The 144,179-nt window shown below is 44.4% G+C and overlaps 6 protein-coding genes and 1 long non-coding RNA gene across 16 annotated transcripts in view; 3 read left to right on the forward strand and 4 right to left on the reverse strand.

Annotated features, from left to right (window-relative positions):
* Positions 1–556: 556 nt before the first annotated feature.
* On the forward strand, positions 557–12,164 carry slc29a3 (solute carrier family 29 member 3; the record flags this gene model as incomplete). Of its 2 annotated transcripts, none has more annotated exon segments than XM_029702665.1 (9): positions 557–799; positions 1,785–1,867; positions 2,389–2,467; positions 4,605–4,752; positions 5,647–5,809; positions 7,143–7,362; positions 8,196–8,254; positions 10,523–10,667; positions 11,324–12,164. In XM_029702665.1, coding segments are annotated over 9 exon segments (1,371 nt in total), but the record flags the coding sequence as incomplete, so codon positions are not given.
* Positions 12,165–15,268: 3,104 nt separating this feature from the next.
* Positions 15,269–39,369, reverse strand: psap (prosaposin). 2 transcript variants are annotated; one of them, XM_029702644.1, is made up of 15 exons: positions 39,210–39,369; positions 31,401–31,534; positions 31,186–31,260; positions 30,414–30,539; positions 27,492–27,701; positions 27,001–27,144; positions 26,117–26,173; positions 25,724–25,729; positions 20,503–20,649; positions 20,160–20,252; positions 18,087–18,270; positions 17,649–17,812; positions 17,367–17,447; positions 17,052–17,159; positions 15,269–16,720 (listed from the first exon to the last, which is right to left on the reverse strand). In XM_029702644.1, exons 1-15 carry the CDS (start codon positions 39,241–39,243, stop codon positions 16,688–16,690), a joined length of 1,596 nt encoding a protein of 531 aa, XP_029558504.1. In that variant the 5' UTR covers positions 39,244–39,369; the 3' UTR covers positions 15,269–16,687. The 2 variants fall into 2 exon arrangements, with proteins under 2 accessions (XP_029558504.1, XP_029558513.1); XM_029702653.1 differs by lacking the exon at positions 25,724–25,729.
* On the forward strand, positions 36,916–68,784 carry LOC115155758 (equilibrative nucleoside transporter 1-like). 2 transcript variants are annotated; one of them, XM_029702685.1, is made up of 13 exons: positions 36,916–36,958; positions 57,741–57,824; positions 58,450–58,531; positions 58,948–59,102; positions 59,349–59,488; positions 60,818–60,952; positions 61,129–61,226; positions 61,885–61,954; positions 62,163–62,242; positions 65,062–65,170; positions 65,328–65,413; positions 66,009–66,208; positions 68,517–68,784. In XM_029702685.1, exons 2-13 carry the CDS (start codon positions 57,799–57,801, stop codon positions 68,626–68,628), a joined length of 1,293 nt encoding a protein of 430 aa, XP_029558545.1. In that variant the 5' UTR covers positions 36,916–36,958; positions 57,741–57,798; the 3' UTR covers positions 68,629–68,784. The 2 variants fall into 2 exon arrangements, with proteins under 2 accessions (XP_029558545.1, XP_029558553.1); XM_029702693.1 differs by lacking the exon at positions 36,916–36,958 and having other exon boundaries at positions 57,694–57,824.
* LOC115155769 (uncharacterized) lies at positions 68,479–69,886 on the reverse strand. Its single transcript, XR_003868126.1, has 2 exons — positions 69,448–69,886; positions 68,479–68,637 (listed from the first exon to the last, which is right to left on the reverse strand). It is a non-coding gene; the product is annotated as an uncharacterized LOC115155769 (long non-coding RNA).
* A 5,119-nt stretch (positions 69,887–75,005) lies between these two features.
* mrps6 (mitochondrial ribosomal protein S6) lies at positions 75,006–75,878 on the reverse strand. The gene has a single exon (XM_029702749.1). It carries the CDS (start codon positions 75,754–75,756, stop codon positions 75,394–75,396), a length of 363 nt encoding a protein of 120 aa, XP_029558609.1. The 5' UTR covers positions 75,757–75,878; the 3' UTR covers positions 75,006–75,393.
* Positions 75,879–76,018: 140 nt separating this feature from the next.
* Positions 76,019–99,495, forward strand: nolc1 (nucleolar and coiled-body phosphoprotein 1). 4 transcript variants are annotated; one of them, XM_029702729.1, is made up of 15 exons: positions 76,019–76,296; positions 76,881–76,939; positions 77,163–77,317; positions 80,137–80,216; positions 81,208–81,322; positions 81,712–81,845; positions 82,463–82,580; positions 83,637–83,753; positions 83,934–84,029; positions 84,881–85,525; positions 89,756–90,520; positions 90,665–91,120; positions 91,518–91,642; positions 96,407–96,487; positions 97,992–99,495. In XM_029702729.1, exons 1-15 carry the CDS (start codon positions 76,084–76,086, stop codon positions 98,148–98,150), a joined length of 3,318 nt encoding a protein of 1,105 aa, XP_029558589.1. In that variant the 5' UTR covers positions 76,019–76,083; the 3' UTR covers positions 98,151–99,495. The 4 variants fall into 4 exon arrangements, with proteins under 4 accessions (XP_029558589.1, XP_029558599.1, XP_029558574.1 ...); XM_029702739.1 differs by having other exon boundaries at positions 76,052–76,296; positions 90,662–91,120; positions 96,427–96,487; positions 97,992–98,080; XM_029702714.1 differs by having other exon boundaries at positions 76,090–76,296; positions 90,662–91,120.
* A 28,987-nt stretch (positions 99,496–128,482) lies between these two features.
* Positions 128,483–144,179, reverse strand: part of micu1 (mitochondrial calcium uptake 1) — a 128,899-nt gene continuing 113,202 nt past the window's right edge. For all 4 annotated transcript variants that reach the window (XM_029702778.1, XM_029702771.1, XM_029702762.1 and 1 more), the window contains 2 exons: positions 129,237–129,326; positions 128,483–128,934 (listed from right to left, as the gene is read on the reverse strand). In XM_029702778.1, coding sequence (XP_029558638.1) covers positions 128,771–128,934; positions 129,237–129,326 — 254 coding nt within the window. In that variant the 3' untranslated portion in view covers positions 128,483–128,770. The remainder of the gene's footprint in view (positions 128,935–129,236; positions 129,327–144,179) is intronic.

Raw genomic sequence — 144,179 nt, forward strand, 5'->3', positions numbered from 1 at the left:
ATCAACAAGTCTGAAGATGTATTAGCTGTGTGTATACAGGATACAGGATATTCGTTGTATTACACCACACAACTAAATGCTGACTGCAGGTTCCTTCCGGACCGTGCAACAACAACAAGACATGATACAAGAGAAGAATACCGACATCAAGTAAATGTCTCAGTAGAATAGAGAAGAAGAAAAAACATTTTAGCATCAGTATAAAACAGGAAGGAACAATTTATAGTCCAATATTTACACGTGTTTTGGGGAAAGTGGGAATAAATTGTGCAGTATTTAGCAATCATAAGAGTCTGCTAGCTGTGTGTGTGTGTGTGTGTGTGTGTGTGTGTGTGTGTGTGTGTGTGTGTGTGTGTGTGTGTGTGTGTGTGTGTGTGTGTGTGTGTACACATCACACCATGTCATTTAGAAAGGCAGAAATCTAAAGGCTCTGGACATTATAGTGTGTATAGTCTATATCAAACTGCTTTATTTTCAATGGTACTCTAACCCAATGCTAACTTTTATAACCTTTCCCCACATTTACCCGTAACATATCCACTTCCTTACATTGTAGATAGACAGGGCCCCTCTCCTGCCCAAGCAGCACCATGCAGGACCCCCGGGGGCCACCGGGAGGCCCCTAGCCTCCCGCCACTGTCCAGAAGACTCGTACTGTATGGTGTACATGATCTTCTTCCTGTTGGGCACCGGCTCCCTGCTGCCCTGGAACTTCTTCATTACAGCTAAACACTACTGGACCTACAAGCTGAGCAATAATACTGATGGTCACGGAGAGGAGCCTCGCTCAGACCTTAGTGTGAGTCAGTGAAGTGTGTGTGTCTACTGCATTAAATCACTTTGACAGCTGTAGGAATTGAAGTGCTCTTTCACTTGCAACACAATTATAAATCGCAATCGGGGAGGCAGGTAGCCTAGTGGTTAGAGTGTTGGACTTGTAACCGAAAGGTTGCAAGATCGAATCCCCGAGCTGACAAGGTACAAATCTGTCGTTCTGCCCCTGAACAAGGCGGTAAACCCTCTGTTCCTAAGCTGTCATTGTAAATAAGAATTTGTTCTTAACTGACTTGCCTGGTTAAATAAAGATTACATAGATAATAATCTGTAACAGGTGGGTGTAATTTTAAAGATGATTCTATTGCCAACATGGCTAGCTAAGGTATAAAATATGATACTACAGTGTTAGCCATTCCAAAAGCCACTTGGAACGGCTAACAAACAGATTGGAATTTTGGTGCCTGTAGAAAGGAGTCATGACGGCAGGTGCTCCCCTGCTAATTGTGTTCACAGGGTATAACATCATGTCATCCTTGGTACTGTGGATCAAATGGAGAACCTGAGCTCTGACCTCATCTATAGCATGTTACTGTACAGCCACTGAGCTCTGACCTCATCTATAGCATGTTACTGTACAGCCACTGAGCTCTGATGTCATCTATAGCATGTTACTGTACAGCCACTGAGCTCTGACCTCATCTATAGCATGTTACTGTACAGCCACTGAGCTCTGACCTCATCTATAACATGTTACTGTACAGCCACTGAGCTCTGACCTCATCTATAGCATGTTACTGTACAGCCACTGAGCTCTGATGTCATCTATAGCATGTTACTGTACAGCCACTGTGTTTCAATTTAGACTAAATCTGCCATTTTCAACCCGCATAAGGGATGACGGGCTGTGAGTGGGAAGGACTATGATGAGTGCCCTGACTGTAAGACTCTCTGGATAAGAGTGTCTGCTAAATGACTAAAATGTAAATGTTTTCCTCTGGCCTTGACAGGAGTACTTTGAGAGCTATCTGGCCATAGCCTCCACTGTGCCTTCAGTCCTCTGTCTGGTCCTCAACTACCTACTAGTTAACAGGTAACCTCCTCTGTCTAGTCCTCAAGTACCTACTAGTTAACAGGTAACCTCCTCTGTCTAGTTCTCAACTACTTCCTAGTTGATCAGCAACACCATACCATTAATGCATCCTCATACGTAGGTTTGGTTCTCTCCTAGCAGAACACGGATAGGCGAAGCGAACGTCTTACATAATATTACTGTTGTTTTGTCCCTCGAGCCGCTGTAGCTACAACATAACCAGAAACACTATCTCAAAAATAAATCAAGAAATGTGTCATAAATGTTGACAGTGACGCCATTTTAGGGCCTAGCTTGTGCCCTCTCCTCTTTCTCGTTGAATGACTGCAAACACATTGAAGAATCACGTCCCACCGTTACTGTGGGTTACTGTTGACCAGTCAGCGACGGTGGGGCATAGACTTCGGCTACCGAACTTCCACTTGCCTCCCTGATGCAAGGGAACGCAGTGCTAGAACAGAGTGATGCCAATCCCTCAGTCAGGCAGTCTCTCTCAGTCAGTCTCTCTGTCTCTCTCTCAGGTTGTCCCCAGCGGTGCGTATCTTGTCCTCTCTGCTCATCATCTTGGCTGTGTTCATAGTGACCACGGTCATGGTCAAGGTATGTAATATATATATATATATATATATATCTACTACTGTTCAAAAGCTTGGGGTCACTTAGAAATGTCCTTGTTTTCCATGAAAACATACATGAAATGAGTTGCAAAGTGAATAGGAAATATAGTCAAGACATTGACAAGGTTATAAATAGTGATTTTTAATTGAAATAATAATTGTGTACTTCCAACTTTGCTTTCGTCATGGAATCCTCCATTTGCAGCAATTACAGCCTTGCAGACATTTGGCATTCTAGTTGTCAATTTGTTGAGGTAATCTGAAGAGATTTCACCCCATGCTTCCTGAAGCACCTCCCACAAGTTGGGTTGGCTTGATGGGCACTTCTTACGTACCATACGGTCAAGCTGCTCCCACAACAGCTCAATAGGCTTGAGATCCGGTAACTGTGCTGGCCACTCCATTATAGACAGAATACCAGCTGACTGCTTCTTCCCTAAATAGTTCTTGCATAGTTTGGAGCTGTGCTTTGGGTCATTGTCCTGTTGTAGGAGGAAATTGGCTCCAATTAAGCGCCGTCCACAGGGTATGGCATGGTGTTGCAAAATGGAGTGATAGTCATCCTTCTTCAAGATCCCTTTTACCCTGTACAAATCTCCCACTTTACCATCACCAAAGCACCCCCAGACCATCACATTGCCTCCACCATGATGACAGATGGCGTCAAGCACTCCTCCAGCATCTTTACATTTTTTCTGCATCTCACAAATGTTCTTCTTTGTGATCCGAACACCTCAAACTTAGATTAGTCTGTTAAGGACCTTTTTCCAATCTTCCTCTGTCCAGTGTCTGTTCTTTTGCCCATCTTAATATTTTATTTTTATTGGCCAGTCTGAGATATGGCATTCTCTTTGCAACTCTGCCTAGAAGGCCAGCATCCCAGAGTCACCTCTTCACTGTTGACGTTGAGACTGGTTTTTGTGGGTACTATTTAAGGAAGCTGCCAATTGAGGACTTGTGTGGCATCTGTTTCTCACACTAGACACTCTAATGTAATTGTCCTCTTGCTCAGTTGTGCACCGGGGCCTCCCACTCCTCTTTCTATTCTGGTTAGAGCCAGTTTGTGTGCTGTTTTGTGAAGGGAGTAGTACACAGCGTTGTACGAGATCTTCAGTTTCTTGGCAATTTCTCGCATGGAATAGCCTTCATTTCTCAGAACAAGAATAGACTGATGAGTTTCAGAAGAAAGGTCTTTGTTTCTGGCCATTTTGAGCCTGTAATCGAACCCACAAATGCTGATGCTCCAGACACTCAACTAGTCTAAAGAAGGCCAGTTTTATTGCTTCTTTAATCAGAACTACAGTTTTCAGCTGTGCTAACATAATTACAAAAGGGTTTTCTAATGATCAATTAGCCCTTTAAAATGATAAACTTGGATAAGCTAACACAACGTGCCATTGGAACACAGGAGTGATGGTTGCTGATAATGGGCCTCTGTACGCCTATGTAGATATTCCATTAAAAATCTGCCGTTTCCAGCTACAATAGTCATTTAAAACATTAACAATGTCTACACTGTATTTCTGATCAATTTGATGTTATTTTAATGGACAAAAAATGTGCTTTTCTTTCAAAAACAAGGACATTTCTAAGTGACCCCAAACTTTTGAACGGTACTGTGTATATATGGCTTTACGAAATGACATGGGTAACATGGTTTATTGTGTAAATGTCAAGTCTGTAATGTACAGTTTATTTTGTATACAGCCGTAATGTACAGTACCAGTAAAAAGTTTGGCCACACCTACTCATTCCAGGGTTTTTCTTTATTTTTACTTTTTTCTACATTGTAGAATAATAGTGAAGACATCAACACTATGAAATAACATACATGGGAATCATGTAGTAACCAAAAAAATATATTTTATATTTGAGCAGTCACCCTTTGCATTGGCATTCTCTCAACCAGCTTCATGAGGTAGTCACCTGGAATGCATTTCAATTAACAGGTGTGCCTTGTTAAAAGTTAATTTGTGGAATTTCTTTCCTTCTACAATGTAGAAAATAGTAAAAGTAAAGAACCCTGGAATGAGTAGGTGTGTCTAAACTTGTGACTGGTACTGTATGCGTGTCTAAGACAGTTTTCACCTCAGGACATTAAAGTTGATACTGCTGTACAGGTGGATTCGTCTGGCTGTAGAGAACAGTTCTTCTTTGGGACTTTAGCCAGTGTTGCTATGGTCAGTGGGGCATCCAACCTCTTCTCTGGCTCTGTGTTCGGGATCAGTGGGCATTTCCCCATGAGGATATCACAGGCACTCATTTCAGGTATTACACACACACACACACACACACACACACTTAGTCTCTCATATTGGGAAGATGAATCTGTCTACATACCATACTTAGCCAATATCATATACCCAACAGTCTAATCTACATGATAACAAACCATAGCATACCTGAACTGTTCCCTTTGAGACTCTCTGTATCTGTCCCATCACTGCTTACATTGATGCCTCATAACCTGGGCTTTCATACCAACAACTGAAACACTCATCAGCTGATTTGACTTCCTTCTCCTGCTTAATCCAGGCATCATTTTATAACAGCATAACACAGTCAGTCCTTTTGCTCTCTCCCCCATCCCTCTCTCATCCCTTTCCCCCATCCCTCTCTCCCCATCGCTCACTCCCTCTTTCCCCATCCCTCTCTCCCCCATCCCTCTCTCCCCCATCCCTCTCTCCCCACCCCTCTCTCCCCATCCCTCATCCCTCTCTCCCCCTCCCTCATCCCTCTCTCCCCCCTCCCACATCCCTCTCTCCCCCTCCCTCATCCCTCTCTCCCCATCACTCACTCCCTCTCTCCCCATCCCTCTCTCCCCCATCCCTCTCCCCCATCCCTCTCTCCCCCTCCCTCATCCCGCTCTCTCTCCCCCATCCTTCTCATCCCTCTCTCTCTTCCCCATCCTTCTCTCCCCATCCCTCTCTCCCTCCCCATCCCTCTCCCCCTCCCCATCCCGCTCTCCCCCTCCCCATCCCGCTCTCCCCCTCCCCATCCCGCTCTCTCCCCCATCCCTCTCTCTCCCCATCCCCCATCCCTCTCTCTCCCCATCCCCCTCTCTCTCTCCCCCATCCCGCTCTTCCCCCTCCCCATCCCTCTCTCCCCCATCCCTCTCTCTCTCCCCCATCCCTCTCTCTCTCCCCCATCCCTCTCTCCCAGGCCAGGCTATGGGTGGTACAATCAGTGCAATAGCCTCCATAGTGGACTTGGCAGCTGCTAAAGATGTGACTGACAGCGCTCTAGCTTACTTCCTGACGGCTGATGTCTTCATCCTTCTCTGTATCATCATGTACCTGCTGCTGCCCAAACTGGCTTACTCACGGTAGACACACACACACACACACACACACACACACACACAGCAATCTCACTCTCACCATATCAATCAAATGTATTTATAAAGCCCTTCTTACATCAGCTGATATCTCAAAGTGCTGTACAGAAACCCAGCCTCAAACCCCAAATAGCAAACAATGCAGGTGTAGAAGCACGGTGGCTAGGAAAAACTCCCTAGAAAGGCAGGAACCTAGGAAGAAACCTAGAGAGGAACCAGGCTCTGAGGGGGGGCCAGTCCTCTTCTGGCTGTGCCGGGTGGAGATTATAACAGAACATGGCCAAATGTTCATAGATGACCAGCAGGGTCAATAATAATAACAGTGGTTATAGAGGGTGCAACAGGTCAGCACCTCAGGAGTAAATGTCAGTTGGCTTTTCATAGCCGAGCATTCAGAGTTTGAGACAGCAGTTGTGGTAGAGAGAGAGAGAGAGAGAGTCGAAAACAGCAGGTCCGGGACAAGGTAGCACATCCGGTGAACAGGTCAGGATTCCATAGCCACAGGCAGAACAGTTGAAACTGGAGCAGCAGCGGGTGGACTGGGGACAGCGGGTGGACTGGGGACAGCGGGTGGACTGGGGACAGCGGGTGGACTGGCTACTGAAGGCCAAACGTCATTACAGGGTACACCTAATATAGACTGTACAATGATGTGCATGCACATGTGTCAGAGAGGCTGAGGGAGATGTGGAGAGAGATAATGAGGAACTGTAGTGACTCTGAGTTTTGTCTTGTTGTGGTCAGGTAAACCACAGTTAAATGAAACTAGTCTCCTCTCCCGAAACCAAGGAAAAAGGCTTTATTGATACTGAGAATAAAATAAACGCTTCCCAGTTTCTGTTTGTTAAAACCTTTTGATATGAGCCTTTGTCAAAAAACTTCTCACAGATGGCTCCTTTGACCCAGAAGTAAACCAGGAAGTGTTTTGAACAAAAGCTTGTTGAACATAGTTTATACTATTCAGCATTAACTTCTGTTTGTTCTAATACATTACAAGTGCTAAAGGTCAATGACTTCTTACTAAATGACTTAATTACATAGAGAGACAACATATTATAGACCTTTTAATATTACATTATAAAGGCTTATACATAGTTATAACAAGTAATAAAGCATATACCGACAGGTGTTACCAATGTTATTGCATAGATGATACATGATTTAAATGTTGCATACCGTGATGTCGATTAAGGCAGCACTTCTCTGATTCAGAGGGGTTGAATGCGGAAGACACATTTCAATTGAATGAATTCAGTTGTACAACTGACTTAGGTATCCCCCCTTTTTCCCTTTCCCTACTGAAACCGTTTCCCTTCCTCAGGCACTACATGCTGGCAGCAGAGTATAACAGTGCAGGTTCTCAACCAGAGCCCCGTGATGAGGTGGACGGCCAGGAGGGGGCACCAACGAGCACGGTCTCCTCCGTGTCCATCCCTCCTCTAAAACCCATCCTTCAGAAGACATGGCTCCTGGGTTTCTGTGTCTTCTACGTGTTCTTCATCTCTATAACGGTGTTCCCTGCCGTCTCCTCTGGGATCCAGGTAGAAGAGCTGCTAGTCTAGAACGCAAACTGTATTCTAAAACAATAGTCAACTTGGGGACAATTAAGATATTATCTTGTCTTTTATGTTATATTATGTTGTCTTCTCTTCTCTGTCTGTTAACCAGGACAGCATGTTGTCTTCTCTTCTCTGTCTGTTAACCAGGACAGCATGTTGTCTTCTCTTCTCTGTCTGTTAACCAGGACAGCATGTTGTCTTCTCTTCTCTGTCTGTTAACCAGGACAGCATGTTGTCTTCTCTTCTCTGTCTGTTAACCAGGACAGCATGTTGTCTTCTCTGTCTGTTAACCTGGACAGCATGTTGTCTTCTCTGTCTGTTAACCAGGACAGCATGTTGTCTTCTCTGTCTGTTAGCCAGGACAGCATGCGGTCTTCTCTGTCTGTTAGCCAGGACAGCATGCGGTCTTCTCTGTCTGTTAACCAGGACAGCATGCGGTCTTCTCTGTCTGTTAACCAGGACAGCATGCGGTCTTCTTTGTCTGTTAACCAGGACAGCATGCGGTCTTCTCTGTCTGTTAACCAGGACAGCATGCGGTCTTCTCTGTCTGTTAACCAGGACAGCATGCGGTCTTCTCTGTCTGTTAACCAGGACAGCATGCGGTCTTCTCTGTCTGTTAACCAGGACAGCATGCGGTCTTCTCTGTCTGTTAACCAGGACAGCATGCGGTCTTCTCTGTCTGTTAACCAGGACAGCATGCGGTCTTCTCTGTCTGTTAACCAGGACAGCATGCGGTCTTCTCTGTCTGTTAACCAGGACAGCATGTTGTCTTCTCTGTCTGTTAACCAGGACAGCATGTTGTCTTCTCTTCTTAGTCTGTTAACCAGAAGAGTGGCAGCCCCTGGACAACAACATACTTCACCCCCATCACCAGGTGAGAATCAGACTGATTTGGCTCTTTATCTTGTCAGTAGGTGTCTAAATCAAATAAAATTGTATTTGTCACATGCGCTGAATACAACAAGTGTAGACCTTACCGTAAAATGCTTACTTACAAGCCGTTAACCAACAATGCAGTTTTATGAAAAATAAGAGGTTAAGAAAATATTTACCAAATAAACTAAAGTAAAAAATACATTTAAAAAAAAATAAATAACAATAACAAGGCTATATACAAGGGGTACTGGTACTGAGTCAATGTGCGGGGGTACAGGTTAGTCAAAGTAATTGAGGTAATTTGTACATTTAGGTAGGGGTAAAGTGACTGCATAGATAATAAACAGTGAGTAGCAGCCACATTTAAAAAAAGGGGGGGTAGTCTGGGTGGCCATTTGATTAATTGTTCAGCAGTCTTATGGCTTGGGGGTAGAAGCTGTTTAGAAGCATCTTGGACCTAGACTTGGCGTTCCGGTACCGCTTGCCTTGGGGTAGCAGAGAGAACAGTCTATGACTAGGGTGGCTGGAGTCTTTGAACATTTTTAGGGCCTTCCTCTGACACCGCTTGGGACAGAGATCCTGGATGGCAGGAAGCTTGGCCCCAGTGATGTACTGGGCCGTACACACTACCCTCTGTATTGCCCTGTGGTCAAATGCCGAGCAGTTGCCGTACCAGGCAGTGATGCAACAGGTCAGGATGCTCCTGATGGTGCAGCTGTAGAACTTGTTGAAGATCTGAGGACCCATGCCAAATCTTTTCAGTCTCCTGAGGGGGAATAGGCATTGTCGTGCCTGTTAACCAGGACAGCTGTCTTGTGTGCTTGGACCATGATAGTTTGTTGGTGATGTGTACACCAAGGAACTTGAAGCTCTCGACCTGCTTCACTACAGCCCCGTCGATGAGAATGGGGGTGTCTTGGTCACGTTCATGGAGAGGTTGTTGTCCTTGCACCACACTGCCAGGTCTCTGGCCTCCTCCCTATAGGCTGTCTCATCGTTGTTGGCGATCAGGCCTACCACTGTGTCTTTGGAAAATGAACGATGGTGTTAGAGTCATGCTTGATCACGCAGTCGTGGGTGAACAGGGAGTACACGAGGGGACTAAGCACGCACCCCTGAGGGGCCCCGGTGTTGAGGATCACGTGGCGGATGTGTTGCTACCTACCCTTACGACCTGGGGGCGGCACGTCAGGAAGTCCACGATCCAGTTGCAGAGGGAGGTGTTTAGTCCCAGGGTCCTTAGCTTAGTAATGAGCTTTGAGGGCACTATGGTGTTGAATGCTGAGCTGTAGTCAATGAATAGCATTCTCACATAGGTGTTCCTTTTGTCCAGGTGGGAAAAGGCAGTGTGGAGTGCAATAGAGGATTGCATCATCTATGGATCTGTTGGGGCGGTATGCACATTGGAGTGGGTCTAGGGTTTCTGGGATGATGGTGGTGTTGATGTGAGCCATGACCAGCCTTTCAAAGCACTTCATGGCTACAGACATGCATGTTACCGGTCTGTAGTCATTTAGGCAGGTTGCCTCGGCATTCTTGGGCACAGGGACTATGGTGGTCTACTTGAAACATGTTGGTATTACAGACTCAGACAGGGAGAGGTTGAAAACACTTGCCAGTTGGTCAGCGCATGCTTTGAGTACACGTCCTGGTAATCCGTCTGGCCCTGTGGCCTTGTGAATGTTGACCTGTTTAAAGGTCTTACTCACATATGGAGAGCGTGATCACACAGTTGTCATGCATGCTTCAGTGTTGCTTGCCTTGAAGCGCACATAAAGTAATTTAACTCGTCTCGTAGGCTCGTATCACTGGGAAGCTCATGACTGGGCTTCCCTTTGTAGTCTGTAATATTCTGCAAGCCTTGCCACATCTGACGAGCATCAGAGACGGTGTAGTAGGATTCAATCTTAGTCCTGTATTGACGCTTTGCCTGTTTGATGGTTCGTCTGAGGGCATAGCGGGATTTCTTATAAGCGTCCAGGTTAGTGTCCCGTTCCTTGAAGTGGCAGCTCTACCCTTTAAGTCAGTGTGGATGTTGTCTGTAATCCATGGCTTCTGGTTGGGATATGTACGTACGGTCACTGTGGGGATGAGGTCATTGATGCACTTATTGATGAAGCCGGTGACTGATGTGGTATACTCCTCAATGCCATTGGATGAATCCGGAACATATTCCAGTCTGTGCTGTAAAACAGTCCTGTAGTGTAACATCCACGTCATCTGAATATGGACCATGGGGATAATGAAGTCATTATCTTCTCTCCAGCTTCTTCCTCTACAACGTGGCTGACTTCTGTGGTCGTCAGGCCACGGCCTGGCTGCAGGTTCCAGGCCCCACCAGTAGAGTCCTCCCTGCCCTGGTCCTCTCCCGGACAGTCCTGGTGCCTCTCCTCATGTTCTGCAACTACCAGGTATAGAAAAGGAGAGAACGTCCTCAACTCTTATCCTCTAGTGGAAATAAGGTAAAGGGTGCTTGGAGGAGCCAACAGTGGATTAGCCAGTCTGTCTGTGCTATCATGCCAACTCCTTGTCACTTGGCTAGACAATGACCAGGCAGTCGATCACATCAAAGATTTTTTTTTTATTAAAAGACCAGCACTCAGTTGAATATAAGCTTTGTTAAAAAAAATAAAAGTTTAAAATAAAAAAACATTTTTTATTCTTATTGCAACACGTCTTAGTAGTCTTTTTAGTAACACCTATGTAGTACATGTGTATAATGCTTTATAACGTCCTTTATAATGCCTTATAATACACTTATGTGTTATGACATTGACTATTAGCTTTTTTTCTCCCCCCCCTGTAACTACCCAAGAGGGCCAGCGCTTTGGCTGAGTCCCAAATGGCACCCTATTCCCTATATATAGTGCACTACTTTTGACCATGGTCTATAGGGCACTAGTGCACTACTTTTTGACCAGGGCCTATAGGGCACTAGTGCACTACTTTTGACCAGGACCCATAGGGACTAGTGCACTACTTTTGACCAGGACCCAACCTTCGCTTTCATTTAGTTTGTCTTATAGCAACTTGTCTTTAATAATCATTTTCTTTGTGTAACCTCTAGCCCAGAGACCACCTTCACACGGTCCTCTTCAGCCACGACCTCTTCCCTGTCTTCTTCATCTGTCTCCTGGGCATCACCAACGGATACCTGGGCACCTTGCCCATGATCTACGGACCCAAGGTGGTGCCACGGGACCTGGCGGAGCCCACAGGCGTGGTGATGAGCTTCTTCCTGACTTTGGGACTGGCTGTGGGATCGGCCTTATCTGTGTTGATAGTACACTTCATCTGAAGAGGAGGAGGAGACAGGAGGAGAAGGAGACAGGAGGACAAAGATGGCATATCCAGGCTCACTTCTCCAACAAGCTTGGTCTCAATGCAGAATCTGACATTTGTCCATAAACGTCAAATTGCAAAGGTTAAGTTTAGGCATTAACTCTGAATGGTTAAGGTTTGGGATTAGGGTTAAAACAAAAAGTACTTGGATTGAACTCATGACCCTCGGTGCCGAAGCTCACGGCATACGCCCATCCGGCATCCCAGTCCACAACGGCCTACTTGATGGTTGTTCCACAACGCCCTACACTCACCGTTGTTCCTACTGGCCCGTTTTGAAGTCATCTCCCGACGTCCTGCTTACCTTGGACGGACGTCGAATTTCACAGTGGATCTTGAGTGACCTGGCTGGACTTCTCTGTTCTCATTGTTCTCATAGTCCACTGTATCTGAGGAGGAGTAAGACCCAGATTCAATCAGATAAAGCGACAGCCATGTAAATGTATGGATTGTTTTTATGATTTGACCAAAGGCATTACAGAGTTGGTTCAGTTCTCTCCATGTAATATAACAAGTCATCTATATTTCCTGTTTTTGATAGTTTAATAATAAATGGTTAAGTCCTTTTGTCGGTTCTTCTCCCTTCCACCCATCACATTGGTTATCATCGCAGAGGTTTAATAAGAAGTGGACAATACGTTCAAGATGTCCGACCATTGTTTAAGATAATCTACTCACGTTCACCTATGCTCTGGGGCCCTAAGCGACCACTTACGTCGCTTATGGTTGGAGCCGGCCCTGCATAACACCACATAGTGTTTATGTACATGCATCATGTTCTTGATGTTGCCAACCCTTTAAAGCCAGCTAATATGTAGGATGACTCGTTATAGAGAACAGAAATAGAAGGCCTGCTGCATGAAAACAGCTAGAAGGCTGGCTGCTACTGCATGAAAACAGCTAGAAGGCTGGCTGGCTGCTACTGCATGAAAACAGCTAGAAGTCTGGCTGGCTGCTACTGCATGAAAACAGCTAGAAGGCTGGCTGGCTGCTACTGCATGAAAACAGCTAGAAGTCTGGCTGGCTGCTACTGCATGAAAACAGCTAGAAGTCTGGCTGGCTGCTACTGCATGAAAACAGCTAGAAGTCTGGCTGGCTGCTACTGCATGAAAACAGCTAGAAGTCTGGCTGGCTGCTACTGCATGAAAACAGCTAGAAGGATGGCTGCTACTGCATGAAAACAGCTAGAAGGCTGGCTGGCTGCTACTGCATGAAAACAGCTAGAAGTCTGGCTGGCTGCTGCTGCATGAAAACAGCTAGAAGTCTGGCTGGCTGCTGCTGCATGAAAACAGCTAGAAGGCTGGCTGGCTGCTACTGCATGAAAACAGCTAGAAGGCTGGCTGCTACTGCATGAAAACAGCTAGAAGGCTGGCTGCTACTGCATGAAAACAGCTAGAAGGCTGGCTGCTACTGCATGAAAACAGATTTCTACACACCCCATTTAGCCGTACCCTAGGGTTGGCTGTATTTCTACACACCCCATTTAGCCTTACCCTAGGGTTAGCTGTATTTCTACACATCCCATTTAGCCTTACCCTAGGGTTAGCTGTATTTCTACACACCCCATTTAGCCTTACCCTAGGGTTAGCTGTATTTCTACACACCCCATTTAGCCATACCCTAGGGTTGGCTGTATTTCTACACACCCCATTTAGCCATACCCTAGGGTTAGCTGTATTTCTACACATCCCATTTAGCCTTACCCTAGGGTTAGCTGTATTTCTACACACCCCATTTAGTCATACCCTAGGGTTAGCCCCCACACCCCCAAACTATTTCCAGCTATGCACACAAATAGGCTACATACCATTGTGATCGTACATTTGGCAAATTCTTAGTCTGGATTATTCTCTTGGGTCAAAGTGAACTGTTATCTTGGGACCTGGGCTACTTGTATCAATTGGTATAGATTAACTTCATGATGATGAGTTTCTACATGCTTGCCCTCCAGTGGTCACTACCACTCTCCAGACTGGTATTGGAAACCCTAGGTGGACAGGCCGACAGAAAGACGTACTGGCAGACTGGGCAACAGAATCTAATGCACATGTTGTAGTTAATCGTGTAATTAATTACCTTGACATACTTTTCAGATAGTGGCTAGACCGAAGCCACAGAGTCGACTTTATTTATTTACTCCTTAGGTAAAGCTGTACAGTGCAATATGAATGTCAATACACACAATAGGGTGACTGGGGAGGTGATTTCACACGGTCACAGTCCCGCGATAAGAGCTACAACGCTAAAATTTGCGTAAACTCTTCACAGTTGCGTTCTGTGGGAGTCACCGAGTAGACCGATACCCCATTTCATTGCTTCACATTCCAACCTTGTTTAACATTATCTAGTATAAATATGGCATGATTACACCAATTGTAACCTTCTGCATCACTGTCAAAGAGGTACTGTTATTTTGAAGGCAAACTGCACTTTCCACTATTGTGCTTAATCCTTATTGTGGCTAGTTTCACACATAACCCGGTCCGGTCGAGCCTCACTAGTCAGATGAAGCCAGCCGGCTGCTTATAACGTTAGCTTTGGGCAACAGGGTTAAGTAGCTGGCTAGCTATTTATTTAAATGAACTGGAGTTAAATTTCAATAATGAACAACAAGTGGCTAACTAGCTAATACTCACAAGGATTCCTAAATCATTGTTAAGAATAATGAAAATGACTGCAGTTTGTACTGGTCATAGTTTTCAGGCTGGTTGTATTGGTGCTAGCTAGCTACCCCAGAAGTTGCGGTGGAACAATCATGCCTTATTACCAACGTGGTATATTATAAACACATCGTTCGTGGCCAGTATGTGCTTGTTTGCAGACTTTTTTTGTACAGCTTTGACACTGCTATTGATAGAGGTGGCGCATATATTGCAAGTGCAAATTCAGCACACAACATTCTATAATAGAATGTTATTTGACGTGTCAAATTAAAAGCTTATTGGACGTGTTTTTTTACACACAGACCCACACGGTTTCCATACGCATGTGCCTATTAAAGACAATTGATGCTTGTTCTGAAAATGTGCTTGAATGATACGTATGGAGGGTGTGACGCAATCGCGGAGCCTCCATGGGTCAAATCAAGCTCTAACGCATCGCCATGTGCCTCTCAACTTGTGTAACAACGTGGAGGAATCCGTACAGCGTCGAGTCGCAGTTAACGCTGTACGGACACTGCAGATAGACTGACCCTTTAAAACTATGGGGCGGTGTTGTGGTAGAGGAGCAGCAAAAATCAGCATCCAAAACGTTTATTTCTGACGCGGGTCGGCAGTCAGATCTGGCCTCAACACCGGTCCTTGAATCCGAATCGGTGTAGGCGAACATGATTACCTTGGAAACAAAAGGTCCGGACAGCTTGGACGCAGTCTCCAGTTCTTATACCTCAGTGGCGCCATCTATTGGCGTTCATCCCTAATCACTATGGGCTTTAGAAGGCCATATGATTAACAGATCTTCACACCCGAAGTACTGCATCATTGCGTTTTAGTGGCTAAAATTAAATACTACTTATTTGATGAATTATTAGAGTCTTGCATGCCCAGCCCACATGGGTTTATAATAATGTGGTGGGTGCTATATGTCCTATATAAAGCAACAGTATTCAAAGGCTGCTTCTAGTGTGTCAGTTACTAGTATAAACATTCTGGCCAATCAGAATACAAAGTGGATTTGCGATCGTTTTTATTTCAACTGTAAAAAAATCTGACAGTAGGCTGATTAAAGATGAAGAGCTTTTTGTGATCAATAAAGCAACAAAGCAGATTAAACAATGGGGGTAACTTTTTTTAAATTAACTTGCCCCATCACTTTCAGTAAAAAGCTGGAGGGTCTGACCATCCATGATATTAAAATTGAGTTTTAACCAAGTTGAGGCTAGATACCGTTTGTTTACATTTCCTTCATAACACATTACTTCACATAAACAGGGTGAAGAGAGCATTAGCTGAGATGGAAATTGCAAGCAGAGGTTATAAAAAAGGGGCACAAACATGCCATTAGAAAACCTGAGTCCCAAATGGCACCATTTTCCCTGTATAGCGCACTACTTTTCACCAGGGCCCGTGGGTGTTTAGGTCAAAAGTAATGCACTATGTAGGGAATATGGTCCCATATGGGATGCATTCGTTCTCTCACCCAGGGCATCAGGGCATGGCTCAACATTTAGAGTAGACCATTCTATTCGTCCTACAGTGGAAACTGCTTTTGACCCCCAATGGGCTCCTGTTGAAAAGTAGCGCACTATATTAGGGAATACGGTACCATAATCAGACACACCCAATCTTTACTCTCCTCACATCAGCTCATTAATAAAAAAACTTAAAAGCATTTAAAACACAATTCAACTGTTTCTACAAAATAGAGATGAACTTGCATTACGAGAGACTCAATTAAAACAGAAAATATCCCAGGAAGGTATGCTAGATACTGTCCAAGAAAGTTCTCCCAGTTGCAGTCACTGCAAGGGAATACATTGAAAGTTCTCCCAGTTGCAGTCACTGCAAGGGAATACATTGAAAGGACCCCTTGAGATTCAATATTTCTCAGACCACTGTTCTTTCACAGACAGTAGTATCCAGTTACCCACCTGTCTGCGTCACATACTTAATGGGCCAGTTTCATGGGCAGAGATTAAAACTAGTCTTGGACTAAGAAGCATTATATTTTAGTTCAGGACTAGGTTTAACCTACCGTATGTCCGGGAAACCAGGCGTGTCAAGTAAGCGACCGTGTGTGACATGTAAAATCATTTATCTAAAGAGAGCTGTAGACAAACCACACCCATGTACATTCAATAAGCAGTACAACTATAGATCTGTTTGGAGGGTTGTCCCAGTAACTAAAAACAGTCTGATAGATTCACTCTACAACCCAAACACTGCTTCTCCTACCCCCAAATAAAGAAACTAACTTCTGGCAGAAAAAAAAGGGTTCCAGTCCAAACTGCCTGGTAAATTTATATTGACAACTGCGAAAAACAGGACACATTTATTGATTTAAAAAAACAAACAAAAAAAACATCAGTGCAACAGTATTTCTCCTGAAAGGTTTAGATTGTGTAGGTTGGTCTTTATCAGTTCTTCTATTACCACACGTGACGCCTGCAGTGTGCCACCGCCTGGGAGAGGACAGACAAAACCCACAGGTTAGACAGCAATAGGCATCCTAGGGGTTACTCTGTCCTTTACATAAGATATTCAGGAGTACTTTAGTCACAAGATTTCAAGAACAGACCTGGATGAGCCGTTCTTCTCGGCCAATCATAATGCATGGCCGGAAATAACAGTTGGATAAAAATCAGGAATTTGCATTGAATTCATCATTCATTTAAACCAGGGGAGCTGCATTGACAATCTATTTTTCAACCCTGGAATGAAACATTGTAGCACTACAGCAGTGAGCAATGACAGGAAACAGTGCAGACCAGTGCCTATGTGTTGAGTACTCACGTTGCAGCGTTTTGCAGAGTCCATGTTCTTGCACCAGAAGGCAGGTCCCCAGCTACACTGGTCCATACCCAGAAGACTTTGCACTGCCTCGGGACACAATCCCACCTTCTGTAACCCAGGACAACCACAGAACCCACTGTCAGACACTGGAATTCATATAACTTATTCATTTCAACCAGGGAAGTCCCTTAAGTGAAATCCTCTTTATTGGTCTCGACACTAGAGGTTTTTCCCCCTCTATCATCATCATCATCATACTTCTGACACTTTTTCCTCTATAGTGAAGTGTATTCCTCTTTGTATTCCAGTGCTCACCATGCAGACAAAGTCAGGGTCCAACACCTGCAGCAGGAGCTGAACCAGCATGGGCTCATACTGCTCAACCAGCTGGTCACACTGGAGAGAGAGAGAGCGAGAGAGAGCGAGAGCAAGAGGTTAACAGTCACACCAACATCTAGTTGACCAGTTACTAGCCAATATTCATTCTTCTTCTGTTGCAGTAAGAGTTTAGGAAACAGTGTTTTCCATTAGAAGATGGTCAGTGTAATCTACTAATGATAATAACATGTGGAACAAGTAGATGTCCTCCATCCTCACCTCGCCCCTGACAGCCTCCGGGACAAAGCTACAGACTTTCCTGACTGCGTCTTCAATCTGAGCCTGTGTGGCGTTCCCTTCCAGGATCCCGTCAATGTAAAGCACAGCCATCTTGCACACGTCACAGAAGCCACCCGCCTCGACCTGGGACTGGTCCAACACCGCTGAGGGACAGGGGAAACAAGGAGACCACAGGGTTAACTTCATCTGGATTGGAGCACCATCAATAAATTGGCCTTTTCTAGTTGAATGATATTGAATAAAATCAGCCATTGGCCTCCTTGACGACCCCCCAGAAATAATATGGTATCGGCCAGGTCGTTCTCTAATCTGTATGCATTACAACAACCAACAGGTCCTGCTCCATGTGTCTCAAACACACAGGATAGATCACACACCCCTCAACACTTTCCAAGCACACTCCCTCCCTCTACTCACGGATGAAGGCATGGCTGGCGTCCTTGCAGAGCCCCAGCACGGTGCAGATAGTCTTGGGATCAGCCTCCTGTAGCAGCAGCTCAATGATGGCCCGGCCGTAGGACTCAATCAGATCCTTACACTGGGCTGACAGGGAGGACGGCAGCACAGAGCACACCTTCTCCAACACACGCACCACATCTTGCTGAGAGTGGGAGGAAGGAGCAGAAGAGCACAGGGGTCAGTTAGGCATGACTTAATCTCCTTCCCAGACACTTCTGCCCAAATGCCACCGTGTCAAACTTGGCCTTCGTTAGCAAACAAAAGAATCTCCCGGTGCATAGGCTTAATCTACCAACCAATATTCTCCCACAACACCTTCCCACTAACCCTCCTTGTACACGTCTTCCATTTGGAGCCACACCTCGCAGTCATGTGATTGGCTAAAATTAAATGATCACCTATACTTTACTTAGTAAGGTCACACCCATTGACCTTACTATTTCATTTCATCTCCTAGTTTAGTCATTGCCTATACACCATTTATCTTCCTAGGTTTTTGAGAGAAAATTCTCTTAAGAAAACAGCTTGCCTTAAAAGGTAGCTAGCTATAGAGCCTTCAGCAGTGTGGATATAAAGATGGCTCTTCAGTCGGCGCGGCAGTTTGACAGTGTGTGCAACTCTGCAGAAGTCTTGTTAATTTTCAGCTTGCTTAGTTTGTAAAGTGTTTTAAGTTGATCGCCGGGGTTACCTCTCTATGGCACCACGGCTGTATATTTTGGGACCGCTCCAGTCATGGATATTTGCGAAGCTTTGACAAACCAACCAACCAGCTGTAACCGACGGACAGTCAGTGCAACCGCAAGCATGAAGTCAACAGCTAAGAAGCCTTTCCGTCTTCCCTCTATTGTTCCAGTGCTTTACACTGTAGCAGACCTTTCTTTCAATGCACTCCGTTTCATGATCAGTGTCGCTGGATTATTATTGCCCTGCCAGACGCATTTGGGTTGATATTTTAGTTAAAAGGGAGGTTGCTGCCAGTTTGAAATGTATTGATTTGGTGTGGTACTATTGACATTTGGCCAAGAAGATTTTACATTAAAGCCTTTGTTTTGTCAATGAATTCCCCCCCCCCTTGGGAGGTAATACAGATTATTGTAAATCCTCTAATGTTGATGACTGGGTTCTTTGTCAATTGTTTCTATGAAGTTGCTGTTAAATATGCTCTGCCATTATTGTATGAGGTATTATTGGTTGAGTTACCCCTGTGCTGTGATGTGTGTTTATATGGTGTGTCTTATCCTCTCTCTACTGGCTATCTGGCCATCAGGCTACCCTCTAGTCAGTCTGTTCTGCTGATGTGTGTCCGGTAGTGGTACTCCATCTATCCTACTCTTGTCCTTTCAGCAGGGTTAACACCTGACTGGTGGCCCAACCAAATCTATCTTCACCCCTCTGACAACACCGCTACAAAGTGATCTAGGGTAAAACAATATCCACTGCTGCTTGCACAGTAATAACCATCACAGGGTCAGAGTAAAGGGTGGCCTGAGGTCGCAGAGATGAAACGGATTATACTAAATTCTTGTTCATCCTTGACACAGGACAAACAAGCCCTACTTGGCCTCCGGGGGGGGTTATGAAGAGATTCTGTAATGAATAATAACTCATACAATCTAGCATATTGCAGACAGAATCATTGTTTTTAAGAACCCTGAAGACACAGCCAACATGTTACTTTAATAACAATTTCAGTTGAACTATTTAAATGAACATAAAATGTTACGTAAAGCCGCAAATAGCTTATTTTGTCTGGATTACTGTGGCTTTTTAGCAGAAATATTCAAACTGAAAATGTGTTGATCATCCAGAATATTCCAGAGGTAGAGAGCAAATCATTCATTTATATAGTGCCCCCCTCCATGATAAAAACATATTTTACTGGAACTCCCTTACAAACAGCGTTACGTTTCAGTCATACACCATAAGACAGAGAGAAGCACCTCCACTCCTGTTAGAACGTGAAACCCTTTACCACCGTCACAGTGTTTAATAGCAGGTCATGACTCATGAGCAACCCGTCAGGTGACCTACCTCAGTCTTCTCATCCCCCAGCATGCTCTCCACCTCCTTCATAATGAACTCACATGCGATACATTGAGGGGAGCCACGGGCACGCACCATGTTCTGGAGAATAGACGAGAGTCGGCGTAACTAGAATAGTCTTGGAACAAAATAAGTTGTGGTCCCAAAACGCATCAGTATAACTACAACGCTAACCATGCCAACGTCTTAACTACATTACAAAACACAATGTCATTGTGATTATATAACTTTATGTTTATGGAAATGTCCATGTATTTCATATGGAAGATATGAAAGTGAAGGTACTGTTGTACATGGCCACTTGCCAGTGCCTCTGGTACCAGTAGGTTACCTTGGTGGGCTTGACAGCCTCCATCTTAGTGGCAGGGACCAGTTTGACAGCAGGGATGGCCTTGGCAGCCACCAGGTTCATCATGGGGACAGAGCTCTTCACCTCTGCAGAGCAGAAGTCGGCGCGGGAACAGATATCCTTAGGTTGCTGAGTGGGGAGAATGTCAATGTACAGTTAGACACATTCATACCATTCCACAAAAAACATGTTTCATCACATGACTTTAAGATGATGTATGTGTACAATCCACTGTTCCATAGTCTCAGAGCCAGGCTATACCTTCTACCAGTCCACTGTTCCATAGTCTCAGAGCCAGAGCCATGCTATACCTTCTACCAGTCCACTGTTCCATAGTCTCAGAGCCAGAGCCATGCTATACCTTCTACCAGTCCACTGTTCCATAGTCTCAGAGCCAGAGCCATGCTATACCTTCCACCAGTCCACTGTTCCATAGTCTCAGAGCCAGGCTATACCTTCTACCAGTCCACTGTTCCATAGTCTCAGAGCCAGAGCCATGCTATACCTTCTACCAGTCCACTGTTCCATAGTCTCAGAGCCAGAGCCATGCTATACCTTCTACCAGTCCACTGTTCCATAGTCTCAGAGCCAGAGCCAGGCTATACCTTCTACCAGTCCACTGTTCCATAGTCTCAGAGCCAGAGCCAGGCTATACCTTCTACCAGTCCACTGTTCCATAGTCTCAGAGCCAGAGCCATGCTATACCTTCCACCAGTCCACTGTTCCATAGTCTCAGAGCCAGGCTATACCTTCTACCAGTCCACTGTTCCATAGTCTCAGAGCCAGGCTATACCTTCTACCAGTCCACTGTTCCATAGTCTCAGAGACAGGCAAACATTTCCTCATGCAATCAATTTCAACCCCACACAATAGGTACAGTGTACAGTCTAACCCAGCAACCCACGTCACAGGTAGGTGATTCTCATGCTAGAGGCATGCATAGGGCAACATGCATGCTGAGCAGATGGTTCCAGACACTAATGAGGCATTAAGAAACTACAGCATTGGTAGTGAATCATTCATTTTAGTGGCATGGACAATCAGGTTGGGCAGTATCCAGCTTTTCATATCATCTTACCGTGCTTCTCTCACCCCGGGATTTACGGTATTACCGGCTTAGTACACAAAGGGTTGCCAAAAAAAAAATTTGCAGAATGGTAACAAAATTTGTACAAGTAATAGTGAAAATAAACAAATTGCAAAGACAGGCAGTCCAGCTCATGAAGTTTTTATATATACATACAGGAGCTACCAAATGTCATTTTTGGTGAGTTTGGACTAGAGGTCGACCGATTAATCGGAATGGCCGATTTCAAGTTTTCATAACAACAACAACAAAAAAAACGAAAAAAAAAAAAAAATAATAAATCGGTATTTTTGGACAGATTGTGGTCGATTTCTTTTTTTTTTTTTTACACCTTTCCTTAACTAGGCAAGTCAGTTAAGAACACATTCTTATTTTCAATGACGGCCTAGGAACAGGGGTTAACTGCCTTGTTCAGGGGCAGAACGACAGATTTTTACCTTGTCAACTCGGGGATTCGATCTAGCAAAATTTCAGTTAGAAGTTCAACGCTCTAACCACCTGCCTTACATTGCACTCACGAGGAGCCTGCATGGCAGGCTGACTGTTACACGAGGGCAGCAAGAAGCCAAGGTAAGTTGCTAGCTAGCATTAAACTTATTTTATAAAAAACAAATCTTAACATAATCACTAGTTAACTACACATGGTTGATGATATTACTAGTTTATCTAACGTGTCCTGCGTTGCATATAGTCGATGCGGTGCCTGTTCATTTCTCATTGAATCACAGCCTACTTCGACAAACGGGTGATGATTTATCAAGCGCATTCGCGAAAAAAAGCACTGCCGTTGCACCAATGTACCTAACCATAAACATCAATGCCTTTCTTTAAAATCAATACACAAGTATACATTTTTTAAACCTGCATTTTTAGGTAATATTGCCTGCTAACATGAATTTATTATAACTATGGAAATTGTGTCACTTCTCTTGAGTTCTGTGCAAGCAGAGTCAGGGTATACGCAGCAGCTTGGGCCGCCTGGCTCGTTGCGAACTGTGTGAAGACCATTTCTTCCTAACAAAGACCGTAATTAATTTGCCAGGTTTTTACATAATTATGACAACATTGGAGGTTGTATAACGTAACATCAATATTTAGACTTAGGCTTGTCACCCGTTAGATAAAATACGGAACGGTTCCGTATTTCACTGAAATAATAAACGTTTTGTTTTCTAAATGATAGTTTCCGGATTTGACCATATTAATGACCTAAGGCTCGTATTTCTGTGTGTTATGTTATAATTAAGTCTATGATTTGATAGAGCAGTCTGACTGAGCGGTGGTAAGCATTCATTCAAACTTTCGTGCGTTTAGCCAGCAGCCCTAGCTAGTTAGCGGGGTGAGTGCTAATAGCGTTTTAAACGTCACTCGCTCTGAGACTTGGAGTAGTTGTTCCCCTTGCTCTGCATGGGTAACGATGCTTCGAGGGTGGCTGTTGTCGATGTGTTCCTGGTTCGAACCCAGGTAGGAGCGAGGAGAGGGACGGAAGCTATACTGTTACACTGGCAATAAAGTTCCTATAAGAACATCCAATAGTCAAAGGTATATGAAATACAAATCGTATAGAGAGAAATAGTCCTATAATAACTACAACCTAAAACTTCTTACCTGGGAATATTGAAGACTCATGTTAAAAAAGGAACCGCCAGCTTTCATATGTTCTCATGTTCTGAGCAAGGAACTTAAACGTTAGCTTTCTTACATGGCACATATTGCACTTTTACTTTCTTCTCCAAACACTTTGTTTTTGCATTATTTAAACCAAATTGAACATGTTTCATTATTTATTTGAGGCTAAATAGATTTTATTGATGTATTATATTAAGTTAAAATAAGTGTTCATTCAGAATTGTTGTAATTGTCATTATTACAAATAAATCAATTTTCAAAAAAATCGGCCGATTAATCGGTATTGGCTTTGTTGGTCCTCCAATAATCGTTATCGGAATTGGCGTCGAAAAATCATAATCGGTCGACCTCTAGTTGGTACTCAATTTATACCATTTACATGCAAATAAATATTCCAATTTAAACACACTGGGAGTTTAGGGCGCTGTGCGGCAGACAACCTAGTGGTTAGAGCATTGAGCCAGTAACTAAAAGGTTGTTGGATCGAATCCCTGAGCTGACAAGGTAAAAATGTGTCATTCTGCCCCTGAGCAAGGCAGTTAACCCACTGTTCCCCTAGCGCCGAATACGGGATGTCGATTATGGCACCTCTCTGATTCAGAGGGGTTGGGTTAAATAATTTTTATTTTTTTTTAAAGCCGATTAGATCGGTATCGGCTTTTTTTGGTCCTCCAATAAATCGGCCGACCTCTAGTTTGGACATTTACAAGTGAATGTGAACGAGAGCAATTGTGCAAATGAAGACATTTTTAACACATGCTTGTCTGAAGGAAGAACAGTACTGGCTCTGGAGCAGCATGTCTACCCGCTGTATCTGTGTGGAGTTGCTAAGGCAACGGGCCTGCCTGCTCAGAGAAGATAGGGGCAGAGCAGATGGCCCAGAACTGAGGAGATAAAAGCCATGGAAATCAAGATAATAGTGGCATCTGTACAGAACTCATCCAAAGGGCTTTGACTTCTCAAACACAGTAGAAAGATGCCCTGTGACCTTTATTCATTCAGCCACTTACTTAGATAACTACCAAGTTAAATATAAGGGTCATGTTAAATGCAGAATTGTGTGTTTTTCCACACAGGACATTTTTTAAAGAAATATCTTTCTGCGTTTTGTAAACACAGATCTAAAATGGTTCTTATTGTAATTTCTGCTCAGCATCAAACAAATTTTGTGCTTCAGTTGCACTTCACTCTGAGAACTCAAGAACAAACATTCTATCAGCAGACAGCACTCTGACTGATGTGGAGCTACTGTTCATCATTCTATCAGCAGACAGCACTCTGACTGATATGGAGCTACTGTTCTCCATCATTCTATCAGCAGACAGCGCTCTGACTGATGTGGAGCTACTGTTCATCATTCTATCAGCAGACAGCTCTCTGACTGATGTGGAGCGACTGTTCCTCAGTATAGCCAGCCTACTTTTTCCTCTGGTAAAATACAAGATTAACTTTAAGCAAAACATTAGAAAATGCAGCTGGCTACATTCTTTCTATGATTGGCCTAAACATTACAAAAATGGCAGCCATTAATTGGTTTTTGCCCAAAAATACCTTGCATTTTCACTGTCAGCTCATTTACTTGTGTGGCTGCAAGCCAAATAGTGTTGTACTTCTGCTGTCATCTGAAGAAAAAGCAATTTTCTACCAAATGTAGAAAATGGCTTTTTTCTTTGCGAAGGAAAACTATAGTTGGACGTCCCTGATCATCCTATTGAAGGGAGAGAAAAACACTAACTTGACTTTCAATATAAAACGCGACCCCTGTCAACACACAGCTGGACTCAACTGCTACAGCTTTCACCCGTTGTGCTATTTACAAACACGACTGGCTCAACTGTTATGGGGAACTACGGTAAGCTTCATAATGTCAAATAATGTGACAGGTGAAATGAGAAACGCAATCTGCTTTATCTCCTAACGTATTATACATGTTGACTGTAGGTACTGTATTTACTTAAAATAGAAACAAATATTTTTTAAATTCAAAGAAATTGTTTCAACGGTATTGGTGGAATTCAAAAACCATCCCGTGGCTATTTCCAAATACATCGGTGTACACCTCCCAAACCTAACGGACTAAACGGAAACGGTTTGCTTGGACAAGTCTGCAGTCTAGTAGCATGACATGCCCATCAAATGTCTTCCAAAAAAAGTTTGGTTTGCTTGGACTAAAAAGGTATTAGCATTCAGCACAGAGAAACATTGTGATGCAGTTCTAGAACAATAAAAATGTGAGTACTTGAAGTAAGTTGCACTAGTGGACAGACCGTACAGAAACAGAGGCTAAGGCTGTGGGCAGACAGAATGACAGGTCTTTTTACAATGGTAGTTATCCATTGACAGATGGAAAAAAACAAAACAATCGATACGTCAGCCTTTTTGCCGGACAAAAATTGGACGATGCTGAATGCATAATAGGATTTCATCCAAGTCTGTGTGGCCACAGCCTAAAGGGTGTGAGACTAGAGACTGAACACAGAGACTTACCTGTTCCTACAGACCCACAGCAACCCCAGGAGAAGAGAGAGCAGGAGGGGGAGAGCGAGAGAGAGAGCGCAGGAAGAGGCGCATGAATAGAGGAAGGAGGGGAAAATAAAAACGAGAGATTAAAGATGAATGAAATCAGCAGGCTAGGAGGAGCTGTCGTAAGAGTCTGGATATATACACACACTAAATGTATGTTGACATAAACACATTGGTTCATGTATAAACCTGTTAAGTATTTGTTAAGCGACACTGTGCAGAGTCATCGGCTACAATTACACGTCAGCAGAAGACAAACCCCTCCAGTTTGGGGGGCTGAAAGCCAAAAGTGGTGCACTAAATATATGAAACAGGATGCCATTTTGGACACACCCTAGAAGATAATGAGTGACTGACCATGGACATGAGCTGCAGGGCGATGAGAGGAGCGTACTGGCTGATATACTGCTTGCACTGAAACACAGGAGAAGACAAAACAGTCAGAAACAAAGTCAGTGGAAACCAATGATCTTCCAGCTTCATAGATTGGAAGTATTTGTTGGTCAATCAAATGTATTTATAAAGCCCTTTCTAAAATCAGCTGATATCTCAAAGTGCTATACAGAAACCCAGCCTAAGACCCCAAACAGAAAGCAATGCAGATGTAGAAGCACAGTGGCTAGGAAAAAACTCCCTAGAAAGGCAGGAACCTAGGAAGAAACCTAGAGAGGAACCAGGCTCTCTGAGGGGGGGCCAGTCCTCTTCTGGCTGTGCCGGGTGGAGATTATAACAGAAAATGTCCATTAAGGCCTGACTGAACATGTTAAAGAACAAACATTCATAAATAACCAGCTGGGTGAAATAAACCAACTATTGCATTAAACCAGATAGCATCTAGGGTACCAACTGTAAATTAGATTATGGCTAGTTCTATAACTCAAAATAGTCACTCCACCAAACTTGTTTTAAAAACCCAGTCCTCTCACTAACTCCTAGCTAGATAACTACGTAGTCCTCTCACTAACTCCTAGCTAGATAACTACGTAGTCCTCTCACTAACTCCTAGCTAGATAACTACGTAGTCCCCTCACTAACTCCTAGCTAGATAACTACGTAGTCCCCTCACTAACTCCTAGCTAGATAACTACGTAGTCCTCTCACTAACTCCTAGCTAGATAACTACGTAGTCCTCTCACTAACTCCTAGCTAGATAACTACGTAGTCCTCTCACTAACTCCTAGCTAGATAACTACGTAGTCCTCTCACTAACTCCTAGCTAGATAACTACGTAGTCCTCTCACCAGGTCAGAGATTCCAGGCCCCAGCAGGTCACACTGGCTCTGGATCCGTTCGATCAGAGAGTTGACAAAGGTAGTGTTGCTCTTCGCCTCGTCCTGGAAGTCTGTGATGAACTTCACACAGTCCTCACACAAGTCTCCAGTCTCCTACAGGGGAGAGAAGACACTCACTAGTGAATCAAGGAGTAGCAGTTACATCTACACACATATGAAGTCAGTGACAGTTTAAAGTTGGTACTGGGTCACGTTCAGTAGTGAAATAACAGTTTGGAAAGTACAGCCAGAATTTGATCAATAAGACAGATTTCAGTTGGAAAAGGATTTGGTACTTAGTGCCCAACTGAACACTACCTATGTGCAGCTATGCTGGGCACCATAGTAAATTCTAAATCTAATGTATTTTTAAAGTCCTTTAACAATTATTACACAGAAACTCAAACCTAGACACCAAAGACCTGAATTACAACCCCCAAATTGGATGACGACTGGCGTACCTGTTTAGGAACCTCTTGCTTGGCGTTCTCCTGGGCCTGGGGGTAGAGGAGACCAGGGATGTTGAGGAGGAAGGGGTCCACCCTCTGGGCCAGGTCTTCCTGAGGAATCTCATTGGACGTGAGCTGTGGGATCTGAGACTGGAGACTGGCCAGAGCTGCCTGCTGGGAGTCACACAGACCTATGGCACCACACACCACCTGGGGGTTCTCCTGGAATCCAGAAACAGACTCTAGTCACTACAATCTGTATCTCACTAGACACGCCACCATTAAGTCACTACAATAAACTCAGGGTCAGTTTCCCACTTGACGGATCCAGATTAGGCCTACTCCTGGACCAAAACAACATTTCCATTGAAAGTGTGTTTGAGTCCAGGAACAGGGTTGATCTATATGCAGCTGGCATCCTTCTAAATGCCATTAACTCCCTAGTCCACAACAGGACATCCGTGTTACCTAGTCCCCAACAGGACATCCGTGTTACTTAGTCCCCAACAGGACATCCGTGTTCCCTAGTCCCCAACAGGACATCAGTGTTCCCTAGTCCCCAACAGGACATCAGTGTTCCCTAGTCCCCAACAGGACATCAGTGTTCCCTAGTCCCCAACAGGACATCAGTGTTCCCTAGTCCCCAACAGGACATCTGTGTACTTTCCAATAAATGACCATTACTACAGAGAGCTCAACTAATGACTAAACATGGCCCTAGGCTAGTGTGTACACTACGGGCTAGTGTGTACACTACGGGCTAGTGTGTACACTACGGGCTAGTGTGTACACTACGGGCTAGTGTGTACACTACGGGCTAGTGTGTACACTACGGGCTAGTGTGTTTAAGATGAACCTCTATTGGACCAGTTAGGTTCGCTACTGGAGCAACTGAATCATTTAGGAAAAGAACGGCGGCTTGTATTTTGTAAATAAAAATACTTACAAAAAATGAATCACCTTGAGTAAAATATTGATGTGAAATTTGTACCATGAGCTCAATATGAATGAAATATATCAATAGTAGAATAGACTTAGATATCGGCCATATATCCTCGTATAGTTTACTGGGGTCACCCAACTCGCTTAATCTGAGGAGCTCTCAGATTAAAGTTCAATAGCAAGACAAACATGAATCCACAGAAAACAAACCAATTCACAAATACTGATATAAACCACTATGAGATGGAATCAAATGTGAGTGACTGTGCCCATCAATAAGCACTGTAAGGTGTTTAAGTGCAGCATGTGTTTATAACAATCCCACTGTAATGATGTTTTGCAAGAAATCCTACCACACCGTAGTATGACAGTGAAAAATTCAGTTTTCTCCAACGAAAATAAATCTTTGCATTCAAATCTCCTTATTGATGTCCTGGGTTCAGACGCCTGGCCATCCTTGGTGGAACTGAATCTATACTCAAAAAAACCTGACCAAATCCTGGTGTCAATCTTTCCCTCAATCCCTTCACAGCACATTTGTATAGATAAGTCAGTGTTAATATCCAGTTCTCCTTCAGTTGTATACAACTTCTCAATGATTTGAAATGTCGTTTTTCCGTGGAATGGCGTGGAAGACGTGCTGTTCGAGCCCTTTTTCCCCCCCAACAAGTTGGAGCCAACTGGTGTATAACGTGAGGTTAGGAGGGACTAAGAGAATATTGAGTTTTGATTGGCTCAAAGTAAACTGCTCGTCATGCAGCTTCTGACAGCTGATTTGTTGTAGCTGTCAACTTAAACATAGCAATATAGTATAATATGATTGGTTAGTGGAATCTCACTAGTAAGGATTAGTAGTCAACATTAGTTGACGTGCGTTACACTAGTCTCACAGTATCATGCCCAGCACCTTTAGTGTCAACATTTAATGTATAGTATTGTAAAGTGTCACAACTCATCAAGTGGTCTGTCAATGTTGCTTCAATTTGTTTGTCAAATGTTATATTGGAGGAGTGACAAACTTTTCCAACCTAATATCCATTCAGTCACAACATATTGCAGTCCTTGGACTAGACTGCATGAAAGTCATTTTACATGATTAAGACTGCATGAAAGTCATTTTATATGATTAAGACTGCATGAAAGTCATTTTATATGATTAAGACTGCATGAAAGTCATTTTATATGATTAAGACTGCATGAAAGTCATTTTATATGATTAAGACTGCATGAAAGTCATTTTATATGATTAAGACTGCATGAAAGTCATTTTATATGATTAAGACTGTATGGTAAACATTAGGACCAACAGAAATCCAGTCCATCTTGGCTCATCAGTTCTGCTGTGATTTAAGAGTGTACAAAGTTGTCATCAAGGCAAAGGCTGGATACTTTGAAGAATCTCAATTTGTTTAACACTTTTTTTGGTTACTACATGATTCCACATGTGTTAAATCATAGTTTTGAAGTCATCACAATTATTTTACAATGTAGAAAATAGTACAAATAAAGAAAAACTGGAATGAGTAGGTGTCTAAACGTTTGACTGGTACTATATATATATATATATATATATATATATATATATATATATATATATTCTGAGACTTTTACCTGCCAAAAATAAGGGGTTAAATACATGTGTAAATTTCTTTAAATAATAATACCTGATTTTCTTCTCTCAAAGATATAGTACAAACTTGGTTTTGATTTCTTTTTTTGGGGGGGGGGGGGGGGGGGCTCTATGTAGTGAAACTGTTATTCAATACATTTGTATGGGCTAATAACATTAAGGACAAACTTTTATCATCAAATTCAAATAGCTAAATTATCCTTGGAATGACCTTGTAACAATGCCATTTAGCTTAGCAGAATGAGGATGTTGGATTGATTCTGAATAACAAATCATTTCTCTCTCTGTGTGTAGGCTAGCTTACTTTCCTATAAACCACTGTGTGTGTGTGTGTGTGTGTGTGTGTGTGTGTGTGTGTGTACCAGCTCTCCAGCGATGATACTAATGAGGGTAGGGTAGTAGGTGTCCACCGTCTCTTCACACTCTGCAGCCAGGCTCTTGACAGGGATCAGGTGACAGGCCTTCTCCAGGACGCCTAGGATCTCACCCTAGAGGACATGAACATCAGCTTAGAGACCCCCAGCCCCCACAATGTGGAGCGATGGTCCCCCAGCCCCCACTATGTGGAGCAATGGTCCCCCAGCCCCCACTATGTGGAGCAATGGTCCCCCAGCCCCCACTATGTGGAGCAATGTTCCCCCAGACCCCACTATGTGGAGCAATGTTCCCCCAGACCCCACTATGTGGAGCAATGTTCCCCCAGACCCCACTATGTGGAGCAATGTTCCCCCAGACCCCACTACGTGGCGCGATGGTCCCCCAGCCCCCACTATGTGGCGCGATGGTCCCCCAGCCTCTCCTCTGGGCCCCCCAGCAGTTCCATGTATTGGAAGTATTCCAGAAATAGCACCCGATTCAATTAATGATCAAGGCCTTTACTATGTAAATCATGTGAACTGGTTCAGGACTACTACATTTTTAAATGAGGATCCCCTAGGAGAGGTTTGAGAAACACTACTCAGCCATAGTAGACCATCTTAATCACTCATTCATCTGGGAGCAGAAAACAGTCTTGGCATATTTGTGCCACTATTGAGTACACTGGATAGAAGATAGTTTGGCAGAGCATGAATTTGTTTTAAGCAACAACAAAAGTAACAGGGAACTTCCCCACATTCATCCTCCATGACTCACCTGAGTAGCATTGTTCAGTAGCAGCTGGTCCACCGCAATCAGCACCCCCTTACACAGGTCACACGGTATGGCTTTCTGAACCAGGAGGGAGTTGATTAGGGTAGCAAAGCCAAGGCCGGGTTAACAATGCCCACTGTTCATCCATTTACACAGGGAAAATACCCCCACCCTTCAAAAGACAATAACTTGCTAGATAAAGTAGACTCGAGTCTCACCATCTGGGGTTGGTTCCATACGTTCTGCTGGCAGTGGACTACGGCACCACAGATGGAGGCAGTCTTCACATTATGACACCAGTAGGGAGGACCACGGGCACACTGTTCAGTACCCAACAGAGGGGTGGCGACGGCTAGGAGAGAGAAGACACTATCGTTACCCACACTGTTCAGTACCCAACAGAGGGGTGGCGACGGCTAGGAGAGACACTGTTCAGTACCCAACAGAGGGGTGGTGACAGCTAGGAGAGACACTGTTCAGTACCCAACAGAGGGGTGGTGACAGCTAGGAGAGACACTGTTCAGTACCCAACAGAGGGGTGGTGACAGCTAGTATATGTCTGCCTACCCATCCATCCCAAATGGTCGGTGTAGCAGAAGTGACACTGTCCTACACATTCTTGGATAAACAGTGAATGTTAAACATTCATTGGTTTAGAAGTCAATCTATTTGTTTGAAGGATCTGTTCAGGCCTAGCCGTTATAGTGAAGACATTGGCCTACGGTATGTAACCTAGGTCCAGTCCTACGGTATATAACCAAGGTCCAGTTCCAGTCCTACAGTATGTATGTAACCTAGGTCCAGTCCTACGGTATACATACATACCCTAGCTCCAGTTCCTTTTCAAGTAAGCGAAAGTAGAGACGTATTACAATTCTCTAAAATAAATCAGAGAACAGGAAGTGAAAGAAGGATCATGTGACTCGTAAGGGGAATACCACGACCAACTAGGCCTACTTCCTCATCTGATCTTAGAGAGGCAGAGAAAACTGAAATATAGTGAACTGTGTTTTATGGAAACAGATCCTACCAAGAATCCCTAGGAAACCACGGTGGAAAGCACCCAATACACGTTATTGCGAGGTCAACGAGGTCAACATCCAATCCTCCATCAGCTGGAGAAAATAAAGGCAGTTGGCCTCAATATGAACACAACAGCTATCCACAGTGTACAAAACATTAAGAATACCTTCATAGTATTGAGTTGCACCCCCCCACAAGGTGTTGAAAGCGTTCTACAGGGAAGCACTGACTACACAGCTGTGTCAAGTTGGCTGGATGTCCGTTGGACCATTCATTATACACACGGGAAACTATTGAGCATGAAAAAAAACCAGCAGCATTGCAGTTCTTGAAAAACCACCCCAGACCATTATTCCTCCACCAAACGTTACAGTTAATTTTTTTACATTTTAGTCATTTAGCAGACACTCTTATCCAGAGCAACTTACAGTAGTGAATGCATACATTCAAGCATTTAAAAAAAATAAAAATAAAATTGGACTGGCCCCTTGTGGGAATCGAACCCACAACCCTGGCGTTGCATACACCATGCTGGCGTTGCAGACACCATGCTCTACCAACTGAGCCACAGGGAAGCTAGTTGCATTAGCGTTCTCCTGGCATCCGCCAAACCCAGATTTGTCCTGTTTCCACTATTCCAGAGTCCAATGGCATCAAGCTTTACACCACTCCAGCCAATGCTTAGCATTGCACATGGTGATCTTAGGCTTGTGTGCGGCTGCTCAGCCATGGAAACCCATGAAGCTCCCGACAAAGTTATTTTGCTGACGTTGCTTCCAGGGGCAGTTTGGAACTCAGTGAGTGTTGCAACCGAGGACAGACTATTTTTTACGCCCTTCAGTGGTCCTGTTCTGTGAGCTTGTGGTCTACCACTTCGCGGCTGAGCCGTTGTTGCGCCGAGACATTTCCACTTCATAATAACAGCCCTTACAGTTGACTGGAGCAGCTCTAGCAGGGCAGAAATTTGACGAGCTGACTATGATGCCACGCTGAAAGTCACTGAGCTCTTCAGTACAGGCCATTCTACTGCCAATGTTTGTCTATGGAGATTGCATGGCGGTGTGCTCAATTTTATACACCTGTCTCCACCCCCCCCCCCCCCGAGGAGAGAAAAAAAAAAGAAGACAGCTTCTTTTAAAAACATACCTTTATGCCCACAGCGTGACAAAACTGTCTCCAGAAGAAAATTACAATATTATATATAAACTCAGCAATAAAAAAAGCCCTTTTTCAGGACCCTGTCTTTCAAAGATAATTCATAAAAATCCAACTAAAGACAGGGTCGTTTCTTTTTTTTGCTGAGTATTGATATATGTTTTTAATGTTACAGTTAAGTAATTTAGTAGAGACTTATCTAGAGCAACTTACAGGAAGGAGCCTTGATCAAGGGCACACTGACAGATGTCATCTAGTCAACTCAGGGATTCGAACCAGCGACCTTTCAGTTAAGGCACTTAACCGCTAAGCTACCTGCCGCCCCATGCACACTAGCACTCAGTGACCAGTGCGAGCAGCGACGACATCATCCAAAAATATGGCAGCCTTTGGATGAATATAAAAATTGTAATATCTTCGGCAGTAAGTGATGGAAAAATATGCCTCAATTATTTGAATAATTAAAATGGATATTGTGCACAAAGTGATCCTTTTTTTTTTTTTTTCGTGATATCCAATTGCTATCTTGTCTCGTCGCTGCAACTCCCCAACAGGCTCGAGAGAAAGGCAAAGGTCAAGTCATGCATCCTCCGAAACATGACCTACTAAACCACGCTCCTTAACAACAACAAAAAAACTCCTTTGCACCTGGCTAAATATAAAAGCGTTTAGTGTTGTCCCTATAATAGACTCTTATCCAGAGACTTGCTCACAGGAGGAACTAGGGTTAAGTACCTTGCTGAAGGGCACACCAACAGATTTTTCACCTAGTCGGCTCACGGATTCAAACCAGCGACCTTTCGGTTATTGGCACAATGCTCTTAACCACTAGGCTACCTGCCACCCATACCAAAACGATACCGTATCGATACAACAACAAAGTGTATTGTCTAAAGTCAGAGAATAACCATAGGGCTTTAATGTTTTTTAAACATTGAACAATATGTTGATAACTGATAGAATAACTAAAGTAACACATATCTTCTAGGCTATTCAATTTCTTTCAAAAATAAAAACGCCATATTAAATAACAGAATATCGGAAATTTATGCAAATCCATATCTGATTTTATACATTTCCTTTTTTGTTGACAATTACAGGAAACTTCCAAAATGTAATTTGATACATATCAGGGTTTGCTGATCTATAACATACATTACAGCTAAATCATTTCTGTAATAAATGAAGAGTTTAGTGCCAAAGCGACAAACACTTGAGCTCATTTCTGAAGCTTGCTAGTTCGAATCCCAGACTAGGTGACAAATCTGTCTGCGCCATTGAGCAAAGGAATGTAACCCTAGTTCCTCCTGAAAGTTCTGGATTTGCGCGTCTGCTCAATGACTCAATGTAAATGTACACATTTATACTATAATTCAGTGTATTTCAACTCCCAGGGTGCAATGCTCCACCCAGGGCTCAAGGGGCCAGGGTTCTGGTCTAGAAGCATGGTTTTGACTGCTCCTACTATTTTGCATCAGTACTGCAGTTTAACTGACGCCCGGACCAGAAAGATCATTTCCATAAACGGCCACATGGAGAAGTCAGATTTGAAAATTCCTTATAAAAAGGCACTTTAGTCGTCGGCCTCCCGAGTGGTGCAGAGGTCTAAGGTGTCACTACAGACCCAAGTTCGATCCCAGGCTGTGTCACAACTGGCCGTGACCGGGGAGCCTTGTAGACCAACGCACAATTGGCCAAGCGTCGTCCGGGTTAGGGGGGGGGGGGGGCTTTACTTGGCTCGCCGTGCTCTAGCGACTCCTTATGGTGGGCCGGGCACCTACAGGCTGATTTCAGTCGTCAGTTAAACAGTGTTTCCTCTGACACATTGGTGCGGCTGGATTCCGGGTTAAGCAGGCGGGTGTTAAGGAGCGTGGTTTAGTAGGTCATGTTTCGGAGGATGCATGACTTGACCTTTGCCTCTCCCGAGCCTGTTGGGGAGTTGCAGCAACGAGACAAGATCGCAATTGGATATCACCCATTGTGCACAAAATATCCATTTGAATTATTCAAATAATTGAGGCATATTTTTCCATCACTTACTGCCAAAGATATTACAATTATATAGTCATCCAAAGGCTGCCATGTGGGGGGTTTTTTTGCCAAATTTGCAGAGACACAAAAATTCTAATCTTCAGATTCAAGGACATAAGCACAAATGTTGCATTGACTGAGGGAAAGCAACTGATGATGCACAGCCGTTGACAAATAAACCATCAATGTTAGTTAGCTACTCATGTGACAAAATAAAGACACAGAAAGCAACATTGCCTAGCTATCAAAGACCCACGCCAAGCTAACAGCCTGAAGAGACACAGCAGATAGGACAGTGCCTGTGTTTTGTAAGCATGAAACATTTCGAAAGGGGGCGGTACTATCTGCACTTGTCCAATTAGAAAACGCTCCTTTTGGTTCTGTTGCAAGACCTTGTACGGTGTGCCCCCAAAACTCACCCCCAGGCGTCTGAGGTCATAGTAGGCAACCCAATGTGAAACAAATCACTCATGTTCATATGCTGATAATACATTCACACTGCAGTGAGTCAATCATTCACTCCCATGCCGCCTTGTACTGGGAAAGCTACAGTAGAGATAGAACCCCCCCCCTCATTTTCTCCAAGGCAGACAAGAACAAACAAGTTGTTGCTCTATGAGGTGCTGGGCCTTGCTATCACAAAGACATTTCAGCTTGTCTGACTCCAAATGAACAAAGCCTTCATGCTACATTGTCAGTGTGTCAGCTATTCCCATTTTTTACCACCTACTTTGAAAACATCACAAGGGGGATAAACATGACAAAAACAGGCTACATTTTAGGAGTCTACGCTGCCATGTTAGCCTATAGTTCTACAGTAAACTTGGCTGGCTTTTTTTTTATTTATTTATTTTTTACATTTAAAAAAAAAGTTAAGGACCATTCAAGACTCACACAGTTGAGTGATCAATCTCATGTTTGAGTTTGATGATGAAGCATAATGGAACAGCTCAGAGCTGCTTGTAGCCTACGCCGCTCAGCTGTGTGAGTCGGAAGTTAATCAAACATCACAGGGCAGCACAAAAGAACCCCCCCCCCCCCCCGACTGCCCCTTCAACTAACCCCCCCACTAACACCCCCCCCCCACCCCCCAACTGCCCCTCCAACTACCCCCCCCCCCCCCCCAACTAACAAACCCCCCCTTTGCCCCGATGACGACGAGAAGGGGCAAATCAAAGTTTATTCGCGTACACAGTTTAAGAGATGTTATCGAGGGCGCAGCCAAATGCTTAAGCAGTACTCCTAATGAAGATGTCTAAGAACTAGTCTCATACTGATTGCGTTGTCATCGTTGCAAACTAAGTGCTCTACAAATTACCCAAAAAACTAAAGGAGAACAAGAACAAATGTATTGCAGGAACTGATACCTAGCCTGTAGTTTTGCAAATATGAAAAATCATATGACTGACACTCACTATGAGTAATCAAACAAATTCATATCACACAGGGTATTGCAAAAAACAAGTAAACAAGGAGACAGTTATAAATAGGCCTAGCCATTGTCTCTCTCAGAGCAGCAATAAGCAACCCTCAACAGCCTGACCAAACTAGGACACTAAAGCAAAAGGTAACAAGCTTGTGCATGTTTATTACAACAAAGCTTTTTGTAATGATATTAGACAATTAGGCCTATAGGGAAGATAGTTTTGCTTGATTAAGCATACAGCATGTATGGGGGGGGTGACAGACTACCTAACACGTTCCCCAAATCAATCATGCAGTCAGTTTGAAGCAAAATGACTCTGGATCTTTATCATGGAACAGCAACATTATACATGTTGAGGCTAACATCTATTACCTAATCAGAAATAAAATCGGCACGATCAAAAAGTGAAGCGAAACCCTAACGAAACAGAACATAAGAGGAAATTGAAAATGTCTTCCTAATAAAGCTACACTAGCTTTCACTACCCACGCCAAGATTTACTTGTCCTACACACTTTGTCCCCGTTTTGTCTCAACAATCATTTGTTAGGACTGCTGCATTAGGAATGTAGTTGGGCGAAAGAACTATGAGGATATGAATGCATTTGTTTAGATGAGAAAGATAGATGGACCTATCATGCACCTGGATGGACTACATCAAGAATACATAGTCATTAAAATGACATTAATTTAATAATAATAAAAAAAAGAAAGAGTGAACAGGAAAACAGGTTAGACTAGGGATAGATTGATTTGAGAGGACAACAGTACCATACTTGTTTCCCTAAAAGATGCTCCACGTAAAGGAGAGGGTACAGACTCAATGTAAACAGCTGTAAGAAGAGAGAAAAAAAAAAAAAAAACAGGTGTAAGAAATACATTGGCCTAGCTAGATACTATGTTTAACTAAATGCATCACACCAATGGCTGAGCTAAAATTAGCAAGCATGAGGACTGCCACTGCCACAGCCCTGGAGGTGTGTTGGGTCATTGTCCTGTTGAAAAACAAATGATCGTCCCACTAAGCACAAACCAGATGGAAAGGCGTATCGCTGCAGAATGCTGTGGTAACCATGCTGGTTAAGTGTGCCTTGAATTCTAAATACATCACTGACAGTGTCACCAGCAAAGCACCCTCACACCACTTCCTCCATGTTTCATGGTGGGAACCAGACATGCGGAGATCATCCGTTCACCTACTCTGCGTCTCACAAAGACACGGCGAGTTGGAACCAAATATTCAGACTCATCAGACAAAAGGACAGATTTCCACTGGTCTAATGTCCATTGCTCATGTTTCTTGGCCCAAGCAAGTCTCTTCTTCTTATTGGTGTCCTTTAGTAGTGGTTTCCTTGTAGCAATTTGACCATGAAAGCTTGATTCACGCAGTCTCCTCTGAATAGTTGATGTTGAGATGTGTCTGTTACTTGAACTCTGTGAAGCATTTATTTGTGCTGCAATTTCTGAGGCTGGTAACTCTAGTGAATTTATCGTCTGCAGCAGAGATAACTCTGGGTTTTCCTCATAAGAGACAGTTTCATCATAGTTCTTGAGGGTTTTTGCAACTGCACTTGAAGAAACTTTCAAAGTTCTTAACATTTTTCAGGCTTGACTGACTTTCATGTCTTAAAGTAATGGACTGTCATTTCGCTTTGCTTATTTGAGCTGTTCTTGCCATAATATGGACTTGGTCTTCTACCAAATAGGGCTACCTTCTGTATACTACACCTACCTTGTCACAACTGACTGGCTCAAATGCATTACGAAGTAAAGAAATTCCACAAATTAACAAGGCACACCTGTTAATTGAAATGCATTCCAGGTGACTACCTCATGAAGCTGGTTGAGAAAATGCCAAGCTGTCAAGGCAATGGGTGGCTACTTTGAAGAATCTAAAACATAAAATATTTTGTTAAAAAAAAAAAAACTGTGTTACTACATGATTCCATGTGTTATTTCATAGTTGACGTCTCCGCTATTATTCTACAAATGTAGAAAATAGTAAAAGATAAAGCTAAATCCTTAAATGAGTAAGTGTCCAAACTTTTGACTGATATATAATATAGCCATCGCTTGAGCTAGTTTGCTGCCTCCTAGGAAGCGTCATAACAATGATTAGCCAACGTTAGCCAGCTACTACAAAGTCAATGCTGCTACATCAGCTAGTTAACTAACTACACATCTTGAATGTGCATAAAGTGAAGGAATAGGTTTAAAAATGTATCAGTGACAAAGCTAAATTACTTGGTTAGCAAGCAATGTCTACTGTGTCGTTGTTTACGAAACGAAAGTAACCTCGATACTTTGTTTCTCTCTACAACTTTAACTAGCCATCTTTGATACAAAGTCACAATGATGTAACTAATCATACAGTCTACATTGTATCATATTACCTGCGGAGACGAAAAACAGAGCAAGGCACAGCATGGTGGAGCTGTCTGAAGTCCCTCTGGTTGTGCGGGTGGATTTGAATCTCGGGTGTAGGTCTGAGCGCTGCTGTGCAGGACAGGTGCTTGCTCTTGGTTTATATCACACAGCTTCTACTGTCTTTGTTCACAGTCAGCTGACCACTGAGCCCGGACATGTGACTTGTCTTGGCGTCTGATTGATCAATGTTTCCACAAATCACCATTTACTGTCTTTTTTTTTTTGCGTTTAAAATAGATAGTAAATCATTATGTAGTAACATAATTGCAATTATTTGTAGACAAACATACTCATTGTTCACCCCCACATTGATGAAAAAGGCTATTGGCACTTTATTTCTCATCACATTAAGCCTTAGCTAGTCTAGTGGCCTATGAGGTGAACAAGATGAGCACATTTGATTTTTTAATTTAACCTTTATTTCACTAGGCAAGTTGGTTAAGAACAAATTCTTATTTATAATGATGGCTTGCACATGATAAGATCACCGACCACTGTATTCAACTGATCTAATTAAACTTGGTTTGATTTCTACTGAGGGTTGGTACTAGAGGTCAACCGATTAATTGGAATGGCTGATTTCAAGTTTTCATAACAATCGGTAATCGGTATTTTTGGCCACCAATTTGCCGATTTGCCTTTTTTTTTTTTTTTTTACACCTTTATTTAACTAGGCAAGTCAGATTAAGAACACATTCTTATTTCCAATGACGGCCTAGGAACGGGGGTTAACTGCCTTGTTCAGGGGGGATTCGGGGATTCGTTTTTGCAACCTTCCGGTTACAAGTCCAACGCACTAACCACCTGCCTTACATTGCACTCCACGAGGAGCCTGCATGGCAGGCTGACTACCTGTTACGTGAGGGCAGCAAGAGGCCAAGGTAAATTCCTAGCTAGCATTAAACTTATCTTATAAAAAATTATCAATCTTAACATAATCCCTAGTTAACTACACATGGTTGATGATATTACTAGTTTATCTAACGTGTCCTGCGTTCCGTATAATCGATGTGGTGCCTGTTCATTTCTCATCGAATCACAGCCTACTTCGACAAACGGGTGATGATTTAACAAGCGCATTTGCGAAAAAAGCACTGTCGTTGCACCAATGTACCTAACCATAAACATCAATGCCTTTCTTTAAAATCAATACACAAGTATATATTTTTAAACCTGCATATTTAGTTAATATTGCCTGCTAACATGAATTTGTGTCACTTCTCTAGCATTCTGTGTAAGCAGTCAGGGTATACGCAGCAGCTTGGGCCGCCTGGCTCATTGCGAACTGTGTGAAGTCCATTTATTCCTAACAAAGGCCGTAATTAATTTGCCAGAATTGTACATAATTATGACATAACATTTAAGGTTGTGCAATGTAACAGGACTATTTAGACTTATGGATGCCACCCGTTAGATAAAATACGGAACGGTTCCGTATTTCACTGAAATAATAAACGCTTCGTTTTCGAAATGATAGTTTCCGGATTCGACCATATTAATGACCAAAGGCTCGTATTTCTGTGTGTTATTATGTTATAATTAAGTCTATGATTTGATATTTGATAGAGCAGTCTGACTGAGCGATGGTAGGCAGCAGCATGTTCGTAAGCATTCATTCAAACAGCACCTTTGTGCGTTTTGCCAGCAGCTCTTCGCAATTCTTCAAGCATTGCGCTGTTTATGACTTCAAGCCTATCAACTCCCAAGATTAGGCTGGTGTAACCGATGTGAAATGGTTAGCTAGTTAGCAGGTGCGCGCTAATAGCGTTTCAAACGTCACTCGCTCTGAGACTTGGAGTAGTTGTTCCCCTTGCTCTACATGGGTAACACTGCTTCGAGGGTGGCTGTTGTCGATGTGTTCCTGGTTCGAGCCCAGGTAGGAGTGAGGAGAGAGACGGAAGCTATACTGTTACACTGGCAATACTAAAGTGCCTATAAGAACATCCAATACGTATATGAAATACAAATCGTATGTTCTCATGTTCTGAGCAAGGAACTTAAACGTTAGCTTTTTTACATGGCACATATTGCACTTTTACTTTCTTCTCCAACACTTTGTTTTTGCATTATTTAAACCAAATTGAACATGTTTCATTATTTATTTGAGGCTAAATTGATAGTATTTATGTATTATATTAAGTTAAAATAAGTGTTCATTCAGAATTGTTGTAATTGTCATTATTACAAATAAATCAATTTTCAAAAAAATCGGCCGATTAATCGGTATTGGCTTTGTTGGTCCTCCAATAATCGTTATCGGAATTGGCGTCGAAAAATCATAATCGGTCGACCTCTAGTTGGTACTCAATTTATACCATTTACATGCAAATAAATATTCCAATTTAAACACACTGGGAGTTTAGGGCGCTGTGCGGCAGACAACCTAGTGGTTAGAGCATTGAGCCAGTAACTAAAAGGTTGTTGGATCGAATCCCTGAGCTGACAAGGTAAAAATGTGTCATTCTGCCCCTGAGCAAGGCAGTTAACCCACTGTTCCCCTAGCGCCGAATACGGGATGTCGATTATGGCACCTCTCTGATTCAGAGGGGTTGGGTTAAATGCGGAAGACACATTTCAGTTGAATGCGTTCAGTTGTACAACTGACTGGGTATTTCCCTCTCCTCGGGGTATATGTAGACGTACTACTGTAATGTGACGTATTGCGCCAGATCACATTTATTTGATGTGATTTATTTTTACAGGATGGATTGTGACAGAGAATAGTGATATGTCCTCAAATAAAGGTTATATTGCGTTGGGAGTGATATGGTGCAACAGCACAAAGCTCTAGTTAATGATACTACAACGGAACTGATACTTTTCATTTCTGTATTTTACTGTTGTGACTCAATCAGGGATTCAAAATGTTATTTTGTATAGAGGTTGCTTACCGTCATCAGTATGGCTTTATTGGAAATTGAATTAAATTATGATGCCCTATGTTTATCTTGCATATCTTCCTTTACATACAATTTCACTTAAATGTGAATGGTACACGTTTATTATATATATATATATATATATATATATATATATATATATATATATATATATATATATATATATATATATATATATATATATATATATATATATATATATATATATATATATATATACGTAGAGGTCCCCTGGAAAAGTAAAGTTAGTCAAAACACACCAATTTGTCAAACTGTCTGCGTTACTGTAGACAGTTTAGGCTACCCGTTTATCGTGGGCCGTGAGTTTCATTTCTACCAGCTTCTATGTTTAAACAAAGGTAGGCTACAGACTCCTGCCAAATGTTTTTGCTTTTTAAAAGTGTTCATTAAGAATCGCTTTTTGGTGACAGATTATGATCGCATTTAGACAAATAATTGCATAAGGCAGCTGCCAATTTGAAAAAATGCAGTTGTCATATTTTTTTTTTTTGTTGCTGTAGCCGAAGTATTATTTGCTATATGGACATGTATTTGCTTGCATTTTTCTTAAATATAAAAACTAAGCTACCTTTAACGTTGGCAATTGCCCAAAATAAAGGAAATTCAAATGAGCAACCCAACCCTTTTGAATCATGCACTAAGGTTTTACAGCAAACTCAGTTTAAAGCTTACATTTTTATTTATCTACGCAAGACAGTTAAGAACAAATTCTTATTTTCAATGACGGCCTAGGAACAGTGGGTTAACTGCCTTGTTCAGGGGCAGAACGATAGATTTGTACCTTGTCAGCTCAGGGATTCAATCATGCAACCTTTCAGTTACTAGTCCAACGCTCTAACCACTAGGCTACCTGCCATCCCTACACTCTAACCACTAGGCTACCTGCCGTCCCTACACTCTAACCACTAGGTTACCTGCCGCCCCTACACTTTAACCACTAGGCTACCTGCCGTCCCTACACTCTAACCACTAGGCTACCTGCCGCCCCTACACTCTAACCACTAGGCTACCTGCCGTCCCTACACTCTAACCACTAGGCTACCTGCCGTCCCTACACTCTAACCACTAGGCTACCTGCCGCCCCTACACTTTAACCACTAGGCTACCTGCCGTCCCTACACTCTAACCACTAGGCTACCTGCCGCCCCTACACTCTAACCACTAGGCTACCTGCCGTCCCTACACTCTAACCACTAGGCTACCTGCCGTCCCTACACTCTAACCACTAGGCTACCTGCCGTCCCTACACTCTAACCACTAGGCTACCTGCCGTCCCTACACTCTAACCACTAGGCTACCTGCCGTCCCTACACTCTAACCACTAGGTTACCTGCCGCCCCTACACTTTAACCACTAGGCTACCTGCCGTCCCTACACTCTAACCACTAGGCTACCTGCCGTCCCTACACTCTAACCACTAGGCTACCTGCCGTCCATACACTCTAACCACTAGGCAAGCTACCGCCCCTACAATCTAACCACTAAGCTACCTGCCGTCCCTACACTCTAACCACTAGGCTACCTGCCGTCTCTACACTCTAACCACTAGTCTACCTGCCGCCCCTACACTCTAACCACTAGGCTACCTGCCGCCCCTACACTCTAACCACTAGGCTACCTGCCGGCCCTACACTCTAACCACTAGGCTACATGCCGGCCCTACACTCTAACCACTAGGCTACCTGCCATCCCTACACTCTAACCACTAGGCTACCTGCCATCCCTACACTCTAACCACTAGGCAACCTGCCGTCCCTACACTCTAACCACTAGTCTACCTGCCGTCCCTACACTCTAACCACTAGACTACCTGCCGTCCCTACACTCTAACCACTAGGCACCTACCGTCCCTACACTCTAACCACTAGGCTACCTGCCGTCCCTACACTCTAACCACTAGTCTACCTGCCGTCCCTACACTCTAACCACTAGGCAACCTACCGTCCCTACACTCTAACCACTAAGCTACCTGCCGTCCCTACACTCTAACCACTAGGCTACCTGCCGCCCCTACCCTCTAACCACTAGTCTACCTGCCGTCCCTACACTCTAACCACTAGGCTACCTGCCGCCCCTACACTCTAACCACTAGGCTACCTGCCGCCCCTACACTCTAACCACTAGGCTACCTGCCGCCCTACACTCTAACCACTAGGCTACCTGCCGTCCCTACACTCTAACCACTAGTCTACCTGCCGTCCCTACACTCTAACCACTAGGCTACCTGCCGCCCCTACACTCTAACCACTAGGCTACCTGCCGCCCCTACACTCTAACCAATAGGCTACCTGCCGTCCCTACACTCTAACCACTAGGCTAACTGCCGTCCCTACACTCTAACCACTAGGCTACCTGCCGCCCCTACACTCTAACCACTAGGCTACCTGCCGCCCCTACACTCTAACCACTAGGCTACCTGCCGCCCCTACACTCTAACCACTAGTCTACCTGCCGCCCCTACACTCTAACCACTAGGCTACCTGCCGTCCCTAAACTCTAACCACTAGGCTACCTGCCGCCCCTACACTCTAACCACTAGTCTACCTGCCGTCCCTACACTCTAACCACTAGGCTACCTGCCGTCCCTACACTCTAACCACTAGTCTACCTGCCGCCCCTACACTCTAACCACTAGTCTACCTGCCGTCCCTACACTCTAACCACTAGGCTACCTGCCGCCCCTACACTCTAACCACTAGGCTACCTGCCGTCCCTACACTCTAACCACTAGGCTACCTGCCGCCCCTACACTCTAACCACTAGGCTACCTGCCGCCCCTACACTCTAACCACTAGGCTACCTGCCGCCCCTACACTCTAACCACTAGGCTACCTGCCGCCCCTACACTCTAACCACTAGTCTACCTGCCGCCCCTACACTCTAACCACTAGGCTACCTGCCGTCCCTACACTCTAACCACTAGGCTACCTGCCGCCCCTACACTCTAACCACTAGTCTACCTGCCGTCCCTACACTCTAACCACTAGGCTACCTGCCGCCCCTACACTCTAACCACTAGGCTACCTGCCGCCCCTACACTCTAACCACTAGGCTACCTGCCGTCCTCTACACTCTAGCCACTAGTCTACCTGCCGTCCCTACACTCTAACCACTAGGCTACCTGCCGCCCCTACACTCTAACCACTAGTCTACCTGCCGTCCCTACACTCTAACCACTAGTCTACCTGCCGCCCCTACACTCTAACCACTAGGCTACCTGCCGTCCCTACACTCTAACCACTAGACTACCTGCCGTCCCTACACTCTAACCACTAGGCACCTACCGTCCCTACACTCTAACCACTAGGCTACCTGCCGTCCCTACACTCTAACCACTAGTCTACCTGCCGTCCCTACACTCTAACCACTAGGCAACCTACCGTCCCTACACTCTAACCACTAAGCTACCTGCCGTCCCTACACTCTAACCACTAGGCTACCTGCCGCCCCTACCCTCTAACCACTAGTCTACCTGCCGTCCCTACACTCTAACCACTAGGCTACCTGCCGCCCCTACACTCTAACCACTAGGCTACCTGCCGCCCCTACACTCTAACCACTAGGCTACCTGCCGCCCCTACACTCTAACCACTAGGCTAACTGCCGTCCCTACACTCTAACCACTAGGCTACCTGCCGCCCCTACACTCTAACCACTAGGCTACCTGCCGCCCCTACACTCTAACCACTAGGCTACCTGCCGCCCCTACACTCTAACCACTAGTCTACCTGCCGCCCCTACACTCTAACCACTAGGCTACCTGCCGTCCCTACACTCTAACCACTAGGCTACCTGCCGCCCCTACACTCTAACCACTAGTCTACCTGCCGACCCTACACTCTAACCACTAGGCTACCTGCCGCCCCTACACTCTAACCACTAGGCTACCTGCCGCCCCTACACTCTAACCACTAGGCTACCTGCCGTCCTCTACACTCTAGCCACTAGTCTACCTGCCGTCCCTACACTCTAACCACTAGGCTACCTGCCGCCCCTACACTCTAACCACTAGTCTACCTGCCGTCCCTACACTCTAACCACTAGTCTACCTGCCGCCCCTACACTCTAACCACTAGGCTACCTGCCGTCCCTACACTCTAACCACTAGTCTACCTGCCGCCCCTACACTCTAACCACTAGTCTACCTGCCGTCCCTACACTCTAACCACTAGGCTACCTGCCGCCCCTACACTCTAACCACTAGGCTACCTGCCGCCCCTACACTCTAACCACTAGGCTACCTGCCGTCCCTACACTCTAACCACTAGGCTACCTGCCGCCCCTACACTCTAACCACTAGTCTACCTGCCGCCCCTACACTCTAACCACTAGGCTACCTGCCGTCCCTACACTCTAACCACTAGGCTACCTGCCGCCCCTACACTCTAACCACTAGTCTACCTGCCGTCCCTACACTCTAACCACTAGGCTACCTGCCGCCCCTACACTCTATCCACTAGGCTACCTGCCGCCCCTACACTCTAACCACTAGGCTACCTGCCGTCCTCTACACTCTAGCCACTAGTCTACCTGCCGTCCCTACACTCTAACCACTAGGCTACCTGCCGCCCCTACACTCTAACCACTAGTCTACCTGCCGTCCCTACACTCTAACCACTAGTCTACCTGCCGTCCCTACACTCTAACCACTAGGCTACCTGCCGTCCCTTCACTCTAACCACTAGTCTACCTGCCGCCCCTACACTCTAACCACTAGCCTACCTGCCGTCCCTACACTCTAACCACTAGCCTACCTGCCGTCCCTACACTCTAACCACTAGTCTACCTGCCGTCCCTACACTCTAACCACTAGTCTACCTGCCGTCCCTACACTCTAACCACTAGGCTCCCTGCCGCCCCTACACTCTAACCACTAGGCTACCTGCCGTCCCTACACTCTAACCACTAGGCTACCTGCCGTCCCTACACTCTAACCACTAGTCTACCTGCCGCCCCTACACTCTAACCACTAGTCTACCTGCCGTCCCTACACTCTAACCACTAGGCTACCTGCCGCCCCTACACTCTAACCACTAGGCTACCTGCCGTCCCTACACTCTAACCACTAGGCTACCTACCGCCCCTACACTCTAACCACTAGTCTACCTGCCGTCCCTACACTCTAACCACTAGGCAACCTGCCGCCCCTACACTTTAACCACTAGTCTACCTGCCGTCCCTACACTCTAACCACTAGTCTACCTGCCGTCCCTACACTCTAACCACTAGGCAACCTACCGTCCCTACACTCTAACCACTAAGCTACCTGCCGTCCCTACACTCTAATCACTAGGCTACCTGCCGTCCCTACACTCTAACCACTAGGCTACCTGCCGTCCCTACACTCTAACCACTAGGCTACCTGCCGTCCCTACACTTTAACCACTAGCCTACCTGCCGTCCCTACACTCTAACCACTAGTCTACCTGCCGTCCCTACACTCTAACCACTAGTCTACCTGCCGTCCCTACACTCTAACCACTAGGCTACCTGCCGCCCCTACACTCTAACCACTAGGCTACCTGCCGTCCCTACACTCTAACCACTAGGCTACCTGCCGCCCCTACACTCTAACCACTAGTCTACCTGCCGTCCCTACACTCTAACCACTAGGCTACCTGCCGTCCCTACACTCTAACCACTAGTCTACCTGCCGCCCCTACACTCTAACCACTAGTCTACCTGCCGTCCCTACACTCTAACCACTAGGCTACCTGCCGCCCCTACACTCTAACCACTAGGCTACCTGCCGTCCCTACACTCTAACCACTAGGCTACCTACCGCCCCTACACTCTAACCACTAGTCTACCTGCCGTCCCTACACTCTAACCACTAGGCAACCTGCCGCCCCTACACTTTAACCACTAGTCTACCTGCCGTCCCTACACTCTAACCACTAGTCTACCTGCCGTCCCTACACTCTAACCACTAGGCAACCTACCGTCCCTACACTCTAACCACTAAGCTACCTGCCGTCCCTACACTCTAATCACTAGGCTACCTGCCGTCCCTACACTCTAACCACTAGGCTACCTGCCGTCCCTACACTCTAACCACTAGGCTACCTGCCGTCCCTACACTCTAACCACTTGGCTACCTGCCGTCCCTACACTCTAACCACTAGGCTAACTGCCGTCCCTACACTCTAACCACTAGGCTACCTGCCGCCCCTACACTCTAACCACTAGGCTACCTGCCGCCCCTACACTCTAACCACTAGGCTACCTGCCGCCCCTACACTCTAACCACTAGTCTACCTGCCGCCCCTACACTCTAACCACTAGGCTACCTGCCGTCCCTACACTCTAACCACTAGGCTACCTGCCGCCCCTACACTCTAACCACTAGGCTACCTGCCGTCCCTACACTCTAACCACTAGGCTACCTGCCGCCCCTACACTCTAACCACTAGGCTACCTGCCGCCCCTACACTCTAACCACTAGGCTACCTGCCGTCCTCTACACTCTAGCCACTAGTCTACCTGCCGTCCCTACACTCTAACCACTAGGCTACCTGCCGCCCCTACACTCTAACCACTAGTCTACCTGCCGTCCCTACACTCTAACCACTAGGCTACCTGCCGCCCCTACACTCTAACCACTAGGCTACCTGCCGTCCCTACACTCTAACCACTAGGCTACCTGCCGCCCCTACACTCTAACCACTAGTCTACCTGCCGTCCCTACACTCTAACCACTAGGCTACCTGCCGCCCCTACACTCTAACCACTAGTCTACCTGCCGTCCCTACACTCTAACCACTAGGCTACCTGCCGCCCCTACACTCTAACCACTAGGCTACCTGCCGTCCCTACACTCTAACCACTAGGCTACCTACCGCCCCTACACTCTAACCACTAGTCTACCTGCCGTCCCTACACTCTAACCACTAGGCTACCTGCCGTCCCTACCCTCTAACCACTAGGCTACCTGCCATCCCTACACTCTAACCACTAGGCTACCTGCCGTCCCTACACTCTAACCACTAGTCTACCTGCCGTCCCTACACTCTAACCACTAGGTTACCTGCCGTCCCTACACTCTAACCACTAGTCTACCTGCCGCCCCTACACTCTAACCACTAGTCTACCTGCCGCCCCTACACTCTAACCACTAGTCTACCTGCCGCCCCTACACTCTAACCACTAGGCTACCTGCCGCCCCTACACTCTAACCACTAGGCTACCTGCCGTCCCTACACTCTAACCACTAGTCTACCTGCCGTCCCTACACTCTAACCACTAGGCTACCTGCCGTCCCTACCCTCTAACCACTAGGCTACCTGCCGCCCCTACACTCTAACCACTAGTCTACCTGCCGTCCCTACACTCTAACCACTAGTCTACCTGCCGCCCCTACACTCTAACCACTAGGCTACCTGCCGTCCCTACACTCTAACCACTAGTCTACCTGCCGCCCCTACACTCTAACCACTAGTCTACCTGCCGTCCCTACACTCTAACCACTAGGCTACCTGCCGCCCCTACACTCTAACCACTAGGCTACCTGCCGTCCCTACACTCTAACCACTAGGCTACCTGCCGCCCCTACACTCTAACCACTAGTCTACCTGCCGTCCCTACACTCTAACCACTAGGCTACCTGCCGTCCCTACAGTCTAACCACTAGGCTACCTGCCGTCCCTACACTCTAACCACTAGGCTACCTGCCGTCCATACACTCTAACCACTAGGCAAGCTACCGTCCCTACAATCTAACCACTAAGCTACCTGCCGTCCCTACACTCTAACCACTAGGCTACCTGCCGTCTCTACACTCTAACCACTAGTCTACCTGCCGCCCCTACACTCTAACCACTAGGCTACCTGCCGCCCCTACACTCTAACCACTAGGCTACCTGCCGGCCCTACACTCTAACCACTAGGCTACCTGCCGGCCCTACACTCTAACCACTAGGCTACCTGCCATCCCTAAACTCTAACCACTAGGCTACCTGCCATCCCTACACTCTAACCACTAGGCAACCTGCCGTCCCTACACTCCAACCACTAGTCTACCTGCCGTCCCTACACTCTAACCACTAGTCTACCTGCCGTCCCTACACTCTAACCACTAGGCACCTACCGTCCCTACACTCTAACCACTAGGCTACCTGCCGTCCCTACACTCTAACCACTAGTCTACCTGCAGTCCCTACACTCTAACCACTAGGCAACCTACCGTCCCTACACTCTAACCACTAGGCTACCTGCCGTCCCTACACTCTAATCACTAGGCTACCTGCCGTCCCTACACTCTAACCACTAGGCTACCTGCCGCCCCTACACTCTAACCACTAGGCTACCTGCCACCCTTACACTCTAACCACTAGGCTACCTGCCGTCCCTACACTCTAACCACTAGGCTACCTGCCGCCCCTACCCTCTAACCACTAGTCTACCTGCCGTCCCTACACTCTAACCACTAGGCTACCTGCCGCCCCTACACTCTAACCACTAGGCTACCTGCCGCCCCTACACTCTAACCACTAGGCTACCTGCCGCCCTACACTCTAACCACTAGGCTACCTGCCGTCCCTACACTCTAACCACTAGGCTACCTACCGCCCCTACACTCTAACCACTAGTCTACCTGCCGTCCCTACACTCTAACCACTAGGCTACCTGCCGTCCCTACCCTCTAACCACTAGGCTACCTGCCGTCCCTACACTCTAACCACTAGGCTACCTGCCGTCCCTACACTCTAACCACTAGTCTACCTGCCGTCCCTACACTCTAACCACTAGGTTACCTGCCGTCCCTACACTCTAACCACTAGTCTACCTGCCGCCCCTACACTCTAACCACTAATCTACCTGCCGCCCCTACACTCTAACCACTAGTCTACCTGCCGCCCCTACACTCTAACCACTAGGCTACCTGCCGCCCCTACACTCTAACCACTAGGCTACCTGCCGTCCCTACACTCTAACCACTAGTCTACCTGCCGTCCCTACACTCTAACCACTAGGCTACCTGCCGTCCCTACACTCTAACCACTAGGCTACCTGCCGCCCCTACACTCTAACCACTAGTCTACCTGCCGTCCCTACACTCTAACCACTAGTCTACCTGCCGCCCCTACACTCTAACCACTAGGCTACCTGCCGTCCCTACACTCTAACCACTAGTCTACCTGCCGCCCCTACACTCTAACCACTAGTCTACCTGCCGTCCCTACACTCTAACCACTAGGCTACCTGCCGCCCCTACACTCTAACCACTAGGCTACCTGCCGTCCCTACACTCTAACCACTAGGCTACCTGCCGCCCCTACACTCTAACCACTAGTCTACCTGCCGTCCCTACACTCTAACCACTAGGCTACCTGCCGTCCCTACACTCTAACCACTAGGCTACCTGCCGTCCCTACACTCTAACCACTAGGCTACCTGCCGTCCATACACTCTAACCACTAGGCAAGCTACCGTCCCTACAATCTAACCACTAAGCTACCTGCCGTCCCTACACTCTAACCACTAGGCTACCTGCCGTCTCTACACTCTAACCACTAGTCTACCTGCCGCCCCTACACTCTAACCACTAGGCTACCTGCCGCCCCTACACTCTAACCACTAGGCTACCTGCCGGCCCTACACTCTAACCACTAGGCTACCTGCCGGCCCTACACTCTAACCACTAGGCTACCTGCCATCCCTAAACTCTAACCACTAGGCTACCTGCCATCCCTACACTCTAACCACTAGGCAACCTGCCGTCCCTACACTCCAACCACTAGTCTACCTGCCGTCCCTACACTCTAACCACTAGTCTACCTGCCGTCCCTACACTCTAACCACTAGGCACCTACCGTCCCTACACTCTAACCACTAGGCTACCTGCCGTCCCTACACTCTAACCACTAGTCTACCTGCAGTCCCTACACTCTAACCACTAGGCAACCTACCGTCCCTACACTCTAACCACTAGGCTACCTGCCGTCCCTACACTCTAATCACTAGGCTACCTGCCGTCCCTACACTCTAACCACTAGGCTACCTGCCGCCCCTACACTCTAACCACTAGGCTACCTGCCACCCCTACACTCTAACCACTAGGCTACCTGCCGTCCCTACACTCTAACCACTAGGCTACCTGCCGCCCCTACCCTCTAACCACTAGTCTACCTGCCGTCCCTACACTCTAACCACTAGGCTACCTGCCGCCCCTACACTCTAACCACTAGGCTACCTGCCGCCCCTACACTCTAACCACTAGGCTACCTGCCGCCCTACACTCTAACCACTAGGCTACCTGCCGTCCCTACACTCTAACCACTAGTCTACCTGCCGTCCCTACACTCTAACCACTAGGCTACCTGCCGCCCCTACACTCTAACCACTAGGCTACCTGCCGCCCCTACACTCTAACCACTAGGCTACCTGCCGCCCCTACACTCTAACCACTAGGCTAACTGCCGTCCCTACACTCTAACCACTAGGCTACCTGCCGCCCCTACACTCTAACCACTAGGCTACCTGCCGTCCCTACACTCTAACCACTAGGCTACCTGCCGCCCCTACACTCTAACCACTAGTCTACCTGCCGTCCCTACACTCTAACCACTAGGCTACCTGCCGCCCCTACACTCTAACCACTAGTCTACCTGCCGTCCCTACACTCTAACCACTAGTCTACCTGCCGTCCCTACACTCTAACCACTAGGCTACCTGCCGTCCCTTCACTCTAACCACTAGTCTACCTGCCGCCCCTACACTCTAACCACTAGCCTACCTGCCGTCCCTACACTCTAACCACTAGCCTACCTGCCGTCCCTACACTCTAACCACTAGTCTACCTGCCGTCCCTACACTCTAACCACTAGTCTACCTGCCGTCCCTACACTCTAACCACTTGGCTACCTGCCGCCCCTACACTCTAACCACTAGGCTACCTGCCGTCCCTACACTCTAACCACTAGGCTACCTGCCGCCCCTACACTCTAACCACTAGTCTACCTGCCGTCCCTACACTCTAACCACTAGGCTACCTGCCGTCCCTACACTCTAACCACTAGTCTACCTGCCGCCCCTACACTCTAACCACTAGTCTACCTGCCGTCCCTACACTCTAACCACTAGGCTACCTGCCGCCCCTACACTCTAACCACTAGGCTACCTGCCGTCCCTACACTCTAACCACTAGGCTACCTACCGCCCCTACACTCTAACCACTAGTCTACCTGCCGTCCCTACACTCTAACCACTAGGCAACCTGCCGCCCCTACACTTTAACCACTAGTCTACCTGCCGTCCCTACACTCTAACCACTAGTCTACCTGCCGTCCCTACACTCTAACCACTAGGCAACCTACCGTCCCTACACTCTAACCACTAAGCTACCTGCCGTCCCTACACTCTAATCACTAGGCTACCTGCCGTCCCTACACTCTAACCACTAGGCTACCTGCCGTCCCTACACTCTAACCACTAGGCTACCTGCCGTCCCTACACTCTAACCACTAGGCTACCTGCCGTCCCTACACTCTAACCACTAGCCTACCTGCCGTCCCTACACTCTAACCACTAGTCTACCTGCCGTCCCTACACTCTAACCACTAGTCTACCTGCCGTCCCTACACTCTAACCACTAGGCTACCTGCCGCCCCTACACTCTAACCACTAGGCTACCTGCCGTCCCTACACTCTAACCACTAGGCTACCTGCCGCCCCTACACTCTAACCACTAGTCTACCTGCCGTCCCTACACTCTAACCACTAGGCTACCTGCCGTCCCTACACTCTAACCACTAGTCTACCTGCCGCCCCTACACTCTAACCACTAGTCTACCTGCCGTCCCTACACTCTAACCACTAGGCTACCTGCCGCCCCTACACTCTAACCACTAGGCTACCTGCAGTCCCTACACTCTAACCACTAGGCTACCTACCGCCCCTACACTCTAACCACTAGTCTACCTGCCGTCCCTACACTCTAACCACTAGGCTACCTGCCGCCCCTACACTTTAACCACTAGTCTACCTGCCGTCCCTACACTCTAACCACTAGTCTACCTTCCGTCCCTACACTCTAACCACTAGGCAACCTACCGTCCCTACACTCTAACCACTAAGCTACCTGCCGTCCCTACACTTTAACCACTAGTCTACCTGCCGTCCCTACACTCTAACCACTAGTCTACCTTCCGTCCCTACACTCTAACCACTAGGCAACCTACCGTCCCTACACTCTAACCACTAAGCTACCTGCCGTCCCTACACTCTAATCACTAGGCTACCTGCCGTCCCTACACTCTAACCACTAGGCTACCTGCCGTCCCTACACTCTAACCACTAGGCTACCTGCCGTCCCTACACTCTAACCACTAGGCTACCTGCCGTCCCTACACTCTAACCACTAGGCTAACTGCCGTCCCTACACTCTAACCACTAGGCTACCTGCCGCCCCTACACTCTAACCACTAGGCTACCTGCCGCCCCTACACTCTAACCACTAGGCTACCTGCCGCCCCTACACTCTAACCACTAGTCTACCTGCCGCCCCTACACTCTAACCACTAGGCTACCTGCCGTCCCTACACTCTAACCACTAGGCTACCTGCCGCCCCTACACTCTAACCACTAGGCTACCTGCCGTCCCTACACTCTAACCACTAGGCTACCTGCCGCCCCTACACTCTAACCACTAGGCTACCTGCCGCCCCTACACTCTAACCACTAGGCTACCTGCCGTCCTCTACACTCTAGCCACTAGTCTACCTGCCGTCCCTACACTCTAACCACTAGGCTACCTACCGCCCCTACACTCTAACCACTAGTCTACCTGCCGTCCCTACACTCTAACCACTAGGCAACCTGCCGCCCCTACACTTTAACCACTAGTCTACCTGCCGTCCCTACACTCTAACCACTAGTCTACCTTCCGTCCCTACACTCTAACCACTAGGCAACCTACCGTCCCTACACTCTAACCACTAAGCTACCTGCCGTCCCTACACTCTAATCACTAGGCTACCTGCCGTCCCTACACTCTAACCACTAGGCAACCTACCGTCCCTACACTCTAACCACTAAGCTACCTGCCGTCCCTACACTCTAATCACTAGGCTACCTGCCGTCCCTACACTCTAACCACTAGGCTACCTGCCGTCCCTACACTCTAACCACTAGGCAACCTACCGTCCCTACACTCTAACCACTAAGCTACCTGCCGTCCCTACACTCTAACCACTAGTCTACCTTCCGTCCCTACACTCTAACCACTAGGCAACCTACCGTCCCTACACTCTAACCACTAAGCTACCTGCCGTCCCTACACTCTAATCACTAGGCTACCTGCCGTCCCTACACTCTAACCACTAGGCTACCTGCCGTCCCTACACTCTAACCACTAGGCTACCTGCCGTCCCTACACTCTAACCACTAGGCTACCTGCCGTCCCTACACTCTAACCACTAGGCTAACTGCCGTCCCTACACTCTAACCACTAGGCTACCTGCCGCCCCTACACTCTAACCACTAGGCTACCTGCCGCCCCTACACTCTAACCACTAGGCTACCTGCCGCCCCTACACTCTAACCACTAGTCTACCTGCCGCCCCTACACTCTAACCACTAGGCTACCTGCCGTCCCTACACTCTAACCACTAGGCTACCTGCCGCCCCTACACTCTAACCACTAGGCTACCTGCCGTCCCTACACTCTAACCACTAGGCTACCTGCCGCCCCTACACTCTAACCACTAGGCTACCTGCCGCCCCTACACTCTAACCACTAGGCTACCTGCCGTCCTCTACACTCTAGCCACTAGTCTACCTGCCGTCCCTACACTCTAACCACTAGGCTACCTGCCGCCCCTACACTCTAACCACTAGTCTACCTGCCGTCCCTACACTCTAACCACTAGGCTACCTGCCGCCCCTACACTCTAACCACTAGGCTACCTGCCGTCCCTACACTCTAACCACTAGGCTACCTGCCGCCCCTACACTCTAACCACTAGTCTACCTGCCGTCCCTACACTCTAACCACTAGGCTACCTGCCGCCCCTACACTCTAACCACTAGTCTACCTGCCGTCCCTACACTCTAACCACTAGGATACCTGCCGCCCCTACACTCTAACCACTAGGCTACCTGCCGTCCCTACACTCTAACCACTAGGCTACCTACCGCCCCTACACTCTAACCACTAGTCTACCTGCCGTCCCTACACTCTAACCACTAGGCTACCTGTCGTCCCTACCCTCTAACCACTAGGCTACCTGCCGTCCCTACACTCTAACCACTAGGCTACCTGCCGTCCCTACACTCTAACCACTAGTCTACCTGCCGTCCCTACACTCTAACCACTAGGTTACCTGCCGTCCCTACACTCTAACCACTAGTCTACCTGCCGCCCCTACACTCTAACCACTAGTCTACCTGCCGCCCCTACACTCTAACCACTAGGCTACCTGCCGTCCCTACACTCTAACCACTAGTCTACCTGCCACCTCTACACTCTAACCACTAGGCTATCTGCCGTCCCTACACTCTAACCACTAGTCTACCTGCCGTCCCTACACTCTAACCACTAGTCTACCTGCCGTCCCTACACTCTAACCACTAGTCTACCTGCCGCCCCTACACTCTAACCACTAGTCTACCTGCCGCCTCATACACCTGCTACTGCTATTGATATGAATCGTTCAGTACTAGCCTACATTTACGGTTGGTTTGCTCATTTAGGTTTTTATTTATTTTTGGTTTATTGCTGACACTAAATATATCACTTAGTTATGTAATAAGTGGGATTCTACAAAACATATTTTTGGGGTATTTAATTACCGGGGTTTTTTTCCACGAGAAGGATCTTTCTCCAAATGTTCCTTCATTTTATGAGTATTTATCTTCAGCTGGAGATCAAGCTAAGTGGTTCTCATTTGAACCCTCGGTCATATTTTCTGAAGAAGAGTAACAGTGTTTTTGTACAATATCTTCATCAAATTGGGTCTAAATACTGTAGGACATATCTGCTTATCTCTTTGCTATTGCCTACATAGTAGCCTACCGACAATTGTACATTTACATGTGGATCATTTAGGAGACAATCTTGTCCTGACTTACAATCAGGAAAATCCTCAAACACAGATCCTTTCCAAGTTCACTTGTGAAATTCTGGGCATTGGATCAGGTCATATAGCCTACTGTAACATTACCACAGTTTGGGAAACACCTATGGCCGTGTTTACACAGGCTGCCCAATTCTGATATTTATTTGTTTGTTTACTTATTGGTCTGTTTAGCAATCAGATAATTGAGGAAATGATCAGAATTGGGCTGCCTGTGTAAACTCAGCCATAGTGAAGGACACTTAGAAATGTATCCTTAACGACCACAAGAGGGCAATAATATGAGATAACCAGAATGAATTGTAGCCTACAGATTGTAATGGTAGAATTGTAAATCCTCTATCCAGTGTTATTCCCTAAACCCCTCTAGTCTAGGTCATTGGTTTTTTCTGAAGTGGTTGAATTCTGCAATAATTTGAGTTTGTTTTGTTGTAATTCCTTCGACATGACTGAAGGGGAAAAATACATGAGATGTGTTTCAATCCATCCCATTTGTTTTCAGGTTTGCCGCAGAGCTGTGGGAAAAAGGTGATAAGACAGTAATCACTGAAAACCAAACTATGGATGTCCACGAGCCTGAAGACAAGTGAGTTAGTAGCTTCGTTATGTGTTCACTTTTTATCCTGACATCTTAACTGTTTTAGATACAGTATCTAGTTTCTGTGAAACTCTGGCTAGTCCCTCTTTTTATGGTTACTGGCAAATTATATTGTAACATGTACCAAATGGTAATGTAACCGCTAGGTTAGCCTTTGGATTGGAAGTGTGTAATGAGCTCCTCCCAGAGAGATAACTCTTTAGGGACTGTGGTTAGAGTTCACCTTGAGGTCAGCCAGGCATCCGGGATCTAATGCCCCCCAGTGGTCACACCTTGTCCTACAGAAAATGTTGGAATTTGCTCAATTTAATTTAACGAGGCAAGTTAGTTAGAGAACTAATTCTTAATTGCAATGACGGCCTACCCCGGCCAATTGTGCACCACCCTATGGGACTCCCACTACAGTCCCTGAAATGCAGTGCCTTAGACCGCTGCACCACTCGAGAGCCCACTTTTAAACCAAATTTAGTATCATATCTGTCAAGTAATTACCATTTCACCTTGTCATTTCTTAGTGGGCCTACATACTACGTAAATTAATATAGTATTAATTGTCATTAACTACACAAATAAACCGGGTAACAGTTGCTTCCTCGCCTCTGTCATCCAACAGAAACAATGGCATGTGGCTGATCTTTTTCATGCTGGGTTTAGGAACTCTCCTGCCATGGAACTTCTTCATGACAGCCACCATGGTAGAGCACAACATTAGTTCTCATCATCTACTTTCAGACTGAACAATAAATTAATACATTCCAGAAATACAATGCCAGAGCTTTTAGTGAGACGTCTGTATTCAGTCTGTATTCAGTCTGTATTCTTTTCCAAATATTTTTCAAGTGTTACTTTCCAGATTGTCTGGATATTATCTTGTGATAATTCACAGAGATACTGATACCCCCTTATCTATTCATTAGAATAATTAATTTGAACAGCATTTTTTCAAGTACTCAAAGTGCTTTACATAATATTTGATACATTATTGTATTGCATCCACTTCCAATGGATAGCACCTACCTGGGTGATGCATGACAGCCATGTTGCTGCAGAACTTTCGCCACACATTAGCAATGAACTAAAATTGAAGGTCTGTCCTCTTGTCTCTCTACAGTATTTTACCAGCCGTCTCAGAGACCCCACCCAAATATCAACCGACAAACCCTACGACCGTAGCCCTGTGGAGGCCAGTTACAACAGCGTATCGACACTTTGTGCCATGGTGCCTTTACTGATCTTCACCTGTCTCAACTCAGTCCTGCATCACAGGTTAGTTAGCCCACCACGTCACCCCCACCAGCCCCACAATATTTTGAGTTTCCTAATGCATTAAAGCACTACTCCAAAAAGGTAAATCTTCATGTTTTTTGGGGACAAGCTAATATCATAGTAATTGTATAGCTTGGCCCAGCTCAGCTCAGTAGTGTTAAAAGTGCACTAGCCAGGCAGAGGACCCACTTGTGATCAACATAAGATTGACCTCAGATTATTTGACTCCGACTCTCTAACTCTCAGGATTCCTCAAAAGTTCCGGATCATGGGCAGCCTGGCGGTGATTTTGGTGCTGTTTCTTATCACGGCCATCATGGTGAAAATAGACATGGCCGCGGTCCCTTTCTTCACATTAACCATGATCAAGATTGTTATCATAAACTGTGAGTTCCTTTAGCCTACGGCCTCTTTTTTTGTTTTGGCCCCTTCCTCCTTCTTTTTAACCAGTCAATTCTTTCCCCTTGAGTTGTCCTGAAAGCACAATTAGACCTCAGTCACCCTTCGATGTGGTCTGTCTTTACTTGACATTTTGTTAATTTAACACAGTGGTTCCCAAACTGTGGGGCACACCCCCTGGTAGGGCATGGGTAAATACCTTATTTACATAAGTATTCAGACCATTTGCTATGAGACTCGAAATTGAGCTCAGGTGAATCCTGTTTTCATTGATCATCAGTGAGATGTTTCTACAACTTGATTGGAGTCCACCTGTGGTAGATTCAATTGATTGAACATGATTTGGAAAGGCACACACCTGACTATATAGGGTCCCACAGTTGACAGTGCATGTCAGAGCAAAAACCAAGCCATGAAGTCGAAGGAATTGTTTGTAGAGCTCCGAGACAGGATTGTGTTGAGGCACAGATCTGGGGAAGAGTACTGAAAAATATCTGCAGTGTTGAAGATCGCCAAGAACACAGTGGCCTCCATCATTCTTAAATGGAAGAAGTTTGGAACCAACAAGACTCTTCCTAGAGCTGGCTGCCGGGCCAAACTGAGCAATCGGGGGAGAAGGGCCTTGGTCAGGGAGGTGACCAAGAACTCGATGGTCACTCTGACAGAGCTCCAGAGTTCCTCTGTGGAGATGGTAGAACCTTCCAGAAGGACAACCATCTCTGCAGCACTCCACCAATCAGGCCTTTATGGTAGAGTGGCCAGACGGAAGTCACTCCTCAGTAAAAGGCACATAACAGCCCACTTGGAGTTTGACAAAAGTCACCTAAAGACTCTCAGACCATGAGAAACAAGATTCTCTGGTCTGATGAAACCAAGATTGAACTCTTTGACCTGAATGCCAAGCGTCACATCTGGAGGAAACCTGCCACCATCCCTACAGTGAAGCATGGTAGTGGCAGCATCATGCTGTGGGAATGTTTTTCAGCGGCAGGGACTGGGAGACTAGTCAGGATCGAGGGAAAGATGAATGGAGCAAAGTACAGCGAGATCCTTGATGAAAACCACGGGATGTTCCCCAGTGCTGGAAGGGAAGCCCCGTGAAAAAGTTTGGAAACCCCTGACTTAGCAGACGCTCTTATTCATTCAGCTGCCAAGAAGACAAATACAGTAATTATCTGTAACCCAAATGTCTTTTTAGACTGAGAAGTAAGATTATTGAACACTCAAACTGCATATTAAATGTTAGCTTCATGTTTGAATGACTGGACTCGGTGTTATAGACTGTGTTAATTTATTTTTTAAAAACCTTTCTTCAGCCTTTGGAGCTATCCTGCAGGGCAGTCTGTTTGGCATGGCAGGCCTTCTGCCCGCCAAATACACCACACCCATAATGAGTGGGCAAGGCCTGGCGGGCACTTTCGCTGCCTTCTCCATGATCTGTGCTATCGCAAGTACGTCTGAGAGATGATACATCTTTTTATTTCAGAATTAACACATCTACAGATATATATAATCATAAAAATACCTGTTTTACATTTTTACTACTAATGCTTTAATTCTCTCTCTCTCTCTCTCTCTCTCTCTCTCTTTTATATATATATATATATATATATATATATATATATAGGTGGCTCAGCACTAAATGATGTTGCTTTTGGATACTTCCTCACAGCCTGTGTAGTGATCATATTGGCCATAATGTCCTATGCGGTCCTCCCTAAACTGGTAATAAACTCTGGATTTGAAATGTTATTATTACATATATTTGACTGAAAAATGGGGTTAGGAGATGCTACTCGATGATAATAAAACTAATACTTCATAATGCAACTAAACTTCATAATACAACTAATACAACTAATACTTCATAATGCAACTAATACTTCACAATACAACTAATACTTCATAATGCAACTAATACTTCCTAATACAACTAATACTTCCTAATACAACTAATACTTCATAATACAACTAATACTTCATAATGCAACTAATACTTCATAATACAACTAATACTTCATAATACAACTGATAAAACGAATACTTCATAATACAACTAATACTTCATAATGCAACTAATACTTCATAATACAACTAATACAACTAATAATTCATAATACAACTAATACTTCATAATGCAACTAATACTTCATAATACAACTAATATTTCATAATACAACTAATACTTCATAATACAACTAATAATTCATAATACTTCGTCCCCTTTTCATTCATCACATATTAATTTACCAGTGTATAAATGTCAAATATATGTAATACCTCCATTCCAGCCATTCCTGTTAATCTCTTCTGTTTCTTTAACATCCCCAGACAGTGTGAGATAATTGATTGTAATTTCGTGTTGTTCTGAACCTTACCTTAGGAGTTCTACCAATATTACAACAAGAGACAAAGTGGAAACAGGCTTAGTAAGGAGGTGAACAGGCTGGAAGGTAAAATGACAGCCATTTATGTTTTGTCAGATATGTAGAAATAAGAGAAAGATAGTTGTCATGTTTTATGTATAGATAGGTAAATCCAAGCCATGCATAAACTTGGACACTTGTTGAATATATTTTTATTCAAACATTTGTATTAGGCTACCAATTTTAATGATCATGAAAGCAATGTATTGGATAGCCTCATTCCTTATCCCTTCAGAAAATGCTGCAGCGACTACAACAGTTCTCAAACAAGGAGAAGAGGAACAAACCATGTCCATGTTGACCATCTTCAAGAAGGTATGCCATAATTATTTTTAGATTGAGGCCGGAATTCAAACCATGGCTCGCTTTAGAGGACCCTAGACAGCCCACAATGAGGCTTTTAATTAAAGACATTTTCTCAGAAGTTCACGGAGATAGCATTCATGGTAAACTCTGCACGTGTTGGCTCAACTGTAAATTAAAACGTTTGTTACAGCACGGATTAAATCCCGACCTAAAACAATTCAGGAGATGAATTGAAATTCTATTGATGATCTGAAAATCGTTACTGAGCTTTAAAAGCAAATACAAAACATGACATTACATCATTTTTAGAGACACATTTGCAGATACTTATCGCTAATCGATAAAAATGACAAGTTAATTTAGCTGTCTCCAGCATGACGAATGACCAGTCACTTTCATAGCATATTATGAGTTTGGGTATTTAAAAAAAAAAAATCATGAATTTCAATTAACTTTCTGAATTGGAAAAACAATGAAAACCAATACACTTTTTATATACTGCAGGTATTGAAAATGGATTATAAACCCACTATAGTAATACATATTTTTTAAATACTCGTTTTTCCATGACTTAGAAAGTAGATCCCTAAACTAAAGTCACCTTCAATCACACTTTTGATATTCTTCACTATACCTACCCGCATACTGCTCTCTATCCTCTTTCTCCTGGGTTGAATGAATCTGTCGCGGACAAACGGACGTAACATAATGTATGTTATCGTTGCGTCTGTCAACAGACTAAGTGACAATTTAAAGCGTCTGTATGCGTCTGTATGCGTCTGCGTGCAGATATTATGAAGACATTTTTTCTGTGGTGGATGGACTCAGTTAGTCTAATGTAGAGCCATACAGTTGAAGTCGGAAGTTTACGTTCACTTAGGTTGGAGTTATTAAAACTTGTTTTTCAACCACTCCAAAAATGTCTTGTTAACAAATTATAGCTTTGGCAAGTCGGTTAGGACATCTACTTTGTGCATGACACAAGTAATTATTACAACAATTGTTTACATACAGATTATTTCACTTATAATTCACTGTATCACAATTCCAGTGGGTCAGAAGTTTACATACACTAAGTTGACTGTGCCTTTAAACAGCTTGGAAAATTCCAGAAAATGATGTCATGGCTTTAGAAGCTTCTGATAGGCTAATTGATACCATTTGAGTCAATTGGAGGTGTATCTGTGGATGTATTTCAAGGCCTAAATTCAAACTCAGTGCCTATTTGCTTGACATCATGGGAAAATCAATAGAAATCAGCCAAGACCTCAGAAAAAAAATTGTAAACCTCCACAAGTCTGGTTCATCCTTGGGAGAAATTTCCAAATGCCTGAAGGTGCCACGTTCATCTGTACAAACAATAGTATGCAAGTATAAACACCATGGGACCACGCAGCCGTCATACCATTTACATTTCATTTACATTTAAGTCATTTAGCAGACGCTCTTACCCAGAGCGACTTACACTCAGGAAGGAGATGCGTTCTGTCTCCTAGAGATTAATGTACTTTGGTGAGAAAAGTGCAAATCAATCCCAGAACAACACCAAAGGACCTTGTGAAGATGCTGGAGGAAACAGGTACAAAAATATCTATATCCACAGTTAAACGAGTCCTATATCGACATAACCTGAAAGTCCGCTCAGCAAGGAAGAAGCCACTGCTCCAAAACTGCCCAAAAAAAAGCCAGACTGCGGTTTGCAACTGCACATGGGGACAAAGATCATACTTTTTGGAGAAATGTCCTCTGGTCTGATGAAACAAAAATAGAACTGTTTGGCCATAATGACCATCATTATGTTTGGAGGAAAAAGGGGGAGGCTTGCAAGCTGAAGAACACCATCCCAACCGTAAGGCATGGGGGTGGCAGCGTCATGTTGTGGGGGTACTTTGCTGCAGGAGGGACTGGTGCACTTAACAAAATAGATGGCATCATGAGGAGGGGAAATTATGTGGATATATTGAAGCAACATCTCAAGACATCAGTCAGGAAGTTAAAGCTTGGTCGCAAATGGGTCTTCCAAATGGACAATGACCCCAAGCATACTTTGAAAGTTGTGGCAAAATGGCTTAAGGACAACAAAGTCAAGGTATTGGAGTGGCCATCACAAAGCCCTGACCTCAATCCTATAGAAAATGTGTGGGCAGAACTGAAAAAGCATGTGGGAGCAAGGAGGCCTACAAACCTGACTCAGTTACACCAGCTCTGTCAGGAGGAATGGGCCAAAATTCACCCAACTTATTGTGGGAAGCTTGTGGAAGGCTACCCAAAACGTTTGACCCAAGTTAAACAATTTAAAGGCAATGCTACCAAATACTAATTGAGTGTATGTGAACTTCTGACCCACTGGGAATGTGATGGAAGAAATAAAAGCTGAAATAAATAATTCTCTCTACTACTATTCTGACATTTCACATTCTTAAAATAAAGTGGTGATCCTAACTGACCTAAGACAGGGAATTTTTACTAGGATTATTTTTGAAACACCTTAGTCAAATACATTTAAACTCAGTTTATGTAAACTTCCGACTTCAACTGTATATTTAGAATGTGTAATATCGTTCTAATTCAAAACATTCAGTTACGTAGCATTGTTGAAATATTCCCCATTTATTTTGAATGTGGCACTAACATGGCTGCCATAGAATGTTGTAGTGTTATATATAAATTTGTAAGTCGCTCTGGATAAGAGCGTCTGCTAAATGACGTAAATGTAAATAAATGCATCATAATGCAGAAACCTCAATGTCCCAACCATTCGATTTCTATCGTCCCAACTCTCCAAATAGGTGATCTAAAGTACTTTCTTCTTGACCCATTGACTGTAGATCTGGGTCCTGGCTCTCTCTGTATGTTTCGCCTTCACCGTCACCATCGGTGTCTACCCTGCTGTCACAGTGGATGTCAAGTCTACTGTCGCTAATGGAGGCGCCTGGGGTGTGTGTGTCTGTGTGTATGAATATCTATACCAAGAGCATGGTTTATGTGTTCATTTTACAGTATACTTATATACTTTTCATTTACAAGCCTTTACAAAAAAAATGACCATATTCACTGGTAATGTGTGTTATTGTACGTTACCCTCTCCTCTCAGAGATGTACTTCATCCCTGTGTGTTGTTTCCTGCTCTTTAACCTGAGCGACTGGGCTGGGAGAAGCCTTACAGCTGTGTGCATGTGGGTAAGTCAGCAACAATACACATGATACAGAATGGAAGAAATTGGCTCATTTGAATGAATATGCCTGAAACTAACTGATACTTACTTTAATTGTGGATATTGTGAACTAAGGATTCCAGCTCACACGAACAGAACAGTAGAGGTTACCCATAAGCCTTTACTGGCATTTTAAGAGAAAAAAATACAAGTAAACTTTGAACTACCCTGAATTTAAGATAAATACCTTTTGCATCTTATCAACTTATCTTGTGGTGATGTTGTGAATGTGATGCATGTATCAATCCAGTTTCTATTCATTTTACAACCGGCTTCATTAAAACAAACACAGCAGTAACATTTTATTAAACAATGTTTTTATCGAATGTGAATTTAAGTCATCTTCTATCGAATAAAGCACTTATCACTTAGCCTTGGCACTATCCCTTAGCCTTGGCACTACGACTTAGCCTTAGCACTATCCCTTAGCCTTAGTACTATCCCTTAGCCTTGGCACTTAGCCTTAGCACTACGACTTAGCACTATCCCTTAGCCTTAGCACTATGGCATTTAATTGAATGTGCATGTGCTATGTCTCTTTCTCTGCCATCCACTTTCAGCCTGGGAAGGACAGCAAACTGGTGCCCATTTTTATGGTAGCCCGTGTGATCTTTGTGCCTCTCTTCATGCTGTGCAACGTTCAGCCCCGCTACAACCTGCCTGTCGTCTTTCAACACGATGCCTGGTTCGTCGTCTTCATGATCCTCTTCGCCTTCTCCAGTGGATACCTGGCCAGCCTCTGCATGTGCTTCGGGCCCAAGTAAGACCACTTGCCTCCTTCGCCTGGGCAAAAACCCAGATAGATTGGAAACTTTCAAGGTAGCCTACAGGGTGACATTTTCCTCTCACAATGACACACGTAGTTGAACTAACCGTTTGCAATGCTAACTAACATTTGACATAGATGGGATGAGTAAAATTATATACTGCTCAAAAAAATAAAGGGAACACTTAAACAACACAATGTAACTCCAAGTCAATCACACTTCTGTGAAATCAAACTGTCCACTTAGGAAGCAACACAGATTGACAATAAATTTCACATGCTGTTGTGCAAATGGAATAGACAACAGGTGGAAATTATAGGCAATTAGCAAGACACCCCCAATAAAGGAGTGGTTCTGCAGGTGGTGACCACAGACCACTTCTCAGTTCCTATGCTTCCTGGCTGATGTTTTGGTCACTTTTGAATGCTGGCGGTGCTTTCACTCTAGTGGTAGCATGAGACGGAGTCTACAACCCACACAAGTGGCTCAGGTAGTGCAGCTCATCCAGGATGGTACATCAATGCGAGCTGTGGCAAGAAGGTTTGCTGTGTCTGTCAGCGTAGTGTCCAGAGCATGGAGGCGCTACCAGGAGACAGGCCAGTACATCAGGAGACGTGGAGGAGGCCGTAGGAGGGCAACAACCCAGCAGCAGGACCGCTACCTCCGTCTTTGTGCAAGGAGGAGCAGGAGGAGCACTGCCAGAGCCCTGCAAAATGACCTCCAGCAGGCCACAAATGTGCATGCGTCTGCTCAAACGGTCAGAAACAGACTCCATGAGGGTGGTATGAGGGCCCGACGTCCACAGGTGGGGGTTGTGCTTACAGCCCAACACCGTGCAGGACGTTTGGCATTTGCCAGAGAACACCAAGATTGGCAAATTCGCCACTGGCGCCCTGTGCTCTTCACAGATGAAAGCATGTTCACACTGAGGACATGTGACAGAGTCTGGAGACGCCGTGGAGAACGTTCTGCTGCCTGCAACATCCTCCAGCATGACCGGTTTGGCGGTGGGTCAGTCATGGTGTGGGGTGGCATTTCTTTGGGGGGCCGCACAGCCCTCCATGTGCTCGCCAGAGGTAGCCTGACTGCCATTAGGTACCGAGATGAGATCCTCAGACCCCTTGTGAGACCATATGCTGGTGCGGTTGGCCCTGGGTTCCTCCTAATGCAAGACAATGCTAGACCTCATGTGGCTGGAATGTGTCAGCAGTTCCTGCAAGAGGAAGGCATTGATGCTATGGACTGGCCCGCCCGTTCCCCAGACCTGAATCCAATTGAGCACATCTGGGACATCATGTCTCGCTCCATCCACCAACGCCACGTTGCACCACAGACTGTCCAGGAGTTGGCGGATGCTTTAGTCCAGGTCTGGGAGGAGATCCCTCAGGAGACCATCCGCCACCTCATCAGGAGCCTGCCCAGGCGTTGTAGGGAGGTCATACAGGCACGTGGAGGCCACACACACTACTGAGCCTCATTTTGACTTGTTTTAAGGACATTACATCAAAGTTGGATCAGCCTGTAGTGTGGTTTTCCACGTTCATTTTGAGTGTGACTCCAAATCCAGACCTCCATGGGTTGATAAATTGGATTTCCATTGATTTTTTTGGTGTGATTTTGTTGTCAGCACATTCAACTATGTAAAGAAAAAAATATTTAATAAGATTATTTCATTCATTCAGATCTAGGATGTGTTATTTTAGTGTTCCCTTAATTTTTTTGAGCAGTGTAATAGGCAGCGTGATTTAGGCCTACACTAACCTTTCTTCAACAATGTTAGGAGGCACAATACACACGGTACAAGCAAAGCATTTGCGTAAGGTGTAATTTATTGCAAGAGAAAAATATCTCCCAGTTTCACAGCCTGCACCTAAAGTATTACCACAGTAGGTTGGTCCCAGATCTGTCTGTAGCCTGGTCTCAGATCTGTCTGTAGCCTGGTCCCAGACCTGTCTGTAGCCTGGTCCCAGACCTGTCTGTAGCCTGGTCCCAGACCTGTCTGTAGCCTGGTCCCAGACCTGTCTGTAGCCTGGTCCCAGACCTGTCTGTAGCCTGGTCCCAGACCTGTCTGTAGCCTGGTCCCAGACCTGTCTGTAGCCTGGTCCCAGATCTGTTTGTGCTTTTGCCTACTGCTCCATTGGCGTGGTCAAGCCATGTTCTGCATGATATTTCCATAAGGAGTTGGCCAGACAGCAGAAACACACAGCCACCCAGGCCATACCTGATCCCCCCTCTCTCTCGCTCTCCTTTCTCTTCTCTCTCCTTCTCTCTCTTTTTCTCCTTTCTCTCTCTTCTTTCCAGATTAGTTGCTCCTCATGAGGCAGAGACGGCTGGTGCCATCATGGCCTTCTTCCTGTCCCTGGGTTTGGCTCTGGGAGCATCCTTCTCATTCCTCTTCAGAGCCATAGTCTAAAATAGCCCCCTGTGGGGAGCATGCATAACCCAAACATAACTGACATAACCCAAACATAACTGACATAACCCAAACATGATTCTCAACTGTTTGTGTATATTTTTAAACAAGTGATACTGATTCACTTCAAATCTGGTCATCCAAAGAACAGAAAGTGTGGCAAGCAGCTTAAGGCCTGTATTCAATCCGATCCCGCTTTGTCGGCTAGGCTATGTGCTATTTAAAGGTCATTTCCGATTGAGAGGACATAATGTATGCAGCATTTACCGTTGAAGTGGTCTTGCATGAATGCCTTTTACATTTACATTTAAGTCATTTAGCAGACGCTCTTATCCAGAGCGACTTACAAATTGGTGCATTTTAAAGGTGCATAGCCGACAAAGCGCGATCAGATTGAATCCTGGCCTTATTAGTAGTAGGATTCTTTTATTTGACAGCAACCAAACTAAAATGGAACATAGCAGAAGGTTTGTGAAACATTTCCCATGTTCCTATCACATTCTATGCCTTTTGGATTCTGTAGCAATCCTTATGAAGCTGAATCCTTACTAGGCTACAGTGGAGGCTGCTGAGGGGAGGACAGCTTATAGTAATGGATGGAATGGAGTCTGTGGAATGGTATCAACCACGTGTTTGACAGCCTGGATGTATGAATATGTATATGTATGTACAGTTGAAGTCGGAAGTTTACATACACCTTAGCCAAACACATTTAATCTCAGTTTTTCACAATTCCTGACATTTATTCCTAGTAAAACAAATCCCTGTTTTAGGTCAGATGAATGCACTAACTGTGACTGTGATATGTGGTTGTCTCACCTATCTATGCACTTAATGTAAAGGCATCCGCATACGTAGGTTCGGTTTGCTCCTCGCAGAACTCGGGTAGGCATGGCGACCATCTGTGCTCGCATACTCCCTAAAGACCTTCGCTTGAAAAAATGTAAAAAAATTATGTAATATTACCGTTGGTCTCTCTTGATCCACTGTAGCAACAACATAGCCAGGAACACTTCCTCAAAATAGTCCAAATTAATCTAACTCAAGAAATCTGTCATTAATTATGACGTTTTAGGTCTTAGTCGCAGCTATTTTACATCTAGCTAAGATGTTTGGTGCAATATTTCTGAAATGAAAAAATGTGCATGAAAACTAGTAGTCTCTCGTTGAATGACTTCATGTTCCCACTCCTACTAGGTGTAGTACTGTTGACCAATCACCGAACCCTGCGGAAGACCAAACCATCACAATGTTCATAATATATTTTATTTTATTTTATTTCACCTTTATTTAACCAGGTAGGCAAGTTGAGAACAAGTTCTCATTTACAATTGCGACCTGGCCAAGATAAAGCAAAGCAGTTCGACAACATACAAAAACACAGAGTTACACATGGAGTAAAACAACATACAATCAATGATGCAGTAGAAAAAAAATAAGACTATATACAATGTGAGCAAATGATGTGAGATAATGGAGGTAAAGGCAAAAAAATGCCATGGTGGCAAAGTAAATAAAGTATGGCAAGAAAAAACACTGGAATGGTAGATTTGTAGTTTGAAGAAAGTTAAAGTTAAAATATAAATATAAATAATATGGTGCAAAGGAGCAAAATAAATAAATACAGTAGGGGAAAAGGTAGTAGTTTGGGCTCAATTAAAGATGGGCTATGTACAGGTGCAGAGATCTGTGAGCTGCTCTGACAGCTGGTGCTTAAAGCTAGTGAGGGAGATAAGTGTTTCCAGTTTTAGAGATTTTTGTAGTTCGTTCCAATCATTGGCAGCTGAGAACTGGAAGGAGAGACGACCAAAGGAGGAGTTGGCTTTAGGGGTGACCAGAGAGATATACCTGCTGGAGCGCGTGCTACAGGTGGGTGCTGCTATGGTGACCAGTGAGCGGAGATAAGGGGGGACTTTACCTAGCAGGGTCTTGTAGATGACCTGGAGCCAATGTGTTTGGCGACGATGATGAAGTGAAGGCCAGCCAACGAGAGCATACAGGTCGCAGTGGTGGGTTGTATATGGGGCTTTGGTGACAAAACGGATGGCACTGTGATAGACTGCATCCAGCTTGTTGAGTAGGGTATTGGAGGCTATTTTGTAAATGACATCGCCGAAGTCGAGGATTGGTAGGATGGTCAGTTTTACGAGGGTATGTTTGGCAGCATGAGTGAAGGATGCTTTGTTGCGAAATAGGAAGCCAATTCTAGATTTCACTTTGGATTGGAGATGATTGATGTGAGTCTGGAAGGAGAGTTTACAGTCTAACCAGACACCTAGGTATTTGTAGTTGTCCACAAATTCTAAGTTAGAACCGTCCAGAGAAGTGATGCTGGATGGGCGGGCAGGTGGAGGCAGCGATCGGTTGAAGAGCATACATTTAGTTTTACTTGTGTTTAGGAGCAGTTGGAGACCACGGAAGGAGAGTTGAATGGCATTGAAGCTCGTCTGGAGGGTTGTTAACACAGTGTCCAAAGAAGGGCCAGAAGTATACAGAATGGTGTCGTCTGCGTAGAGGTGGATCAGAGATTCACCAGCAGCAAGAGCGACATCATTTATGTATACAGAGAAAAGAGTTGGCCCAAGAATTGAACCCTGTGGTACCCCCATAGAGACTGCCAGAGGTCCAGACAGTAGGCCCTCCGATTTGACACACTGAACTCTGTCAGAGAAGTAGTTGGTGAACCAGGCGACGCAATCGTTTGAGAAACCAAGGCTACTAAGTCTGCCGATGAGGATGTGGTGATTAACAGAGTCAAAAGCTTTGGCCAGGTCAATGAATACGGCAGCACAGTAATGTTTCTTATCGATGGCGGTTACGATGTCGTTTAGGACCTTGAGCGTGGCTGAGGTGCACCCATGACCAGCTCTGAAACCAGATTGCATAGCGGAGAGGGTGCGGTGGGATTCAAAATAGTCGGTAATCTGTTTGTTGACTTGGCTTTCGAAGACCTTAGAAAGGCAGGGTAGGATGGATATAGGTCTGTAGCAACTTGGGTCAAGAGTGTCACCTCCTTTGAAGAGGGGGATGACAGCAGCTGCTTTCCAATCTATGGGAATCTCAGACGACACGAAAGAGAGGTTGAACAGGCTAGTAATAGGGGTTGCAATAATTTCGGCAGATAATTTTAGAAAGAAAGGGTCCAGATTGTCAAGCCCAGCTGATTTGTAGGGGTCCAGATTTTGCAGCTCTTTCAGAACATCAGCTGAATGGATTTGGGAGAAGGAGAAATGGGGGAGGCTTGGGCGAGTAGCTGTGGGGGGTGCAGTGCTGTTGAATGCAGTAGGGGTAGTTAGGTGGAAAGCATGGCCAGCCGTAGAAAAATGCTTATTGAAATTCTCAATTATAGTGGGCTTATCGGTGGTGACAGAGTTTCCTATCCTCAGTGCAGTGGGCAGTTGGGAGGAGGTGTTCTTATTCTCCATGGACTTTACAATGTCCCAGAACTTTTTAGAGTTGGAGTTGCACGAAGCAAATTTCTGTTTGAAAAAGCTAGCCTTGGCGTTTCTAACTGCCTGTGTGTATTGGTTTCTAACTTCCCTAAAAAGTTGCATATCGCGGGGGCAGTTCGATGCTAATGCAGAACGCCACAGGATATTTTTGTGTTGGTTAAGGGCAGTCAGGTCTGGGGAGAACCAAGGGCTATATCTGTTCCTGGTTCTAAATTTCTTGAAAGGGGCATGCTTATTTAAGATGGAGAGGAAGGCATTTTTAAAAAATAACCAGGCATCCTCTACTGACGGGATGAGGTCAATATCCTTCCAGGATACCAGGGCCAGGTCGATTAGAAAGGCTTGCTCGTTGAAATGTTTCAGGGAGCGTTTGACAGTGATGAGTGGAGGTCGTTTGACCGCTGACCCATTACGGGTGCAGGCAATGAGGCAGTGATCGCTGAGATCTTGGTTGAAAACAGCAGAGGTGTAATTAGAGGGCATATTGGTTAGGATGATGTCTATGAGGGTGCCAGTGTTTGCGGCTTTGGGGTTGTACCTGGTGGGTTCATTAATAATTTGTGTGAGATTGAGGGCATCAAGCTTGGATTGCAGAATGGCTGGGGTGTTAAGCATGTCCCAGTTTAGGTCGCCTAGTAGCACAAGCTCTGAAGATAGATGGGGGGCAATCAGTTCACATATGGTGTCCAGAGCACAGCTAGGGGCCGAGGGGGGTCTATAGCAGGCGGCAACGGTGAGAGACTTGTTTTTGGAGAGGTGGATTTTTAAAAGTAGAAGTTCAAATTGTTTGGGTACAGACCTGGATAGCAGGACAGAACTCTGCAAGCTATCTCTGCAGTAGATTGCAACACCGCCCCCTTTGGTCGTTCTATCTTGTCTGAAAACGTTGTAGTTAGGGATGAAGATTTCACAGTTTTTGGTGGACTTCCTAAGCCAAGATTCAGACACAGCCAGGACATCCGGGTTGGCAGAGTGTGCTAAAGCAGTGAATAAAACAAACTTAGGGCTTCTAATGTTAACATGCATGAAACCAAGGCTATTACGGTTACAGAAGTCATCAAAAGAGAGCGCCTGGGGAGTAGGTGTGGAGCCAGGCACTGAAGGGCCTGGATTCACCTCTACATCCCCAGCGGAGCAGAGAAGGATAAGTATGAGGGTACGGCTAAAAGCTATAAGAATTGGTCATCTGTGACGTCCAGAATAGAGAGAAAAAGGAGCAGGTATCTGGGGGCGATAAAATAGCTTCAAGGTATAATGTACAGACAAAGGTATGGTGGGATGTGAGTACAGAGGAGGTAAACCTAGGCATTTAGTGATTATGAGAGAGATATTGTCTCTAGAAATATCATTGAAACCAGAAGATGTCATAGCATGTGTGGGTGGAGGAACTGAGAGGTTGGATAAGGTATAATGAGCAGGGCTAGAGGCTCTACAGTGAAATAAGCCAATAAACACTAACCAGAACAGCAATGGACAAGGCATATTGACATTAAGGAGAGGCATGCTTAGCCGAGTGATCAGAGGGTCCAGTGAGATTCAGACAGCTAGCTGGGCCATAGGTAGCACGCTGGTGGAAGATGGGAGGGAGGTCTGTTTTTAGCCGCCTCGTGCGTTTCCGTCTGTGGGTTAGTGGGGTTCCGTGTGGAAGGGGGGACCTGTCCAAGTTGGCAGAATAGTTAGTTATAGTGGCCCAAGAAAAGTGTCCGACAGACCTATTCAGATCGCAGCCGAAAAGACAGCTAACGATTAGCTGGCCGCAGATGGGCGATCAGGTTACGTCGCGACGGAGGGGCCAGTTGGAACAACTCCCTCGGGCAGATAACGTCGGTGATCCAGTCGTGAAGACCCAATGGGGCTCCGCATCGGCAGTAAAACGGGTCAGGATAGGTGAGTTGTAGCCCAGGAGACACTTCAGCTGGCTAGCTCAGGAGTAGCCCACGAGTGGCTGACGGAATTCTTCAGCTGGCTAGCTAGCTAGCTCCGTAATTGTGTGTGTTAATTCCGAGACCGACGTTGCCAATAGTCACTCAGGTAGCAGCTAGTTAGCTGCAAGATCCAGGTGTAAATATACCCAAACTGTTTTGACTGGAAAGCATACGGTAAGCATAAGTCGCTCTGGATAAGAGCATCTGCTAAATGACAAATGTTGCTTACAGTAGTGTAATTGTATATGGTCTCAATGTAGTGTCCCGAATACAGTACTTTCAATTTGAATTATGATGGGATAAACGCTAAGCAGCCTTCAAAAAGCTACTTTACAAAAGTCGATAAGGAAAACAATTCAATATCTAGTGTAGTATTGTTACGAAACCAATAACTAGCAGCTAAAAATAAAACTACAAAAATCATGGCTAAACTCAAAACAAAAGGCCATTGAACAAACCTGACTGATCACGTTAGACACAGCAGAGTATTTACCCAGCTTAGCTCTGCACCTAGACCGCCACCTGGTGATCACGTGTGGAAGTGTCTCCTGAATAGTGTTTGTCTATGTCCTAACATTAACCTTCCCCCCAGTGCAGAATGTTATTAGTTGTCAAGGGAGTGAGTTTGTGTTCATGCAGGACCTCCCGCCCTCACTTACCGTCAACGCGGAGCTACACGGAGCCCACCACGCTGTTACAAAATGAGGCACACGGCGATGCTGTACACAGCTCAATTTGGCCTCTGTACTGGCCTCTGTACTCCTCCGGAGGCCCGAAACTGCGTCACACTCTCCATGACGCATCTGTTTGTCTTAACCTTGCTACGTTGAGATTAATGCACTAAATTGTCTGGGCGCCAGCTAAATGACTGAAAGGGAAGGTAATGCGGCATTACTTTACCGTCTCACTGAATGCATTTGAGTAGGTGGAAATGTCATGTAATTTAAACACGTACCAAAACTTGACTATGCACTTTATGAATAAAAATGAAACCATGTATTTTTACAAGTTTGTAATTTGTTTAGTCATTTAATCAACTCTTAAAGCAGATGGCACTGAAATAGTATTACAGTATATTGGATGGTATGAATGACCATGGAAAGTGTTTACATGTTGTATACCAAAAACGTACTCATTGTAATATACATTGTAATTTTGAGATGGTTCTGTGTCCAGGCGGTGCCTCGGTCAATTTTCTTCCGTTTGGTGTCTAATGAACATGACGATGATGCGAGTCTTCACTCAGGATGTGAAAAAAAACCTGTCTTCTATTTCTAAATTGTTGGCAAGCGGAGCAGAAATAAACTGGCACCCAGGCTAAAGCCTGGCTATCCACTTCCCAATGTGTCACAGAAGCTGTGCAACTAGAAAGAACTTATGGTGACCGTTCATTTATACACGGTGTCCTGGAGTTTAGATGCCACCGGGGATCCACAGCAGGACCCATTGGAAGGTTCCGGATCATTCTTCAAGACCGTAGGCCTCACCACGTCAATGTCCCGCTCCAGATGATCCAGCAAGCCCGTGACAATACCGGGAGCGGCGTGGAAGTCAATCAGAAAGTATCCACCGCGCGAATGTCGCTCGTTATGTTTCGATATCTTGTACGGTAGAAGTTTCTCTCCGAGGTTTTCCAAGCCTCTTACCACAGCGCCTCGCTCCATCAAGGTTTCCACTGTGCGCCGTAAAAGTGCCGCGGTCTCCGGCCTCTGCATGGCTTTTACAATGAGGGCAAGTTCATACCGAGGCATGATCTAATGTTTGTTATAGACAAGAACAGACAGTAATACAGCTTAAACGTCCAGACTCACACAAATGTCCTTCATTTACAACGAATGCCCGGACGTCAAGTGCCATGTCGTGAGGCGATTAGAGATGACGTAAAATATATACCCTGGACTGTACCAAAGGTGGAGGGGTGTAGGTATGGCGCATTAAAACATTTTACATAAGAATATCTTCATACAATAAATAATAAACGCAAGTAGGACATTGTTTAGAGCTACGTCCATTAATATGACTAGTTTTGAGTACTAAATGATTATCGGTCTCAAAATAAAGATCTTTGAGTTTTACAGATGTGCTTTTCCGGGGTTTTTTTTGTGACGTTTTATCGCGCGACAGCGTTTCGCTGCGCATGCGACTTCGGCGATTTTCTTCCACACGAGCCTCTGGTGAAAATGGCGGAGCAAAGTTCCGTGCCGAGTGATCTTTACAAACATGTATATTCATTTCTACTGGAGAACAAGTTTACCAAGGCCGCCCAACACTTCATCAAACAAGCTAAAGTGGTAAGTGACATATTCCCTACTCCGTTTAGTAGCTGTTGACAATGTTGTGGTGTACCGCTCGGCTAGCTAGGTGAGTTAGCCTGGATACGCAGGAGGTACACGCCGTGCCGAGAGAACACGTGTGACTCCAACCCACCAATAATTATATTTTATTTTTATTAGAATACCCATTAAATATGTTAGGTTACATATTCAACTTGTAGGATGTTTTGCTTCTTCAACTGCCATCAACTAGATAGCTTAGCAAGTTAAACGTTGAACGATTGAATAAAACAGCCCAGAAAAAACATGTATGAAATGTAAGTCGCTCTGGATAAGAGCGTCTGCTAAATGACTAAAATGTAAAATGTCTGTCTGTCTGGCTAGCCAGCAGGCTAAGAAATACCGTGTGTGTACCCTATAACTAACTAACTAGCTAGATTAACATGTCAGGCATAATCTTGTTTATTGGGAAATGGTTATTGCTGTTGGAACATTGATACATAATCAAAAACTTTACTCGTTCGAATAATACTCTTCAATATGTCTTTCATGTACTTGCAAAGATAAAATGGCTGATGTGAATGATTCTTCCTTTGCAACAGCCACCCCAGGATGAAAAAGAAACTGCTGGTCTTCTTGACATCTTTAACTTCTGGGTAAAGTAAGTACACGCTTGTCAGTAACTTAACTTGAATGTATTGTCACCCAACAACGTGGCTGGCGAGAATGACCTGACGTGTATATTTTCAATCCAACCTCATCTTCCCAGAGCCATTGTCTATGACTGTGGGGATAAACCATTAAGTGCACTTACCAACAGTTAACATTTTCTTACAATTATTTTTTAATGCCTCACACTGCTCTGTTTGCCATTCCTTTCTCAGGTCTCCCGAAGCTAAGAAACGCAAGGCGCTGCCCATCGGTCCAGAAAACAGTGACAGTCCGTCTGCTAAGAAGGCAAAGACTGCAGAGAGCTCCAGTGAGGAGTCAAGCAGTGATGAGGAGGAAGCTGCGGTAGCTGCCAAGGCTGCACCCACAGGTACGCACTCATCTGTCCTTTTAATATATGCCATTTAGCAGAGACTTATCAAAAGCAACAGTAGTGTGTGCATACATTTTTGTATGGGTAGCCCCGGCGGTAATCAAACCCTTGGCTTTGCAAGCACCATGCTCTACCAACTGAGCCACACTGCTGAATTGAGTTATACTGGCCTGGCCTGGAACAATGATGGAAAGGACAATGCAAGAGAGAATACCCGAGCCAGCACATTATGGTCCGGTTTAGCCCTATGGTGTAATATCTGAGCCAGCACATTATGGTCCGGTTTAGCCCTATAGTGTAATATCTGAGCCAGCACATTATGGTCCGGTTTAGCCCTATAGTGTAATATCTGAGCCAGAACGTTATGGTCCGGTTTAGCCCTATAGTGTAATATCTGAGCCAGCACATTATGGTCCGGTTTAGCCCTATGGTGTAATATCTGAGCCAGCACATTATGGTCCGGTTTAGCCCTATAGTGTAATATCTGAGCCAGAACGTTATGGTCCGGTTTAGCCCTATAGTGTAATATCTGAGCCAGCACATTATGGTCCGGTTTGGTCCTATAGTGTAATATCTGAGCCAGAACGTTATGGTCCAGGTTGGTCCTATAGTGTAATACCTGAGCCAGCACATTATGGTCCAGGTTGGCCCTATAGTGTAATATCTGAGCCAGAACATTATGGTCCAGGTTGGCCCTATAGTGTAATATCTGAGCCAGAACGTTATGGTCCAGGTTGGTCCTTTAGTGTAATATCTGAGCCAGCACATTATGGTCCGGTTTGGTCCTATAGTGTAATACCCGAGCCAGAATGTTATGGTCCGGTTTGGTCCTATAGTGTAATATCTGAGCCAGCACATTATGGTCCATGTTGGTCCTATAGTGTAATATCTGAGCCAGAACGTTATGGTCCAGGTTGGTCCTATAGTGTAATACCCGAGCCAGAACGTTATGGTCCAGGTTGGCCCTATAGTGTAATATCTGAGCCAGAACATTATGGTCCAGGTTGGTCCTATAGTGTAATACCTGAGCCAGAACGTTATGGTCCAGGTTGGCCCTATAGTGTAATACCCGAGCCAGAACGTTATGGTCCAGGTTGGCCCTATAGTGTAATACCTGAGCCAGAACGTTATGGTCCAGGTTGGCCCTATAGTGTAATACCTGAGCCAGAACATTTCAGTTGAGTACATTCAGTTGTACAACTGACTAGGTATCCCCCTCTCCCCTTTACTTCTTCTGAGCCGTGTCTTTGCAGCAGTTCGACCATGAAGTCCCGATTCACGCCTTCTCCTCTGAACAGTGGCTGTTGAGATTCTGTTATTTGAACTCTGAAGCATTTATTTGGGCTGCAATTTCTGAGGCTGGTAACTCTAGTGAATTTATCGTCTGCAGCAGAGGGTAACGCTGGGTCTTCCATTCCTGTGGCGGTCCTCATGAGAGCCAGTTTCATCATAGTACTTGATGGTTTTTGCATCTGCACTCGAAGAAACTTTCAAAGTTCTTGACATTTTCCGGATTGACTGGCCTTCATGTCTTAAATTAATGATGGACTGTCATTTCTCTTTGTTTATTTGAGCTGTTCTTGCCATAATATGGACTTGGTCTTTTACTAAATAGGGCTATCTTCTGTATACCACCCCCACCTTGTCACAACACAACTGATTGGCTCAAACGCATTAAGAAGGAAAAATTACACAAATGAACTTTTAACAAGGAGCACCTGTTAATTGAAATGTATTCCAGGTGACTACCTCATGAAGCTGGTTGAGAGAATGTCAAGAGTGTGAAAAGCTGTCAAGGCAAAGGGTGGCTACTTTTAAGAATCTAAAATATATTTTGATTTGTTTAACAAACATGGAATCATGTAGTAACCAAAAAGTGTTATTTCATAGTTTTGATGTCTTCACTATTCTACAATGTTGAAAATTGTAAACATAAATAACCCTTGAATGAGTAGGTGTGTCAACTTTTGACTGCTACTGTGTGTGTGTATTTTAAGGATTTTTGAAATTCTCCAACTTTCATACCAGGCAACCCCACATGGGGTCGCGACCCCTAGTTTGGGAACAGCTGCCCCTAAACCAATATCCTACATTGCCATGGCATTGATGGACAGAGTTGACCTTTTTATCCAGTTAAAGGTAGACTCGGAGGCACCTCCCGAGTGGTGCTGCGGTCTACGGCAGTGCTAGCTGCATTACTGCAGATCCTGGTTCGATACCAGGCTGTGTCGCGACCGTGAGACCCCGGAGGCGACGCATAATTGGCCCAGCGTCATCCAGGTTAGGGGAGGGTTTGGCCGGCCAGGATGTTCTTGTCCCATCGCGCACTAGCGACTCCTGTGGCGGGCCGGGTGCAATTTACGCTGACACGGTCGCCAGGTGTACGGTGTTTCCTCTGACACATTGGTGCGGCTTGATTCCGGTTTAAGCGTGAAATGTCAAGAAGCAGTGCGGCTTGGCTGGGTTGTGTTTCGGAGGACGCACGGCTCTCGACCTTTGACTCTCCCGAGTCCGTATGGGAGTTGCAGACTGTAACTATCAATTGGCTATCACGAAAAGGGGGGTAAGAAAAGGTGGATTCGGAGATATGTAAACAGCATATTGGGTAGATTTTCGCATCCACAAAGAGAGTTGAAGCGGGAAGCTCAACTTGTCTGCTGTTTTGTTACCCTGGCTACGACGTTGTGAAGTGAATCGTGAACAGGTGCTGTTAGAGCAAAGGCTTGCATCTCGCTAATCTCTATCTGCGGTGTTGCTCGTGGCAACGTCATTTTGCTGATTCTACCTTTAACGGTTTCTTGATGTGTTTTTGTTAGCAGCCAAGGCTCCACGCCCTGCTAAATCAGATTCCAGCAGCAGTGATGATTCCAGTGACGAGGAGGAGGCTGTAGCAAAGGTACATGAGCTATGTTTTACAATTCATCTTCTGTTTTATTATGTTAAAATCCCTAACCATATGATCTATGGTCAGGTCCAGAACAAATTCAAGGAAACGTACAGTATTATACAGAGCCATGAGTGCATGGACCTCCCTTCCATCTTATGTAGTGAACAGCAAACCTGGTTTATAAAAACAGATAAAGCAACACATCACGGCATAACGCCTCTTCCCCCCCATGTGACCTACTGGTTGTGTGTATGTACTGACATGTGACCTACTGGTTGTGTGTATGTACTGACATGTGACCTACTGGTTGTGTGTATGTACTGACATGTGACCTACTGGTTGTGTGTATGTACTGACATGTGACCTACTGGTTGTGTGTATGTACTGACATGTGACCTACTGGTTGTGTGTATGTACTGACATGTGACCTACTGGTTGTGTGTATGTACTGACATGTGACCTACTGGTTGTGTGTATGTACTGACATGTGACCTACTGGTTGTGTGTATGTACTGACATGTGACCTACTGGTTGTGTGTATGTACTGACATGTGACCTACTGGTTGTGTGTATGTACTGACATGTGACCTACTGGTTGTGTGTATGTACTGACATGTGACCTACTGGTTGTGTGTATGTACTGACATGTATGTGGAACTGATAGATACACACACAATCTACATGTTAATGTTTTTAAATGTATGTAAACTAAACGTCTATTGTCTGTCTTTTTCGTTGTGTAGAACCCCAGTAAGATTAGCTGTCGCCATTGTTGTCAGCTAATGGGTATCCTAATAAAATAAAATATCAATGTTGTTGATTTGCTATAATGGCTGACCATAGGCTCTAACAGAGCAATATGGGGGGCTTGGTGAAGATTCTGCATGTCCTGATGAAGGCATCTTGCTGGTGAGACGTTGGTTATGTTATAAAGAAGGTGTGGGGTAGGTCTGTTCTTTGCAGCATGTTTTTTAATTCTGTTCCTCTTCTCTGCTAACAGAAACCTGCAGCAGCCAAAGCCCCAGTGAAGACCCCTGTGGTGTCAGCAGTCAGGAAAAAGGACTCCAGCTCCAGCAGTGAGTCATCTGAAGATGAGGCCAAAGCTCCTGCAGCTAGTAAGTACATTTTAACCTTCTGGAATGAACAGGAAGGCCCGCACACTGAATATGTTCCCATTTGCCACCTTTACTGACAACGTTTTGATCCAGAAGGATCTCCGTCAGATTACTTTCTAGTGTCTTTAGGCCAGCACCCATGTGCGTATGACCTCAAACGTTCTACATTTAACCTTTGTTCAACCATGAAGTCCCTTGAGACATGGAATCTCTTTAGACGGAGACCTGACCAAGACAATCGCTTTACAACCATGCACACATGATCCCATATTTGTATAAGCTTGGTTTCCCTCATTGTGTAGTTGCTTCTTGGATGTTACTTGTTTTGTGTGGCGTCTTGCTGACTGTCCTTGTGTGGCGTCTTGCTGACTGTTCTTCTTGCTCTGTAGAACGAAAGGCTCCTGCCGCGACCCCTAAGGTAGGAAAGGCTGCAGCCGTGACCCCTAAGGCAGCAGCTCAGAAGAAGACTGCGAGCAGCAGCAGTAGTGAGGACAGCTCCAGTGAAGACGAGGCGCCCACTAAGGTACTGAAACTGATCCACAACACACAACCTTTCACCGGGGGTGTATTCAAAAAGCCTCTCAGTGGAGGAGAGCTGATCTAGGATCAGTTTTGCCTTTTAGATCGTAACGACTAAAGGTTGGTTGACAGAAGGGGCCTGATCCTACATCAGTAGTCCCATTCTGAGACTATTTGTAAATATGTGCCCAGGACTCACAGGACAGGCGTCCACGTTACCATGGGAGCTGTGTTGTCAGTGACAGTCTCCCTTCCTAGGCGTGGTACAGTATCTTCTTGATCTGACAAACCAGTCTTGTGTGCCACGGTCATACGATGCAGGAATGGAAGAAGGAACATTGGCTATATATTGTGGCGTAAATGTGTTTTTTGGGGGGGAATGAAAAGACTCAGTCAACTGTAAAACTAAGCCATTACACATCTTCATGAAAAATCTACAATGTACACATTAGAACTACAATACCAAGGCACTCTTCATATTTGGTGGGATTTTTAAAATGTCTTGTCTTAGCACGTCCTCGAGGATAATTAAAACCACATGAACAGCAGCTATATCTTCAGACTGTCTACAATGTAGTTAGTGATGCCTTTACCTCCTAGACTGACTGTCTCTCCCAACAGACCCCGGTGAAACCCCCTGGCCCTGTCAAGACCCCTCCAGCTAAGGCCGCCGAGTCCAGCAGTGACGACTCTTCGTCAGATGAAGAGGAGGCCTCTCCCAGCAACAAGACAAAATCAGGTGTGGTTGTCTAGTAGTACACCAGGCGTATGTTCATCATAGTACCTTACCAGGTGTTTCTGGGTATATTAGCATCTTATCTATGCCTGTGTTAACTCTGATGAGGGGAGTGATCCCATAACCACCTAACGTAAATTCCGGACTATAAGCCGCAACTTTTTTCCCAGGCTTTGAACCTCGCGGCTTAAACAATATATGGATTTTTCCCGCTTTCAAATTTTTTTCTCTCCAAAAAAACACATTCTCTGACGTGCTCAGTTTTTTGGCGGCATGAAGCTTTCATTAGGCCAATGAAATTGCCGAACGGTTAAGGTCAAACAGTGACGAGAGCGACAATAAACGATCCAATATTGGATGAAGCAATTCTGAGGCTATTCAACTCCGACACCGAAGGAGATGACTTCAGTGGTTTCAGTGCACAGGAGGAGGAAGATGGTGACCAATGACTTTCTTGGTAGGCTACTGTTTACTGCAAATTTTTTATTTTTTGTTACAAGCCGTGTTTCGTTAGTCTATTTATTTTTGTTACAAGCCGTGTTTCGTTAAAGCCTATTTATTTTTGTTACAAGCCGTGTTTCGTTAGTCTATTTATTTTTGTTACAAGCCGTGTTTCGTTAAAGCCTATTTATTTTTGTTACAAGCCGTGTTTCGTTAAAGCCTATTTATTTTTGTTACAAGCCGTGTTTCGTTAAAGCCTATTTATTTTTGTTACAAGCCGTGTTTCGTTAAAGCCTGTGTAAAGTTCATTTGTTTCAATGTACCGGTAGGCACCTGCGGCTTATAAACATGTGCGGCTTATTTATGTTCAAAATAATACTTTTTAAAAAATTCAATGGGTGCGGCTTATATTCAGGTGCGCGCAATAGTCCGGAAATTACGGTATATAGATCTGATAGGTTTAGGTAATCTGATGTGCTGATTGGATTCTTGGCCATATTGCTTCCACCTATCCAGTCCTCATATCTACAGGAGTGTCTGAGGGTCAATTTAGAATTCAATGTGATTAGTAGAGGCTGATGCCCCTTTGTCTGTCTCTGTCTGTCTCTGTGTCTGTAGGTGCTTACAGGGCTGTCCCACCCTCTGCTGCAGCTAAGACCCCTGCTGCTAAGGACAGTAGTTCCTCAGACAGCAGTGATGATGAGGAGGAGGAGAAGAAGAAGAAGAAAGTGCCAAGTAAAACTACTATTTATTTTCCCAAGTGATACCGCTACTTAGGTGCCGGTTTCCCGGACACAGGTTATTTTAAGACTAAACTCAAATGAAGTGTTTTGTAGTCCAAGACCAGCTACATCAGTCTGGGGAAACTGTCCCTGAGTGCTATCCCGGTATCTGACACCTTGTTATTCTCCTCAGCTAAAGCAGTCCCAGTCAAAACCACCCCGGCCAAGACTGTGACCCCCAAAGCTTCTGCAGCTGCTAAGAAGGCAGAGTCCAGCTCTGAGAGCACAGGTAGGTTCTGGACCTAGCTTTTAAAGGCAATAGATTATATCTGTTGTAGATCTTGGTTCTTAAGGTTCTAGACTAGAGCAATGGTAAACACGACACATTGTATATCTTCAGACAGGTGAAAGGGAAAATTGAAGAATTAGGTTGCTGTTCAACGTTCTGATTTGTTTACATCCTTCAAACTAAAAGTCCCAAAATGATAGATCACTATACCTTTGTATTTCGGTAGAAATGTATATTTTATATGAATTTGATGGAAGTCGTGTTGGGAAAAGTGACGTAAAGAGAGGACCACTACACTAGCGGGAGGGAAGCCACTGTCCACACAAAACGGTGAAGACCCACATCCTGAGGTCTATTGTTTTAACAACAACATATTTTGGCACTCTGAATAAAACCAACTTATCGTTTGACCATATCCTGTGATTTCTTTATTCTTTATCAGCTAAAACATTATTTTATCACTTACGCAAACACGCAGGCTTTTAACATAGCATCTTTTCCACTGCTGCTGGATTACCTTTACTAGCTAACCACTAGCAGCCGTGAAACACTTCACTTACTAGCAGTTCAGCACATTTCTTTTACTGTGAAAACAAGGTCTACCTTTACCAGCATAGTAGACATTGAACCTCTATAACCAAACTGGTTAAAACTCTGTTGTTGGCTGATGATAGCTATAGCTAGCCACATGCTAACATGAGTGATACTACTAGATTTGTGGAAATATATTGTGCAACCTGTCCTTTTTTTAAAATGATGAGCCACTATTCCAACTGTTTTTTACCTGAGTTGAGGTGTTTTGATTTTAAAGTGGAACTGAACAGTTTCATTGATTCTCTTGTTCTTCTTAGACTCCAGCTCTGAAGAAGAAGAAGAAGAAGCAGCAAAGAAGCCAGCGGCTAAGGCTACCCCGGCTAAGGCTACCCCGGCTAAGGCTACCCCGGCTAAGGCTACCCCGGCTAAGGCTACCCCGGCTAAGGCTACCCCGGCTAAGGCTACCCCGGCTAAGGCTACCCCAGCAGAAGACTCCGACTCCAGCTCTGAGGATGAAGAAGAGGCTAAGAAGCCAGTAGTAATAAGGGTTAAGTCCACAGCTGTCAAAATAACGGTTACCCCTGCCAAGGAAGACTCTTCCTCAGACTCCAGCTCGGAGGAGGAGGGTTCGAAGACTGTGAAAGTAGCGCCAGCCACAGCAGCAGTAACGGTGGCAGAGGTAAAGGAGCAGGGGGCCAAGACTGTGACTGTAGCGGGGGCCAAGGCTACTGTGAAGGTGGTGGAAGACAGCTCCTCTTCCTCGAGCTCCGAGGATGACGAAGAGGGGACAGTGAAAGTAGCACCAGCTAAGGCGACTCCTACCGTGACCCGAGGCAAGGCTGCTGAATCCTCCTCGGACACTGACTCAAGCTCAGAAGATGAGGAAGAGGCTAAAAAGCCAGCAGCCAAGGTCACCCCAGCCAAGGTGGCCCCAGCTAAGAAATCCGACCCTTCCAGCTCTGGTAAGACCGATTTAATACAATAGGCTGTAAGATGGACTGAGTCATTTTACAATGCGTCCCAGATCTGTTTGTGCAGTCTTGCCAATTCATCTGTCACAGTGAATGAGTTAGCAAGAGGCCACAAACAGATCTGTGACTCGGGTTAGAGACAAATTTACTTTTTTACTATTATACACGGGTTATGTTACCAAAAACGTTAAACAATCCAGTAAATTGCGACTCTTTCTCGCCGGTTGGACCCCTCTGTGGCCATAAGCAAACCGGAAAAAGCTCATCCTGAGGTGGCGCACCTAGTGGCCGTGGACTTTAAAGCAGGGAAACTCAAATCAGTTTTACCTCATTTCTATTAGCATGTTATATGTGCAACCAGAGGGAAAAAAACTCAAGACTACCTTTACAGAGACATGTACAAAGCTCTTCCTCGCCCTCCATGTGGCAAATTTGACCATAGTTCTATCCTCCTGATTCCGGCTTACAAGCAACAATTAAAGCAGGAAGCACAAGTGAATGGTTCAATAAGGAAGTGGTCAGATGACGCAGATGCTAAGCTACAGGACTGTTTTGCTAGCACAGACTGGAATATGTTCTGGGATTCCTCCAATGGCATTGAGGAGTACACCACATCAGTCATTGGCTTCATCAATAAGTGCATCGAGGACGTCGTCCCCACAGTGACCGTACTTACATTTTTAAGAATGACGAACCATCACACAGGGAAAGCTTAATTACAGGACTAGGATCGATTCGTACTATACCAGCTCCGATGGTCGTCGGACGTGGCAGGGCTTGCAAACTATTACAGACAACAGAGGGAAGCACAGCCAAGAGCTGCCCAGTGACACAAGCCTACCAGACGAGCTAAATAACTTCTATGCTCGCTTCGAGGCAAGTAACACTGAAACATGCATGAGAGTACCAGCTGTTTCGGATGACTGTGATCACGCTCTCCGTAGCCGATGTAAGACCTTTAAACAAGTCGACATTCACAAGGCCGCAGAATCAGACAGATTACCAGGACGTGGACTCTGAGCATGCGTTGACCAACTGGCAAGAGGTCGATCAATTAATCGGAATGGCCGATTGAATTAGGGCCGATTTCAAGTTTTCATAACAATGGTTAATCGGCATTTTTGGACACCGATTATGGCTGATTACATTGCACCCCACGAGGAGACTTCATGGCAGGCTGACTACCTGTTATGCGAGTGCAGCAAGGAGCCAAGGTAAGTTGCTAGCAAGCATTGTTTATTATAAGATAAGTTCAATCTTAACATAATCACCAGCTAACAACACATGGTTGATATTACTAGTTTATCTAGCTTGTCCTGCGTTGCATATAATCGATGCGGTGCCTGTTAATTTCTCATTGAATCACAGCCTACTTCGCCAAACGGGTGTTGATTTAACAAGTGCATTCGCGAAAAAAGCATTGTCGTTGCACCAATGTGTACCTAACCATAAACATGAATGCCTTTCTTAAAATCAATACACAAGTATATATTTTTTAAACCTGCATATTTAGTTAATATTGCCTGCCACCATGAATTTCTTTTAACTCGGGAAATTGAGTCACTTCTCTTGCGTTCTGTGCAAGCAGAGTCAGGGTATATGCAGCAGTTTGGGCTGCCTGGCTCGTTGCGAACTGTGTGAAGACCATTTCCTCCTAACAAAGACCGTCATTAATTTGCCAGATTTTTACATAATTATGACGTAGCATTGAAGGTTGTGCAATGTAACAGCAATATTTAGACTTAGGGATGCCACCGTTAGATAAAATACGGAACGGTTCCGTATTTCACTGAAAGAATAAACGTTTTGTTTTCGAAATGATAGATTCCGGATTTGGCCATATTAATGACCTAAGGCTCGTATTTGTGTTATTATATTATAATTAAGTCTATGATTTGAGCGGTGGTAGGCAGCAGCAGGCTCATAAGCATTCATTCAAACAGCACTTTCGTGAATTTGCCAGCATCTCTTCGCTGTGCTTCAAGCATTGCGCTTTTTATGACTTCAAGCCTATCAACTCCCGAGATTAGGCTGGCAATACTAAAGTACCTATTAGAACATCCAATAGTCACAGGTATATGAAATACCAATGGTATAGAGAGAAATAGTCCTATAATAACTAAAATCTAAAACTTCTTACCTGGGAATATTGAAGACTCATGTTAAAAGGAACCACCAGCTTTCATATGTTCCCATGTTCTGAGCAAGGGACTTAAACGTTAGCTTTCTTACATGGCACATATTGCACTTTTACTTTCTTCTCCAAACACTTTATTTTTGCATTATTTAAACCAAATTGAACATGTTTCATTATTTATTTGAGACTAAATAGATTTTATTGATGTATTAAGTTAAGTGTTTATTGTTCATTCAATATTGTTGTAATTGTCATTATTACAAATATATATATTAAAATCGGCCAATTAATCGGCATAGGTTTTGTTTTCGTCCTCCAATAATCGGTATCGGCGTTGAAAAATCGTAATCAGTCGACCTCTAGTCTGTAATACCAACATGTTTCAAGCAGACCACCTTAGTCCCTGTGCCCAAGAACACGAAGTTACCCTGCCTAAATGACTACCGACCCGTAGCACTCACGTCTGTAGCCATGAAGTGCTTTGAAGGGCTGGTAATGGCTCACATCAACACCATTATCCCAGAAACCCTAGACCAACGCCAATTTGCATACCGCCCCAACAGATCCACAGGTTTCATCTCTATTGCACTCAACACTGCCCTTTCACACGTGGACAAAAGGAACACCTATGTGAGAGTGGTATTCATTGACTACAGCTCAGTGTTAAACACCATAGTGTCCTCAAAGCTCATCACTAAGCTTAGGACCCCAGGACTTAACACCTGCCCCTGCAACTGGGTCCTGGACTTCCTGACGGGCCTCCCCCAGGAGGCAAGGGTAGGGAACAACACATCTGCCACGCTGATCCTCAACACGGGGGCCCCTCAGGGGTACGTGCTCAGTCCCCTCCTGTACTCCCTGTTCACTCATGACTGCATGGCCAGGCACGACTCCAACACCAAGTTTGCCGATGACACAACAGTTGTAGGCCTGATCAACGACGAGACAGCCTATAGGGAGGTCAGAGACCTGGTCATGTGGTGCCAGGACAACATCTTCCTCAAAGTGATCAAGACAAAGGAGATTGTGGACTACAGGAAAAGGAGGGCCGAGAACGCCCCCATTCTCATCGACGGGGCTGTAGTGGAGCAGGTTGAGAGCTTCAAGTTCCTTGGCGTCCACATCACCAACAAACTAACATGGTCCAAGCACACCAAGATAGGCTTTGTTGTGCCCTATTCACTACTATTTCCCCTCAGGAAACTGAAAAGATTTGGCATGGGTCCTCAGATCCTCAAAGTTCTACAGCTGCACCATCAAGAGTATCCTGACTTGTTGCATCACTGCCTGATATGGAAACTGCTTGGCATCCGACCGCAAGGCGCTACAGAGGGTAATGCGTACGGCCCAGTACATCACTTGGGCCAAGCTTCCTGCCATCCAGGACCTCTATACCAGGTGGTGTCAGAGGAAGGCCCTAAATTGTCAGACTCCAGCCACCCTGGTCATAGACTGTTCTCTCTGTTACCGCATTGCAAGCGGTACCGGAGCACCAAGTCGAGGGCGAAAAGGCTTCTAAACAGCTTCTACTCCAAAGCCATAAGACTCCACAACAGCTAATCAAAGGGCTTTCCAGTGCCCTCTTTTACACTGCTGCTACTCTCTGTTTTATAATCTATGCATAGTCACTAACTTTACCTACATGTTCCAATAACCTCGACTAACTGGTGTTAGCAGTTGATGTTATTATTCAATAACAAAGACACCAAAGCAAATCAGGGGGAGAACATTTGTATTTATTTGAAAAGGACAAATCATAGATATATGCTGGGAGGTTATAGATGTCCCTGTCCTCAGTTTTGCTTCTGTTCTCACTCTGCACCAGTTGAATACATTTCAGTCTGACACCAGATAAAGCTGTCTTGTTAAGAAATATTTTTCTGCTCTTTGTTGGGCGCTGAATAATTTTTTAGGGGAAATATTTTCCCCCCTTGTCCACAGAAAAACACAGTTAAGTGTTACATTGCACTAGGGAGTGGGGGATTAGAATTTAGGTCTTGGCTTAGACTGTCAAACAAACTCACATTATTTAACTGAATATACCATTTAAAATGCTGTATTGTTCGCACCTGTCTGTCCTGTAGACTCTGACAGCAGTTCTGAGGACGAGACACCAGCTAAACCTGCTGCAGCTGCCCCCAAGGCCCCAGCCAAGGCTGCTACAGAAAACAGCTCGGATTCAGAATCTTCTTCTGAAGATGACGAACCCCCAGCTAAGAAGGCTCCCCCAGCTAAGAAGGCTACCCCAGCCTCTGTTGCTAAACCAGCCTCCAAACCAGCCACTCCGGTTACTAAAGCAGCTGCAGCGGAGAGCAGCTCGGACTCCGACTCTTCTTCTGAAGATGACGAACCCCCAGCTAAGAAGGCTACCCCATCCACTGTTCCTAAATCAGCTTCCAAACCAGCCATCCCGGTTACTAAAGCAGCCGAGAGCAGTTCAGACTCCGACTCTAGCTCAGATGAGGATGAGGCCATAGCTAACAAGCCTACCTCTAAACCAGCCACCCCACTGGTGACTAAATCAGCCTCTAAACCAGCCACCCCAGTGGTGACTAAATCAGCCCCAGCCAAGGCAGCAGCCGAGAGCAGCTCCGATTCAGACAGCTCGGACTCGGAGGACCAGGCTGCTGCTGCCAAAAAGACCACCACAAAACCTGCAGCCAAGCGTCCTGCCGTCAAGACGCCGGCTAAAGCTGCAGAGTCGTCATCGTCCGAGGAGAGTAGCTCTGAGGAAGAAGAGGCCAGTAAAAAGCATGTTAAACCCGCTGCCACCACCAAGACCACCACAGCAGCCAGACCTAAAGCCAAGGAGGACAGCAGCTCTTCAGATGACTCCAGTGATGAAGAGGGTAAGAAGATTCACACATTCTCTTTCATACTTGTGTAGGCTTATTTTTTTCTCTTTTTCATATTTCGAGTTCGCTTGTGATTTAAGCATTCCATTGTGTTTTTATACATATGACAACTAAATTGAACTTTGAACCTTGCAGCAGCACCCAAACCAGCAGCAGTGAAGGCTACAACCCCAGCCTCAGCTAAAAAGGCAGCCGAAAGCAGCTCAGACTCTTCCGACAGTTCCGACTCGGAGGTGGAGACAGAGACCGCCAAGACGACGCCCGCTAAGCCTGCTCTGACCAATGGAAAGCCAGCTACACCCAAAGCAACCACCTCCGCAGTCAAGGCAACAAAACCAACCAAGGCTGCCGAGTCTTCCTCTTCCGAGGAGAGTAGCTCTGAGGAAGAGGCCAGTAAAAAGGCTGTGAAACCCACTGCCAGCCCCAAGACCACCACAGCAGCCAGACCTAAAACCACCCCTGCTGCCACCCCCAAGACCACCCCAGCAGCCAGACCTAAAACCAAGGAGGCCAGCAGCTCATCAGATGACTCTTCTTCTGAAGAAGAGGTGGCGGTGAAAGCACCAGCAGCAGTCACCACTCCCATCGCTAACGGTGAGTGTTGAACGCCACTAAAAAGGTACAGTCTGGAACCTGGGGAACTGTTCAATGGGCATTTTAAATTCATGATCTTTACAAATTTGATTCTTGACAATTATAGCTTTTAAATGCCTCATAAGCCTTAGTACAACTGTATCGTGTTGAGTGCTATCTTAATGGCCTACATATTGGAGCCATTCACCAAGAGAAGGAAAAATGGCCCATGTTTTGTAGCAAGGCTAATTATCACGCTACAATTCAATTACTTGAAAAGTCATCCTTGTTTGAATTGTTTCCATTGTTTTATAGTTGTATTGCCCTTTTTTAAATTGGTTATTGGGTTAGTTTAAATTCTTCTAACCAGATAGATTGACGGATATTTTCTCATTATCCCTCTTCTCTCCCTCCACAGGCACTGTAAACGGTAAGAGAAAAAGGGATGGAGAGGCCTCAGAGGATGAGGAAGAATTAACGACACCTAAAAATAAGAAGGCAGCAACAACAACACCACAGACGTTCCCTAAAGTCTCTAAGAAGGTGAGAACAGAAGAGACTGGCTAGCGCTTGGCTTGTATAACTATTTAATACTTATCATTTGTTGGTTTGGTTCAGTATTTGTTGTATATGGTAAATAAACTTTAACACGGTGTCAGACTATTAGTATACAGAAATAGATGTTGCATTTCTGTACCACAGAGATACTTTTCTGGCATATACAGTGCCTTCAGAAAGTATTCAGACCCCTTGACTACTTCCACATTTTGTTACGTTACAGCCCTATTCTAAAATTGATTTAAACTGTTTTTTTCCCTCGTCAATCTACCTCATAACGATAAAGTAAAAACAGGTTTGGACATATTTGCTAATTTAGATAAAGAAATTAAAAACAAATTATACATAAGTATTTTTCTCTGCAGATCCTATCAAGCTCTGTCAGGTTGGATGGGAGCATTGCTGCGCAGCTATTTTCAGGTTTATCCACTCAAGGACATTTCAAGACCACTCCTGCGTTGTCTTGGCTGTGTGCTGACAGATGGCGCTGAAGGAGATGGCTGCCATTTTACAGGCTCCTAACCAATTGTGCTATTGTGTTTAAGCGTTATTTGTAACTTATTTTGTACGTAATGTTTCTGTCTCTTATGACGGAAAAGAGCTTCTAGATATCGGGACATCGATTACTCACCTCGTACTGGACGAAGATTATTTTTCTTAAATGAGTCAGACGAAAAATTTGCTTCAGACACCCGACATGGGCCTAATCCCTGTCCTTCTCACGAAGAAGAGACTGAGATATCGGGAACGTAGGTCGGGGTGCCTTGACTAATCCCCCTCTACCATCAGTCCTTTTAGCTAACGTGCAATCATTGGATAACAAAATGGATGAGCTCCGCTCAAGACTATTGTTAGCAGTTGATGTTATTATTCAGTAACACAGACCCCAAAGCAAATCAGAGGGAGGTAAATAGGTTTATTCAAAGAGAACAAATCATGCGGGGAGGTAGATGTTCATGCTCCCCTGTCCTCAGTGATTCTCTCCACAGAACAAAGGAACAGGATGTCATTTATAACCCAGCCCTAGCCTGTAAGTGACCAATTAGAATTCCTTGCAATAAAACTGGGCCAATGGCCAAATAACAAGTATCCTATTTCAGGCTCGATCCCTGGACAAATTCCTGCCATGTATCTGACCCAGTGATCAATAATTTCCTATTACAGAAAAAAAATACTTTCCATTGATCATTAAATCTAGGCCTTAGGTCCTCTGCGTTGTGTATTTATCTTCAAAATATTCTTACACTATCCTACCAACGGGACATTAAAAACTGTAATATCTTATGTTTCACCGAGTCGTGGCTGAACAACTACATTAAGAACATACAGCTGGCGGGTTATAGACTCTATCGGCAGGACAGAACAGCAGCCTCTGGTAAGACACGGGCGGGGGCCTATGCATTTATGTAAACAGCTGGTCCACGATATCTAAGGAAGTCTTGAAGTTTTGTATCACATGATAAACTGTAGACCACACTGTCTACCTAGAGAGTTCATCTGTATTTTTCTTGGCTGTCTACATACCACCACAGACCGATGCTGGCACTAAGACCGCACTCAATGAGCTGAATACCGACATAAGCAAACAGGAAAATGTTCATCCAGAGGCGGCGCTCCTAGTGGCCGGGGACTTTAATGCAGGGAAACTTAAATCAGTTTTACCTCATTTTTCTCAGCATGTTAAATGTGCAACCAGAGGGAAAAAGAAAACTCTAGACCACCTTTACTCCACACTCAGAGATGCATACAAAGTTCTCCCCCGCCCACCATTTGGTAAATCTGACCATTATTCTATCCTCCTGATTCCTGCTCACAAGCGAAAATTCAAGTAGGAAGCACCAGTGACTCGGTCTATAAAAAAGTGATAAAATGAAGCAGACGCTAAACTACAAGACTGTTTTTCTAGCACAGACTGGAATATGTCCCGGGATTCTTCCGATGGCATTGAGGAGTACACCACATCAGTCACTGGCTTTATCAATAAGTGCATCAATCTAGAAGCCATGGATTACAGGCAACATCTGAGCTAAAGGCTAGAGCTGCCGCTTTCAAGGAACGGGACTCTAACCCGGAAGCTTAGAAGAAATCCCGCTATACCCTCCGACGAACCATCAAACAGGTAAAGTGCCAATACAAGATTAAGATTGAATCGTACTACACCGGCTCTGACGCTTGTCGGATGTGGCAGGGCTTGCAAACTATTAGACTACAAAGGGAAGCACAGTCGAGAGCTGCCCAGTGACACAAGCCTACCAGACGAGCTAAATAACTTATATGCTCGCAGAGGCAAGTAACACTGAAACATGCATGAGAGCATCAGCTGTTCCAGAAGACTGTGTGATCACCGCAGCCGATGTGAGTAAGACCTTTAAACAGGTCAACATTCACAAGGCCTCAGGGCCAGACGGATTACCAGGATGTGTACTCCGAGCATGTGCTGACCAACTGGCAAGTTTCTTCACTGACATTTTCAACCTCTCCCTGTCTGAGTCTGTAATACCAACATGTTTCAAGCAGACCAACATAGTCCCTGTGCCCAAGAACACACTACAAAGGGAAACACAACCGAGAGCTGACCAGTGACACGAGCCTACGAGACGAGCTAAATTACTTCTATGCTCGCTTCGAGTCAAGTAACAATGAAGTATGAGAGCATCAGACGACACAACAGTAGTAGGCTTGATCACCAACAACGACGAGACAGCCTATTAGGTGGAGGTGAGGGCACATCAGAATGTGATGTCAGGAAAACCTCACTCAACGTCAACAAAGCAAAGATAATTGTGGACTTCAGGAAACAGCAGAGGGAGCACCCCCTTATCCACATTGATGGGACAGTAGTGGAGAGGGTGGAAAGCTTCAAGTTCCTCAACGTACACATCACGGACAAACTGAAATGGTCCACCCACACAGTGGTGAAGGCGCAATAGCGCCTCTTCAACCTCAGGAGGCTTAAGAAATTTGGCTTGTCACCTAAAACCCTCAACTTTTACAGATGCACAATTGAGAGCATCCTGTCGGGCTGTATCACCGCCTGGTACGGCAGCTGCATCGCCCACAACCGCAGGGCTCTCCAGAGGGTGGGGCAGTCTGCCCAACGCATCACCGGGTGGCAAACTACCTGCCCTCCAGGACACCTACAGCACCCGATGTCACAGGAAGGCCAAAAAGATCAAGGACAACAACCACCCGAGCCACTGCCTGTTCACCCCGCTATCATCCAGAAGGCGAGGTCAGTACAGGGGCATCAAAGCTGGGACAGAGAGACTGAAAAACAGCTTTTATCTCAAGGCCATCAGACTGTTAAACAGCCGTCACTAACGCAGAGAGGCTGCTGCCTACATACACTTGAAATCATTGGCCACTTTAATACATGGATCACTAGTCACTTTAATGATGTTTACATATCTTGCATTGCTCAACCCATATGTATATACTGTATTTTATACCATCTACTGCATCTTGCCTATGCCGCTTGTTCATCGCTCATCCATATATTTATATGTGCATATTCTTATTCACCGCTTAGATTTGTGTGTGTGTTAGGTATTTGTGGAATTGTTAGATATTGCTGCGTTGTCAACTAGAAGCACAAGCATTTCGCTACACTCGCATTAACATCTGCCAACCATGTGTATGTGACCAATAACATTTTATTTGAGATATTACCTCAACTAACCTGTGCCCCTCACATTAACTTTGTACCGTAACACCCTGTGTATATAGTCTCCACATTGACTCTGTACCTGTACCCCCTGTATATAGCCTCCACATTGACTCTGTACCGGTACCCCCTGCATATAGTCTCCACATTGACTCTGTACCTGTACCCCCTGTATATAGCCTCCACATTGACTCTGTACCTGTACATAGCCTCCACATTGACTCTGTACCGTAACACCCTGTATATAGCCTCCACATTGACTCTGTACCGTAACACCCTGTATATAGCCTCCACATTGACTCTGTACCTGTACCCCCTGTATATAGCCTCCACATTGACTCTGTACCGGTACCCCCTGTATATAGCCTCCACATTGACTCTGTACCGGTACCCCCTGTATATAGCCTCCACATTGACTCTGTACCGGTACCCCCTGTATATAGCCTCCACATTGACTCTGTACCGGTACCCCCTGTATATAGCCTCCACATTGACTCTCTACCGGTACCCCCTGTATATAGCCTCCACATTGACTCTGTACCGTAACACCCTGTATATAGTCTCCACATTGACTCTGTACCGTAACACCCTGTATATAGTCTCCACATTGACTCTGTACCGTAACACCCTGTATATAGTCTCCACATTGACTCTGTACCGTAACACCCTGTATATAGTCTCCACATTGACTCTGTACCGTAACACCCTGTGTATAGTCTCCACATTGACTCTGTACCGTAACACCCTGTGTATAGTCTCCACATTGACTCTGTACCGTAACACCCTGTGTATAGTCTCCACATTGACTCTGTACCGTAACACCCTGTATATAGTCTCCACATTGACTCTGTACCGGTACCCATTTTAATCCATTTTAGAATAAGGCTGTAATGTAACAAGTCAAGGGGTCTGAATACTTTCCAGAGGCACTGTATACGTGTCAGGTAGATGTGTTTATTGGGGTCTATACAGAACTGAGGTGCATTGTGGAACTAACTGGTCTGTGTCATTGTGGCGCATTGTGTCAAATATGGACTAAACTTGACTCCTAAATTCCCTGTTTGATCCATCTGTCCCTCCTAAAGATCAATGTACCTTTTCGTAGAATAAGAGAGGAGGAAATTGATGTGGATAACCGACTGGCTGACAACTCCTTCGATGCCAAGGTGAGAACGACCCTCCCCTTTCCCTCGCTATGTACTATAGAAATTAAAGTGGGGCCAGCTCAAATTTGATTCAGTTGCAATTTGTGTAATTATTTCCTTTAAAACACATCTTACTAGAACACACATTACGGCTCTGTGTACTAAGTCCTTCATTTAAACACCGTTACTGTTCTGTGTACTAAGTCCTTCATTTAAACACGTTACTGTTCTGTGTACTAAGTCCTTCATTTAAACACGTTACTGTTCTGTGTACTAAGGCCTTCATTTAAACACCGTTGCTGTTCTGTGTACTAAGGCCTTCATTTAAACACGTTACTGTTCTGTGTACTAAGGCCTTCATTTAAACACGTTACTGTTCTGTGTACTAAGGCCTTCATTTAAACACGTTACTGTTCTGTGTACTAAGGCCTTCATTTAAACACCGTTACTGTTCTGTGTACTAAGGCCTTCATTTAAACACCGTTACTGTTCTGTGTACTAAGGCCTTCATTTAAACACGTTACTGTTCTGTGTACTAAGGCCTTCATTTAAACACGTTACTGTTCTGTGTACTAAGGCCTTCATTTAAACACGTTACTGTTCTGTGTACTAAGGCCTTCATTTAAACACGTTACTGTTCTTTGTACTAAGGCCTTCATTTAAACACCGTTACTGTTCTGTGTACTAAGGCCTTCATTTAAACACCGTTACTGTTCTGTGTACTAAGGCCTTCATTTAAACACGTTACTGTTCTGTGTACTAAGGCCTTCATTTAAACACCGTTGCTGTTCTGTGTACTAAGTCCTTCATTTAAACACGTTACTGTTCTGTGTACTAAGGCCTTCATTTAAACACCGTTACTGTTCTGTGTACTAAGGCCTTCATTTAAACACCGTTACTGTTCTGTGTACTAAGGCCTTCATTTAAACACCGTTGCTGTTCTGTGTGTGGAAACATTGATGATATTTATTCACTCAAGTGCAGGGCCTTTTTTAAATGTTTTATCTCTAACAAGTCATTTCTAGGTATTGATTTAAATACCTTACTGTGATTGGTTAAAATTTTAAATGGTCAAAAAGAAACACAAACCGCTTCATAGCAAAGAGCGATTTAAAAAAAAAAAAAAATTATCAATTTTTTAAAAATTTATTTATTTATTTTTTCTTCCCCCAATCACGAATTTAGCTGGGAGGGGAAAACGAGTTATTGTCAGAGAGCTTTGGAACGGTCTTTCTTATTGGTCTATTAACTAATGTACCGCCTTGTGATGACACTAGGCAGACAAACTCCATCCTACCAAAACAGGCTGAAATTTCAGGACATCTTTTCAAACACTAAAAGGGCATTATCATTTCACTGTATTATTCCAACCTTATCGTTCACACCTTATCTTGCACTCATTTCCAGTGCTTGATCCTAAAACTGTACAGTAGTTATGAATGGACAGTCGTCTACCCTTCAGCCAGGGATGTGATCATGTCATTATTGGCTAGACGGGTTCTGACTGTCTCTCTGTTTTCCTCAGCGCGGGTCAGATGGAGACTGGGGCCAGAGGGCCAATGACGTGCTCCGCTTCACCAAGGGAAAGTCCTTCCGCCACGAGAAGACCAAGAAGAAGAGGGGTAGCTACTGCGGAGGAGCCATCTCCCAGTCCGTCAACTCCATCAAGTTCGACAGCGACTGAGAACCTAGTCATTGTTTGTCACTACCCCTCTTCCTCCTCCTCTCGACCCAGGACTATCTGAGAACCCAGGACGGTCTGACCTCCCCCTCAGCTGCAACCTGACTGAGCTGAAGATCGTGAACTAGAGCTGAGACTGCTGCACTCATAACTGGCTGGTGATTTTTAGTTTGTGCGTCTGTTAAACCAGTCCTTTAAAATGCACATTTCTTAATGGTGGAATGACGGTGTAGAAGTGGAGACTAGCTTTCCTTGAAATGGCACCCTATTGCTATGTAGTGCACTACGTAGGAAATAGGGTGCCATTTAGGACACCGGCACACAGGTAAGGCTGCAGGGGAGGTGTCTTGACTGTCTCCCTGGGCCTTCAGGATGGCTCACAAAGGATTCATGTACAACATATAGCCACCAGGTGGCAGTAGTAAGCTACCAATTCAGTTAAATATCAATTTAGATTTCTTGCTTTTTCTCTCAGCCCCTTAATCTGTTGCTTGTTGTTAGCCTGGATCTTACACCTTCTGTCCAGTGATTTATTTTTTTCAGTCGTAAATGTTAATTCTGTTATTTCTTGTATATTGCAGTTTGCATCGTCAGACTCATTGCGGGGAAAGGGTTATTCATTTGATTTGTGTTGTTGGGAAAATGACTTTTTTTATGGAACATGCAGACCTGTGGTTTGTTTGATCGTTGAATGAAATGTTCTTTAGTTTCTCTTTAGTATGATTATTATGGTGTGAATCTTTCGTAGTGGGTGCGTTCCAGGCTGACTACATTGCAGTGGCCTACCAGATCTCACGCCTGGATAAGGATTCAACCACTGCAATGTAGTCTGTTTGGGACGTACCCGTTTTCTTCTCCTGCAGTATCATGTAGGGCTGTCACGGTTTAGATTTTGTAGGTTTTATGTCAGTATAAGTTTTTAGCCTGGGAGTATCAGGGATCATCCAACTGTCATTACAAGCTGCAGTCTAAAAAAAATACTTCCTGGGTCATGTTCAGTAGGATATACTGAAACAAAACATTTTGAAACGGAAAACGGTAAACTCAGTTTCTAAATAAAGTAATTCTGTTGTGCCTACTGTTACATCTGAAATGGCATCCCGTTCACTACTGGTTGTAAGTAGTGTACTGTAGGGAATACGCTGCCATTTCAGATGTGAAGTTGATTCCTGCTGAAGTGAAACTGCCAGCCTATTGGTTTGGTGGTTCATTGGCTGCTGAGGTTTAGCAGCCAACCCCAAGTTGTTTTCATTTAGTACATTTTCAATTTCCTGTTTCTATTCCTATAAACCCCCTTAGTCTTATTTTCTTCTTATTATTACTTAAATAAAATACTTAGTTGTTCCAATCTCTCCTTCCTCCCTCCACATTGAAAATATGTATTTTCCTTTGACTTATGAATTTAGGAGTTTCAGCAACTCCTGGAGGACAAAGGAATTAAATAAAAAATAAATTAAAAAAAACTTAATGTTAAATAGAACCAACATGTAAATAACCCAGAAGGCCAAACATATTTTTTTAAACATTTGATTTACTTAACGTTGTCCTAAGTTATTGGATCTCTTTTCTACTGCAGTTTCGTACTCAATTCATGCACTTTGGTTGAAGAGGAACAAGGTAGTGAGCCCTTTCCATACTTTTGACTAGGGCCCAGGGAAGCAACCATTACTTCCCTTTTTAGCATACATTTATTTAACCAGGCAAGTCAGTTAAGAACAAATTCTTATTTTCAACGACGGCCAAGGAGCAGTGGGATAACTGCCTTGTTCAGGACAGAATGAAAGATTTTTACCTTGTCAGCTCGGGGATTCGATCTAGCAACCTTGGCCCAATGCTCTAAGCACTAGGCTACCTGCCGCCCAAAGTGTATTGGTTGGATACACAGTTTAGCTGGATGTTCTAACCGGTGCAGCCAAATGCGTGTTCCTAGCTCCCGACTGCACTAGAATGTTAAACAGTCGAGAATACAAAATCAAATATTACAATCATATAACCCTGAGTCAATATTCCAAATAGCAGTATGCGTATGAATATATTAGGAATGACGTGCAGTTAAATGCAGTATATCGTGTGGGTAGTATATAGAAAGATATTTACAGTAGTAGATAGAGGAATGGCATAAATGCGCAGTATTAGCAGTATGTCTCTAATACAGTTCATTTGGAAAGTATTCGGACCCCTTGACCTTTTCCACATTTTGTTACATTACAGCCCTATTCTAACATGGGACGATGTCGTTTTGTCCCCCCTTCAGTCTACACACACTACCCCAGAATGACAAAGCAAAAGCAGTTTTTTTTTTTTTTTTTTTTATGTTTGCAAATGTATAAATAAATAACTAATATTCAGGCACTTTACTCAGTACTTTGTTGATGGACTTTTGGCAGCGATTACAGCCTTGAATCTTCTTGGGTATGATGCTACAAGTTTGGCACATCTGGGGAGTTTCTCCCATTCTTCTCTGCAGATCCTCTAAAGCTCTGTCAGGTTGGACGGGAGCGTCGCTGCACAGCTTTTTTCAGGTCTGTCTAGAGATATTCGATTGGGTTCAAGTCTGGGCCACTCAAGGACATTCAGAGACTTGTCCTGAAGCCACTCCTGTGTTGTCTTAGCTGTGTGCTTAGGGTTGTTGTCCTGTTTGGAAGATAAACCTTAGCCCCAGTCAGAGGTCCTGAGTGCTCTGGAGCAGGTTTTCACCATGGATTTCTGTACTTTGCGCCGTTCATCTTTCCCTTGATCCTGACGAGTCTCCCAGTCCCTGCCACTGAAAAACATCCCTACAGCATGATGTTGCCACCACCATGCTTCACCGTAGGGATTGTGCCAGGTTTCCTCCAGACGTGATGGTTGGCATTCAGGCCAAAGAGTTCAATCTTGGTTTCATCAGACCAGAGAACCTTGTTTCTCATGGTCAAGAGTCCTTTTAGGAGTGGCTTCCATCTGGCCACTCTACCATAAATGTCTGATTTTGTGGTGTGCTGTAGAGATGGTTGTCCTTTTTGGAAGCTTCTCCCAGAAAGGAACTCTAGAGCTCTGTCAGAGTGACCATCGGGTTCTTGGTCACCTCCCTGACCAAGGCATTTCTCCCCCGATTGCTGAGTTTGACGGGTGACCAGCTCTAGGAAGAGTCTTGGTGGTTCCAAACTTCCATTTTAAGAATGATGGAGGCCACTGTGTTCTTGGGGACCTTCAATGCTGCAGACATTTTTTTGGTACCCTTCCCCAGATCTGTGCCTCGACACAATCCCGTCTCGGGGCTCTACGGACATTTCCTTCGACCTCATGGCTTGGTTTTTTTCTGACATGCACGTTTTTCTTCTATGGTATATCGTCGATCACATAATTTAATGTGCATCCCGCCACCGACTATGCGGGATTGAAACAGGATTTCTTAAAAAAAACAGAACTACAAAAAATAAATCAAAGCACTTACGTTAAAAATAAAACCGATCTGATCCCTACACAGGCTCAAGGGGAACCTGGGAGGGCGGGGGTCTTCCGGCGCCAGTACCTCTTGCAAGTCTAAAGATGTAAAATCCTTGCGTCCCAAAAACTTTTATGCCGCAGCCGAAATTGATGTCCAGTTCCTTACTTTTTAGACTTTGGTGTGGAGGTTATAACTGTGGCAATGAACACAACAATCCATCCAGGATCATGATCCCCGCCACAATTGCAACACCGTCGTCCTTCTACACACCGTTGTTCAGTATACGCTGTTCATCTACACACACTTGAAAATAGGCCAAATCCTTTACAGTTCTTAGACTGCAGTGGTTTGAGGACGAAAACTCTTACATGCCATTTTAGGTAATTGCTCTTTTATCAAAAACCAGGACCGACAGATCTTTTCCTCCATTCACCCAGCGGGTCAGAGGCCGGGCACCAACCACACCAGGTATTCAACCTGAACGTCCATCGTCATCCCTGAGATGACTCCTTTGACGGGTACTCTACTCCGAAGTTCAAAAAAACACTTCTGTTTGGATTCTTTTGACACCCACTGCAATCTTCCTCTGTTCTTCAGAAATACAGGTAATCAAAATAAGGCTTAGGGACTTAATGTAGCAAACTTCACTTGTTTGGGATAAGGGGATTCCACCAAGGGTCCCGGAGCGCCAAGTCTAGGTCCAAAACGCTACATTTAATTTCTTACTTTAGAGTTAAGAAAATATTGACTAAACTATTTCTTGAACTGCGTTGTTGGTTAAGGGCTTGTAAGTGAGCATTTCGCGGTAAGGTCAACACCTTTTTTAGTATTCGGCAGATAACGATTTGAGGGTGTGCCTTACATGTGTTTGATACGTAGCCTTAATGTTTCATTTTATTTCTAAAATAAACACTGGTCCCTCATTTTAGTCAACCCTGTTACATGAACTTATGGTATTTTTAGCATCTGGAAATGTGCAGATTTCCATCTGGAAGCACTGATGTCTTAGTGTGCGTGTCTAATAAATTACAGAGCTACAGTACCAGTCAAGTTTGGACACAACTACTTGTTCAAGGGTTTTTATTTTTATCTACATTGTAGAATAATAGTGAATACATAAACTATGAAATAACACACATGGAATCATGTAATAACCAAAAAAGTGTTAAACATATGACAGCTTAGCATTCTCTCAACCAGCTTCATGGGGTAGTTACCTGGAATGCATTTCAATTAACAGATGTGCCTTGTTAAAAGCTTATTTGTGGAATTTGTTTCCTTAATGCGTTTGAGCCAATCAGTTGTGTTGTAACAAGGTAGGGTTGGTACACAGAAGATAGCCCTGTTTGGTAAAAGACCAAACCATATTATGGAAAGAACCATTGAAATAAGCAAAGAGAAACGACAGTCCATCATTGCTTTTAAGACATAAAGGTCAGTCAATCCTGAAAATGTAAAGAACTTTGAAAGTTTCTTCAAGTGCAGTCACAAAAACCATCAAGCTCTATGATGAAACTGGCTATCATGAGGACCGCCACAGGAAAGGAAGACCCAGAGTTACCTCTGCTGCAGACGATAAATTCACTAGAGTTACCAGCCTCAGAAATTGCAGCCCAAATAAATGCTTCAGAGTTCAAGTAATAGACACATCTCAACATCAACTGTTCAGAGGAGACTGCGTGAATCAGGCCTTCATGGTCGAATTGCTGCACAGAAACCACACCAATAAGAAGAGACTTGCTTGGGCCAAAAAAAAAACATGAGCCATGGACATCAGACTGGTGGAAATCTGTCCTTTGGTCTTATGAGTCCAAATTTGAGATTTTTGGTTCCAGCCTTTGTGTCTTTGTGAGACACAGAGTCGGTGAACGGATGGTTTCCGGCGTGAAGCATGGAAGTGCTTTGGTGGTGACACTGATTTTATTTAGAATTCAAGGGAAACTTAACCAGAATTTGCTACCACAGCATTCTGTAGCGATACGCCATCCCATCTGGTTTGCGCTTAGTGGGACTATGATTTGTTTTTCAACAGGACAATGACCCAGTACACCTCCAGGCTGTGTAAGGGCTATTTGACCAAGAAGGAGAGTGATGACCTGGCTTCCACAATCACCCAACCTCAACCCAATTGAGCTGGTTTGGGATGAGTTGGAGGGCAGAGTGAAGGAAAAGCAGCCAATAAGTGCTCAGCATATGTGAACTTCAAGACTGTTGGAAAAGCATTCCAGGTGAAGCTGGTTGAGAGAACGCCAAGAGTGTGCAAAGCTGTATTCAGGGAAAATGGTGGCTACTTTCAAGAATCTCAAGTTTAAAATATTTAGATGTAACACTTTTTTTGTTACTGCATGATTCCATATGTGTTCATAGTGTTGTCTTCACTATTCTACAAATGTAGAAAATAGTACAAATAGAGAAACCCTTGAATGTGTGTCCAAACTTTTGACTGGTACTGTATGTGTTATCAAATTATTACAATTGATTTACATTTAATTTATTCCTCCAATATGATGAGGCAGTGTCAATCAAACAATCTGTGGTATCTAATACACAAATCGGTTGATCAATGTCATGGCGTGTTGCTGGAGTGCTTCGGATCACCTGTGTGAAGCTAGCCACAACTATTAGCAACAATATTGGAATTTGCGCATTACCTTCAAAATAAGTCCCGCATTGAAACTTGCAAATAGTAGATTCATACCATATTTCAAATGCTATTTGTCACATTCACCAAATACAACAGGTGTAGACCTCACAGTGAAATGCCGAATACAACAGGTGTAGACCTCACAGTGAAATGTTTACTTGCAAGCCCTTAACAATGCAGTTTTAAGAAAAATACGGGCGTGCTCGGTCCTCCTTTTCCTGTAGTCCACAATCATCTATGTCTTGATCACGTTGAGGGAGAGGTTGTTGTCCTGGCACCATCTGGCCAGGACTCTGACCTCCTCCCTATAGGCTGTCTCATCATTGTCTGTGATCAGGCCTACCACTGTTGTGTCATCGGCAAACTAGGTCATGCTAAACAAGATTTGAATGTTGTTAAATAAATTCAACAAAAAGACAATCATTTGTTTTTTTGACAAACTTAAATGTTGAAATTGAACTGTGGATGAATTAGACTTCATAATTACATTGTATTCACTATGCAGTCTTGGGTCCATTAAATGTTGACAACTGAAGAGTTTTACATAAATATTAGCTTTGTAGCTCTAATTGCAGGACTTTAACTCTGGGAAATCATCTCACTATTCAGCCTGTTGTGCGTATTGAATATTCATATTGTGGTGGACAGCCTTACCTCTGGATCTCGGGTCCATGATATGGGGTCAAAAGTCCTGCAGTAAAGAGCTACTTCGCTAATATTTATGGAAACTCTTCAAAGTTTGTTCTGTGGGTGTCGCTGATACCCCATTTCATTCCAGGCTGTATCACAACTGGCCGTGATTGGGAGTCCCAAAGGGCAGCGCACCATTGGCCCAGTGTTGTCCGGTGTAGGCCGTCATTGTAAATAATCATTTGTTCTAAACTCACTTGGTTTATTTATATATTTTTACCTTTAACTAAGCAAGGCCAAGATCCAAAGGTAAGTCGGTACACTGCAATATGACTGTTCAATATGCACAGTAGGCTGAATAGTGAGGGGATTTTCCACAGTCTAAGTGCTGCAGTAAGAGCTACGAAGCTAATATGTGTGTGTAAACTATTCACAGTTGTGTCCTTTGGGTGTCACTGAATTTGCTGATACCCAAGATCCATAGGCACAGCTGTACAGTGAATACAGTATACCCCCATTGCAGTTATAAAGTCTCATATGTCCACAGTGCGATTTCAACTGTCTTTTTCTTTTGTCTAATTATTGTGTTTTGTTGAATTTGTATAACATTCCAAACTTGTTAAGCATTATCTAGTCGAAATATGTCATGGTTCCACAATTGTAGTTAATGTTATTGTGGCCCTGGCAGTGATGGCCGCTGCTGGAAACGACGCATCTCCACTTTACCTGCTTCTCCGTGTGGTGCCATACATCTAACTTGGGACAGCTAGCTGCTACAAAGGACACTGAAGTGTCTATAACAAATATATTCGCTAGCTATTCATCTGATTTGATAAAGTTAATACAAATGCTGTTAAATTGAAACTGCTACTCCCACCATCAGAGTTAACCTCAGCTAGTTAGCTAACTACCGTTACGTGGACTGTAAGCTTTCTATAAAATAATAACTATATAATTGGTAGCTATATTTTAAAGACTAGCTAGTTACTGACTTCTGTCAAAACTACGTTGCTCTCCTGCCTGTTAATTTATGTATTGGTGACGGAAAATAGGTAAGAAAAATCCCCCTCCTAATCTAACAGAATTTGGCTCATTAGGCCATTAGTTATTTAGCTAAATTGCTGACTGACTAAGCTAATTCTTATTCATGTTGTTGTTGCATTTCAGGTGGAGTGGCATTGCTGACAGGCCAGGTGCCACATTCAAAAGAGTACTGATTTTATGATCAGTTTTGCCTTCACACTGACTACAGTTACATTGACCAGGGCGAGGTTATATAATCTCCCATATCGCTACTCAGAGCTTTGTGAATATGAGCCCTGGAAGGAAGCTGTTGCCCTGATACCTTGCACAGCAGTCGTTTCACCACAGGACCCTAGAGCAGTGGTAGTCCAACCCTGTTCCAGGAGCTCTGCATTTACTGCAGGATTTTGTTCTGACTAGGTACCACACTAGGGGTGCGTTCAATTCCCTTTTAGTGATGGGACGATTAATACAACCCCAAATGCATACCTGCTGTCAGTATAAATCATAACAGTTTTATCCTTGACCAAAATAAATGCTCTAGAAAGAGAAAGCAATTCTAGATCCTGAGCTGACAGATTGGGGGTGGTAATTTAACACTTTCTAAGGTCGTGGCAGCCGTAGTTTACTGCATAAGCCACGAACGGTTCGTCTTGAGGTGATTTACATTTCTTAACAGCAGTCAACCCTTCGATCAAGCAGTTAACTAATTCCAGGCCAATTTTAAATTAAATTCCAAAGATCAGTCAAAGAAGCCACTTCTCTCCGGGAAAAACATCAAGGACAGACTGATATTCTGCAAAAGGTACATGGATTGGACTGCTGAGGACTGGGGTAAAGTCATTTTCTCTGATGAATCCCCTTTCCGATTGTTTGGGGCATCTGGAAAAAAGCTTGTCCAGAGAAGACAAGGTGAGCACTACCATCAGTCCTGTGTCATGCCAACAGTAAAGCATCCTGAGACCATTCATGTGTGGGGTTGCCTCTCAGCCAAGGGAGTGGGCTCACTCACAATTTTATCTAAGAACACAGCCATGAATAAAGAATGGTACCAACACATCCTCCGAGAGCAACTTCTCCCAACCATCCAGGAACAGTTTGGTGACAAACAATGCCTTTTCCAGCATGATGGAGCACCTTGCCATAAGGCAAAAGTGATAAGTGGCTCGGGGAACAAAACATCGATATTTTGGGTCCATGGCCAGGAAACTCCCCAGACCTTAATCCCATTGAGAACTTGTGGTCAATCCTCAAGAGGCGGGTGGACAAACAAAAACCCACAAATTCTGACAAACTCCAAGCATTGATTATGCAAGAATGGGCTGCCATCAGTCAGGATGTGGCCCAGAAGTTAATTGACAGCATGCCAGGGCGGATTGCAGAGGTCTTGAAAAAGAAGGCTCAACACTGCAAATATTGACTCTTTGCATCAACTTCATGTAATTGTCAATAAATGCCTTTGACACTTATGAAATTCTTGTAATTATACTTCAGTATTCCATAGTAACATCTGACAAAAATATCTAAAGACACAAACAGCAAACATCGTGGAAATTAATATTTGTGTCATTCTCAAAACTTTTGGCCACGACTGTAGATGCATACTTCATTTCGCCCCTCGTCCGATTACCAAAGACACGCATGTTCCTCCAATCTTCCTGTAATGCCATATCAACGGCAGATCGTCCTTTATAGAATCTGCCTAGCAACGATACAATGGACAGAAGCCTAGTAGTTTGTACAGTCACGAATGTTATGGGTAAAGACATTTAGGCCTAAATGTGCACAGAAAGCCATGGAATGATGTCCGATCCTATTTAGAAATATTGCTGCGGGTTTAGAAGGCAGATTGTTTATTTAATTTGATTAAAACCCAATCAATCTTATTAAAAATTGTAATGGGTTTACTAAAGGTACAAATATTTCAACAATAACAAGCAATGTTGCAACATTGCTACACAGTCTATGAAATTCTTAAAATTACATATGGCCAATCATGACAAATTGTAGATAAAATACAAAATGTTTAATTTCAGTTATAAAGTGAAGTCATGCAAAATAAACAAAAACTTTAGAAGCACAAATTTGAAAATAACAGCAGCCCTACCAATTAAAGCTGAAAACCCTTTATCCTGTACTCCCAACCCCTACCAATTTAAATATGAAATTATGTAAAACTACAACAATGAGGATTTCGCCGTGAAGGAATCCCATTGCTTTCAGGGAAAAGTGACCCCTGGTGGTGAAGGACCGGCAGTATTTAAAAAATATATACACACACAATACCATTCAAAAGTTTGGGGTCACTTAAATGTCCTTGTTTTTGAAAGAAAAGCACATTTTTTTGTCCATTTAAAATAACATCAAATTGATCAGAAATACAGTGTAGACATTGTTAATGTTGTAAATGACTATTGTAGCTGGAAACTACAGATTTTTTTATGGAATATCTACATAGGCATACAGAGGCCCATTATCAGCAACCATCACTCCTGTGTTCCAATGGCACGTTGTGTTAGCTAATCCAAGTTGATCATTTTAAAAGGCTAATTGATCATTAGGAAACCCTTTTGTAATTATGTTAGCACAGCTGAAAACGGTTGTCCTAATTAAAGAAGCAAAAAAACTCCTTAGACTAGTTGAGGATCTGGAGAATCAGATTTTTTTGGGGGTTCGATTACAGGCTCAAAATGTCCAGAAACAAATACCTTTCTTCTGAAACTCGTCAGTCTAATCTTGTTCTGAGAAATGAAGACTTTTCCATGCGAGAAATTGCCAAGAAACTGAAGATCTCGTACAACGCTGTGTACTACTCCCTTCACAGAACAGCGCACACTGGCCCTAACCAGAATAGAAATAGGAGTGGGAGGCCCCTGTGCACAACTGAGCAAGAGGACAAGTACATTAGTGTCTAGTTTGAGAAACAGATGCCTCACAAGTCCTCAACTGGCAGCTTCATTAAATAGTACCCGCAAAACACCAGTCTCAACATCAACAGTGAAGAGGCGACTCCGGGATGCTGTCCTTCTAGGCAGAGTTGCAAAGAAAACGCCATCTCTCAGACTGGCCAATAAAAAGAAAAGATAAAGATTAAGCAAAAAGAACAGACACTGGACAGAGGAACTCCCAAGTGAACTCTGCGATGCAGCAGAATACCACCCGGAGGAATTCCAGAACAGTCACGCGCTACAGCATGACTACTCGCAACCAGAGCTCAGGGAACGAAGGAACGAAGATGACACGAGGTTTCATACTTCACCTGTCTTCGGGGTCCCCCAGTCTTTTCCTCTTGGCTGAATGGCGCCTCCTCGGCAACAAAGCCAAAAGCTTGGCTTTTCCTTTCGGTAAAAAAAAAAAAATGCATTTGGTGCCAAACGCCTTGACAAAATTGTTAAACTTCCCCACCTTTGACCCCGTTCCAGGTAAGCCAAACGACACAGACGTTCTTAACAAACATAGGATAGCCATCCAAGGTGTCCTCTAACGCTACGAATACTGACAGGCTTTATCTGTTGAAGCGAATGTCCAACAGACACGTGACAAGATTAATCCGTCTACAACAGCAACACGTGCAAAACTATGCTAAACTTGCCCCAGCTTTGAAAATAGAATTCAGTGTTTCTGCGACTCGCAAACATGACAGCTCACTGGCTAACAATGTCAAACAAGCTCCAAATTAACACCCACAAGCCTACTATCATAGGCTTCGTTCAGCTTACTTTGGCATGCTCACTGAAACAGGAATGGAAGCGCTATTACCATTCAAACATGTATCCCAACTTCATTAACTACTTGGGCCCTATTGCCCACGTTGGTTTGCCAATCTCGGCACTCCGAGAGCTTGCGAGCACAGCTTTTGAAGCATCGAAAGCGAGCCGGGCTAAGAGCCCTGACAATTCGGTTTTCAAGCTTGGAGGGGGGGGGGAGCAATCAGGTACAGCAAAAGATGACTCACAAGGTGGGTGGCTACCACGTAACCACCACAGGACCAATAGTTATAAAGAATGTCCCCAAACAAACAGGTCCCGCAGAGATCGATCTGGCCGCTACGCTCCTGCACCTAACCCTCACAAATGGTCAGGTTGTAGTAGAGTTAAAATGGTTATTCCAGCAAATTTCAAATTATTAGAATAGTACACAACGCAGAACAGAACAATCAGGTTGAGGGTCAGTGGCCAAAGCCCGCGAACAGGAATATTCCAAGTTCAGACAGAAGGGGGGAGTCAGATCGCCAGGAACTTTACTTTTGGTTTCTATTTTTAATTGTTGCGCTACTAGTGTTGCCTGTTGATGTTAGGTAGGCAGCTACAGTAGCTGAATGATGTTAACATCTTCAGGTTTTGTTTCATTAAATTTATTTTATTTTATCTGGGTGCTTACGTCACCTGCTAACACCCTGGTACTACCCATAGATCCCGCTCTCCTCAGTCTGAGAAAACACTGAGAGAAAGGTACGGGTTGCAGATTACTCCTTTGTAGAAGTCCGTAACGTGAAATAAATAAAACGTCCCAAGCTTAATGCTGTAGATATTGTTATAAGGGGATGTGAGACTATCAAAACACGTAACTTTCAGAGTTTTATTGTTGTTATTAGTATAGTTACAGAGTGCTAAAAGTGTTGCTAGCTAGCATGACTTTCTGTGATGCAGACGGCTAGCTGAGCTGCCGACTAGTGATGGTGTTGCATTATGGGGGATGTAGTTTTTGCCCTCTAATGCGATTTTATGTTGTAACTTGTTTGTGTTGCAGTGGTTTTGTACATGAGTTGTATTTTGCTACTATCAACACTGAAAGTACCTAGCAATGTATTGGGGATGTGAGACAGGATATGTGTTTTACCTTTCTTCATGCTCCTGTGTAGAACAACTTGTCAGGTGTTGCATTGGAGACTGATGTGTTCCTGTCCTGTCTTTTCATAATACTATTGCAGGTATGGTTCTATTGTCTAAGAATTAAGATTATACATTCTTTGTATTAAGGACTGGTTATTATTTTATACTATACATTATGGCTTTATGTATGAGTGTGATTGTGAGAGTCTGAGAAAACACAGAGAGAAAGAACAACTTGTCAGGCGTTGCATTGGAGACTGATGTGTTCCTGTCCTGTCTTTTCATAATACTATTGCAGATCAACATAAAAGCCTTAAAGACAGCCGTGGTGTCGCTCTTCATTTCTTGGTTCTCCTGTGGTGCATAAGAAACCCGCTACAAGGTGATACCCGGTGATACTGGCAAGAACTACAGAGGTTTCTGTAAGACTGAACCTGGCTCCCAGCTACCAGATGGAAGGCACCACTGCGTTCTTCCAACCCTCTCCGAGACTATTCGACTTGGGGCTAACTATCAATGGTAATACGCTAGATCCACTTAACTCTTGGTGCCGAATCTGACTCAAGCGGATATTTTCATTCCTCGGCACACTCAGCTAGGAACATTGATTCAGTCCATGATTTTGAACTTGTTGTTCCTGTGATTGGGCCTCTTCCTTCCTGCCTAGACCTATGTGGTGAGGGAGGAACGCTCTTTACTTGTCCGTCAAAAGCAAAATCGCAATAACTCCCGTATTGCCACTTGACGACGCATCGACGCTCAGGCTGGATGTCGATTCTGACAATGAGCTGTTGATATAGCCGCATCTCCTTCTGCATGTGAGGTACACACTAATGAGGTAACAGCCGATGATTTGACCTTTGACATGCCGTCACCACCTGATGAAGACCTGTACAATGTCGCCGAACCATAACCTGATTTCCATGCACAGGTAATACAACTACTGTCGGAGGTAGACACACTTGTCAATGACGCTGAACGACATCAGTTGCAGGAATTGTTAAACAAGCACAGAGAGATCTGGTCGACAGACTCGCTGTATTGCGGTGTTATGGGTATTCATGTGGTGCTTATTCTTACACCACTCAGAGCAGCTCCTATGTTTGTGAGACAATACAAAATTCAGCTTGCAGCGTACTCGGCGGTACAGGAGATTATCGACTCCCTATTAGCTAAACAGATAATTAGGGAATGTAACAGTACGTACAGCACCCCCATGTGGCCTGTTTTGAAACCAATGGGTAAATGACGTCTTACCATTGACTATAGACAACTCAACAAGCTGGTTTTGTTGTCTCGTTGGCCAATAACATAGCTCGACCAAGAGTTGGCAAACGGCCGAGTACTTCTCCACCATCAACGTGGCGAATAGTTTCTGGACCATGACAGTCGACCCTCGTGACAAACATAAGTTGGCTTTCTCTTTCTCAAACAAGCTCGTTCAATCGTTGCCCGCTCTGGTATGCAGAGTATAACATCTTCCTACACAAGGCAATGCCAGATGCAGCCACCAAGGGGACGATAATCCATGTGGACGATGTTCTCATGAGAAGCAAGACTTGGTGGCAGGGGCTAAATTGGCTATCATGAAAGGACAATGTTGCAGGACCATTGGTAAACTACGATGGACTTCTAGTGGGTGCTGAGGGCATCCTGCCAGTCTAGCAGAATACAAGCAGTCCGCAACATGAAAACACCTACAAACCTTTGAGGCACACAGCTTCTTGGGAGTATGTAATTACTTCTGTCAATTTATCCAAAACTACAGCGACTTGTCAAAGCCTTTGACCCATCTTCTTCAGAAAAAGACAGCTTCGTCGTGAGTGGCATCCCAAACGAATGGCGTGACTTCCTTGAAAAACCTGCTTTGTGAGGCACCATGCCTGGTTTACTCCAACAAAGACAATACGTTTGGGCACAGTCGATAGCGTGCTGGACTTCAGGCTAGAATGTTGAGGGCCTGAAACCTGCTCCCTGCTTGCTATAATGAATGAGTTTGATACACCTGGTATTGGATATGGCTGGGGGAAAAAACTTGCTAAATAGTGATTTTCGTAAATGAACTTTATGACAAAAAAATATGCACAATCGTTTGGCTCTACATTAACTAACATATTCCTCTCAATTGTAAATTTGTTTGTTTGACTCGTTATGACATAACTACATTTGCTTCCCGGTAATGTTTTGTCAGCCATCTTTACGGAAGTCACCAGGGACGGGTGGCCCTCGTCAAATTCGTCATTGGAACGACGCGATATGATTGGTCATATAAAAACCTTGGGACTCAAATGCATAACGAGTGCTCTAGCTCCCCCTTGTGGTCTGGAGCAATGAAGCCGTGACGCTAGGTACCTCTAAGTCCCACGGTGCAAGCTCGCAACTTTTAAAGGAGGAACAACTGTCGCTGGTTATACTTGCCCCGAGCCTAGCTGGTTAGACTATACTTGCACCTAGCCTAGCTGGTTAGACTATACTTGCACCTAGCCTAGCTGGTTAGACTATACTTGCACCTAGCCTAGCTGGTTAGACTATACTTGCACCTAGCCTAGCTGGTTAGACTATACTTGACCCTAGCCTAGCTGGTTAGACTATATTTGCCCCTAGCCTAGCTGGTTACACTATTGTATTTTCATGTTAATTAGTGGCTTAGTGACTAACTAGGTAGCAACAATTTAGTTAAGTTTTAGCCAGTATTTACTGGCACCTGTTGTATTTAACTGGTGTAGTCATTTTCTAAATTCCTCAAATACTCTACACTTTGTTACTCTCAATCCAGAGTGCTCTGTTTGTGTAGTGTAAATGTGTCCCCCAGTCTATTGCAATCAGCATTTATAACCCTGGGACATCAATCATTCAACGTTGGCCATAGTGGGAGTGACCATATAATTCTATGGGTGTGACCTTCCTGAGTACAGTATTTGTCATTTAATTTTAGCGAATCACACGACTGCGAGGCGTGGCTCCAAATAGAGACACGAATGGAATGGAATACACGTACAGGGGAAGTTTAGGAGGAAGATGCTGTGGGAGATGATTGGTTGGTAGTTTCAGCCAATGCCTACGCGCTGGGAGATTCTCCTGTCCTTTCTATTTGCTATCGAAGGCCAAGTTTGATGCATTGGTCCACCAGACACTTGTATCTGGGAACGAGATGTAAAATGTGATTTATGCCCCCTTTGGGTTCAAATACAGATTCTATGAAATGCCCGGTGCAGTAAACAATGCATGTGATGCCAATATGAAAACTTGGGACGGTCTGTTCCAGAATGTTTCTTATTTTGCGAAACATCACTTCAGAAGATCTGTGTTTGATTTAGATTTAAGATTTATTAGCAGAGTGCTTTCCAACAATTTTTTTTGTCTCGAGGTAAGAAAACAATTAAGATTATGGTAAAATTTTGGAAAACTTCCAGCAATCTATAATTGATTTAATTAATGTCCTTACTTGTGATGTTATACAAATTCCACTAATATCAATGAATGTTATGGATTCTATTTTTATGTTAAAATGACTGATAATGAAACACCTTACAATGAAACATGTTGAGTATGTTATTAAAGGGGAACAGGATCGGAGGGGTAACATGTTGGTACACCAGCCCTGGCATGTTGTTTTGAAACATGTTGAGTATGTTATTAAAGGGGAACAGGATCGGAGGGGTAACATGTTGGTACACCAGCCCTGGCATGTTGTTTTGAAACATGTTGAGTATGTTATTAAAGGGGAACAGGATCGGAGGGGTAACATGTTGGTACACCAGCCCTGGCATGTTGTTTTGCTTCATTTAAATAAACACTTAGGGTTATATTAGTTTCCCTTGGAATGCTGAAGGAAGGACAACATTCTAGTAATTAAACCTTTTTCCAGGTGCCGTGTGTTGAATTCCTGGTGTCGCTGGGGACTGCGGTTCTCACCATCGTCACCATGCCATTCTTTGGCACTGTGACGAACGTGATGACGCTGAACGCAAATCAGCATCCTGTCCTCTATTTTCCAGGTGGGCGCTCAGTGCGTTGTGATGGAGAGGAAGCGATTCATGCAGGTAAATTAGCATAACCTAGTTGACAATAAAGACGAACATTAAGGGCACAAAAGCAACTAACACTTAGTCAATGACATGATAAAAAATGCCAACTAACTCCACAGATTCCTGACATTTAAAATATATATATTTTACCTTAAGAACAAAATCCTATTTTCAATGACGGCCTAGGAACAGTGGGTTAACTGCCTTGTTCAGGGGCAGAACGACAGATTTGTACCTTGTCAGCTCAGGGATTCGATCTTGCAACCTTCCGGTTACCAGTCAAACACTAACCACTAGGCTACCTGCAGTCCCTACACGCTAACCACTAGTCTACCTGCCGCCCCTACACTCTAACCACTAGGCTACCTGCCGCCCCTACACTCTAACCACTAGTCTACCTGCCGCCCCTACACTCTAACCACTAGGCTACCTGCCGCCCCTACACTCTAACCACTAGTCTACCTGCCGTCCCTACACTCTAACCACTAGGCTACCTGCCGTCCCTACACTCTAACCACTAGGCTACCTGCCGTCCCAACACTCTAACCACTAGGCTACCTGCCGCCCCTACACTCTAACCACTAGGCTACCTGCCGCCCCTACACTCTAACCACTAGTCTACCTGTCGTCCCTACACTCGAACCACTAGTCTACCTACCGTCCCTACACTCGAACCACTAGTCTACCTGCCGTCCCTACACGCTAACCACTAGGCTACCTGCCGTCCCTACACTCTAACCACTAGGTTACCTGCCGCCCCTACACTCTAACCACTAGTCTACCTGCCGTCCCTACACTCTAACCACTAGTCTACCTGCCGTCCCTACACTCTAACCACTAGTCTACCTGCCGCCCCTACACTCTAACCCCTAGGCTACCTGCCGTCCCTACACTCTAACCACTACTCTACCTGCCGCCCCTACACTCTAATCACTAGGCTACCTGCCGTCCCTACACTCTAACCACTAGGCTACCTGCCGTCCCTACACTCTAACCACTAGGCTACCTGCCGTCCCTACACTCTAACCACTAGGCTACCTGCCGTCCCTACACTCTAACCACTAGGCTACCTGCCGTCCCTACACTCTAACCACTAGGCTACCTGCCGTCCCTACACTCTAACCACTAGCCTACCTGCCGTCCCTACACTCTAACCACTAGCCTACCTGCCGCCCCTACACTCTAACCACTAGGCTACCTGCCGTCCCTACACTCTAACCACTAGCCTACCTGCCGTCCCTACACTCTAACCACTAGGCTACCTGCAGTCCCTACACTCTAACCACTAGTCTACCTGCCGTCCCTACACTCTAACCACTAGTCTACCTGCCGTCCCTACACTCTAACCACTAGCCTACCTGCCACCCCAACATGGAGCCTGAGCTCAAAGACGACTCCTTTGAAACATTTCTGTCTATAGAGAATCCAGCAACAAACCAGCATAGACGAGAAACTCTAGTGTGAAGTCCTATTACTGATTGGTTCTTAAGGCTAAAATGAATCCATATCGTGGAATCAGTTGTTTTTTTTCATGCCATTTTTTTAAAGCTAGAATCCTTAACATTTATTCCTTTAGGGTAGAACTTAGAAACACCTCAGCAGCTGAGTTCAACTGTCACACTCCATCAGAACCCAAAATATAACCTTGTTTTACTCCAATGTCTAGACAACGTGAATGTAAACTAACACTGTATAGCCTCATAACATGGTTAAAACAATACTTTTGATATCATGGATGTTCAGTCCTTGCTCTATGAATTTAAGAACGTGGTAACTGAATAGATTGTATAAGCCCTTTAATACTGATAGCAAATTGAGCCTAATTTCATTCTGGCATCTGTATTCTAATCAATATTTCATAATAAAATTATTTTCATATTGCATTTATCTAATATGTTTGTGTACATCTGATTCAACTAATCAAAGTTTTGATTGAAGACTGATGTTTAAAATGTTCTACAACAAAAACCAGCAAACAAGACCAACATTCAACAGTTACTGGTAGACAGCACAACATATAATAACAATTTAGTGTGTTTAGAATTAGTATACTAGTGCAGCCATACAGGCCCTTGAAGGGTAGGATTGCTATGAAGTGCTTTGAGAGGTTAGTTAAGGATCATATCACCTCCACCTTACCCGACACACTAGACCCACTGCCCTATCCCATATGGACAAGAGGAATACCTATGTAAGAATGCTGTTTATTGACTACAGCTCAACATTCAACACCGTAGTACCATCCAAGCTCATCATCAAGCTAGAGGCCCTGGGTCTGAATCCCGCCCTGTGGAACTGGGTCCTGGACTTCCTGACGAGTCGCCCCCAGGTGGTGAAGGTAGGAAACACCCTTATTAAAATTGCCCTAATTTAACTTCTTAGTCATATCTCAGTTTACTCACGTACTTATGGCGCTGCCTACTCCTGATGATTCATTTTTCAAATCATATGAGCAAAAAATATTTCGCTTTATCTGGGATGCTAAACCAGACAAAATAAAACGAGCCTATCTATATAACGAATAGGGTGGGTTGAGATGATTAAATATAAAAGCACTAAACCTCTAAAAGCTTCACTCATTCAAAAGTTTTATTTGAACCCTAAATGGTTCTCAAGTAGATTAACAAGAAAAGCTCATCCATTGTTTAAAAATGGCCTTTTTGCCTTTGTGCAGATTGCCATGTCTCATTTTCGATTAATTGAAAATTATACTTTTTTTCAAAGTATCTCTTTTTCAAACAAGCATTGCAGAGCTGGCCACAATTTAAATTTAATCCCCCTGAAAAGATAGAACAAATAATATGGCTGAACTCAAATGTGCTGGTTGATAAAATACCTGTATTTATGGGAAAGATGTTTTGAAAAGGGTATTTTGTTCTTAAATGATATTGTAAATTGTAATGGTAGAGTTATGTCCTTCATGGAGTTATCAGAATTGTACAGGAAGGTCTGCTCAATCCAAGAGTACAACCAATTGATTACAGAATTACCACAAAAATGGTGGTGGCAGCGGGAGGAGGTAGGGAACTGGTCTGTCTGCCCAACATAAATGATCAAAACTGGCAGAGGAATAAAAATAGCATAAATAGGAAAGTATACCAGTTTCATTTGAGGACCAGGATGTTGACAACTGCCATATAGATTGCAAAATAGTTGGGAAGAGATTTTTTTGTACCGATTCCATGGTACAGGGTGTTTGAGTTGATATATAAAACAACGCATGATTCAAGACTTTGTGCTTTCCAGCTAAAATTATTATACTGTGGGAGGGGTCTCGAATGGTTGAGGGACAACTATTGGGGAACTGTGGGGGGGATCTTGGAGGGTTGAGGGACAGCTATTGGGGAACTGTGGGGGGATCTTGGAGGGTTCGGGTTTCACTAGATTGTGATCATGAAAAACGAAACTGACATTTTATATCACTATCATGCACACGCACCCTCACACATAAGGATGGCTCTGTTGCAGAAAGACTGATACATGTTTGATAGTGTCTTGATGCTGTATTGTTTGTCCTTCATGTTCTAATACTTTAATGTTACTCCTTCCTTGTGTTTTTTTTGTAATAAATAATAAAATAAAAAAGGAAACACCCTCACTACGCTGATCCTCAACACTGGGGCCCCACAATGGTGCTCAGCCCCCTCCTGTACTCCCTGGACACGCACACCTCCAACTCAATCACAACAGTGGTAGGCCTGATTACCAACAAGGACGAGACAGCCTTCAGGGAGGAGGTGAGGGCCCTGGCTGAATGGTGCCAGGAAAATAACCTCTCCCTCAACAAAACAAAAAGGAGCTTATCGTGGACTTCAGGAAACAGCAGAGGGAGCACGCCCCCATCCACTGGGCCGCAGTGGAGACGGTAAAAAGCTTAAAGTTCCTCGGGATATACATCACAAACAATCTGAATGAAAAGGTTGAGAAGGCCATGGCAGGGTTGATGAAGTAAGAAGCGTTCATAAACCTAAAGGATATGGCCTGAATCATCAGCAAATCCCATCAATAAGGTAGCAGGGTTGTCACATGATTTACCAACATTGTGAGATATGAGTTTTAGGGTAAGGGCCTGTATCCACAAAGCATCTCTAGAAAATTGGCCCTGAGAATAGAGACATTTTACTCCTACTCTTACGGGTAAATATAAAAATGACAAAATTGCAGGACAAAATTGAGGCTATGATTAAGAAGTTGGAGCTCTTCTCTGTCTGCATTAACAAGGACAACACACAGGTCTATCCATCATTGTATGATTTTTTGTGTGCAAATAAACTCAAGCTCACGGACAATCTGATATAGCGAAGCACCTGAGTGAGTTGGGTGAGTAATTATGCAGGTACCTTCCCGAAACGGATGACACAAACAACTGGATTCGTTATCCCTTTCATGCCCTGCCTCCAGTCCACTTACCGATGTCTGAACAAGAGAGCCTCATCAAATTGCAACAAGCGGTTCTGTGAAAATGTTATTTAATCAGAATCCACTGCCAGATTTCTGGATTGGGCTGCGCTCAGAGTATCCTGCCTTTGCAAATTGTGCTGTTAAGACACTGATGCCCTTTGCAACCACGTACCTATGTGAGAGTGGATTCTCGGCCCTCACTAGCATGAAAACTAAATACAGGCACAGACTGTGTGTGGAAAATGATTTAAAACTGAGACTCTCTCCATTACAACCCAACATTACAGAGTTATGTGCATCCTTTCAAGCACATCCTTCTCATTATCCTGTGGTGAGTTATTCACCATTTTAGATGAACAAATAAACACTACTGTTCAATAGTTTGGGGTCACTTAGAAATGTCCTTGTTTTTGAAAAGAAAAGCACATTTGTCCATTAAAATAACATCAAATTGATCAGAAATACAGTGTAGACATTGTTAATGTTGTAAATGACTATTGTAGCTGGAAACGGCAGATTTTTTATGGAATATCTACATAGGCGTACAGAGGCCCATTATCAGCAACCATCACTCCTGTGTTCCAATGGCACGTTGTGTTAGCTAATCCAAGTTGATCATTTTAAAAGGCTAATTGATCATTAGAAAACCCTTTTGTAATTATGTTAGCACAGCTGAAAACTGTTGTCCTAATTAAAGAAGCAATAAAACATTTCTAAGTGACCCCAAACTTTTGAACGGTAGTGTAGTTTTATATGTAAGATGGTTAAATAAAGAGCAAAATGATTGATTATTATTATATTATTATTTGTGCCCTGGTCCTATAAGAGCTCTGTCACTTCCCACAAGCCACGTTGTGCCAAAAACTCACACGAATTCTTATGTTTAATAAATGTATTGTATAGTGTGTGTGTGTGGCAGGCTTACAATGTCAAAAAACAACATTTGAGAATGCGCTGACCCTGGTGCTAGAGGGGGTACGGCAGCTGGAGGTTGAATGTTTGAAGGGGTACGGGACTAGAAAATCTTTGGGAACCACTACAATAGAGGGTGATTTGGTCATTAGACTGCAGGAAAGGAGTACATTGGGCATGCCTAGAAGTTGGGCAATTGACAGCAGTGGTGGAAAAAGTACCCAATTTTCATACTTGAGTAAAGATACCTTAATAGCAAATGACTCAAGTAAAGGTCACCCAGTAAAATACTACTTGAGTGGAAGTCTACAAGTATTTGGTTTCCTAAGGACTTCGAAGTGAGGCGACCATCTGGCGCCGACAAAGATGGTCACCTCGCCTCCTTAGGAAACTATACAGTATTTTGTTTTTATATGTATTATTTCTTACATTGTTAGACCAGAAAATCTCAAGTGTTATTACATACAGCCGGGAAGAACTACTGGATATAAAAGCGACGTCAACTCACCAACATTACAACCAGGAAACAACTTTCCCGAAGCGGATCCTCTGTTTGGACCACCATCCAGGAAAAAAAGACAAAACAACGGCGCCGTAGAAGGGGCAGACGGAGCGGCCTCCTGGTCAGGCTCCGTACACGTGAGGGGCAGACAGAGCGGCCTCCTGGTCAGGCTCCGTAGACGTGCACATCATCCACCGCTACTACTCGCTAATGTCCAGTCTCTTGACAAGGTAGACGAAATTCAAGCAAGGGTTGCCTTCCAGAGAGAGATCAGAGATTGTAACATTCTCTGTTTCACGGAAACATGGCTCTCTCGAGATATGTTGTCAGAATCGGTTCAGCCACCGGGCTTCTCCATGCATCGCACCGACAGAGATAAACACCTCTGGGAAGGGCTGGGGTGTATGCTTCATGATTAACGACTCATGGTGTAATCATAACAACATACAGGAACTCAAATCATTCTGCTCTCACCAGACCTAGAATTCCTTACAAATGCCGGCCATATTACCTCCCAAGAGAATTCTCGTCAGTTATCGTCACAGCTGTGTACATTCTGGAAACCATATATCCTGAGGCTGCATTTATTTATAACCCAAGAAGGCAAAGATAACTGAACTAAATGACTACCGCCCCGTAGCACTCACTTCTGTCATCATGAAGTGCTTTGAGAGACTAGTCAAGGATTATATCACCTCCACCTTACCAGCCACCCTAGACCCACTTCAGTTGGCATACAGCCCCAACAGGTCCACAGACGACGCAATCACCGTCACAACGCACACTGCTCTATCCCATCTGGACAAGAGGATTACCAACATAAGAATTCTGTTCATTGACTACAGTTCACCCAGGTGGTGAAGGTAGGAAACAACATCTCCACCCCGCTGATCCTCAACACAGGGGCCCCACAAGGGTGAGTGTTCAGCACCCTCCTGTACTCCCTGTTCACCCACGACTGCGTGGCCATGCATGCAACTCAATCATCAAGTTTGCAGACGACACAGACAGCCTATAGGGAGGTGGTGAGGGCTCTGGGAGTGTGATGTCAGGAAAACAACCACTCACTCAACAAAACAAAGGAGATGATCGTGGACTTCAGGAAACAGCAGAGGGAGCACCCCCCTATCCACATTGACAGTAGTGGAGAAGGTGGAAAGTTTTAAGTTCCTCGGCGTCACATCACGGACAAACTGAAATGGTCCACCCACACAGACAGTGTGGTGAAGGCGGCGCAACAGCGCCTCTTCACCCTCAGGAGGCTGAAGAAATTTGGCTTGTCATCCTGACAAACTTTTACAGATGCACAAATCGAGAGCATCCTGCCGGGCTGTATTACAGCATTAAAGCGGGGACCGAGAGACTGAAAAACAGCTTCTATCTCAAGGCCATCAGACTGCTAAACAGTAATCACTAACTCAGAGAAGCTGCTGCCTACATTGAGACCCAATCACTGGCCACTTTAATAAATGGATCACTAGTCACTTTAAATAATGTTTACATATCTTACATTAATCATATCACATGTATATACTGTATTTTATACCATCTACTGCATCTTGCCTATGCCACTTGGCCATCGCTCATCCATATACTTATATGTACATATTCTCATTCACCCCTTTAGATGTGTATTCGGTAGTTGTTGGGGAATTGTTAGATTACTTGTTAGATATTACTGAACTGTCAGAACCAGAAGCATTGCTACACTCGCAATAACATGTCATTTGATTTGAATGTACTTAAGGATCAAAAGTAAAAGGATAAATCATTTTTTATTCCTTTTATTAAGCAAACCAGACGACATAATATTCTTGTTTTAAAAAAGATGTATGGATAGCCAGGGGCACAGTTGCACTCAGACATAATTTACAACAAAAAAAAGCATGTGTATTTAGTGAGTCAGTGTAACGCCCTGGCCATAGAGAGGGGTTTTTGTTCTTTATTTTGGTTAGGCCAGGGTGTTACATTGGGTGGGCGTTCTATGTTTTGGTATTTCTTTGTTTTGGGCCGTGTGTGTGTGGCTCCCAATCAGGCACAGCTGAAGCTCGTTGCTGCTGATTGGGAGTCACACATAAGGAGCATGTTTTTCCTTTGGGTTTTGTGGGTAATTGTTTCTGTCAGTGTTTTGTACCAGACAGGACTGTTTGCTGTCGGTTTACTCTTTTCTTGTTTTGTATAGTGTTCATGTTGTTTATATTAAATTCTAATAATGAACACTAACTCCGCTGCACCTTGGTCCACTTCTTCAGACGACAGCCGTTACAGAATTACCCACCACCAAGGGACCAAGCAGCGGAAGAGGGAGGTCCGGGCAATGGAGGAGACGCCGGCCAGCAGACGGGGTCGCTGGCGTCGGTCGAGGAAGCCCGGAAGACACCCCCAAGAAAATTTTGGGGGGGGGCTAATGGGGTGGTCCGGAAGGGCAGAGGAGGAGCCCAGACCACTGCTCTCGTGGGGGATGACGGCAGAGGAGGAGACGGAGATGAGGTGGTTTATTGAGGACCTGCTGAAGGAAGATCTGGAGGAGGAGCCATGGGATGCAGAGTTGCGCGCTGTGTCGCCAGTGCGTCCGCACAGCCCGGTGCGTCCGGTGGACATGCCCAGCACATGCCGTGCTAGGAAGGGCATCCAGCCAGGACGAGTGGCAAAACCGGCTCCACGCTTCAGTTCACCAGTGCGTGTCCACAGTCCTGTCCGGCCCGTCCCTGCTCCCCGCACCAAGCCCAAGGGGCGTGTCCACAGTCCTGTCCGGCCCGTCCCTGCTCCCCGCACCAAGCCCAAGGTGCGTGTCCCCAGCCCTGCCAGTCAACAGTCGTCAGAGCTGCCCGCCAGTCAACAGTCGTCAGAGCTGCCCGCCAGTCAACAGTCGCCAGAGCTGCCCGCCAGTCAACAGTCGCCAGAGCTGCCCGCCAGTCAACAGTCGCCAGAGAGGTCAGACTGCGCTGAACTGCCGGAGTGGCCAGACTGCGCTGAACTGCCGGAGTGGCCAGACTGCGCTGAACTGCCGGAGTGGCCAGACTGCGCTGAACTGCCGGAGTGGCCAGACTGCGCTGAACTGCCAGAGTGGCCAGGGACGCCCGCCAGCCCGGTGAGTCCTGTGCCTACGCCTAGGGACAGGCCTCTGTCATGTCTCCCCAGCCTGGTGAATCCTGGGTCAGTGCCGTCGGAGCAGCCAGGGTCGCCCGCCAGCCGGGCGCAACCATCGCCGCCCGCCAGCCGGGCGCAGCCAGGGTCGCCCGCCAGCCGGGCGCAACCATCGCCGGCCGCCAGCCGGGCGCAACAAGGGTCGCCCGCCAGCCGGGCGCAACCATCGCCGCCCGCCAGCCGGGCGCAGTCAGCGTCGCCCACCAGACCTTCGGCGCGGCCAGGTGCGCCACCTAAGAGGGCGACGTCAAGGGTGGAGCAGAGGCCACGTCCCGCACCTGAGCCGCCGCCGTAAGAAGGCCCACCCGGACCCTCCCCTTCAGAGTCAGGTTTTGCGGCCGGAGTCCGCACCTTTGGGGGGGGGTACTGTAACGCCCTGGCCATAGAGAGGGGTTTTTGTTCTTTATTTTGGTTAGGCCAGGGTGTTACATTGGGTGGGCGTTCTATGTTCCTTTTTCTATGTTTTGGTACTTCTTTGTTTTGGGCCGTGTGTGTGGCTCCCAATCAGGCACAGCTGAAGCTCGTTGCTGCTGATTGGGAGTCACACATAAGGAGCATGTTTTTCCTTTGGGTTTTGTGGGTAATTGTTTCTGTCAGTGTTTTGTACCAGACAGGACTGTTTGCTGTCGGTTTACTCTTTTCTTGTTTTGTATAGTGTTCACGTTGTTTATATTAAATTCTAATAATGAACACTAACTCCGCTGCACCTTGGTCCACTTCTTCAGACGACAGCCGTTACAGTCAGCCAGATCAGAGGCAGTAGGGATGAGTACTTTTGAGTGTCAGGGAAAATGTAAGGAGTAAAAAGTACATTATTTTCTATAGGAATATTCGTGGAGTAAAAGTAAAAATTGTCAAAAATATAAATAAAGATACTTTAAAGTACTACTTAAGTCTTTTTTTGTATTTTCACTTAAGTACTTTACACCAATGATTGACAGCATCTTGGGCCTATGCGTTTGGTGATGACAGACCTTTCAAACGATCGGCGTGTGACTTGATGCCTACTGTGCCAAAAGCGATTTAGAGTTGTTGAACTGAACTAAAGAGACAAATGTTTTTAATATAAACAGTTAGCAAAATTCTACATTCAACAACCATTTTCATGATTCAGGACAACATGCTTATCAACGTTCTTCAGGATTATGCACGACAACATATTCGGCAAGAATTAAGAGAAGGCAAAGTGATGTGTCAGGCGAAAATAGGAAAGGTTTCAGCAACATTTTAAAAGACCCATAAACTGGGGTTGTCTGAAGAGCTCATTCTCCCTGAACCAGTTTGGAGTTGACCCTGTGGCAGTAAGACTGGACGAGGAAAACTGATCTCATCCCCAGGTCAGTAGCATACGTGTGTGTGTGTGTGTGTGTGTGTGTTTTAGGGTACTGCGATGTGTGTGTGATTTAGAACAATCTTTTAATGGGCACCAGTAGAGGCAGAGGACTTAACCATCCTGTCCATTTCGATCTGAAAGAAATGCTGACTACTACTGCTTCTCACACACACAGCCTTTTGTCTTCTCACATGCTTGATCACCCATTATTTTGCTCCCACACACAGAACAAAATCATCTCCTCACTGAATGAATATTACATGAACAAAACACCTCGTAGATTAGCCTAATGCAATCCTTCTAGAAATGACTCTGTCAATTAAAACATTGTCACCATTAGTCAAGTAGGACAACAAGGGGGGGAAGAGAGAGAAGGAGAGAGCGAGACGGGGGGGGTAAAGAGAGAGACGGGGGGGTAAAGAGAGAAGGAGAGAGACGGGGGGGTAAAGAGACGGGGGGGGTAAAGAGAGAGACGGGGGGGGGTAAAGAGAGAGACGGGGGGGTAAAGAGAGGAGAGAGACGGGGGGTAAAGAGAGAGACGGGGGGGTAAAGAGAGAAGGAGAGAGACGGGGGGGTAAAGAGAGAGACGTGGGGGTAAAGAGAGAGACGGGGGGGTAAAGAGAGAAGGAGAGAGACGGGGGGGTAAAGAGAGGAGAGAGACGGGGGGGTAAAGAGAGGAGAGAGACGGGGGGGAAAGAGAGAAGGAGAGAGACGGGGGGGTAAAGAGAGGAGAGAGACGGGGGGGGTAAAGAGAGAAGGAGAGAGACGGGGGGGGTAAAGAGAGAAGGAGAGAGACGGGGGGGGGTAAGAGAGAAGGAGAGAGACGGGGGGGTAAAGAGAGGAGAGAGACGGGGGGGGTAAAGAGAGAAGGAGAGAGACGGGGGGGGTAAAGAGAGAAGGAGAGAGACGGGGGGGGGTAAAGAGAGAAGGAGAGAGATGGGGGGGTAAAGAGAGAAGGAGAGAGACGGGAGGGGGTAAAGAGAGAAGGAGAGAGACGGGGGGGGTAAAGAGAGAAGGAGAGAGACGGGGGGGGGTAAAGAGAGAAGGAGAGAGACGGGAGGGGGTAAAGAGAGAAGGAGAGAGACGGAGGGGGTAAAGAGAGAAGGAGAGAGACGGGGGGGGGTAAAGAGAGAAGGAGAGAGACGGGGGGGGGGGGTAAAGAGAGAAGGAGAGAGACGGGGGGGGGTTAAAGAGAGAAGGATAGAGACGGGGGGGTAAAGAGAGAAGGAGAGAGACGGGGGGGGTAAAGAGAGAAGGAGAGAGACGGGGGGGGGAAAAGAGAGAAGGAGAGAGACGGGGGGGCAAAGAGAGAAGGAGAGAGACGGGGGGGGCAAAGAGAGAAGGAGAGAGACGGGGGGGGGGCAAAGAGAGAAGGAGAGAGACGGGGGGGGCAAATAGAGAAGGAGAGAGACGGGGGGGCAAATAGAGAAGGAGAGAGACGGGGGGGGCAAATAGAGAAGGAGAGAGACGGGGGGGCAAATAGAGAAGGAGAGAGACGGGGGGGTTAAATAGAGAAGGAGAGAGACGGGGGGGTTAAATAGCGAAGGAGAGAGACGGGAGGGTAAAGAGAGGAGAGAGACGGGGGGGGTAAAGAGAAGGAGAGAGACGGGGGGGTAAAGAGAAGGAGAGAGACGGGGGGGTAAAGAGAGAAGGAGAGAGACGGGGGGGGTAAAGAGAGAAGGAGAGAGACGGGGGGGTGTAAAGAGAGAAGGAGAGAGAAAGAGAGACGGGGGGTAAAGAGAGAAGGAGAGAGAGAGAGACGGGGGGGTAAAGAGAGAAGGAGAGAGAGAGACGGGGGTAGAGAGAGACGGGGGGGTAAAGAGAGAAGGAGAGAGAGACGGGGGGGTAAAGAGAGAAGGAGAGAGAAAAAGGCCATGTCAGTCTTGCCTGACGACTCACACTAAATTCTTCAGCTGTGCGGGTGTCGGCTAGTGCCTGTTAACAGTTGATCTGATTGTTCGTGGGCCTCCCAAGTGGCACAGTGGTCTAAGGCTGAGAGATCCTGGTTCGAGTCCAGGCTCTGTCGCAGCCGGCCACGGCGCACAATTGGCCCAGCGTCATCCGGGTTCGGGGAGGGTTTGGCCGGCAGGGATGTTCTTGTCCCATCGCGTACTAGCGATTCCTGCGGCAGGCCGGGTGCATGCACACTGGCACGGTCACCAGGTGTACGGTGTTTCCTCCGACACATTGGTGCGGCTGGCTTCCGGGTTAAGCGGGCAAGAAGCAGTGCGGCTTGGTTGTGTTTCAGAGGACGCATGGCTCTCGACCTTCACCTCTCCTGAGTCCGTACGGGAGTTGCAGCGATGGGACAAGACTGTAACTACCAATTGGAAACCACAAAATTGGGGAGAAAAAGGGGTAAAAAACATATCTTTTTTTTAATTACTTGTTCGCTACAGACTTTAGTCTGAATCAGATTGTCATTTGTGGTGAAAACAAAGTCATCAGCGATTGGATCACCTCTAACCAATAGTACCAAGTGCGGAGAACAAGAAAAAAAAAAACGAACATCCGTGGGCGTAGCGAATCGTTTGGCCAGAGCAAGGAGTCCGTCTAGCCAGGTCAAAGAGGACAATGAGTCTATTCAGAAAAACAAAACATCTTTAATAATGGAGACTCTCGTTGAACATCAGTAATAATAACCCGCTCTCTGAAATAAAACCTGTCGGATGGTAGCAGCTAATATAACAGCCTCGGGACATGCTCCAACTGTCCCTTAAAAAGTCAAGGTAACGCAAACGTCTACAGTCTGTACAGTTGTAGAATATCTAAAGAGACATTATAGAGATGGAACAGCATTATAGAGAGACACCTATTTTAGAGACATTCCACATGATTTAAATGAATCCTTTACCTTTGAATTGAGGGAGTAAACAGAGGATTTCTAATCTTGTGTTTTGCAGTCAAACATAAATCCTCTAAATTATAACTAGGGTTTATAAAGTGCTGTTTAATCTGTACTCGGGAAAAGGTTGTGTTTGTTTACATGACATTCGCCAAGACATAATTACTACAAATCGCAAAACAATAAATATACAAGATTATAACTCCCATCGCCTAATAATACCCATGATGCATTGCGGAGAGCCGTCCATGGAAAGCATCTTAGGACAAACTGTGCCGCGTCAGCACCTCAAATGGCACCCTATTCCCTATGTAGTGCACTACACTTGACCAGGCCCGTAAGAAGACCCATAGGGCCCTGGTCTAAAGTAGTGCACTACATAGGGAATAGGGTGCCATTCACCATAGGGCCCTGGTCTAAAGTAGTGCACTACATAGGGAATAGGGTGCCATTCCCCATAGGGCCCTGGTCTAAAGTAGTGCACTACATAGGGAATAGGGTGCCATTCCCCATAGAGCCCTGGTCTAAAGTAGTGCACTACATAGGGAATAGTGTGCCATTTGGGATGAAAGAACCATATTGTAGTAACATGATTATGTCTACGCCAGAGCTGATGTCATAATGAGTTTGTTGTCTTTAATTGGTGTGAACAGATATGAGTTATAACGCCTATTGTTGCCAATGAACTCTTTTTAATCCAGGAGAGCGAGACAGAGCCAGAGAGAGAGAGAGCCAGAGAGAGAGAGAGCCAGAGAGAGAGAGCCAGAGAGAGAGAGCCAGAAGACGTCATCGACGGTTAGAGTTGTGTGGAGGAGCAGAGTAAGCACCCTTTCGTCACATGAATACACACACTTCCATTCTCACACCTGCCCAAGCACACACACACATCCCTCCCATCCTTAATGCTGCTTGGGCATGGCGAAGTCCCATGCGGTGTCTTGGGCACACTTCACCATGGCTCGTACCAACCGCGTGAAACCCATGTCTTTAGGCTTCTCTAGACCTCGCATCAGACGCTGCTTCATTATGGCAATAAACTCTTTATTACTCAGTTCTCCATTACCTAGGGGGAGGGAGAGAAGGAGGGAGGTAGGGGGGGATGGGGGAGGAGGAATGGGGAGAGAGGTAGGGGGAAGGGGAAGGAGGAATGGGGAGAGAGGTAGGGGGATGGGGAAGGAGGGAGGTAGGGGGGGGATGGGGAGGAGGAATGGGGAGAGAGGTAGGGAGAGGAGGAGGAGAGAGGGAGGTAAAGAGGATGCAGAGAGAGGAGTGTGTGAGAGTTGTATTAGTTAACAAAATATATTGAGAGAAAGTCTCGCATTAATATACACATGGAACAATGAAGAATATCAAACACCTGCTCACCATCGCAGTCGAACAGAGCGAACACGACGTCACACACATGATCAGACAGCTCCACTTTAGCCACCGTACGAGCTACCTGCTTCATCGTGGCTGAGAGAGAGATGAAGAGGAGAGAGGGATAGAAGGACAGAAAGAGAATCTTAAATACAATGTCTCAGTGTTATATACCCCTCCCCTCGAAAAAAAGGGATATGTGGTTGTCTCTCCTAGCTATCTGAAGATGAATACACTAACTGTGACTGTGGTTGTCTCTCCTAGCTATCTGAAGATGAATACACTAACTGTGACTGTGGTTGTCTCTCCTAGCTATCTGAAGATGAATACACTAACTGTGGTATGTGGTTGTCTCTCCTAGCTATCTGAAGATGAATACACTAACTGTGATATGTGGTTGTCTCTCCTAGCTATCTGAAGATGAATACACTAACTGTGGTATGTGGTTGTCTCTCCTAGCTATCTGAAGATGAATACACTAACTGTGACTGTGATATGTGGTTGTCGCTCCAAGCTATCTGAAGATAAATACACTAACTGTGACTGTGGTTGTCTCTCCTAGCTATCTGAAGATGAACACACTAACTGTGATATGTGGTTGTCTCTCCTAGCTATCTGAAGATGAATACACTAACTGTGACTGTGGTATGTGGTTGTCTCTCCTAGCTATCTGAAGATGAATACACTAACTGTGACTGTGATATGTGGTTGTCTCTCCTAGCTATCTGAAGATGAATACACTAACTGTGACTGTGGTTGTCACTCCTAGCTATCTGAAGATGAATACACTAACTGTGACTGTGGTTGTCTCTCCTAGCTATCTGAAGATGAATACACTAACTGTGATATGTGGTTGTCTCTCCTAGCTATCTGAAGATGAATACACTAACTGTGACTGTGACTGTGACTGTGGTATGTGGTTGTCTCTCCTAGCTATCTGAAGATGAATACACTAACTGTGACTGTGGTATGTGGTTGTCTCTCCTAGCTATCTGAAGATGAATACACTAACTGTGACTGTGGTTGTCTCTCCTAGCTATCTGAAGATGAATACACTAACTGTGATATGTGGTTGTCTCTCCTAGCTATCTGAAGATGAATACACTAACTGTGACTGTGACTGTGGTATGTGGTTGTCTCTCCTAGCTATCTGAAGATGAATACACTAACTGTGACTGTGGTATGTGGTTGTCTCTCCTAGCTATCTGAAGATGAATACACTAACTGTGACTGTGATATGTGGTTGTCTCTCCTAGCTATCTGAAGATGAATACACTAACTGTGACTGTGGTTGTCACTCCTAGCTATCTGAAGATGAATACACTAACTGTGACTGTGATATGTTGTTGTCTCTCCTAGCTATCTGAAGATGAATACACTAACTGTGGTATGTGGTTGTCTCTCCTAGCTATCTGAAGATGAATACACTAACTGTGACTGTGATATGTGGTTGTCTCTCCTAGCTATCTGAAGATGAATACACTAACTGTGATATGTGGTTGTCTCTCCTAGCTATCTGAAGATGAATACACTAACTGTGGTATGTGGTTGTCTCTCCTAGCTATCTGAAGATGAATACACTAACTGTGACAGTGATATGTGGTTGTCTCTCCTAGCTATCTGAAGATGAATACACTAACTGTGGTATGTGGTTGTCTCTCCTAGCTATCTGAAGATGAATACACTAACTGTGACTGTGATATGTGGTTGTCGCTCCAAGCTATCTGAAGATAAATACACTAACTGTGACTGTGGTTGTCTCTCCTAGCTATCTGAAGATGAATACACTAACTGTGATATGTGGTTGTCTCTCCTAGCTATCTGAAGATGAATACACTAACTGTGACTGTGACTGTGACTGTGGTATGTGGTTGTCTCTCCTAGCTATCTGAAGATGAATACACTAACTGTGACTGTGGTTGTCTCTCCTAGCTATCTGAAGATGAATACACTAACTGTGATATGTGGTTGTCTCTCCTAGCTATATGAAGATGAATACACTAACTGTGACTGTGACTGTGGTATGTGGTTGTCTCTCCTAGCTATCTGAAGATGAATACACTAACTGTGACTGTGGTATGTGGTTGTCTCTCCTAGCTATCTGAAGATGAATACACTAACTGTGACTGTGATATGTGGTTGTCTCTCCTAGCTATCTGAAGATGAATACACTAACTGTGACTGTGGTTGTCACTCCTAGCTATTTGAAGATGAATACACTAACTGTGACTGTGGTTGTCTCTCCTAGCTATCTGAAGATGAATACACTAACTGTGATATGTGGTTGTCTCTCCTAGCTATCTGAAGATGAATACACTAACTGTGATATGTGGTTGTCTCTCCTAGCTATCTGAAGATGAATACACTAACTGTGACTGTGATATGTGGTTGTCTCTCCTAGCTATCTGAAGATGAATACACTAACTGTGATATGTGGTTGTCTCTCCTAGCTATCTGAAGATGAATACACTAACTGTGACTGTGGTTGTCTCTCCTAGCTATCTGAAGATGAATACACTAATTGTGATATGTGGTTGTCTCTCCTAGCTATCTGAAGATGAATACACTAACTGTGACTGTGACTGTGGTAGTCTCTCCTAGCTATCTGAAGATGAATACACTAACTGTGACTGTGGTATGTGGTTGTCTCTCCTAGCTATCTGAAGATGAATACACTAACTGTGACTGTGATATGTGGTTGTCTCTCCTAGCTATCTGAAGAGGAATACACTAACTGTGACTGTGGTTGTCACTCCTAGCTATCTGAAGATGAATACACTAACTGTGACTGTGATATGTTGTTGTCTCTCCTAGCTATCTGAAGATGAATACACTAACTGTGGTATGTGGTTGTCTCTCCTAGCTATCTGAAGATGAATACACTAACTGTGACTGTGATATGTGGTTGTCTCTCCTAGCTATCTGAAGATGAATACACTAACTGTGATATGTGGTTGTCTCTCCTAGCTATCTGAAGATGAATACACTAACTGTGACTGTGATATGTGGTTGTCGCTCCAAGCTATCTGAAGATAAATACACTAACTGTGACTGTGGTTGTCTCTCCTAGCTATCTGAAGATGAATACACTAACTGTGATATGTGGTTGTCTCTCCTAGCTATCTGAAGATGAATACACTAACTGTGACTGTGGTTGTCACTCCTAGCTATCTGAAGATGAATACACTAACTGTGACTGTGGTTGTCTCTCCTAGCTATCTGAAGATGAATACACTAACTGTGATATGTGGTTGTCTCTCCTAGCTATCTGAAGATGAATACACTAACTGTGACTGTGACTGTGACTGTGGTATGTGGTTGTCTCTCCTAGCTATCTGAAGATGAATACACTAACTGTGACTGTGGTATGTGGTTGTCTCTCCTAGCTATCTGAAGATGAATACACTAACTGTGACTGTGATATGTGGTTGTCTCTCCTAGCTATCTGAAGATGAATACACTAACTGTGACTGTGGTTGTCACTCCTAGCTATCTGAAGATGAATACACTAACTGTGACTGCGGTATGTGGTTGTCTCTCCTAGCTATCTGAAGATGAATACACTAACTGTGACTGTGATATGTGGTTGTCTCTCCTAGCTATCTGAAGATGAATACACTAACTGTGAATTTGGTTGTCATTCCTAGCTATCTGAAGATGAATACACTAACTGTGACTGTGGTTGTCTCTCCTAGCTATCTGAAGATGAATACACTAACTGTGATATGTGGTTGTCTCTCCTAGCTATCTGAAGATGAATACACTAACTGTGACTGTGATATGTGGTTGTCTCTCCTAGCTATCTGAAGATGAATACACTAACTGTGATATGTGGTTGTCTCTCCTAGCTATCTGAAGATGAATACACTAACTGTGACTGTGGTTGTCTCTCCTAGCTATCTGAAGATGAATACACTAATTGTGATATGTGGTTGTCTCTCCTAGCTATCTGAAGATGAATACACTAATTGTGATATGTGGTTGTCTCTCCTAGCTATCTGAAGATGAATACACTAACTGTGACTGTGACTGTGGTAGTCTCTCCTAGCTATCTGAAGATGAATACACTAACTGTGACTGTGGTATGTGGTTGTCTCTCCTAGCTATCTGAAGATGAATACACTAACTGTGACTGTGATATGTGGTTGTCTCTCCTAGCTATCTGAAGATGAATACACTAACTGTGATATGTGGTTGTCTCTCCTAGCTATCTGAAGATGAATACACTAACTGTGACTGTGACTGTGGTATGTGGTTGTCTCTCCTAGCTATCTGAAGATGAATACACTAACTGTGACTGTGATATGTGGTTGTCTCTCCTAGCTATCTGAAGATGAATACACTAACTGTGACTGTGATATGTTGTTGTCTCTCCTAGCTATCTGAAGATGAATACACTAACTGTGGTATGTGGTTGTCTCTCCTAGCTATCTGAAGATGAATACACTAACTGTGACTGTGATATGTGGTTGTCTCTCCTAGCTATCTGAAGATGAATACACTAACTGTGATATGTGGTTGTCTCTCCTAGCTATCTGAAGATGAATACACTAACTGTGACTGTGATATGTGGTTGTCGCTCCAAGCTATCTGAAGATAAATACACTAACTGTGACTGTGGTTGTCTCTCCTAGCTATCTGAAGATGAATACACTAACTGTGATATGTGGTTGTCTCTCCTAGCTATCTGAAGATGAATACACTAACTGTGACTGTGGTTGTCACTCCTAGCTATCTGAAGATGAATACACTAACTGTGACTGTGGTTGTCTCTCCTAGCTATCTGAAGATTAATACACTAACTGTGATATGTGGTTGTCTCTCCTAGCTATCTGAAGATGAATACACTAACTGTGACTGTGGTATGTGGTTGTCTCTCCTAGCTATCTGAAGATGAATACACTAACTGTGACTGTGATATGTGGTTGTCTCTCCTAGCTATCTGAAGATGAATACACTAACTGTGACTGTGGTTGTCACTCCTAGCTATCTGAAGATGAATACACTAACTGTGACTGCGGTATGTGGTTGTCTCTCCTAGCTATCTGAAGATGAATACACTAACTGTGACTGTGATATGTGGTTGTCTCTCCTAGCTATCTGAAGATGAATACACTAACTGTGACTGTGGTTGTCACTCCTAGCTATCTGAAGATGAATACACTAACTGTGACTGTGGTTGTCTCTCCTAGCTATCTGAAGATGAATACACTAACTGTGATATGTGGTTGTCTCTCCTAGCTATCTGAAGATGAATACACTAACTGTGACTGTGATATGTGGTTGTCTCTCCTAGCTATCTGAAGATGAATACACTAACTGTGATATGTGGTTGTCTCTCCTAGCTATCTGAAGATGAATACACTAACTGTGACTGTGGTTGTCTCTCCTAGCTATCTGAAGATGAATACACTAATTGTGATATGTGGTTGTCTCTCCTAGCTATCTGAAGATGAATACACTAATTGTGATATGTGGTTGTCTCTCCTAGCTATCTGAAGATGAATACACTAACTGTGATATGTGGTTGTCTCTCCTAGCTATCTGAAGATGAATACACTAACTGTGATATGTGGTTGTCTCTCCTAGCTATCTGAAGATGAATACACTAACTGTGATATGTGGTTGTCTCTCCTAGCTATCTGAAGATGAATACACTAACTGTGACTGTGACTGTGACTGTGGTTGTCTCTCCTAGCTATCTGAAGATGAATACACTAACTGTGACTGTGGTATGTGGTTGTCTCTCCTAGCTATCTGAAGATGAATACACTAACTGTGACTGTGGTTGTCACTCCTAGCTATCTGAAGATGAATACACTAACTGTGACTGTGGTTGTCTCTCCTAGCTATCTGAAGATGAATACACTAACTGTGACTGTGACTGTGACTGTGACTGTGGTATGTGGTTGTCTCTCCTAGCTATCTGAAGATGAATACACTAACTGTGACTGTGGTATGTGGTTGTCTCTCCTAGCTATCTGAAGATGAATACACTAACTGTGACTGTGATATGTGGTTGTCTCTCCTAGCTATCTGAAGATGAATACACTAACTGTGACTGTGGTTGTCACTCCTAGCTATCTGAAGATGAATACACTAACTGTGACTGTGGTTGTCTCACCTAGCTATCTGAAGATGAATACACTAACTGTGATATGTGGTTGTCTCTCCTAGCTATCTGAAGATGAATACACTAACTGTGACTGTGATATGTGGTTGTCTCTCCTAGCTATCTGAAGATGAATACACTAACTGTGACTGTGGTTGTCACTCCTAGCTATCTGAAGATGAATACACTAACTGTGATATGTGGTTGTCTCTCCTAGCTATCTGAAGATGAATACACTAACTGTGACTGTGATATGTGGTTGTCTCTCCTAGCTATCTGAAGATGAATACACTAACTGTGATATGTGGTTGTCTCTCCTAGCTATCTGAAGATGAATACACTAACTGTGACTGTGGTTGTCTCTCCTAGCTATCTGAAGATGAATACACTAATTGTGATATGTGGTTGTCACTCCTAGCTATTTGAAGATGAATACACTAACTGTGACTGTGGTTGTCTCTCCTAGCTATCTGAAGATGAATACACTAACTGTGATATGTGGTTGTCTCTCCTAGCTATCTGAAGATGAATACACTAACTGTGATATGTGGTTGTCTCTCCTAGCTATCTGAAGATGAATACACTAACTGTGACTGTGATATGTGGTTGTCTCTCCTAGCTATCTGAAGATGAATACACTAACTGTGACTGTGGTTGTCACTCCTAGCTATCTGAAGATGAATACACTAACTGTGACTGTGGTTGTCTCTCCTAGCTATCTGAAGATGAATACACTAACTGTGATATGTGGTTGTCTCTCCTAGCTATCTGAAGATGAATACACTAACTGTGACTGTGACTGTGGTATGTGGTTGTCACTCCTAGCTATCTGAAGATGAATACACTAACTGTGACTGCGGTATGTGGTTGTCTCTCCTAGCTATCTGAAGATGAATACACTAACTGTGACTGTGATATGTGGTTGTCTCTCCTAGCTATCTGAAGATGAATACACTAACTGTGACTGTGGTTGTCACTCCTAGCTATCTGAAGATGAATACACTAACTGTGACTGTGGTTGTCTCTCCTAGCTATCTGAAGATGAATACACTAACTGTGATATGTGGTTGTCTCTCCTAGCTATCTGAAGATGAATACACTAACTGTGACTGTGATATGTGGTTGTCTCTCCTAGCTATCTGAAGATGAATACACTAACTGTGATATGTGGTTGTCTCTCCTAGCTATCTGAAGATGAATACACTAACTGTGACTGTGGTTGTCTCTCCTAGCTATCTGAAGATGAATACACTAATTGTGATATGTGGTTGTCTCTCCTAGCTATCTGAAGATGAATACACTAATTGTGATATGTGGTTGTCTCTCCTAGCTATCTGAAGATGAATACACTAACTGTGACTGTGACTGTGGTAGTCTCTCCTAGCTATCTGAAGATGAATACACTAACTGTGACTGTGGTATGTGGTTGTCTCTCCTAGCTATCTGAAGATGAATACACTAACTGTGACTGTGATATGTGGTTGTCTCTCCTAGCTATCTGAAGATGAATACACTAACTGTGATATGTGGTTGTCTCTCCTAGCTATCTGAAGATGAATACACTAACTGTGACTGTGACTGTGGTATGTGGTTGTCTCTCCTAGCTATCTGAAGATGAATACACTAACTGTGACTGTGATATGTGGTTGTCTCTCCTAGCTATCTGAAGATGAATACACTAACTGTGACTGTGATATGTTGTTGTCTCTCCTAGCTATCTGAAGATGAATACACTAACTGTGGTATGTGGTTGTCTCTCCTAGCTATCTGAAGATGAATACACTAACTGTGACTGTGATATGTGGTTGTCTCTCCTAGCTATCTGAAGATGAATACACTAACTGTGATATGTGGTTGTCTCTCCTAGCTATCTGAAGATGAATACACTAACTGTGACTGTGATATGTGGTTGTCGCTCCAAGCTATCTGAAGATAAATACACTAACTGTGACTGTGGTTGTCTCTCCTAGCTATCTGAAGATGAATACACTAACTGTGATATGTGGTTGTCTCTCCTAGCTATCTGAAGATGAATACACTAACTGTGACTGTGGTATGTGGTTGTCTCTCCTAGCTATCTGAAGATGAATACACTAACTGTGACTGTGATATGTGGTTGTCTCTCCTAGCTATCTGAAGATGAATACACTAACTGTGACTGTGGTTGTCACTCCTAGCTATCTGAAGATGAATACACTAACTGTGACTGCGGTATGTGGTTGTCTCTCCTAGCTATCTGAAGATGAATACACTAACTGTGACTGTGATATGTGGTTGTCTCTCCTAGCTATCTGAAGATGAATACACTAACTGTGACTGTGGTTGTCACTCCTAGCTATCTGAAGATGAATACACTAACTGTGACTGTGGTTGTCTCTCCTAGCTATCTGAAGATGAATACACTAACTGTGATATGTGGTTGTCTCTCCTAGCTATCTGAAGATGAATACACTAACTGTGACTGTGATATGTGGTTGTCTCTCCTAGCTATCTGAAGATGAATACACTAACTGTGATATGTGGTTGTCTCTCCTAGCTATCTGAAGATGAATACACTAACTGTGACTGTGGTTGTCTCTCCTAGCTATCTGAAGATGAATACACTAATTGTGATATGTGGTTGTCTCTCCTAGCTATCTGAAGATGAATACACTAATTGTGATATGTGGTTGTCTCTCCTAGCTATCTGAAGATGAATACACTAACTGTGATATGTGGTTGTCTCTCCTAGCTATCTGAAGATGAATACACTAACTGTGATATGTGGTTGTCTCTCCTAGCTATCTGAAGATGAATACACTAACTGTGATATGTGGTTGTCTCTCCTAGCTATCTGAAGATGAATACACTAACTGTGACTGTGACTGTGACTGTGGTTGTCTCTCCTAGCTATCTGAAGATGAATACACTAACTGTGACTGTGGTATGTGGTTGTCTCTCCTAGCTATCTGAAGATGAATACACTAACTGTGACTGTGGTTGTCACTCCTAGCTATCTGAAGATGAATACACTAACTGTGACTGTGGTTGTCTCTCCTAGCTATCTGAAGATGAATACACTAACTGTGACTGTGACTGTGACTGTGACTGTGGTATGTGGTTGTCTCTCCTAGCTATCTGAAGATGAATACACTAACTGTGACTGTGGTATGTGGTTGTCTCTCCTAGCTATCTGAAGATGAATACACTAACTGTGACTGTGATATGTGGTTGTCTCTCCTAGCTATCTGAAGATGAATACACTAACTGTGACTGTGGTTGTCACTCCTAGCTATCTGAAGATGAATACACTAACTGTGACTGTGGTTGTCTCACCTAGCTATCTGAAGATGAATACACTAACTGTGATATGTGGTTGTCTCTCCTAGCTATCTGAAGATGAATACACTAACTGTGACTGTGATATGTGGTTGTCTCTCCTAGCTATCTGAAGATGAATACACTAACTGTGACTGTGGTTGTCACTCCTAGCTATCTGAAGATGAATACACTAACTGTGATATGTGGTTGTCTCTCCTAGCTATCTGAAGATGAATACACTAACTGTGACTGTGATATGTGGTTGTCTCTCCTAGCTATCTGAAGATGAATACACTAACTGTGATATGTGGTTGTCTCTCCTAGCTATCTGAAGATGAATACACTAACTGTGACTGTGGTTGTCTCTCCTAGCTATCTGAAGATGAATACACTAATTGTGATATGTGGTTGTCACTCCTAGCTATTTGAAGATGAATACACTAACTGTGACTGTGGTTGTCTCTCCTAGCTATCTGAAGATGAATACACTAACTGTGATATGTGGTTGTCTCTCCTAGCTATCTGAAGATGAATACACTAACTGTGATATGTGGTTGTCTCTCCTAGCTATCTGAAGATGAATACACTAACTGTGACTGTGATATGTGGTTGTCTCTCCTAGCTATCTGAAGATGAATACACTAACTGTGACTGTGGTTGTCACTCCTAGCTATCTGAAGATGAATACACTAACTGTGACTGTGGTTGTCTCTCCTAGCTATCTGAAGATGAATACACTAACTGTGATATGTGGTTGTCTCTCCTAGCTATCTGAAGATGAATACACTAACTGTGACTGTGACTGTGGTATGTGGTTGTCACTCCTAGCTATCTGAAGATGAATACACTAACTGTGACTGCGGTATGTGGTTGTCTCTCCTAGCTATCTGAAGATGAATACACTAACTGTGACTGTGATATGTGGTTGTCTCTCCTAGCTATCTGAAGATGAATACACTAACTGTGACTGTGGTTGTCACTCCTAGCTATCTGAAGATGAATACACTAACTGTGACTGTGGTTGTCTCTCCTAGCTATCTGAAGATGAATACACTAACTGTGATATGTGGTTGTCTCTCCTAGCTATCTGAAGATGAATACACTAACTGTGACTGTGATATGTGGTTGTCTCTCCTAGCTATCTGAAGATGAATACACTAACTGTGATATGTGGTTGTCTCTCCTAGCTATCTGAAGATGAATACACTAACTGTGACTGTGGTTGTCTCTCCTAGCTATCTGAAGATGAATACACTAATTGTGATATGTGGTTGTCTCTCCTAGCTATCTGAAGATGAATACACTAATTGTGATATGTGGTTGTCTCTCCTAGCTATCTGAAGATGAATACACTAACTGTGACTGTGACTGTGGTAGTCTCTCCTAGCTATCTGAAGATGAATACACTAACTGTGACTGTGGTATGTGGTTGTCTCTCCTAGCTATCTGAAGATGAATACACTAACTGTGACTGTGATATGTGGTTGTCTCTCCTAGCTATCTGAAGATGAATACACTAACTGTGATATGTGGTTGTCTCTCCTAGCTATCTGAAGATGAATACACTAACTGTGACTGTGACTGTGGTATGTGGTTGTCTCTCCTAGCTATCTGAAGATGAATACACTAACTGTGACTGTGATATGTGGTTGTCTCTCCTAGCTATCTGAAGATGAATACACTAACTGTGACTGTGATATGTTGTTGTCTCTCCTAGCTATCTGAAGATGAATACACTAACTGTGGTATGTGGTTGTCTCTCCTAGCTATCTGAAGATGAATACACTAACTGTGACTGTGATATGTGGTTGTCTCTCCTAGCTATCTGAAGATGAATACACTAACTGTGATATGTGGTTGTCTCTCCTAGCTATCTGAAGATGAATACACTAACTGTGACTGTGATATGTGGTTGTCGCTCCAAGCTATCTGAAGATAAATACACTAACTGTGACTGTGGTTGTCTCTCCTAGCTATCTGAAGATGAATACACTAACTGTGATATGTGGTTGTCTCTCCTAGCTATCTGAAGATGAATACACTAACTGTGACTGTGGTATGTGGTTGTCTCTCCTAGCTATCTGAAGATGAATACACTAACTGTGACTGTGATATGTGGTTGTCTCTCCTAGCTATCTGAAGATGAATACACTAACTGTGACTGTGGTTGTCACTCCTAGCTATCTGAAGATGAATACACTAACTGTGACTGCGGTATGTGGTTGTCTCTCCTAGCTATCTGAAGATGAATACACTAACTGTGACTGTGATATGTGGTTGTCTCTCCTAGCTATCTGAAGATGAATACACTAACTGTGACTGTGGTTGTCACTCCTAGCTATCTGAAGATGAATACACTAACTGTGACTGTGGTTGTCTCTCCTAGCTATCTGAAGATGAATACACTAACTGTGATATGTGGTTGTCTCTCCTAGCTATCTGAAGATGAATACACTAACTGTGACTGTGATATGTGGTTGTCTCTCCTAGCTATCTGAAGATGAATACACTAACTGTGATATGTGGTTGTCTCTCCTAGCTATCTGAAGATGAATACACTAACTGTGACTGTGGTTGTCTCTCCTAGCTATCTGAAGATGAATACACTAATTGTGATATGTGGTTGTCTCTCCTAGCTATCTGAAGATGAATACACTAATTGTGATATGTGGTTGTCTCTCCTAGCTATCTGAAGATGAATACACTAACTGTGATATGTGGTTGTCTCTCCTAGCTATCTGAAGATGAATACACTAACTGTGATACGTGGTTGTCTCTCCTAGCTATCTGAAGATGAATACACTAACTGTGATATGTGGTTGTCTCTCCTAGCTATCTGAAGATGAATACACTAACTGTGACTGTGATATGTGGTTGTCTCTCCTAGCTATCTGAAGATGAATACACTAACTGTGACTGTGGTTGTCACTCCTAGCTATCTGAAGATGAATACACTAACTGTGACTGTGGTTGTCTCTCCTAGCTATCTGAAGATGAATACACTAACTGTGATATGTGGTTGTCTCTCCTAGCTATCTGAAGATGAATACACTAACTGTGACTGTGACTGTGACTGTGACTGTGGTATGTGGTTGTCTCTCCTAGCTATCTGAAGATGAATACACTAACTGTGACTGTGGTATGTGGTTGTCTCTCCTAGCTATCTGAAGATGAATACACTAACTGTGACTGTGATATGTGGTTGTCTCTCCTAGCTATCTGAAGATGAATACACTAACTGTGACTGTGGTTGTCACTCCTAGCTATCTGAAGATGAATACACTAACTGTGACTGTGGTTGTCTCACCTAGCTATCTGAAGATGAATACACTAACTGTGATATGTGGTTGTCTCTCCTAGCTATCTGAAGATGAATACACTAACTGTGACTGTGATATGTGGTTGTCTCTCCTAGCTATCTGAAGATGAATACACTAACTGTGACTGTGGTTGTCACTCCTAGCTATCTGAAGATGAATACACTAACTGTGATATGTGGTTGTCTCTCCTAGCTATCTGAAGATGAATACACTAACTGTGACTGTGATATGTGGTTGTCTCTCCTAGCTATCTGAAGATGAATACACTAACTGTGATATGTGGTTGTCTCTCCTAGCTATCTGAAGATGAATACACTAACTGTGACTGTGGTTGTCTCTCCTAGCTATCTGAAGATGAATACACTAATTGTGATATGTGGTTGTCACTCCTAGCTATTTGAAGATGAATACACTAACTGTGACTGTGGTTGTCTCTCCTAGCTATCTGAAGATGAATACACTAACTGTGATATGTGGTTGTCTCTCCTAGCTATCTGAAGATGAATACACTAACTGTGACTGTGATATGTGGTTGTCTCTCCTAGCTATCTGAAGATGAATACACTAACTGTGATATGTGGTTGTCTCTCCTAGCTATCTGAAGATGAATACACTAACTGTGACTGTGGTTGTCTCTCCTAGCTATCTGAAGATGAATACACTAATTGTGATATGTGGTTGTCTCTCCTAGCTATCTGAAGATGAATACACTAACTGTGACTGTGACTGTGACTGTGACTGTGGTATGTGGTTGTCTCTCCTAGCTATCTGAAGATGAATACACTAACTGTGACTGTGGTATGTGGTTGTCTCTCCTAGCTATCTGAAGATGAATACACTAACTGTGACTGTGATATGTGGTTGTCTCTCCTAGCTATCTGAAGATGAATACACTAACTGTGACTGTGGTTGTCACTCCTAGCTATCTGAAGATGAATACACTAACTGTGACTGTGGTTGTCTCACCTAGCTATCTGAAGATGAATACACTAACTGTGATATGTGGTTGTCTCTCCTAGCTATCTGAAGATGAATACACTAACTGTGACTGTGATATGTGGTTGTCTCTCCTAGCTATCTGAAGATGAATACACTAACTGTGACTGTGGTTGTCACTCCTAGCTATCTGAAGATGAATACACTAACTGTGATATGTGGTTGTCTCTCCTAGCTATCTGAAGATGAATACACTAACTGTGACTGTGATATGTGGTTGTCTCTCCTAGCTATCTGAAGATGAATACACTAACTGTGATATGTGGTTGTCTCTCCTAGCTATCTGAAGATGAATACACTAACTGTGACTGTGGTTGTCTCTCCTAGCTATCTGAAGATGAATACACTAATTGTGATATGTGGTTGTCTCTCCTAGCTATCTGAAGATGAATACACTAACTGTGACTGTGACTGTGGTAGTCTCTCCTAGCTATCTGAAGATGAATACACTAACTGTGACTGTGGTATGTGGTTGTCTCTCCTAGCTATCTGAAGATGAATACACTAACTGTGACTGTGATATGTGGTTGTCTCTCCTAGCTATCTGAAGAGGAATACACTAACTGTGACTGTGGTTGTCACTCCTAGCTATCTGAAGATGAATACACTAACTGTGACTGTGATATGTTGTTGTCTCTCCTAGCTATCTGAAGATGAATACACTAACTGTGGTATGTGGTTGTCTCTCCTAGCTATCTGAAGATGAATACACTAACTGTGACTGTGATATGTGGTGTTCTCTCCTAGCTATCTGAAGATGAATACACTAACTGTGATATGTGGTTGTCTCTCCTAGCTATCTGAAGATGAATACACTAACTGTGACTGTGATATGTGGTTGTCGCTCCAAGCTATCTGAAGATAAATACACTAACTGTGACTGTGGTTGTCTCTCCTAGCTATCTGAAGATGAATACACTAACTGTGATATGTGGTTGTCTCTCCTAGCTATCTGAAGATGAATACACTAACTGTGACTGTGGTTGTCACTCCTAGCTATCTGAAGATGAATACACTAACTGTGACTGTGGTTGTCTCTCCTAGCTATCTGAAGATGAATACACTAACTGTGATATGTGGTTGTCTCTCCTAGCTATCTGAAGATGAATACACTAACTGTGACTGTGACTGTGACTGTGGTATGTGGTTGTCTCTCCTAGCTATCTGAAGATGAATACACTAACTGTGACTGTGGTATGTGGTTGTCTCTCCTAGCTATCT

This window comes from Salmo trutta, chromosome 2 (assembly GCF_901001165.1).
Source record: "Salmo trutta chromosome 2, fSalTru1.1, whole genome shotgun sequence".
NCBI lineage: Eukaryota > Metazoa > Chordata > Actinopteri > Salmoniformes > Salmonidae > Salmo > Salmo trutta.

Coding starts and splice junctions, on each gene's coding strand:
- psap (XM_029702644.1), bottom strand. CDS start 39,243: ATGCTGTGCCTTGCTCTGTTTTTCGTCTCCGCAG. Junction 31,261..31,400: donor TATGGAACCAACCCCAGATG/GTGAGACTCGAG, acceptor CTCCTGGTTCAG/AAAGCCATACCGTGTGACCT. Junction 18,271..20,159: donor TGGGGGATGAGAAGACTGAG/GTAGGTCACCTG, acceptor TCCCACTCTCAG/CAAGATGTGGTGCGTGTGTT.
- LOC115155758 (XM_029702685.1), top strand. CDS start 57,799: ATGGATGTCCACGAGCCTGAAGACAA. Junction 61,955..62,162: donor GGAGGTGAACAGGCTGGAAG/GTAAAATGACAG, acceptor TTATCCCTTCAG/AAAATGCTGCAGCGACTACA. Junction 65,414..66,008: donor TTACAGCTGTGTGCATGTGG/GTAAGTCAGCAA, acceptor ATCCACTTTCAG/CCTGGGAAGGACAGCAAACT.
- nolc1 (XM_029702729.1), top strand. CDS start 76,084: ATGTGCTTTTCCGGGGTTTTTTTTGTGACGTTTTATCGCGCGACAGCG. Junction 76,940..77,162: donor ATCTTTAACTTCTGGGTAAA/GTAAGTACACGC, acceptor TTCCTTTCTCAG/GTCTCCCGAAGCTAAGAAAC. Junction 96,488..97,991: donor ACAACTCCTTCGATGCCAAG/GTGAGAACGACC, acceptor TGTTTTCCTCAG/CGCGGGTCAGATGGAGACTG.
- mrps6 (XM_029702749.1), bottom strand. CDS start 75,756: ATGCCTCGGTATGAACTTGCCCTCATTGTAAAAGCCATGCAGAGGCCG.